Here is a 144,179-nt window from a genome sequence, read left to right as displayed (position 1 = left end):
TAATTGGATCCTTAACTACACCTTTGGATCTTAAGTCACCATGTTACTTATTTCTATGGATTTAAACCAGTTCTTTTTCCTTGGATGTACTTTCATGCAAATTTGGATAGATTATAATTAATTTATTTATATCTCAAAATATTTGATGATTCTTGTTTACCATACTCTGATAAGTTTACTATTCGGCTTATTATAACGTAGCCTTTGCCACAGTATAATTCTTTATATATTAACGGTAATATTTAATTTCCGACTTTATCACAGTAAAGCCATACTATTGTAACCACTTTTCTTTTTCTAACACTAATTATAAATTATCTCCATGCACTTGTATTCTAAATACAACTATAGAGGTCGCTATTTTCCTGTTATTTTGAATTTATTTGGAGCTTACTACTAAGTCCATTTCGCTGCTGTAAATTGCTTTATCATGTAGATATATTGCTCATTTAGTTGAAGCCTGCATACATTCATCTACTCTACTGAATTTGTGCACTTCATATCCCTGCTTTTATTTTTCCCGCCAGCTCATCTTCGCTTCGCCTTTCTTGAAATACTCCAGGTTTCGTACACTTTCACTGTCATCATATTTTTGGTTTTGTTTTAGATTTGTTTCTCGGCATGTTTCAACAAAAATTTTCCTTGCAATAAAAGCATTTGGTATTAGTTCCCTTTTATACTAATGCTTGCAAATGCCAGAGCCCTTACTATAAGGTTGGGCTTCACAATCCCAGCAAGCTTAGTGTTATTTAATAACTTTTTCTATGCTTTTTATCTTTCTGCTGTCTAATTCTAAAGTTTTTCCCATTCATTAAACTATTAGTGTAATATGAGAGTGACACGAACATCCCTACTATCCTACTTCTATTGCTATTTTTGTATTTATTTAAAATACTCCTTTTCCCCTTCCCCATCCTCAATTTAATATCTCACTCTTACAACATTTGCTTGTTCTAAATCTATTTTTAAAATACATTGATTTCCTATCTATACAAAATTAAATCTGACACTAAATTCTACATATTTATATTAAACAACTTGATATTAACCATTTTTATCCAAACTGTATACTTATTATTTATCTAAATAAAATTTCACTGTGTTGGGACTACCTTGTCCATACTGTATTAGAAAGTGCTAATTTCATTTTCGTTGCTGTTTTGGCCCTTCACTTTTCTTCTACTACTATGGATTAGTACATAAATGCAGTTCTTGATACATGGTCTGGTGTAGTCCCCCAGATGAAATACCTGATCATGTATCAATATTTATTTCAGCTGACATCAGATCAAGCATTTTTGCATTACCTATATTAGACCATTTACTAAAAATGTTTCCCCCCATATCTGATGACAGCTATACCATTTTCATTTTATTAGTATTTTGATGTACTAATTTTACTTTACAGTTTCCCCACTTTATATTGGCTGGGCAATTCAGCCTATAATTTTCTTAATTCATCATAACCTTGAGAATATTAACATTCTTTCACAAATCTACTACACTTCTTTTTCTACTTTCCTTACCCTTCTAGTTACTAGCACTTTGTGTAACTTTCACATTCATTTATGCATACTTAATTCAATATATTAATACAACTTATTATGTACTCTTGCATCCTTTAATGCCGCTTTGTGCTTTTAGGTGCATATTAATCTTGCATTCACTGAAACCGTTTCATCAACTGTATACCTCTTTTCATATGTAACTCTTTAAACATTACCTCTAAGGGGGTTACATTGAATACCCATTTTTATATATATATGTAAAGAGTTTATCTTTTACAGGTTTTTGATGAAGCTGTACGTGCTGTGTTGCGACCTGAACCACAGAAAAGGCGACAAAGAAAATGCAAACTGGTTTAGCATTTTCATATATTGCTTTCACTCTTTCTCTACTTCTGGCTTCATGATAAAGAAGAAGATATTGTGATGAACATTTTAAGTGCTCACTTTTATTGCAAGCCACGAAAAGGCTACACTTTTCTGATGAAATACTGCAAGGAGTGTTAATTATATGTAACTTGATTCAAATTTCTCGTATTTGTCATCTGATTTGCAAGTTCTGTGTGTTTTAGGAACAGATATAGGGAGTTGAATGTTAAAAATGCTCATCATAGAATGTCAATTAAATCTTGTGCTTAGTTTAGTCACATAGCACAGGCTACTCTTCAGGTTTGTAATCTATGTTGCACGTGTGTTTTTTATATACTTTTTTTTTTGTAGTATGGCTTTTAATACACTTTTCTTCCCTGTGGCTAGTTTTCAGATTATCAGTACAAAGAATACTGAAATTTTACAGTATTGCTGTGTTTGCAAGAAAATTGACGTTTCTGTAGTTTGAATTATTCTAAAAGTATTCATTGTGTAATAAATTGGAAGATTCAAGGTCTGCAAAGAGTAAATGTTTTGATAATGTGTAGCATAGGATTTGTCATATGCTTACAAACAAGAAAAAAAAAAAAAAAAGCACAAAATAAGAACATGTAGTTGTACTTGTAAGAAATTTGTGTGATAATTTATTATTCCAAGATCTTTTTTTAAATGTTTTTTACTCATTTTACAGTACATAATTTTTTAATGTTTTGTTTAATAGCATTTTGGTAAATTATTGATTTAATATACTCGAAATGCATTGTTTTTTTTTTTTTTTTTATGTACACCAAATATTGTAAATGAAATTAATGTATGAAAAGGTGTGATAGTTTAAAATGTTTGCTTTGGTATTGGTGTGGCAGCATGATGAACTTTTTATTTTGAGTTATGTGGTGGTGTTTTGCTCTAACCTGTTCAAGATGTGCTTGTTTAATTATAACATTAGACAAGGAATTAGTTACATGCAGAATATTTTTGTTACGAAGATGATTAAAAACATCTAACAGTCAATAGACCGTTACTAAATGAATATTTATTTTCTGCTTCAATTTTACACTGGCTTTTTTAAGACCACAAAGCATAATGCCTTGTTCAGTGTTCCTAATTAAATATTTACAGTAGATGTTTTAAACTCTGTGAATTGTGTATTGTCATATCATACTTTATATGATAACTTTTTTGGATTTTTTTTTTTTTCTAGTCACGTTTAGATGCCATAAACTTAATCTATATGAAAATGTTTTTTTTTTCCGCCTTTATTATTTTATTGTATTCCATAGATTTGTCCTTAACCCAACCATAAGTATTAGTCTTACATGTTATTTATACAGTATTATATAAAGGATAGTTTTTAATTATTATCCCTGCTTTATTCTATAATTTTAGATTTTGCAGTGTGTAGGTTTTGTATACTACACATTGGAGCACTGCAGTTTTAACAGAAAAAATCTTATAGAATATAAAATGTTTTTCAGAGTTTAGAATTGTATCTTAAAAAATCTCTTAATTGCAAATTGAACCTTTGTAAAAAAAATATATATATATATATATTGTATAAGTACTTGATGTTTATGAAGATCAATTTAAGTAAAATGAAAAATAAATCTAGAATTGAGATTAATGTTGCTACATACTTTTGATAAATTTTTCTTTTTAAGGTGATAATCAAATGCTAGAACCTTCTCTTACCAAGTGTGTTCACAGGAATTTTCAAATGCAAATTCTAATAAAATGAAAAGTTTGCTTTGTCAGTGCAGGATGAAATTGAATTTTTACTATCAAATAAATATACAAACTTCTCAAATAATGTAAAAACTGCCAACTTGAACATAAAGAATGAAACATACTGTGCAATTCTATATGTGTGACAGCGTATTCTTTTTGATCTTAAACTCCACCATAATGAAAACTGAAATTTCACATTAATTTATTAGGGGAGTGGCTTCCAGTAAAATTATTTTATTTTTTTTTTTAATGCATATAGATGCTTGGGTGAACTATTTCTAAACCTTTTAATAGTGCAATCATTTAGAAAGATATTTTTCTTGTCAATAATACTGAGAATTGTAAACAAAATAACAGTAGTTAAAATATTTTTATTAACATAAATAGCAAATTGGTATTTTTAATGTATCAGCCTTTAAAAAACTTAATATGATTAGGATTTTGATCTTAAAAAAAAAAAATAATAATAAAAAAAAAGCATTTATAATCATAAAAATATGCCCTAAAATTTGGGAAAATTTTGTAATTTAAAAAAAAATAATTAAATCACATTACAGCAACTGCTATAGTGCTGTTTTGTAATGGGATGGGGGACAACATATTAAAAAATCTATTTTATTTCACTTCCCAGAATACCAAATAATAAAGCTCAATTAATCAACTGAAGAAAGTGACTATTTTGACCAATTTACAATAGCACAATGCTACTGTAAACAGATCAGTATACAGATATATACAATTAATCTTATCATGGTATGGTGACCCCCAAGGTTTTGAAAATATATAATAATTACATTAAGTAAATACATAAAGTGGCATTGAGATATTATAATAGTATTACAGACACATTACTATGATCTGGCCTTGGGGCACACTGGCAGTTCTTATAGAGTAACTTTTTTTTTTTTTTTGGGTAGTTGTTGGCACATCGGCTTCTGTGGCCATAATGCACCTCCCAAGGTTTTTGCAGTACTTTGATCCAAGCCCAAAGAGGGATTCGAACCCGCGACCTTTGGGTTGCCAGGCAGGCACTTTACCCACCCGGCTATAGAGTAACTGTTATATTAAGAATAAGTTGTATACTCTGGAAGACAAAGTGTGAGTGACCGGGGTTAAAGCCCGTGACTGCTGAATACGGTGCTGTTTCTTGTATTATGTCTATCTCGTGAACTCTTCTGACCGTTTGGTCGTCCCGGAGTATAAACAGAAAATTTATTTATTAGTTGTCTGATGGCATCAGGGGTTCCCCCCATCTCATTGTATTTTTTGTGAGTGACACAGAACTCTGTGGAGGCCAGAGATTTAAAAGTGTGTGGGGAGTGGTCTGTTGTGTAGCATTGTTCTGTTGTTTCTCTGACCATTTAGCCTCTATTAGGACCCACCGTTACCCACACTTTGCCATGAGGAGGCGGGTCAGGCACCCAGTAGATTATTTAAGTACTAAATAATAATGATATTTAACTCTGGCAGGCTCTACCACCTAATTTCCAAGGATTTCAGTCCTAAAAAAAAAAAAAAAAAGTGTATATTAGAATTTGGCCAAAAGAGATTTACAAGAAAACTGAAGAATTCAGACGTTGGTTAGAATTTGGTGGCATTGTTAAGGGCTGTATTCAGTCGGTTTAGTGAGAGAAGGGAGGCTGAAGACTGGTGGGAAAACAGAAGAATAAGGTAGAGTAGGCATCCCTAAAGAGGTCAGTGGAGACGAGCCCCACCAGGCGAAGTATGGAGGTAGGCGGGCAGGGAGGAGAGGAGACGAGACAAGACAGACCTCTCTCCTCCCTCCCCTGCCTGGGGATGGGGTTTTGAAAGAGAACTGGGTTAGAGTACCCAGTTCAGATCGCCAATGGCATGTTGGGAGCAACGCCACAGAATGTCTTCGTCGGTGTCATGTCCAAGTGGTGTCAAATGTGGTAGGAAGGTCAAGCTGCCCATCCTGTTCTGGGGGGGGATATGTTTGTTGGCAGTGGTTAACCCACCAGGTGAAGGGGTGGGAGAGAGAGAGAGATTTACTTCATTCATAATCTGCATTCTCACCCTACTTGCATTCTATTTTTATACTTTTTTTTTTCTTTCAAGTTTCATACATATATTTATATATATTTTTTTTCACTCACACTCATTCATCTTTTTCTTACACACCAGGGGGGGATGCAATGATGTGTAATGTAAATTTAAATACTAATTAAATAAATGAAACTAATTAAAACTAGCATTTATGGTTTGTGTTCTTTTTCTCACACACACTTTCATTCTTCTGGCTTTCATTTAATTTATTTGACTCTTGCTTTCTGCACTGCCCTCTCTGGGTACCTCAACTTACTGTTATTCTTCAGTTGTGGTGCAGGCCTAGCTACAAGTTTTTTGCAGGCTAGGGGAGAATGCAGTGATAGTGTTTGTGTTGTCAGTAAATGTTTGTTAGTATATATAAAGTAATGTAAGTTATTTTTAACTCTATTTTTTTGGCCAATTACATTTGCTCTTCCACTCATTCCCATTCACTCTGTTTCCCTCATGCTAGGTCACTCTTTCTTTCACCAAAACTGCCATTTATTCCCTTTTACCATATAATTCCTAGTTCACTCAGTGCCCAGCCTATTCATTCTATCTTTCATTCTACATTGCATCCGTTTGCTACTAGCTTACTGATATTTTTCAGATAATCTGCTTCCCTGGCTGCCTGTACATCTCCCTCCCTATATGGTTACTTATGGCAGGGTAGTCCTGAGGAGGTTTGTCATGTCAGGGTGCAGAATACTGCTATCCTGATAGTTTTTAAGTCATCTGGGCATGGTGGGAAACTTGGGCAATTTTAATTATTGATTAATTGTGGGGGGCTGAGTTGCCATTCTTTGGATAGTTCTGCGCGTTTCGAATACTTTCTGTGTAAAAGTTACAAAGGCTTTATAATTTGACTCTTCTATGATGAACAGATGTTGATGTTCTTCTCCCCTTGGAAGGAGGCCAGTCTGTGCTATTGGCTGTGTTCTGGATATGTCATATATTATACATTCATATAGAATGTGTGCCCAGTCTTCACTCTCACCACAGGTGCAGTTTGGGTCATCAGTCAGGTCTAAGGAAGTTTTGCCTTTATGGAGCCGTGACCTGTCAATATAAATGTTGGCAAAAAGTCCAGGGGCCATACCACTTAGGTGGCTTTGGGCTAACAATTGCCACCCATGGTAGAAACCATTTGGTAACCAGACTTCTGGTTTCCTGCTCCCACTTTGTTTGCCATAGGTCATAGAGCTTTGTAGCTATTCTTTTTTTTTTTATCATTGAAGGTGTTGGTTGTATCAAGGGCTATCCCCAGAAATTCTGTGGGAATGCCCTTTTTAAATCTATAATATAAGCCTCTTTTGGCTACTTCCTGGTAAGGTGGGAGAGCTCCAGCCAGCAACTGTAGTGTAGGTGTGCTTACTGTGTGACATGCTCTGGTAATAGTGAGTAGTATCATCCTTTGTATTGATTCTAATTTATTCCTATTTCTTACTATGGCCAAATGGGTGAACCACGCACCGACTCCATAGGTGATAACAGGCAGGAACATCTGCTTGACTGATGCTGGCAATCATACCTGTATAATTTCTCACTTTCTTCACCAAGTAGATCAAATGGGGGTAAAGAGTTAATTTTGAATCAAAGACCACTCCAAGATATTTTAGTTCTGTTACCATTTTTATAGTGGTTGTGTTGATTTTGATTAATCCTGCAGCTGCAAGAGAATGGCATTTTGATCTCTGCTCTACAACCACTTGTGTTACATTTTACAAGTAAAATCATGTCATCTGCAAAGGCCAGGCTCTCTACGGAGCCCAGATCCAAGGCCAGAAATTCGTCCAGAACAATGTTCCAGAAGAAAGGGCTGAGGATTGAACCCTGCGGGCAGCCTTTATTCATAGGGCGTGTCAATTCCTGGAACCTTGTGCGTACTGAGACACTTCTGTCTAAGGTAGCTGTTTATTACCTTATAGAGGTTTTGTGGGCTATTTGCCTGGCGGAGTCTCCTAAGGACACTAGGCCACCAGAGTGAGTTGCCCCAGCAAAGTCAATGGAGATTGCCAGTATATATTTTTTCCTCTGAGATTTTAACTGTTGTCAGTAGGTGGTGCATAGCATCCTCTGTAGAGTTGCCCTGCTTAAAACCATACTGATTGTCACAATATAAACCTGCTTCCATGTAGTACTGAGCTAATCTATTATATTAGTCTTTCATATATTTTCCGTAGTACAGGGAGTAGGGCCAGCATCAGTCAAGCAGACTGGGGGCTCAAAAGAAAAACCCTGGCAGTCATATACCATGTTCCTACCTGTTATCACCTATGGAGCTGGTGTGTGGTTCACTGGCTTGGTCTATAGGATTTGGGATCAGTAGGCAGTTTCTCTGGGTTTTTGAGAATTAATCTTAACACAGCTTTTTTCCATATTTTTGGGAATATACCTTCTGTCATACAGTTATTATATAGTGCTATTAATTTTTCTGGTGCTATTTCTGCTAATTTTTTGATAATCTCAACCTCTAAGAAGTCAAAACCTGGGCATTTATTGTTTTTGATTTTAGATAGTGCTATTTCTAAGTCTTGTATAGTAAACAGAGGTTCAATATTGGCATTGTCATATTCAGTGTTATGTCTTTTATAATGTCTAGCTGGGTGGGGGAATGTTCCCCAGTTTCAGTCTGAATAATACTGTTTCAGAATCTGCCCAACACAGGGTTGGGATTCCATCTGGTTTGACAGTAGTTTCCAAGACAACTCCTCTTGGCAGCTTGTTGGTCAATATTCTGTAAACTCCCCAAGGGTTATTGTTTCCAGTAGTTCCACCAAGTGCAACATTCCTTTTTATTATCTCTAACGAGGGCTGTATACTGATTCCTGAGAGATCCTATAAGAATCTCTCAGTGCATCCACCTCATTTTGTGGCCAAGATGTTCTGGCTCTTTGAAAATTTCTCCTAGCCTGGTGCACCCTTCTCATGAGTATAGTCAGTTCAGGGCACTACCAGGGGACTGCCTGCTTCCTTGGCTTTTTCCATGGGATTTTGCTGTTTTTGTTAAAATGTTTGTCATAGTCGGTGTTTGCTCGTCCGGGTTACAGTTGTCTGATCTAGACCACTCATTTTCCTGTTTTTGCAGCTCAGCTGCTGTATGTTCTGCAAAAAATCTGCCAGTTTGCCTTTTTGAAGTTATACCTTTTGGTATCCAATAAGGAGTGTTGGGTTATTTGTAATTGCCTGTTTAGTTTGAAGGTGATGGCTCTATGATCTGATGTGGTTCAGGCTGGCTGGACACACCAGTCTGTAATTTTATAGGCTATTGAATTGGTGGCAAGAGTGACATTAGTGTCACTCTCCCACATGGTACTGCTAAAAGTTGGTAAGTTATTAGGTTGATTTATCACTTGAAAGGGTGAGGTGGCTATAAAATCTGATAATATCTGGCCATTATGTGTAACTGCTCTGTCTTCTGTATGGCTATGCCATAAGGCTGACCGGCAGTTGACATCAGCACACACTATGATATTTGCTGTAGGTAGCAGGTCTGTGACTGCTTGTAAATATTCTATTGTAGGATTTATATCTTCACCAGGTCTGGAATAAAGTGAGATAACAGAATTGTCCCACAGCACTAGTGATATGAGCACATACTGCTGTTAGGGAGCAGAGGTGACCCACCTTTGTGACTGTAAGGTCAGTGTTTTTCACTACTATTGCTGTAGAGGGACACCCGAGGTGCATTCTATGATTTTGTAATTTCTTGGGTATCCTTGAACCCTACTCATATGTGTGTATGGTTCTTGGAGTACCAATATGTCTGTCATTTTCTTCTAATTTTAAGAAATTAGAAGAAAATGACATAGAAGAAAGAAAATTTGAAGAATACGAGATTTAGAGCCCTAGTCACATTTACATTTTCAATCTGGCCCATAATTTGTCCTAGATTGTACTTTGTATAAGTTTACCATTTTTTTATAGCAGGGGCATTTGTCATCCCTGATGCTGTGTGCATAGCAGTCAGCTGTGCTGCCTTGCAGTGGTACATTTTGGCTGCTGAGACTTATTTTTGCAGCTTTTGTAATCGTTTCCAGCGACTGCAGTGACCACAGATAGGTTCTTTTTGCTCGTTATCTCACATAGTCAGTCAGCTGTGCTGCCTTGCAGTAGCACATTTTGGCCTGCTGAGACTTATTTTTGCAGCTTTTGTAATTGTTTTCAGTGACCACAGATAGGTTCTTTTTGACTGCAGTCCCTGGCAGTATGACCATACTGTACTTATGACATTTAAAACATTTTTGTATGGGGAAATGTTCCCTGAATCTATGGCTGGTCCAGCCAGCATAGATTCTCTGTTGTTCCTGCAGTGCCTTCCATATTTTAGGTGTAATTTCTGCTATTATGTTAAATAATCCATTTCTTTTGGTTCCTCTTTTTAGAAAGAATTCAGCAGCAAATTCATCTTTGTCATTATGCTACTGAAGTTTTTATAGTATATATCCATCATTAGGTCTTTTTCTAATGTTGCCGCTGGTACATCAAAAATTAAGATGTGAGGATTTTTCCTTTTGGCTTAACTTAATGTGTTGATCGCTTTATAATTATTTTTTTCTTCTGTCACAGTTTCCACTTTGGTTTTTAAAATTCTGTTTTCTGTGTTCAACTCTATGACTCTTTGCTCCAAGACTGTCCAGCAGTTGACTATCTGTAGTCTTGTTGCAGACATTATTCTATTTGTTTACTTGTGGAGCAAGTCTTCTAGGTATAGTTTTAACTCTCTAATTTATTTGATTGGGTTTTGAATCTGGTTAATGGTTTCAAACCTTATTTCCTCTTCTGTTTTGTTCTCTGTATTTTCATTGCTATATTTTTCTTTGTACTCTTTATTTTATTTTCTGTTTGATTTCTCCCTTTTTTTGCCCTTTTCATACCAAGGGGGCCTGAGGGACATGCTTCAGTGTCTTTGTTATTTATTTGCTCATTATTGTTGGGGGATTCTTTCCCCTAAACTCTGATATCTGAGTCTGGGATATCCTCTATATTTAAGTCAGGGTGTATCCTGGTTTCTGCATTTTTTTTTTTTTTCCTCCATATTTAGGTCCTTTTCAGTCATTCTGTCCATATTATATTGTTTCTTCCGTTGGGAGAAATAATTTGATGTGTCTGTTCAAAATTAGACCTGTTATAACCCAAGTAATGGGATTTCCCGGTTTTGGCCGGAAAATCGCCTTGAACAAAGGAAACTATCTTAAAAAGTCCAGAGTAGTGTGATGTAGCAGTCAGAATCTGGAACCTAGGGACAGAGCTGAGCAAGTGCTTTGAGTGCTGGTGGTATCCCAAGTGTAGTTGTTGGCCGGGATCACAGTTGCAGATGGCAATTGAGATGTCAAGGACATGGTGGTCACAAGTGTCTCTATTAGGCAGGTAAAAGCACAGTTGGCTGGGATGTGGCATTCTAAATTTTTAGTTTAACAAGGATTTCCTGTGTATTTCTTGTCTATCACCTCTTGGAATGAGGACAGAAATTGCTTATGTAGGAATCTATTGATGAGCACTAGCTGGTTAAGGTTTGATAAAAGCTGTACTGGAGATAAGGCCAAGAGCATGGATCTCAGAAATTTGGCTCTGTTATTTTACCTGTGGCCATCTTAATTGTGAATATCAACTTTCTTTTTCTGATGTAGGACTGCAACCTACATCAGAAAAGTTGTAGTTGAAGGACATCTACCCTTAAACTGTGTTTGCTTTGAGCACTGAGGTGGGGGGGGGATGGAGCCTGGTGTTGGCCCATTTTAACAGCCAGAATTCTGTAGAAAAGAGCCTTTAGAAAAGTTTGGATTCAGCAGTGAAGGACCATATTTCTGAGGTGTATGGAGTGACCAGGTATAGATTGGATACTATATCTTTTTAGCAGGTGTGGGTCATTGGTGTGTGTGTGTGTGGAGGAGTTGTTCCTTGGTGACCCACAGTAGAGAAGTTCAGCTTTGAAAGTATGACATTAACGGGCTCAGTGAATGATAGGTGGAGTGGAACAACTCCCAGATCTTTGTGCATTTCAATGCTTGGAACTGAGGGGTCTTTGAGTGCAAGCTCCAGTGTTGTTGGGATACCCTTTAGTGAGATAATGATTTGTGCCAATTCCAAAGAACTGATTTGGAGGTTGAAGGTGCTGAAGTAGTCAGCTGGGTCCTGAAAATTTCTGTTGATGTGTTGAGTGGTTTTGGCTGGTAAGTCAGGTGGTGATATCCTAATAAGGAACTTGATATTGTCAGCATATACGGTCCGGTTGTGTTTGCTGACTATAAATGGCGCCATGATTGCTGTGAAAAGAAGACATGATCTGGCCTTGAGGCACACTGGCAGTTATATCACATGGTCTCTAGGAACCAGATAGCATCACCATGGGAATTGAAGCTGCCTAGTAAGAGGTGTAATAGTTAAAGTATGCACTGTAGATGGCATCAAATTCTGAGTGGAGGGCAAGATATATGACTGACAGCTCGTGTCTCTGTTCTAAGGCTAGGATATGCATTGTCATTGTTGCAAGATTATCACTGTGAGAGGGAAAGCATTGGTGACCCATATTATTTGTAAATTTTAATTGCAGCAAGAGCATCAGTGGGGTGAGAGTGGTTGAAGGCTGGCAAGTTAGGTAGAGCAGAGGCTGCTTAGAAAATGTGGCAATGTAAACAAGCACTCATCCATGTTCTGGGAAGAACGCCTTTGTTTTGTAGAATGGGTTTCTTTTTTAGGATTCTTTTGGGGTGTGCCTTAAATCCTGCCAATTTCTGTTTAATACAGACCTAGCCCTGTAGAATGGAATGCGATCTTGCATGTCACTAGCTTTCTATTTGGTGCATATTATTTGGAGTGGAAACTTTGAGTTGGAGAGTCCATGCTATGGAGCATGGTGTGATGGTAATTGTCCTGTTAATGGTGTGATGAGCATTGACTCATTTGATCAGTCAAGGCTTAGTTTGCATCCTTCCAATTTCTTGATTCAGTGCACTGCTTCTATCCATGGGATGGAAGCAGTGCACTGGATCAAGAAATTGTGGAGCAGTGACCTATTGCATAGATTTGACTTTGGGAATATTGAAGTTTCTTATGGTTAAGAAAACTAAATATGATTGGTTGGCGCTCTGATTGAAACATGTTGCCTATGGTTTCTACAAGTTGGCATATTGCCGAAGACAAAAACTGTCTAGCAGGTTTTAGTTCCTCATTGGCTGACGGATAATTTGTAGTGATTGGAGAGATTCTATGAGCCAACTTCTGAAGTATTGGATAGGCAGCAGAAGATTACATTCAACCACATATGATGGGCTCATTATTAACTAACTAGTGAGTGGTTTTGTTGATAGCAATCATAATTGGGGTTGGAGATAGGTATGTGGATGCAACATCTATGTAGTACCTCAATGTTTCGATGTTACCATTAAGGCTTTGAAGTGTTGATAGCTGCTCAAGACAGTAAATGGTGGAAAACTTGGTCGCACTGAAGATTATGGAAATTCTATATGATGGAAACAACTAATGTTGATACCAACAACAAATTCTAAATGGGAAGCATTCAGGCAAGAATACTTCCCATTTAGAATTTGTTGATATGAAAAGTCTACTAGGAGCTACTAGGCTTTTCATACCAACTAAGAAATACATTTCAAGGCTTAGACTTAAATGGATGTCAGATGAACTATTGAGACATGGCAGAGAAGTAAAATGCATGGGCTGCATATAAATATCAGGTGACACAGAAGCCTATGGTAGATATAAACTAGTCTACAATCAAGTCACAAAGGAGGTTAGGCAAGCCAAGGCATATTATGAGAAGTCTCTGGCAAAGAATGTTAAGAAAAGCAGCAAGGACTTTTTTTACTTTTTTTCTTATAATTAACAGTACAAGGAAGGGACTAAATCACGTCCACTTGATGAGGCGATTTTTACCAGAGGTAAAAATGACTAGCCCAAAGGTTCCACTGTGGTTTTCCCCAGGCATTTATGAGACATTCTTTCTTACAGAGGATGGATCCTTCAAGGATAAACTGACCTCCCTGGGAATTACTGATGATCCTATCTGTAACTGAACTGAAAGTGAAACGTGGGAGCACACTGTGTATCACTACCCAGACTATGAGGGTCACTGGTGGCATCTAATTTCTAAAATCCACAACCTGCCAAATGGTCAAGGCAATTAGGCAGCAGGATCCACCAGAAATTTGGAATTGCCTGGCTACTTCCCAGAGGTTAGTGGTGGGCAATGTGGGGACTTGTCAGGGACCCCATCGCGAAAAGCCAGAGGTACAACACAACCCAACACTACACTTCACACAAGTCTACATGCTACCTTCTTGCTAGCAGGACACAGACCCATTATGGAGAAACTCCATCTTAGACATCTCTAACAACCCACTATGTCATTGTGGACTCCCTGAAAGCTGGGAGCACCTAATGTTCAGATGCAAACTATATGAAGGTCTCAGATGCCAACTAATAACAAAAATATATTACCTGCTGCTAGATCAGGAACATCACATCGTGAGTGATGAGTCACTATGATGCCTTCACAATATTTGCCCACGATCTCTTCGAGAGATGAAAACCTTCCCGCTCAACTAAGACATAATTCTGATGTCGAATGTCTCTTCAGTAGCAACCGCGGTATACATCCACCCACGACCAAACCAAGCCTGGCAACAAAACATAGTGTGACCTGAGTGCCAGGAATGATGTCGTCACTGGATATGGCATCTGATTTGGACTCTGCACCGACCCTGACAACATGCAGCTTTGTTACCAACATCATCTGGCAATATGTATCGTGCTCCCTTGTGTGGTACCTGTAGCTCCTCATCCCTGGTGTGGGGTTCTGTTCCCCCTCCTTGCTTTTCTTCTGGTGAGGCATGGGCCTGCCTCACTGACTGATTGGGGTCGCCTTCCCTAACATCCCCATACTTCTGCCTTTTTTCCCCCAGTCTTCAGTCTCTCCCCACCATATCTATATGCAAGCAAATGCCTCACACATCTAAATTTAAATATGTCAAAATTAACCGCAATCACCAGTTTTTGGCTTTTCCAACTTCAACATTCCCCTACTTTTTTTTTTTAGGACTTAGCCACTGAAATTTCAGGAAACTAGGTGGCAGGGCCTGTCAGAGTGAAAATTTGAAACTATTGGGTACCTGGTCTGCTTCCACGGGGCCAAGTGTAAGCCCCAGGAGGGGTCTAGCAGCTAAATGGACAATGGCACACAATGTTACACTTATTAAAAATCCATACACTTAAATCACTGATCTTCCCAGGGAACTGGTACACCAACAACAAAAACACCTCCGTCTTGCTTTCATTGTTGTGTTCCAGTGGGGGGGGGGAACCATTGGTGCCGTTAGATGCTAAATACACTTTACACTTCAATAAAACACCACACAATAAACTGTGCAGATGTGGGAAACCACCTGGGGGTTGCTCCTCACCCAAACACTATGCAAAATGGTCAAGAGCGTCTCATTGCACAGGAATGCTACTACAAAGTGCTTAGTGAGTATGAGCAGGGGGTGCTTACAACTCGCCAAGTGAATTTGAGACTCAAAGAAGCAGAGACTGCTGGGGCCCCCAACTTAAGCACTCCTGTCTAAACATACAAATTTGACCACTGGATCTGACACTACCTGATTTGACTGCAAACATCTAATGGTGTAAGATGCTGATGCTGCTACAGCATGGGATGATCCCTGAGTAGGTGTACTCTTGGATGGTGCCACAGTACACCAACAATGCTGACACCCTGTATGGTGTGGGATGAATTCAGGGCAACTCAGTTGAGAGAGCAATCCTGAATAAACAAAGGATTTCAACTCTAAAGGTATGAATTGCTGACATTGTCACAGCACGGGATAATTGCCTGGAACCTCAGCACCAATCTGACTGCTGTCGCTTCAGCAGAGCAGGACTACAGGGGAAGTCAGATTTAGAGGGACCCTATATAAATAAAAGGACTAATCAAAGCCATCTATTTCAGATTACTGCACCTCACCTAACTGCATATAGCAAGTACCACTGGTTATCTGGGAGGGGGGGTGGTATTGGAGATCAGCCTGGGGTGAATCTTATAGTAGCCTCCAGGGCTATGTTGGCATGCCCCATTCTCCTGTATACATCTATGATGACAGGGGTTCAGCAGTATATTCTACAACCCATGACCAGGAGTTTCACTCCCCTGTTGGCCATGCATCTCCATGACCAGGATGTTAGTTTTCCTTGTGTCTGAAATGCTGCAGACATCTTCCACCTTGATGTGGGATCTTGCCATCCATGTGACATCTCATGGGTTTTACCCATAACCTTTACTCCCCTCCAGTACACCCATCTCCATTTCTCTGGGTGGATGTTTCCACCTGTATCCATCTATTGTTGCCTCCTTCTGCCCTCCCCTTCAAAACTCCAGGATCCCTATAACTTTTCCTCCTCCCCTCTCCATGGTTGGAACCCCTCACCTGGTGGACAAATCCACCACTCTTTTAAAACCCCGCCCTCGAGCAGGATGGGCATCCTGTTTCAGGGGTATCAGCTAGCACTCCTTGTCCACTTCTATTTTTACCCCCCCCCTTTTTTTTCTGGGCCCTCCCTTGGAAGCTCAGCCAAACCCCGAGTTCGCCCTGCCACAGTATTTCTTTCCACTGACCCGGCCTGCCTCCCCGTGGTGAAGGACAGTTACTAGAGGTTTCTGGCTTCCAAAAATCCTTAGGCTAAGTGGCTGGGCCCTACACTAACACTTCACAAACGCTCATTAACTCATACCATCTGGCCTCTACAGAGTTCTGTACACATCACAGAGTACCAATTGAGGAGTTGGGAGAAATCCCCAGTGCCGCTAGTCAAATTACACTATATACTATGGTCCACTTGATGTCAGTTGTTTAACGGTTGATGATCTTGCTCAGCTTGCTGACAGGCTGACTAGATATTTTGCATCTACATTCATACATGAGGAATTCTTTAGGAAGGTGAATGCCAGAAGTTTATCAAACTTAACGGAGCTAACTGATTTTGTGATAACTGAGGGGTTTGTTTGTTATTTGGGTTTTAGGCGCATTAGCAACTAAGGCCATATTGCTCCGGGGATATGCTGTGGTCATTTCCTGACCTTTCTGCATCCTCCGTATTTGGTTCACAAATATACGTGGCCTCAGTTCTAATCTAAATGATGTCCACTTGCAGTCTGCCAAACCCCATGTACTTTTTCCGACAGAATCTCAGTTATCGATTGATTCAACTACTGCTCATCTCAGATGCCCAAATTATTCGCTGTATGATTCCTTTCGCCTCAAAGGTGATACTTGTGCATATGTTCGTTCTGATATTCCCTGTCAGAGACTTGGCAATTTGGAAGTTCCTCTCTTTGAACTTCTCTGGCTTAAAATCTCTCTACCTCATTGTGTCAAATTCATCTGTTGTCTCTACCGTTCTCCCAACTTCACTAATCACTTGGAGCTCTTTGACTTCCTCTCTTTGCAAACTTGGCTTTCTCCGGTCCAACTTTCCTAGCAGTGAGGTAATTTTCCTTGGTGATTTTAATGTTCACAACTCCAGCTCGCTTCCGTTTTCTAGTCACACTGACCCAGCTAGTCGAGATGCTGAGGCTTTTGCAATTACTAATGATCTTGCACAGATTGTTCATTTACCTACAAGAATACCGGACAATCCTAATCATACAGCCAATACGCTTGATCTTTTTCTCACAAACAACCCTTCTAAGTGCACGGTCGAACTGAGAGGTCCTTTAGGCACTTCAGATCACAACTTGGTGATTGTCTCTTCTTCAATGGAACCTTTATCTCATGGCTATTCCCAACCTCGTGTTGTTTGGCAATACAAGAATGCAAAATGGGATGACCTGCGAGACTTCTTTTCTTCTTTTCCTGGTCGGATTACTGTTTCAAAACTTCTGATGTCAATGTTTGCTCAGATTGTGTCAGTGAAATTATTCTTGCAGGAATGGAATCCTATATCCCACACTCCACTTTAAAATCTCGTCCTTTAAATAAACCTTGGTTTTCCAATAAATGTGCTAAGGCTGTTCAAGAGAAGAATGTTGCATATCATAATTAGCTTGTTTCTAATTCTCCAGTTTCATTTTCTGCCTACACCAAAGCTCGCAACAATTGTAAAACAGTTATTAATCAGTCCAAACTAGAGGTTTGAACAGGCTAAGAGTAGAAAACTTGCTTCTTGCCCTAATGGTAGCCGAGCATTCTGGTCTCTTGCCAAAGCTATTGGCTGCAACTTTTGTCCATCTCTGCTCCCACCTCTATCCAAACCAGATGGTTCTGTTGTCACTTCAGCCAAGGATAAAGCTGACCTGCTAGTATCCCATTTTTCTTCCAACTCATGTATTAATGATCTTGGTAAAACACCTCCTACCATTCCCAGCACGCTCCATTCAATGCCTCCTGTGGTCTTCCGTCAAAAGGATGTCAGGAGGATTTTGACATATCTTGATGCTAAGAAAGCTCCAGGTCCCAGTGGTATTTCTCCACTTAAACCTGTGCTCCTGAACTTACTCCTATTCTTTGCCGCCTTTTTTCACTTTCTTATTCCAAAGATGTTTTTCCTTCTGCTTGGAAATTTGCTCATATCCAGCCAGTTCCTAAAAAAGGTGACAAATCCCTCCCATCCAATTATCGTCCCATTGCAATTACTTCTACTCTTTATAAAGTAGTGGAGAAAATCAATTAACTGCCAACTTTTAAACTACCTAGAAACCTTCCATCTGATCAACGATCGCCAGTATGGATTCCGTCATGTCGATCCACTGGTGATATTCTGGCTTATGTCACCCATTTATGGACTAATTCAATGGAAAGGTTTGGTGAAACACAAGTATTTGCTCTTGACATCTCAAATGCTTTCGTTCGTGTTTGGCATAAAGGTCTTCTAAACAAGCTTCCATCTTATGGTTTGCCAACTGTTTTTAGTAATTGGTTATCCAGTTTTCTCTCTGATTGCTCACTGAAGGTGATGGTAGATGGCTCTCTATCTTCTAACTCCTCCACTAATGCTGGTGTCCCCCAAGGTTCAGTTCTTTCTCCCACTCTTTTCCTCTTGTATATTAATGACCTTCTTCCATTGACTGGAAATCCTATCTATAATTTTGCCGATGATAGCACATTACATTCCACTTTCCATTTTGAGAAACCTTGTCCTGCTCAATCAGCTTCAACTTCTCGAAAATCTGCTACCAATTCCTTAAATGCCAATCTTCAGGTAATTCTCCAGTGGGGCAAAGACAACTTAGTTGATTTCAACCATTCTAAAACTCAGTCTTGTCTTATATCTCTCAAAAAGGATTGTTCTGTTCCTATGCTTATCTTTAGTGACACTCCGATTTCTAGGCAAAATGATATATCTCTTTTGGGGATTACCCTGACTTCTAATCTCTCTTGGCACAAGCACATTACAAATATTGCTTCCTCTGAATCTAAAAAACTTGGTTTTCTCTTTCGCTCTCAGCATTACTTTTCTTGCAAACAGCTGCTCACTCTGTATAGATCGCAATTCCGCCCAGGCATGGAATATTGTTCCCACATCTGGGGTGGTGCCCTCAAAACCTCTCTCAGGCTTCTTGATTCCATTCAGAAGAGGGCAGTTAGGTTAATTAATGATTCATCTCTAACAGAGTCTCTCCACTCGCCGTCTCATAGAGTTTCTGCTGCATGCCTCTTCTACAGATACTTCCATGGGCACTGTTCTTCTGAATTGGCTTCTATAATTCCTGCTCTCTCTTTCAAAACAGTCCGAACATGTGCCGCCGCAAGCCAACATACATTTACTGTCCAACTTCAAACTCTCAGAACCAACTTTTCATCTTCCTTGTTTATTCATTCAACTGCCGTTTTCTGGAACAACCTTCCTTCACATGTATTTCCCAAAAATTACAGTCTACAGAAGTTCAAGTCCAATGTCAACAAATATCTTCTTTCGTCTTCTCAATCTCCAACCCAAGCATGGTACTAAGTACTATAGGTTCTAATACCTCTCGTGTTTGGGGTTTACATAAAAAAAAAAAAATTTGGCGGTGATAACTGAGAGGAAAGTGTAAGAGAAATTTCTGAAGTTAAATGCAAGAAAGTAGCTGGGATGGTTGGGATCTATCCAGTTAGTTTAAGGAAGGCAGTAAAGGAGGTAAGTAAACACCCTTAGCCATAATTATTAGAACATCCTTGGATTCAGGGGAGTCACTTTGGACTGGAGATGTGTGAATTTATCTCTAATTCACAAAGGGTAACACAACTACAGACCTGTTAGTTTACCTTCTGTTCCACGGAAAATATTGAAATCACTGGTTAATGAAGTAATGCAGGGCCATCTAGACAGGAGTGCAGTTATACTTGGAGTCGTAGCATGGGTTTATGTTAAGCGATTTAAGATGTATGGCTATGTTAAATCTGGTTTGACCAACTCAATTGGATACTATGATTGAATAACTAAGGAACCGGATGCAAAATATAATTTTGATATGGGTGCAAGAATATTTGCTGATGTTATCGATGCAGTGTTAAGTGGGTCAGAAAACTGCTAGCTTGGGGGGAGACAAAGACTAATAGATTAACAGTAGCCACTGGCAGAGGTGAAAGAGATTCTTGCACTGCTTCTATTGGAATGAGCAGAAGCCTGAAAAACAAGATGCAGAATATTTCAGAGACTGCTGGGAGTCATTGCAGTACAAGTAAACACATGGGTTGTGTTAGGGTAGCTAAGAATAGAAACAGGTGCATGTATACTTGCTAGGAGTTTAGTAAATAAATTTGAGGTATTGCTCAAAACATCAAAGGCAGATATTGTTGGGATTTCAGAGACGTGGTGTCACACGGATATAAGGAATGCAGAACTGGAATTTGAGGAGTACGTCTACAGAAAGGATAGACAGGATAGGATGGGAGGGGTTATGCTATTAGTTAAGAAACACATAAAATCCAAGGAAATGAAGCCAGTCGACATCGCTGGACAGTGCAGTGTCGAGTCAGTTTGGTGTGACATAAGCACTGGGAGATCAAAATTGAGAGTAGGAGTGTGCTATAGGCTTAATGACTCTGATGAGTATAATAAGAAACTGTACAGGGAAATAGAGTGGACCAGTAAATCAGAGTCTTATAATGGGGGATTTTAATTTCCCAGATATTGACTGGAATTTGGGGACTGGTAACTCACACTAGCAAGGCTTTTGTGGATTTATTGGATGATTGTTTTCTACATGAGCATATTCGGGAGGCAACTAGAGGGAGTAATACTATTGATTTGATTATCATTAGTGATTCTTCATGTATAAAAATCCGCAGTTAAATGAACCACTATTCACAGTGTGCTGATGTGGGATTTATCAAAGAGGTAACTACAATTAGGGGTAAAGGGAAGGGTTATTGCTTTCGTAAAGACGATTACGATGTATTTAGACAGTATTTAAATTCTATACAGTGGGACCAACTGATGATGTTACCAACCGCAAATTCAAAATGGGAAGCATTCAAAGAACTTACCTTGGAAGCTACTAGGCTTTACATACAAATAAGAAATATTGTTCAAGGTTTAGCCCTAATTGGATGTGAGATGAACTAATGAGACATATGGCAGAGAAGAAAAATGCATGGGATACATACAAATTAACACATGACACAGAAGCCTATGATAGATACAAGTTGATCTGTAACCAAGTTACAAAGGAAGTTAGTCAGGCGAAGGCAGATTACGAGAAATCTTTGGAAAGGGATGCAAAGAAAAACAGCAAAGAGTTCTTTACTTATGTAAACTCTAGAAGGAAGGGGATGAATCAGATTGGTCCACTTGATATCGATGGGTCAACTGTTGATGATCCTGCTCAGATAGCTAACAAACTAAATGAATATTTTGCATCGACATTCACACATGAGGAGTTATTCAGGAAGGGGAATGTCGTAGGTGAAGTAAACATTGGCAGTGAGCTAGATGATTTTCTAATAAATGAGAGTAAAGTGGAGGAGAAATTGTTGAAGATAAACACAAGAAAGGCACCTGGGGTGGATGGGATCTATCCAGTTATATTAAAGGAGGCAGCAAAGGAAGTAACAAACCCTTAGCCATAATTATGAGAACTTCCTTGAACTCAGGGGAGGTACCCACAGTTGGGAGATGTGCAAATGTGACCCCAATTCACAAAGGAGAATCAAAGGCTGACACAAGTAATTATAGACCTGTGAGCTTAACTTCTGTTCCTGGAAAATTAATGGAGGCACTGGTTAAAGAAGCACTGCAGGATCATCTAGACAAGACTTCAGTTATAGCTCGGACACAGCATGGTTTTGTTAAGGGGAAGTCTTGCCTGACCAATTTGACTGGATACTATGATGCAGTCACAAAAGATCTGGATGCAGGGAATAACTTTGATATTATACACTTGGATCTTAGAAAGACTTTTGATACTGTTGCACATGGAAGACTGCTGCCCAAATTGGAGCAATGTGGCATTGGAGGCAAATTGCTGTTATGGATAAAGGGGTTGTTGAGGGGGGAGAAGACAGAGAGTGGTAATCAATGGACACTGCTCATCATGGACTAATGTTATTAGTAGAGTCCCTCAGGGTTCAGTGTTGGGTCCATTATTGTTTTCTGTATTTATAAATGATATTGATGATGGTATATCAAGCTTAATGTCCAAGTTTGCAGTTGATACAAAGGTTGGCAGGGTTGTCAAGGACACTACTGACACTATGCTGCTGCAACAGGATCTGGAAAGGTTGAGCAGATGGGCTGAGAGGTGGCAAATGAAGTTTAACATTGACAAATGTAAAGTACTACATATGGGAAACAGCAACCCTAGAGCAATGTATCAACTCTGTGGTACTACACTGACAGTGGTAGAGAATGAAAGGGACCTGGGGTGGTTGTGCAGGCAGATATGAAGTTCTCTGAGCAGTGCAGACGGGCTGCAAGAGTAGCAGCTTGTGTATTGTTAATGATATATAGGAATTTTTCTAGAAGGGATAAGGAGGTGATTATTCCCTTGTATAAGGCAATGGTCAGGCCACACCTAGAGTACTGTTTACAGGTCTGGAGGCCTCATTTCAAGAAGGATGTAGAGCTGCTGAAATGAGTGCAGAGAAGGGCAACAAGATTAGTGAATGGAACAAAGGGGTGCTCTTACGAAGAAAGGCTTAATTTTTGCAATTTACAGTGTCTGGAGACTAGGCACCAGCAAGGTGATGTGATAGAGGTGTATAAAGCCTTGTATGGTTCGAGCATGCTCAATGCTGATGGGATTCTTCCTCTTGCTCAGAATAATCACCTGAGAGGGCATAAATTCAAATTGAGGATAGACGTGTGGAAATTTGCCTTTAGCCAGCGGGTGGTTGGTTGGTGGAACAGATTTCCATCCCTTGTCGTGGAAGTTGATAGCCTAAATACGTTTAAGGCTTAAGCTGGACAGGTATTTCGAATGAACAGAAGGGTGAAGTGGAAGTGGTGTTTTTTTTTTGGCTGATGCTGCATAAGCTTGCTTTCTTGCATCAAATGCCTCTACTAATGCTAATGCTAATGCTTGGATGTCAGGAAAGCTTTCAATACTCTTACACAAAAGACTGCTTTACAAATTACAGCAGTGTGGAATAAGGGAAAGTTACTGTTATGGATAAAAGGATGGTTAGAGTGGGAGAAAACAGAGTGGTTACTAGTGGACACTGCTCTTTAGGGACAAATGTTATTAGTAGAGTCCCATAGGGTTCGGTGCTGGGCCATTGTGTTTTAGTATTTATTGATGAAGGTATATCAGGATTGGTGTCTAAGATTTCACATGATACAAAGGTTGGCAGGACGGTTAACAACAGTAATCTAGAAAAATTAAGCAAATGTGCTGAGAAATGGCAATTGAAGTTTACCACTGACAAATGCAAAGTACTACATATGGGTAGAACAGTAATCTAGATTAAAGTTCCAACTGCATGAATACTATCTCGGGGCGCGCCTCCGTAGCCAGGTGGGAAGGAGCAGCAGTGCATAGCACATGCTTCTTGATTAGACCGGGGTTCGAGCCTGTCACGACCAAATACGGAGGATCCGGATAGGTCAGGGAATGACCACCGCATATTCCTGGAGCAATATGGCCTTAGTTGCTAATGCTCTTAAAAACCAAATAACAAACAACAAACAAACAATACTATCTCGGGGTAGTGAAAAATGAAAAGATCTGGCGGGGGTTAATTGTGCCATCAGATATAATGTTCTCTGAGCAGTGCACACAGGCTGCCAGCACCTCCGTAGCCAGGTGAGAAGGAGCAGCAGCAGTGCGTAATACACTCTTCTTGATTAGACCGGGGTTCGAGCCCGTCACCACCAAATACGGAGGATGCGGAAAGGTCAGGGAATGACCACCGCATATCCTCGAGCAATATGGCCTTAGTTGCTAATGCTCCTAAAAACCAAATAACAAACAATAACAAACAGGCTGCCAGGACAGTTCATGGGGTTTTGTTAATGATATACAGGAATTTTGCTAGCAGGGATAAGGTGATTATCCCATTGTATAAGGCAATGGTCAGGACATATCTTGAGTACTGCGAGGTCTGCAGGCCTCATTTTAGGAAAGATGTAGAACTACTGGAATGGGTACAGAGAAGGGCAATGATATTGGTGAGGGAAACAAAGGGGTGCGCTTACCAAGAAAGGCTTCAGTTCTCCAAACTGCAGCATCTGGAGATTTACCTGCAAGGTGACCCGACTAAGGTGTTTAAGGCTTTGAATGGATTTCAGCAAACTCAACACTAATGGGATTGAAAACTGATGTGTTGTGAAGCCTGTTACTAAACATTACCAGTTATCAAAAGTAGGCACTTGCTCCCCCCCCCACCACCCCAAATAGAAATTTTAAATTCATTTTTTTTTAAGTAATTAATTTTAAAAGTTTGGAGTGAGTTCTTGAAAAATAGTCACTGTTACAATGGAATTTGTCAATCTGTAAATAACTTATACTGGCACTTTATCGTTTTAATTTTTTTAATGAACTTTATAACTTAAGTGAGCATACATTTGGTAATAGCTATCTTTAGATAGCTGATAATGTTGTCATATTTTCTCAATGAAATTTATTTTTCTGGTTCAATACAAAAGCAAGAAAGATGCCTAATGCACTTTTTAAAAAAATGGTAACTTTCCCAGCCTATAAAATCAGTTAACACGATTACCACACAACCACAGCTGTAGTATAAAAAAATTATTCTGTTTCCTTTTCTAGTCATCCTCCAACACTTCATTCCTTCCCATACCAGGTGAATAATGTGACTACATGAAATGTGCATCCACAGGCTTATCTGCATGTTCTGTGGGTGAAAAAAACCCTGAAAACTCATACCAGAACCCTGTTTCCTCTGCCTGATATCAGCTGACTGAAGAGGTGTAATCCAGACCTCGCCAAACAAGTGGTAGATAGCAATGTAGCATGCCAGCTACACTACAATGGAGAACATAAACCAGTTACAATATGAAAACAAACTTTATCCATACTGGAGTTAAGGTAATAATCTTTTCTTTGTAAGCTTATATAACCTTCCTGTATAGGTTAAAACTTAAGAAACACAAACTACTTTCTTTGAAAGGTTTCTGATAACTATTCCATTTAGAGACAGTGTTCTCTCAATGACCAAACAGCTGTTTGGCTGCCCCATTGTCAATGCTTATTTGCATTTTGTATCCTGTATTGTATATCCTTGAAAATAGCACTATTAGCATGACTTCCCATTCTATTTTTCGACCGTAAATGTTTACAATTCAAAAATATAATGGGCCCATCGTACATTTGGTAATCATATAGAAAATGACAATATTCAACCTGTAACCTTGTGAGCTGATGGAGTTTCAGTTTTAGACCTTGCTCTGTGCAGACATCTAATTCTGAAGCTGGTATTCAAAGATATTTTAAGGGATTAGTAGTAATAATTGTTTATGATAAATTTGTATATAGAGGTCAAAAGGGCTTGGCAATAACTTGCTTAGGTTAATAGTATATGGAGAAGCATAATTTTTCCATGTACTAAAATTTTAGTACACAGTAAATTCCCATTATAACACTCCTATTTATAGTGCTTGCCTACTTTTAATGCCCTTTTCTTCTGGTTCCATGGTCAGTACTATGAAATACCATGCATTTTTAAAAATCTATAATGTTGCAGTTTAAAAACACCTCACTTTTTTTTTTTGGGTTCCAAGAATGAATAAATTCAAATATAACTCTCTTTCCCTGTTATATTTGATTTTGGAAAATAGATGATAGAGACTAAATTCTAAGAACCATTTATGATGCAATTTGTTTACTTCACAGAAATCATTCAGTGACAAATGACACTTACTCTCTATTTAACTTAAATCTTTGAAGGTAGAAAGGCTGCTGCTATTTACAATCCAGTGTCTAGCCACTTATTGTTGCATTAGCCTTCCCTCCTCAGCTCTTTTTAGCAGTGCTTGTCTGCTTTCTCATTGGTACAATAATCAATATCTTTTTCATGCAGGTTCAACATCAATAAATTCCATTAATGAGAGAATTATTATGTTAACGCTACATTTATCTGCTTTACGATAATAAAATATATTTAGTTTAATAACACCTTTTTAAAAAAATTTTCATTCTTATTTAATGTAGAAATAAGATGGGTTGGAGGTGCCAAAAACAGTGAGCACAGTACATTAATAAGTGTGCAGGATTTCAACTTACTTAAAAAATACTGCTTCATAAACACTTCCAAAAAATATAAAAAAAATTTGGTAGATAACACTGATTTTAAAGTGCTATAACAGGAGTTTATTGTGTGTTTGTTTATACATATGTGATAAATTGATATATGTTAAACCAGTTTTAACACTCTCAAGAGACATGATGGAAAGTAAAGATATGTATTGTAATAGATCAGATTAATTCCATCAAACTAATAATGATATATGAATGTTGCTATTTGGGAAATATATGAAATGAACTAAGAGAGAAGGTAGCCAGGAAAGTATGCTGAGTGCCAAAAAAATGTACAAAGACCTTATTCAGCATATCAATAATGAGTGTTAGCTCCTCCTCCTGCAGTGTATATGAATGGTGCTAGCTCCTGTAGTTACTGCTAATTAAGGGACTTGTTGTTATATACCAGTCGTAGCCAAGTATAAAGATTGGCCCCATGGCTGGTGGGTATAAAAGTAAATTTTGCAATACTATATTTAGTAACTTACTGGCAGAATACTGGCTCACAGAAGACAAAAGTATATATTTCAATCAAACCTAACCATAATCTAATATATACACTGCCTGACCATTAATATCTGGACACCTGTATACCTACAAATAACCCTTATTTACAGGAAAACTAATAATACATCCTCAAACCTTTAGCCTTTATCACAGCCTCTAGTCTCCATGGAATACTCTCTACCAGTATTTTGTAAATGTTCTCTATTTTGTTCCCCATTCAGCCTTCAAAGTGGTAACCAGTTCAGCTGTTTTTTGGGCATTCTCTCCTCTCGCACACCTGATGATTCAATTCATCTCAAAGATTCTCTCTATTCATCTGTGGGATTGAGTTCAGGACTCTGGACTGAGTCCAACTTTTCAATGTGTATGTTTTCAAACCATTCCATCACAGTGTGAGCAGCATTGTCCTGCTTATACAAGTATGGGCCTGCCACAATGTAGGTAAAATATTGTCCAGGATGTTTAGATAGATTTCAGCATTTGGGTTTTGTCCAAAACCATCATGCTGCCTCCACCAAACTTCATTTTCATGACGATACAATCTGGCAGACAGCTTTCTCCAGGCATACACCACACCCAGGAACGACTTATCAGACTGATAGAACATGTAACATGACTTCAAAGCATAGCCTTCCATTGGGGTATGGTCCAGGAACAGCAGTACTTATATCAAGTTAGATGGCATCAACTGGCATTAGTTGGGGTGATTAGGCTTATGAATGGCTGCACCACCATGATAACCCAAATTATGCAGTATCCTGTGCACTAATGCTGGTGCTGAGACATGTCCCAATTGTCTCACTGAGGGCTTGTGTGTTGTGACAACATTCTTTTGCAGGATTCTCTAAAAAACTAATTTAATAAATTGAATTCAATAAACTGAAAAGTAACTCCCAAAATTGATAACTTTGTGCATCCAACAAGACAAAATTAAAAATAACACATGATTATGGTCAGATAGGCAGAATTGGAAGAGAAAAGTCAATTCGTAAAAAAAGTGTCAAACTGGTCACTTTGTTGATAGCAGACACTTAAAATATAATATTTCAGTGAAACTAACAGCATTTTAACATGCACATTCTTCTACTCTTCTTAATTTTCCATCACTAATTCTCAATTTTAACAAGTTCATTCGTGTGGCATCTATGTGATCCCTTTTTTTGTTTTAAATTATAAAAAAATTATTTTTAGCTTTTTAACTGACTTTAAAATTGTGATTTATTAGTAATTATTTGCTAAACTCAATGAAAATAAATGAGAAAAACCAATAATATATACAGTAAACCCCCGCTATTCGCGGTATCTGTATTTGCGGTTTCGCGTATTCGTGGTCGCTGATTTAACATAAAATGAAACCTAAAAAAAAAAATATGAATTTTAAAGCGCCGTGAACATTTTCCGCCATAAAAAAACATGGGTGTGGCTAAAATTACCTTTCCCGGTCAAAACAGCGCTCAGTGGGTGGGGGAAGAGGGGTGACAAAATCGCGAGCGTGGATGTTTCTCACTAATCCTTGTTCGGTATGTGATATGTGCTTGCCATGGAAGGTTTCGTCGTTTGTTTTTAATTTATATGCTTTTAAAATTGAATAAATTTATAAATTGAATTGAAAATTGATTAAATTGATATAAGCATATCAATTTATAAATTGATATGCTTACAAAATTGATAAATCTACCATTTTGCAGTGTAAAACAGACTTTTTCGAGTGTGTTAACGGAAGAAAGTGACTTTATTTGGACAAGTTCTTTCTAACCCGTACAAAAATATGGCTACGAATAACAAGGGAAATGTGAATGTGAAATTATCAAAGGTGGTGATGACATTGGCGAATAAAATTGAGTTATTAGACCAAATTTCTAATGGTAAAAGTGTCTTCTCAGTGGCAAAACATTATAAAATCAATGAGTCAATGGTACGATCAATCAAGAAATCAGAAGAAAAAATCCACTGTAGCGTCGGTGAAAACGCGCTAATTGCTTCAAAAATTTGCTCTGTAACTCGTGATGTTAAATTAGAAAAAACGGAAAAAGCTTTAAATCTGTGGATAGAAGACCGAACTCAAAATAAAATTCCGTTAAGTTCACTCATCATTCATGAAAAGGCAAAATCCTTTATCAACACTTTAGCGAAACTGGTGATAGAACTGGAGGGATAAGTTTTTTTAGCTAGCAAAGGCTCTGGTTTGAAAGATTTGTTTGAAATTTCTAATAAATATTACATTTAATATTAAATTGTTTCTTATTTTCATTTCGATGCCATATGCTTGCATTTCACTATGTACTGTCTATGTACATAGTCATATTATGAAGGTACACATAAGACTAGTTTTTCTTATATATTTCATACTTTGGAACGGAACCCCTTTATTACTATAGGAGCCATAACTCAGTATTTGCGTTTTCAGTACTCATGGCATTTCTCAGGAACGTAACCCCCGCGAATAGCGGGGGTTTACTGTATATATATATATTTTGTATTTTCAAGGTCACTGACACCCCTAACTGAAACCCAGATGCTCACATTGCTTCTAGCAGATGTAATGTAAACATCTGTAATTTTTGTCAGCTGTTTGCATTTAACTAGCAAAATCAAAGCTCTATGGCAAGATCTGGCATCTCACAAATGCCACATGGGAATGGGAATTGTCTAGCAGATAGGTAGACACTTTTGCTCACCTGGCATCTGTTAAATGCTACACAAAAATTTAATGTCTCATAATTCATAGTATATCAAAATGAAAACAGAAAAACTGTATAACCAGTTAGAGAATATTGATGGGCAAAGGTACAGGAAATGATTTGATTTCATTTACAAATTTAAAAAGAAAAATTTTAAAAAGGGGTTCCCATCAGACACCATGTTAGCAATGGAAGGTTAACCTTACCAGTGATACAAGTAGTTTGTGAATAATCCTTTTTCCATGTTAAAATTTGTTGCCAACATTTTAAGTGTGGACTGATGTGGTAACACTTCAACAAATACATTTTAAATTTCATTCGCATGATATAACAGTGTACTTGAAGCAATGCTAATTTAGAAGCTTTATTTTTGTTGGCTACTGAAAAAGATATACTGCTACAGTGTTATTGATGAAATAGCAGAAACAGTAACCATGCAATGCAACCATGCAACTATTTTTTTCCCTCTCTCTTCCTCCCCTTTCCCCCTCTTTTTTCTCTCTCTTCTCCCCCTTTTTTCCTCTGCACAACAGGAGTAGGAGGTTTTGATTCCTGAATGCCTGTGTGGGGAGGAGAGTTTATTATTAATATATATATTTTATTTTATTTTTATTTTTTTAATTTTTTATTATTTATTTTATTTGTATATATATATATATATATATTTATTTATTTATTATTATTATTATTATTTATGCTGGTGACTATAATAAATAAATAAATAAAATAATAACTGTTTTGCAAGGTTAAAGAAATTTTTCATTCATATTAAAAAAAACAGTATTTTATGAGAACAGTTGAGGGAGATCAAAACCCAGATGAAGTGAAGACAGGAAATAAGCAGCCACTTTATTCAACTGGTAAATAAAAGAACCTAAATAAATAAACTCATCAACAAAAGAACATGTCATTCAAGCTTGGAAAATCAGGTTAGCAAATTTTTGTTTTTGCCATCCTTTATACACCATTTTTCATCAATACAGTGCAACTCAATGTAATGCAGGTGTCAGGCAACAACTTTAATACCCATGTTATAAACAAAGTGCATTATAGCCAAAAAAATTTTACCATTATTTTCCCAGTTTTTTTTTAACATAAACACTACTTAGTAAATAAATACTTTATTTACTAATGTTTTATGAGTATACAGACTAAAAGATTAAGTATTAAAGGAAATTATCATTCCCTTTACATTCTACTGATACAGGGTGCTGTTAGAGATTTATAATTTACACATCCATTCAGAAATAGTCACGTAATTTAGTTTTGCCAGAACTGGTGAGAGTGTTCTTTCACTACACAATTCTTAATAGTGGTCAGGTGCAATAAACAAAGATGGTGACTATCACTCTGCCGTTCTAACCACTCCGTCACCTCATTGATTTCAAGCATTTTGTTAAATTTCTGGTGCTTTTTCCTTACGTGAGTTATCCACATTATCTTCTGAATTCACTCCCTATCTCATTAACCTTCTGCTTGTTGATTGTCTTCTCACAGAGGCTACGATTTCTTTCTTGCTCAGGTAATGCACAACTGGAGCTTCCACGACCACCTCAATCCAAGCAGGATTGATCTTGCCACCTTTCAATTTCAGAACATCAGCCGAAGAATGAGCTGGGCAGCGATCAAACAATAACAGTGCCCTTTCTTCAAGTTTTTTGGAAAGCAAGTGGCATCTCACTGATAGTACAAACTCACACCATGAAGCAAAAATATCACTCGTCATCCAAGCAATGGTGCTATTTTTATAGATCACGGGTAGAGATTTCAGGTTGACATACTTAAAATGCTGGGGACTTCAACTTTTACTGATGCACAAAGGCTTTAGCTAGTATTTCCAGTCTTGTTTGTGCACAGTAATTCTGTTAGTTTTCATGTCCACTTTGTTGGGGGCCTTTATAATATCCAGTTACTTGTCAGGAAGAAGTTATAGTACAGTGCTGTTCTGTCATAATTTTACAACTGTTAATCTGTGATTCACCATCTTGAATCTCATTACACAGAAATTCAGGAAATGCTTCTGCTGTGGTAATATCACCCAATGCAGATTTGCCTACAAGACTAACCTAAGATATCCCACGACGAGCCTTCCATCCCCAAAGCCACCCTTCAGAAGCTTTAAACGTGTTGTTTCCACCAAGTAGCTTAAGTGCCTGTGCTTTCAAAATTACTCCATTTATCAGTATTCCAGCACTACACTTAAACCATTCACATTGCACTTAAGCTAAAACCCCAGTATGAAGAGGATTTATATTCTGGAATATTGCTTGTTTTTAATAATAATAATTTATATTAATAATACACAATTTATACCAATAGTTTTTAATAATACACAATTTATCCAACATGAGCAATCCATGGTGAATGGGTGAACCTCCATGTGCCAAAAAAAGATTGGCTTTCCTGCATAAGAGGACAAGCGGAACGCAAAGCAAAGTCTGCCTCACATAGCCTCCTTTCCTGAAGCCTTTTGTATACAGTTTGCCTTGAGTTTGGTTTGATTTCCAGCCCACTGTGGTTTTACATATTCTTTATGTGCATTTTGTGTTTGCACGGTTGATTTTAGTGTACCAGGCAGGTAGTTTAAACTTTTTAAAAATGACTTTAAAGTGATCAAGTGAGTCAGCTAGTACTAATGATGTGTAGTAGGTGGAAACCTATTGGTAAAACTTGTCATTGGAAACTAAATTGGCCATTCTAAAAAGACTTGCAAGCTGTTATTGTAAATAATGTAAATACAGTACATATAAGATTCTGTAAGCTTAAGGTAAGTTTTTTGCATTTTAAAGGTTTTAATATTTCTTCTATACATTTAATATTGTTATATAGGTAAAACTGTGCCCTAAAATCAGCCAAGAAGCACTGCTCATACCAAAAAGAAAATTATTTACTTTATATCCTATGGATAAATCTCTCCCACTTCATGAAGAGTCACTTAGCACTTTGTTTTAACAGCCCCAATTAAGCAGGGGGAGCCTGTAATCCACTTCTACCTATATAAAATGCAAAAGAGGAGTATTCAAAGGATCTACTTTGGTGCCATTATTATTTGCAATTTATTTAAACAATATAATCACCAAAATAAACATTTTTCCCTTATGCATATGATGTACAAATTTATAAATCTATCTATTCAATGACTGTTTATACTCAATAAATATTTATAGATATTGGAGAATTGGTTAGTCAGTGACCTAGGGTTTAATCCATCCCAATATACTACTGTTTCATTTCATAACATACACATACACAATTTAATTATAAATTTGGTTCTGCTTTAATTTCAGAAACAAACTAATTTGAGATTTAGGAGTTACCTTTTACTATACAGAGTTAAAGAGCATATTAGTCAAATCTGCAAACAGGCTAGAAGGCAACTTGACTTAATCAAAGAATTTGTTGAAACCCCAATAATCCTGAGTTGTTAATTAAAGTTTACAAAATGACTATATTACTCATATTAAAATACAATTCACCACCCTGAAATCCTTGTGAACTTTTATATATATATATTGGGATACACACACGCACAATAGAGGACATATGTCCCTTATCGAACAAATTCAGCACTGTTTTACCTATTACCTTTGTTATAAACTAAATTTTGCTTTTATTCAAATTACTTACCAAAGTAGGTGTAATAAATTTGGTTTAATGGTTTTGGAAGATCATAGAAAGCTTTCAGATATTTGTGTATTTTTTAAAACAGTAAATGCTCAAGTTCACAAAAGAACTTAATTGAAATCAGTTAATGTTTAACTGTCCTCAAAAAATAAATAGGAACATTGAATTATTTAGAATATTCAGGGCCGGTGCTATCATTAGGCCAAGTAGGCAGCTGCCCAGGGTGCAGACTAGGGCTTACAATACCGGTCAAAATCTTAATACCTGTATTTCAGTATTTTAAATTTATGAAACTAGATACCGGTATTCCAAAAATAAACATTTTTCTCAATAAATATTGATGACAATTAAGTGCAATAAAGTAAGAAAAAAAACAAGTACTGTAATTACTTGAATTCATGTTTTAAATAAACTTTTATTGCAATAATAAATATTCTGAAAAAAATCATTAAAATAGAGTTATTCTAAAAAAAAAAAAAAAAAAAAATACATATTGTTACTGCAAAGTTTAGTTATGTTTAAGCATCCACACTACCTGTCTGAATAAAGTGAGCTCTTAAGAAACATAAGCAATCAATAGTATGATAATTTAAAATGGATCTGATTTTGGTACATACAGTATTTGATTAGCGGCAGAAAACACCCCTTCGGATTCTATTCTGGTACTGAGATAATATTAGACAATCTCAGTCCATATTTTATAGGCTTTGAGCTTTTTTAGCAAAAATAGTTAAAAGTATTTCAATAATTTCCGACTCAAGTTCATCTTTTAAAATCTCATTGGAGTCGGGCAATTTATTTTGGAAAGAAATTGCGGAACACTGGTGTTCAGTTCTGTGTTGGTCTTCCACGGTTGAATTATATTCATCATTTTCTGAAGGAGAAAGACGTTTTATTAAGCAAAGTAAAATTTTCACTATAGTATCTTTACTGAGTCTGGGAGAGAGCAAAGAGTGGGGTTAAGGAATAAAGAAGAGAGCAAAGAGCACAGTTAAGGAATTCTTCACATATCTAAATGCAATGAACAGAAGAACAAATCGGAGTGGACCCTTATGTAATGGATGTGGGATAGTATTAGATAACATAGCTGAAGTTGCAGATGAACTCAACAGTTACTTTGCATCAATATTTACATAAAAAAACCCCTTTGTGTCAATGAGATATTATGGAAGTGAAGTTGAAAAAAAAATGTAATTAATGATAACTTTCGCGTCTACAGGCGAAAGTTATCATTACAGGCGAGTAAGGCTCCTGTGGTTGATGGTATATACCCTATAATCTTAAAGGAGATGGCAAGTGAGTGCATTGAACCATTAAGGCTAGTTATGAGAGCATCACTGGACAGGAGAGATTCCGTTGGATTGGTGTAAATTGGAACATAAAGGTGGTTCTAGGAGTGTAACGGGAAATTACTGACCAGCCAGTCTAACTTCAACAGTAGGGAAAATCATGGAGGCAATGATCAAGGGTGGAATTCAGGATCACTTAGATGGAAATGAAATTCTGTAGGATACACAGCATGGTTTTGTAAAGGGAAAATCATGTTTAACAAATCTGACCTGTCAAACCATTTTGAAGGTCACTCGTGAGCTGGATTTAGGGAATAATTTCGACATTATTTGGATTTCAGCAAAGCATTTTGGCTCAGTCCCACATGAGTGGTTACTTTATAAGTTGGAGCAGGCTGGAATCATAAGGAAAATCCTTAGATGGATAGCACAATGGCTTGAGGGCACCAGGCAGAGGGTTGTGATAAATGGTTATTCCTCAGATTCGGTTAATGTAAGAAGTGGGGTTCCTCAAGGATCAGTATTGGGACCATTGTTGTTTTTGATTATCTTAAATGACATCTATGAAGGGATGGAGGGCGTGAGATCTAAACTTTCAGATGACGTAAAGATCAGTAGAGTAGTTAATGATCACCGCCAAGCAGAGCTTCTTCAGAGTGACCTAGATAGACTTCCGGGATGGTCAGAAAAGTGGCAGCTGTGCTTTAATTCAGCAAAATGCAAGGTCTGACACCTGGGGAACAGCAACCCTAAAATAACTTATACACTTGGTGGAGTTGAACTAAAGTCAGTAGTGGACAAACAGGACTTGGGAGTTACAATACAGTCAGAGATGAAGTTCTTGTTATTTTGGTTTTTAGGAGCATTAGCAGCTAAGGCCATATTGCTCCGGCAATATATGGTGGTCACTCCCTGACCTTTCTGCATCCTCCGTATTTGGTGGTGACGGGCTTGAACCCCGGTCTAAATCAAGAAACGTGTGCTACACACTGCTGCTCCTTCCCACCTGGCTACGGAGGCGCCCAGATGAAGTTGTCCGAGAATTATGGACAGGTTGCAATGTTGCACAGTGTCCTATCAATGATTTATCAAACATTTGCTAGTAGAGATGTCATAATCATATAAAGGTGATTTTATAACCTTTATGTGATTAAATTATAAACAATTATTTTTTTTATATTAGTACTGAAAAACCAGAACTTTTTGTATTAATACCAGTATTTCAATACTGGAAAAAAATTATCAGGATCCCAGTATTGTAAGCACTAGTGCAGACCTCAGAGGGGTGCAGATTGGCCTTTGAGGAGCAGTTTTATACAGATTAGTTTTTTTAACCTGTGTAAAAAAATGCAACTTACAATTTATATTTTTTATTTTAAGAAAAATACCACAACAGTGCTATGAATTATAATTATAAAAAATTTGTATATACTTTTTTTTATTTATCCTTTTTATGTTGTTCTATTTTTATTTTTGAAATTTAGTGATATTTTTGGCTAAGAAAAAAATCTCTTATTCTTAGTTGGCAACACGTTTACAGCTGGGTATGTTACATCATGTTGTCGAGTGAGTATCAGCGTGTTTGTACAATTTTCACATAATTCTTTCGCACCTGAAATTGAAACTTTTAAGAGACTTAAATTTTAACATCACAATTCACAAGATTATTCAAAACGGCTTGCATGCTAAAACATTTTTTGTATTTGAGAAAGATAATCAAAGATTGTTATTTTACTTATTCTTGCAATTTAAAATAAATTTAGTAGTTTCAAGTTTTGTACTTTTCATTTTTTCTAGAAGACATCTGTTTTTCAAAATTGAAGTTGGCAATTTTTTTGGGGGGCACAAGTCTTGCCTAGGGTGCCAAACAGCCTGGCACTGAGAATATCTAATGTTAAATCCAATTATTTATTTCAATCAGTAGAATAATTTATTTAATCAACTGGAGTTTGTCAATCATTTTAACAAAGGTCTTGCTAAAGTTTTTTTTTAAATATTTAGTTTATCTTTAATTTTATTTTTAAATTGTATATCAAATTATCCCACTTTTTCGACTACCTACTTCATCACCTTAGAGTTTCTCTTTAAGGCGGAAGTATAAACAAATAAATTGAACAATGAAATTCTATATTTTAAAGGCCACTTCAAATATAAGCCAATTAATGTACAAATTGTCTTGAAAATTTCCAGTACATTTTGCCATCTCTTATCTGTGCTTTTAATTATAGACACAGTTTATAATATATGCAGCACAAAGTTGAAGATATTCTCTGGAATTCAGATCCAGAGGTTGATAAAACCAAATCAAGTGATCCATAAATAGTTGCATTAAAAAAAAGTTCCTTTTTTTAAAAAATAAATTTGCTTTTTTTAATTCAGTTTGAAAGAAAAAAAAAATTCCTTCACAATCAAGTCACAAAAGAAACATTTGTGTACAAATTTTCATTTTTACAATATATCAAAATTGCATTAAAAAACTCCACAGTGCCCACCACACACACCGAAAACTCACATATGAAAGAGTTAAAGACTGTTCGGAGATACATAACATTAACATATTCCTTGTCTTTTCAAGTTTCATAACTTTTGTTTTTGTACAACTAATTTCATGCCAAATTCTCTTACAACTTATATCTAATTTATTAAAAGACTTTAAAATCTTGCAAGTTACCATTTAATAGCACAATATCTTTGCATATAATGATGATCCAATTTTTATATCTTCCACATTAAACCATATCAGTAACTTACATTTTTTTTTTGTTAAATGGTCAATTTAAATTATAAAATGAAGTGGCTATATAATGCACATCCTTGTCTCACTTTAGGTTTAACCATTAGCATATCTAATATTTGACTCACTGCAGATTTTACATTTTCACAGAATTTTTTTTTTATTTCCCCCACTAAAAGATCCTTGCCATATCTTTCATATTTGAAGGAAATTTCTAGGTACTTCATGTTATGCTTTTTTAAGATAAACAAATCCTACCCACACAGGAATTTTGTTGTTCTCATGACTTTTTTACATTTTATCTTTTGACATCGTTTGGTGTAAAACCCGATTTCTTCCCAAAAATTATATTCAAAAATACTTTTAACACCCCTCTTCTCAAACATACTTGAATAGATTTTGCCTGGTACATTGAAGAGTGAAATCCTTCATAATTTCCACACTCCTCTTTATATCCCTTTTTGTATATTGGTATAATTAATGCCTCAAGCCAACCTTCTGGAACTTGTCCTTTGGGAAAATGGACTCTGGATAATGTGATCTGATGCTATTTTTTCGGTCTAATTTCATCAATGCCTGCTATTTTTCCATAATCCTTTTTACCTCAACAATAAGATATAGTATACAAAATTTAGCCCATTTCAATCTTTTCTTTGGCAATTCTTTATTCAGAAATAGATATTTATTCCATCCTTATATCACACTCTTCTGTTTTAACCTCACCCTTATTTTTGATTACCTTAGTTATGGGTTTTTCTCTTATTCTGAGGTTTAACTAACACCAAGGCACTTATATTCTAAAATTTCATAGATGATTGGCTTCTCTGTTCAACTCCCAATGCTTCTAGTCACATATGCTGATGATCTCCACCTCTAGTCTTTGGAAATTCTCGTTCTTTTCTGGAAAGTACTTCCAATAACATCATCAATGTTCTGTACACTTGGTCCGTTATTAATAAACTTACCCTTTTCCTGACAAGACTAATGTAAGAATGCTTTCATTTTTACCTCTTGGTTTGCCTTTGAGAGGCAATTTCTGCTCCGAGTCACCCTGTATTTTTGCCATGGCTATGTTTAAAGAATAATAACTACTCCTTACTGAAAGCTATTTTTATCCGAATAAACATGAGTCCCCCCTTGACGCTGTGTTAGAGCAAGCAGCAATCGAGACGCTATCCCACCGTTACGAACCCAGCTGGTTCACAGCGAGAGATTGTCACTCAATCGGCCAAACGCCATAGACATGATAAGTATGAAAACGGTGAGAAAGTGTATTCTTCTCGGCAGAGAAATGAGAATGATGTCAGTTAGGGAACAGACTTTAGGACTGAAGTCTGAACTTCAGTAATTATAATTTCAGTAACTACAGTAATTGTTGTCTGAAAATTGGTAAGAATACGACTAGACAGTCTGGGAATGCCACCCCATGCAGATGTGAAGTTCCTCTTTCTCCTCATAAATTCCATCTTTGGCTGTATCAGGTCTCCTAGATGACAGTCCCTGTGTTTTCTTCTCCATGCAAAATTGACCTGTAAACCAATACATTAGTGCGGGAAACTGAAAAGGGAGGACATATATATATATATATATATATAGACAAGGGGAAAAGAAAAGGGAAGTCGTCGTCGTTTGAGAGTAGTCGTTGTGGAGACAGTGTTGAGGGTTGTGGTATGTTAGACAGAAGAAAGGGAGGAAAATGAAGAGCATCAGGAAAGTCGGAAAGAAAAGGAGAAGCAAGAAAAGACATTCCTTAAACCGTAATTGATGGACTGCTGCTTTGAATTATAAGCCCCTGACAAAACCCAGGAGTTTACGGGCAAGTCCATCTTATTTTTGATAGTTAACCTAATGAAATAGTCCAACAATAAGACTTATCCTTTCCTTACTAGACATCTCTCCTCCTCCTAGGTATACACTATGATGAATGTCTATTTTTTATCGCACTTAGACCCTAGAATGTATTATTAATGCAACCCATTACTAAAAATAGTACTATTAGTTATTATTAAACTCATATGTCAATTTTACACTAATACCCAAATACTTGGACAGCAAGATGTTCGTCGATTCCGTAGAGTACGAGCAGTGGTTATCGGCCAAAGATTACACGAAGAACATAAACCAAATAACACACATGTAACATAGGCATTTTAATCTATAGCTCCATTGTAGAAGAGTATTGAGTTTTACTTTCTTTTATCATTAGCTAAATTACCACTTCTAATTATTCTGTAAGGTGTGCGTTTATCCTCTACGATATATGTTTATGTTAATAAATCATGTTTTGTTTACTCATCCTTGCCTCTTAGCCATTCTCTTGCCACACACACTAACCATAAAGAACCATATCTTGAGGCACTCTGCAGTCTAACTTCAGGAAGGATTTCAGAGCGAGAACACAGCACTTTCTTGATGTTGCGAATCTATTCTCCACGTCTCAGAATAATCTTGAGAACACGAGATGTAGTCCTAAAATAAACCACTAGTTGATCATATAAAACACAAGAGCTTTCTGGAACATTAATATTAGTGTTTAAACTTGCCCAGAAACCTCATAGTATAGTAACAGATGATTACTATGATGATTAACTGTTATGGAAGGTCATCTAGCAAGTACACTAAACTTCTCTATCTTAAGGGCAACCTTAATATTTCCAGGCCTCTTGACTATTAAAATTCTTGATCACAATTTTTCTCCCCCCCCCCCCATGGTTGACTTGTGTAAATTTTTGGGTATTATTCTAGACTGTAAATTAAACTTTCAGATATGTCTTGCCCCTTCATGATAAAACAGTCAAATATACTTCTATGCTTGTCTGTCTGTTGCATCAATATTCCATCTTTTTCTTTACAAAATCTGTTCTAAAATAGTTCTGTTGAAGTTGCTGTACTCTTTTTTTTCTTCTGACTAGCCATGGTTTCCTTTCCACTAAACTTGCTATTTTTAATCTGTCTGATACTCCCCTTTCTAACTGTGGAAACTCAGAAGACTAGCAGTATGTTCTTTTCACCTGTTCATATTACTTGGATCTTCATCAGTCTCTGTCTGTCAACCATTTTCTCTTGGCAATGAAACCTCTCTTGGACTCCAAAGAAAAGTTTAATATTCTGCAAGCTCTTGCTCATAAAGCCTTCATCAGATGCAGACAACTCATCAATAGTACTTCAAATCCTGGAACTACTCCCATTCTGGCTCTACCTTCAGTCCAAGACACCACCACATTTAGTTCAAGTAACAGTGTTCATCGTTATCTTCAACTTGGACAATTCCTAATCATACTCATAGAATGCTGAACAACCTGAACTGCTGGCACAAGATATCCTGCATATATATCTTTCCCATCTCTTTCCTTTTACGTCTTGACTTTTCATCTGTCTAACAGGTGTTTACTTTTTACTCTTCATTTTTCTGCTATTCTTTCTTCTATTGTGTTTGTTCTTGCTGGGACCAGCCTTCCACTAGTGCAAGACTTGGTAGTTTTCTATCAATTCTTTATTTTTTATTACTTGGTTTTTGAATGTTTTGGACATTCAGCATGACATTCAAGGTTATCTGCAGTTTGCACTAGGTTGTGGCTTGCCTCATGTGGTGTAGTTGAGTACACCACAGGAGGCAGGTGTACAAGGACATACCTTCCTGGTAGCAAAGTGGCCAGGAATAACTAGGCAAAATAGCAACACATACAGAGCACAACACACATTTCAGGCCTTTCTGTAGCATTTTTGTATCATCGCAGTGTACCATGGCACAGTTGAACTAGCATTTAGAAGCCGCCCTACATAAGATACTATACATGTCATATCAATACAAGATGGTCATTTCCAATTTCATCTCCTCTACATACCCTCCCCTTGTATCTTCAACAAGTTGTTTATAAACCTTTTCTATAACGATAGTCAATTATGTTTTTCTTTTTTCTATTACATTCCCTTCATGTAAAGTTGTATCTACCTTTATGCTGAAATAGTATATTTGTAATTAAGAGTGCATGGCTTGCACAAAATTCTCAGCTTTTTACCACTGTTGTTAGACAATTTATATTAATCACTTTTCTACCATGTGAACTTACTGCTCAAACTACTATGATGTTATATGTATAGGGAACATAATACTAAACTGCTACTGTACCCTATGTACAAACAAAAAAATAAAAACAAATTTTCAACTGAAATTAAAAAATAAGAACAGAAAATTGGAAAGTGCCTATCCCCACCACAGGAAGTAACACACACAATGACTATAATGGCACTACTGCTGCACCATTGCTGTATTCAAGCAAGAATATGGAAGGACAATTAATGGGTGAAGAGGTACCTCTTAAAAGGAAAATAAAAACAGAAAAAAGAAAAACAAGGAACCACAAGTGATTTCTTCAGGGACACCTACTCTTACAGATCCACAAAATGTCATACTTTCATAGCGCACTATTGTGCTATGTGCCATAATAGAATAAACTTAAATATAGAGAGCCCTCTATAAGTATAACATAAGAATTAAGTCTACAAAGTTGTTTTTTTTTTTTGTATGAAATTTTGACGTAGACTGGTGGCAAATCAACTAAATGCAAATATGCAAAAAAAAAAGTATACAAAATTGAAAATAGAAATTAGAAGGAAAAAAAAGATAAAAATGAAATAAAATATAAACAGAAAAAACTCAAGCAATACCAACTGACAAGTTAATTAACTGAATGACAGCGATTACTAAAAAAAAAAAAAGGGAGTCTAATTGCATTGAAAAATGCATAAAAATAAGGAATGGAGAGGATTTGAAAGACAAATGGAGTGCACTGGCCCCAGCAGTTATTTTCTCAAAAAAATATGAAAAGAAACAAACATACATGGTGTTATTACTTAACAATTAAATTAGTCACTTTTTTATCACATGAACATATTGCTGAAACCGCAGCAAGTACCATGTATGCCGGGAACTACTGCTCCTTATATGAAAACAAAAATTAATAAATTTTCAGTTAAGCTCCCTGATGAAAAAACAACTCTGGTCTCCCTATTTTCCTTTTAAGAGGCATCTGTTCGCCGGAGGATGCCCTACAGTGTCCTCACTTGAATATAGGAAACAGTGACATCATTACAGTGGAATTTTCTGTGGGACACTTCTCATGGTTGTGGCTAGGCACTTGCTAATTTTCTATTCTTTCTTCAGTTGTTAATTAACTGGAAATTATGTATTTCTGATTTACATGTTGAAAACAGTATATCCTGGCAAGCACAATACTTGCTGTAGCTGCAGCAATATGTTCACTTAGTAGAAAAATTAACAATTTTAATTTAATTGTATAATAACACTATGTATATTACTTTCCTTTCTTATTTTTTAAGTAATATAACTGTTAGGTATCCCCTTCTCTGAATTTCACTAAAATAACTACATATATAACCTGTAAACATATATAACCTAAAATAACCTGTAATTAAGAACATTTTTTCAATCATAATTTTTAGAGAAGCTAAAATGAAGTCTTTTCTAACTTAAAAAAGAAAGGAAAAATCCTGAGGAACTTTTTTTTTAAATTTCCTATCCATTGCTGTCTTTTTTTTGTACCTTCTGATATTTTGTTTTTGAAGCTTTACTGTTAACTTATTTATAATTTAGTTTATAAATAAGTTAACTTAGTTATCATTACATTCTTACTTTATTAGTCAATTTAAAACACACCAGTCACTCAGATATTCACTGACAAAACTGTGCACAATGTGTGTTTTAACAATGCATTTTGAATGACTGCAAACATCTGAATGTGATTGTTTACATAATATACCTCTTTCTCTGTTCAGAACTAGCTTAAAAAAATGGTGTAGTGTTTATCTAATTTTGAAACCGAATGTGAAATCTATTCGTCAGAAAGGGAGAGTCTTATTCCTTAAAAAAAAAAAAAAAAAAAAGTGGTTGTCTTTTTGGTTTAATGTTAGATACAGAAAGATTTGTAATTCTTTACAAATGTATTTAGAAAGTAATTCATCTGTTTAAATTAGATTACTGCTTGATAACAAGCAGCATCTTTGATTAGAAAATAAAGATGAAAATTCATTTCAATGATCCAATAAAGTTGACAATTCATGACAAAGTCAATAGTTCACTGAAAATTTTAAAGTACTGCATATGGGTAGCAGTAACCCCATACAACTGTGCAGAACTACTCACGATAGTGGAAAATGAAAAAGACCTGGGAGGATGGGGATAATTTTGCAGTCAGATATGAAGTTTTCAGAGCAGTGCAGATGGGTTGCCAGAGCAGGTCATGGTGTCTTGTCAATGATATATAAGAATTTTGCTAGTAAGGAAAACAAGGTGATTATTCCTTTTTCTAGCAACTCTACATCCTTTTTAGGAAGGATGTAGAGTTGCTAGAACAAGTACAGAGAAGGCAACAAGACTGATGATCACACCACATCACAGATACAGATGATTTCTCTAACTGTTATGAAAGGCAATTGTTACTCACATATGAAAAAGGAAAATTTTAGTATCATGTCAGCTTTTCCAGTTGAGGCTTACAGAATTTAGAGGAAAGAGAGAATTTATTTTCTTTTGAACAAAGTTGGTCCTCTTACCAAGAAAAGTTCTGCAAATTGCAGTGTCTGGAGACGAGGCACCTGTGAGGTGTATAAGGCTTTAGATTGTTTGAGCAATCTCAAAGCTGATGGGATTCTTCCTCTTGCTCAGGTTATGCACTTTTTGAGGGGGGATAAATGCAAACTGAGGAAAGCCAGTTACAGAATAGATGCACAGAAATTTGCTTTTAGCCAGCAAGTGTTTGATTGCTGGAACAAACTTTCATCTGTCATTGTGGAAGTTGAAAGCTGAAATAGATCCAAGAAAGGACTGGACAAATGTTTGGAGCATTTGCTAGGTGAAATTGAAAGTGTTTTTTTTTTTTTTTGGTTGGCTAATGCTGTATAAGCTTGTTTTCTTGCATCATATGCCACTGCTAATGCTTAGTCTGCAAAGAAAAAAAAAAGGAACCTGTGTTTAAAGGGATACAGATGATTTCTCTAACTGTTATGAAAGGCAATTGTTACTCACATATGAAAAAGGAAAATTTTAGTATCATGTCAGCTTTCCCAGTTGAGGCTTACAGAATTTAGAGGAAAGAGAGAATTTATTTTCTTTTGAAATTGAATTGTGTTTCAAACTGGCATTTGAAAGTGAATCACAACAGAAATTTAGCAGTGATCCACTATTCAAACAAACAAAAAAAAAAAAAGTTAATGCAACAAGAGACTAGTTTGCTGATCAATTATAACAGAGTTTTAAGAAGTGCTTTACTTAATGTGCTCATTTTGTTAAGACTAATGTTTTTGGCTTATTTTTAAAGTGTTTAGATGCAAACTAGCATAGAATAGTTTTTAAAGATAAGATCGACCTTATAAGGAAATGCTGACTTTGTTATTTAAGAGTAACAGCTTACCTTAATTGTTTTGATTTGAAAGTGGTAATATGAAATTGGTTAAATATAAGTTTGTCTTCGTTTTTTCAGATTGCTAATTGTTTTATTTAATTATGTACATTAATCTATATAGTCAACAATAATGATAGAAATGCAAAATTTGCACAAACCCCCAAACTAAGTGAAACTTTTTTTTTTTTTGTGAAATACACACTCTTCTGAATACTTCACTAAAGTGGAGGCAGGGATGCAGTGCAGAACCTGTGATTTTGAGGTACTGCAACTTAGTTATTTTTCCAAACCTGTAGTCAGCTAACATGTTTTTCTTTTGCTTTGGTTGGGAATTCAGCTTTCATTGTGCTTGAAGGTAATTGGTACCTCTTTGCTTCTTATACTCGACCATAAAGGAACTAGAGGGTACTCTATTGTTTCCTACAATGCTATTAAATGTCATCTTTTTCTGACCCTTCAGCTAGACTATATACACAGAAGAATGTCAACCAAACTTCAATTTTTTGTCTTTATTTCTGCACAAATAAGTGTGCTCAATGATAATGCTTTTCAGCCAATTAAACTTTCTTCCAGACTGGCTCTTAAAAGTATTGCTACACCTTCCTTACATTGTAGCTTACTTCAAAAGTTTATAATTATTGTTAGCTGAAGTCCCACTGTATTTATTCTATTGGTTTCTGTGATACCTGCTATTCTGATATCATATTAATCAATCAATCTCTTATTATATTTCTGCTAATTCTACTTTGTCATTAAGCTTCTGATATTGACAGTATTTTTCTTGATAGTTGTTCCAATAGCATATTAACCATGTCTTGGCCCTTTAATAAGCATTGCAGGAACCTTGTTGATCCCAACACCCAGGTGATGTGTCCCAATTGGGACATCACCTGGGTGTTGGGATATCAATTGGGACATGGAATAAGGTTTTAGCCTATAATTTATCTAAGTTGGTGAAACCTTATCCCATACTGATAGCCCATTCTCATTCATTTGGTAGCCATATAGCTGGCTCCATATGCCATGGGAGGGTGAGGATGGACACTGGGTCTATACCCAAGATGGTTTTCCCACAAACTTAGATTAGATTAGATGCTGCAATCTCCTCCATGTTAGACAACCTTGTAATTTCCCTTAACTCCACTTTTGAATATTTAGCAATATTTCTCTTTAAGTTTTTTTTTATTTATTTCTTCAAAATATTACAGCATTTTGATTTATGTCAAATAACCATGCAGAAAAACAGCAACAGTATTATTTTCATGAATTATTTTATTTAGGAGTGTATCTATATGATAAAAATTAAAAGCACAGGAATTTTTGAATATTTCTCCTTTTCAAACTCTTTAACTCTGATCATTAATTTTATAGAAGTAACAGGCAAATTTTTGTTGAATTCAATTCTCTAACCTTAAGTTATTCTTTCAAGATATGTGTGTGTGTGGGGGGGTGGGGGGTGTCTTTAAAGAATATTTTATTCTATATTTTCAATTTAAATTAAAAAAAATTTAAAAAGTAGAATTTTTAATTCTACTTAAGTGTAATTCGATTATTTAATGTCGGCACAACTGAAACTATGCCTGTTACGACTACAAGTAAAATTACTAAAGCTACCAATCCCACAGGAAAATGAAATGCATTCATGTTATAATGAATGCATTTCATTAGTGAAAGGCCATTAGGCCAGAAAGTTGGCTTTTTTTTTTTCTAATATCAGGAAACCCTTTGTACTTTGAAAATATGCAATTTTGTATACAGCATTTTCTGCAGCCAAAAAAAAAAAAAGATAAAAAAGAACTAACCAAAGTGTATGGCTAATCATTATTTTATTTTAATGTAAGTTATGCAGAATTTCTTCCTAAAATATTTTGTTGTAAGGTACCAAACATCTCAAAAGCATGCTTAGCCAAACTGTTTTTAGACAGGAAATGATTTTATAGTATAAGGTTTCATCAAAGTCCTGCATGCTTGCCATGGAGTAAGTGGTATCAGCTTGCAGTTTTCACAAATGAAAAAAAGTTAAATATCTTATATCCCTCAGAACCATGTTTCAAGTTATAAACTTTTGTGTCTAAGATGAAGCTGCATTTCATATTAACAATTAAGTTATTAAGCATAATTCCAAAAAATTACAAAATTTTATAGTATAAGGTTTCATCAAAGTCCTACATACATGCCACAAGTTAAGTGGTATCAGCTTGCAGTTTTGACAAGTTAAAAGGAATTCAATTTATTTATATCCCTTCATAGCCACATTTCAAGTTATAACCTTTTTTTCTGTGTGTATCAGATAAAGCTGCATTTCATATTAATAATTAGGTTAATAAAAACAATTACAAAATATAGGGCTGTGAGTTTAGAATCATGAAAGAGTCCAAAGTTGCCTGGTATGATAAATACCTCAGATTCTAGTACCTTTCTCCTTTGAGAGCAAACCTTAATCAATGCTGGGTACTGATTTATTTACCATATTTTTACTACATTATTTACAACTTTGTACTTGTATGGAGTCCTGCAGCTGGAACAATTACAATCACAAATCATTTGCCAATAAACAAGTTGGCAAATTATTTATGACTGAGTATAAATATCTGCTAATTTTTGGAACTGTTCCACCAATTACGGATGAAACTGGTCCACCATGTGAACCAGTTTCATGACAGTCAGGTCACACTCAAACAATGTAATATACTCATGGACTTCTTTTAGGGCCTACTTTACCAGGTCAGTTCCCCATATGATGAAACAAAAGGAAGGTCACTTTTGTTGCAGAAACAATCAATGTGTGTGAAAAAAATCTGTACCAACTTGGGTGAATTTAGATATCTTGGTATCCTGCAATAATGTGGAAGTTTATTAAGGTAGAAAAAGAGACTCAATGTCGATCTTAAACAAACACAGCAAGCTACATGATTTAAAGCACACTATTCATTTTTAGACACCATATTTCAAATTTTCGTAAGGCTACAAGAAAATTTTATTATCCCAGAAACTTCTGGGATGGAAGACAATGAAATTATCAAATGAAATTTCAATGTTAAGAAATGGAAAACATTATACAAGGAGTGCAAATAAGCAATTCATTCATAAGTGAAATTTCATATACTAGATAGTTACTGGCAGAGGAAGCAAAGGAGAGTGCACTGAGAATGATACTAAAGCAACCATGAGAAAGTATTATTTAGAACTAATGATGGATAATTCTTTAGAATAATCTTTAGATTAATTTCAAAATTATAAAACAGGTGGTGCTATTTTGTCTAATTTGCTAAATTCTTTTTAAAAATTATGAAAAGTAGGATTCTCTCATAACCTTGTGGTTTTGCAACTGACAATTGGTGATATTTAGTAAATATTTTTTAAAGTTAGTAAGTTAAAAGGAATTCAATTTATTTATAATAAATTGAATTCCTAAAACAGAGCATTCACCACAAAACATAAGAGAAAGTCCTACTTTTCACATCTTTGGAGAACATCCATGTTCTCTGAAGATATTCTTTACTCATATCACTAGTTAACAATTTCTGCAGTAGAAGTTAAAGATAACATTTTATAATAAGTGAAAATTACTTTATTTGTATTCGTTTTTTTCCCCCAGCTTTAATACAAACAATGGAATGCATTTTGATTATATAACAGTGGGAAAAACCATATAAGGAAAAAAAAAAAAAAAAAAAAAAAAAGATTTAAAAAAATTACTCTCTATTTCCATAAGTCTTTTCTTAGAATTTTCCATCTTCCATACATAAATTTCTTAACTCAACATAAAAAGTGAAAGTAACTTGTTCTAAGGATTTAATTTTAAATATGATGGTTATAAATCTGACCATTCATACTACACTTATTGTAAATAAACACATACACTTTCATAGTTCTGTTGAAACTCTCCACACATAAATACGACTATGAAGTAATTACTGACAAAGTTGGAGTTCATGTGCAGATGAGTGTTAGCAGTCAAAAATATACACATCTGTCAAATATTCCAGGTCTGTTGTTACAGCACTATTTTCCTACAGCAGCAACAGAAACATCAGAACTCCACAGACAGCAAGCTGTTTGATGTGGAAATCTTCATTAAGCTGTAGCAGAAGTGGTAGTGATGACCACAGACACTTGGAATACACCTGAACAAAAAAAAAAAAAAAAAAAAACACTAAGAAAAATTAACATTTACCTTTAACATAATACTCAGCAAATCAGATATTTTAGCTTGGAAGAAATTTTTATAACTTAAATTAAAATTACAATTTCTAAGAGTTAAGGAATTTCCTCAAATTAAATGGACATCTGCCTTCATCACACGCACACATTTTTGTCATATTTAGTTTAAATAGTATTTATAATATTAATATACATATAGGAATCATTTAAAAGATGGGACCTGCTTCTAGATAACACGTCCAAATAAATTTACAAGTTTAGTTTACTTTTCCTAATGTTTGCACATATCTGACATGACTATGCATGTTACCCAGTCAGGTGTCTTTTTAATAGTGGGCTGACTGAAATTTCTTCAACCAGAGTCAATTTTTAAGATAATGAATAATTCTATTTTGCTTCGTTTCAGTTAAAAAAAAATAAAAATAAAATAAATGAATTAAAAAAAAAAAAAAAAAAATACATATATATATATATATATATATATATATATATATATAATAAGATTTTTGCCACGACTCTGCTCTTCAGAAGAATAAAGTTGCCTTTTACAATGAAACTTTATTCACAAGGAAAATATAGAAACCTTGATAGATCTGCCTATACTGAACTTTTAAAATCCATGCTCAAGGATGTAGGCATAAGAGTTAATGTCCATCAGTCTATCCAAACACACTTTTGTTCTAACAAAAAAAAAAAAAAATTAATCAGAAATGTGGTATCAGCAGAATGAGCAATTTATGAAAGAAAGAAAGAAAGAAAGAAAAATAAATAAATAAATAACAAATTGCTTAAAGTTTCTTCTCCAAAATTACTTGCTACTGGAATTAATGGGCATAGTAAGTTGTTCATTGTTTTTGAGTCAATTATCAAGCAAGAAGATGGACTTTCGTCATTCTACTGAAAGGTATGGAGAGAAAAATTATTGTTGATCACATCAGATATAAAACCATATTAATTTGTTTGTTATTTGGTTTTTAGGAGCATTAGCAACCAACTAAGGCCATATTACTCCGGGGATGTGCGGTGGTCATTCCCTGACCTTTCCGCATCCTCCGTATTTGGTGGGCACGGCTTGAACCCCGGTCTAATCAAGAAGCGTGTGCTATGCACTGCTGCTCCTGCCCACCTGGCTAGGGAGGCACCCATATATTTATTTGTCTTAAACTAGATGTTTAGCTTATTTTGTTAAGAAAGCCTACAGTACTGTTTGTAAAAAACTTTGGTCTGCTCTGTTAAGTTGTTTCATGGCTTAGAGAAACAATGGACTTAATGTTGAGTACATTCATGGCACAATACATGTATGACTTGACACAGTAATGGCAGAGACCTTTTTAAGAAAGAGTGAGTTTTAATGTTTTGCTTAAAGCTTGTGTTTAAAGTGTCTAATTATATGCAACCAGTAAGAGTCAAGGAAAGTGATTCTTACTGGATTGTAACACTCAATGCTATGACACTATTATAATGCTATAAACTAAAGGAATGACAAAAGAGTTCTTACTGGATTGTAACACTTAACTAACATTAGTTAATGCTATGACACTATTATAATGTTATAAACTAAAGGATTGACAGAAGAGTTACCAGACAATTAACATTAAGTGTTACAATATTTATTTTAAGCAAAAATCAAGTTTTCTAACTCTTTAAAAGATGAATCATTACGATTTCTCAATTAAGCTAAAGAAAGTTTGCTACAACAATCTTTAAGGTTACAATGTCAGACACAGAGTTAAATAAGTCACACTTCCCTGTGAGAGTGGCTTAATGTTCCATTCAATTGACCATTGTTAAACAAGTGAAAAGTAGCAGAACTTTATGCTCTTCAATGAAATTTTTATTATTTGGTGTTTTTGTCCATTATTCAAATTCCAGAAAGGTTTTCATTTGTTTTAAGTAAAGAAATCATAGAATTGAACATGTCATTAAAAGGTGTAACTGAACCTTTTAATTCAGTCACACGAGTCACTATTTGACAATATGCACTTTTTTTTTTTTGAAAGTTTTACATAATATGATATAAGAAAAACTGTTCATTCTGCCAACCCCACTTCTGATTAATTTTTATTACATGGTACTCAGTGAGGGAAATCATTTAACGAATTCTACCCTGCTTTTATTTTTGTTTCCTGAGTTGACAGGGTCTTCATTTTTAAGTGGTTTGCTTAGCATAGGACCACAGTATTTCCACCCAGCCCTTAAGCGAGTTTATAGGTTACTGAAATACTATGACTCTTTGTTCTTAGATGTCAGTATCTTTGTGATTCTTGACAAGATGACTCAGTTGAAGTTCTTTATTCTATCATAAATTTTAACTACATCTATCATTTATCTTCTGGCCTTTTTATTTCACAAATCCAACAATACAAACATGCATCAAAGGGCATAAGATTATTTCAATCAAATATTCTTCTGCCCCTTCTATTTAAGTGCATCCTATCCCTGTAAAAAGTCTCCTGTTAACAAGCACAGATCACTCCAAGAAAAAATTCTACCCCATGAGCCTTGCACATTCTCTCCAGGGCTGAATTGATTGATGCTTTCAAATTTAATCTCAACTTGCAACTTTTTCCCAATATTGCCCTCTATTTGTTAAGGAAGTCCTGAGATCTCCTACTCTAAATATCATTAGTGCCAAAGTGTACAATATTATCTTTTGTGCCCTTAAAAGATATCTGCTCTAACATCATCTACTTTTACCTCTGGTACATATACCCTGGTCTTATTCCACCAATCCTTCTTGCACAACATATTTTCCTGACAATAACCACCTGTGGGATTACTGTATTCTGCCTTAGAGATTGCCACTGCATTGCCAGATGCACAAGTGCGAGCTCTGACAATGAGTCGAGCAGCTGAGTGCTTGATGGACCCCAACTTTAATTCCTGCAAGGGCATCTACCCTTCTCTTCAAACTTTCATAAAGCCCCATTGCAAAAGTGGAATGCTGAGTTGGTGCCTAATTTCTTCACAAACTCTCTGTACCAAACACATTCCCCTTAGCGTTTACATAGGCAAACCAAGCACTACAAACCCTACAGAATTGGGTGAAACACACACGTTACAGATTTTACTAAAAGGCTCTTTAAAAATCAGACTATTACCACAAATAAAAATAGTGGGAAGAACCATTAAACTAGCAAATGCAAATAAAGTATCTAGGTATTACCCTGGATGGAAACCTGTCTTTTACACCTCACCTACTTGAGAGAAAAACTAAGGAACTATGCAGCACGTAGCAAGAATAACTCGCAGGGACTGGGGACTCAACAGGATGACCCTGTCCCTGTATTACAAAACAATATTCATCCCAGCGATTACCTATGGATCACCAATCTGGTTCAGGAAGGCCGGAACCACAGTCAACAGGAGACTGCTGGAAATCCAAAGAAACACGCTGCTAACTATAACCAGGGCCTGCAAAACGGAAAGCACCCATGCTCTGCAGGTCCTGGTGGCAGCTCATCCACTGAACCTCAAGGTGACTAGATGCGGACTCATGTATTTACTATCCAAGGATATGCCTGCCTCCAACTATGACTTCACCCTGGACCTAATTAACAGCTGGACGACAGAGAAACAAACAAAAGTGCCTCATGTTGCAGATTTGGCAGCACAGATGGGAGATGTTGCCAAAGGGTCAGGTTGCAAGAAGCTTCATACTGAGTTGCAAAAATGTACCCAAAAGCCCCCTCGTGGTTCTATCCGGGGCTAAATACAACCTTCCTCCTGACTGGCCACAGTCCATTTAAAGCAAAACTGAATGCACTCAAAATAATAAAAGAGTCCACATGTCCCCGTGAAGAACCTGAAACCTGCCAGCATATTATGCATGACTGTGAATACTATGAAGAACACAGAAGTAGACATAACTGATATCCAATACTTGCCAAAAATCAAGAACACCATCTACTGGATTCAGAACATGAATACAAAGCCCTCAGCTGATTTGCACTTGACGTCTTCAATGAAAACAAACAGATAAGCACAATAAATAAGTTAAACTGATGATGAATATCAACACAGAGGAAATGACGGCAAAATACTAAGGACAAACTGTAAGAGTAGATCTTACATTATCTGGTGTATTTGAGTCTTGGCAAGTGAAAGTGTAACTAAAAAAAGGTTTAATTTAGCATCAACGAAATGTTAGTATAAATTTAAGTGTTCTAAGTGACAATGTCACTTAGAACAACTCGAAGTTCTGACAAAAGGGGCGATTAAGAGCTCAGGCACAGATAATGATGACTAAAAGGTTCACTTAAAATTGACAAAGGGACACAACACCAGAAATAAGGGCAAGTAAGGATCCTGACAAAAACCAAGCAACAGGAAAGGCTAAGTGGTCACGCCGAATCAGTGAAGGCTCGTGACAAATTATGGAAGAGGCTGCTGTAAGCGATTTCTCTGGAAGGGCTGTAGGGAAGGAATTTTAAAAACAATAAGAAATAGCAATAAAGAATATGCTATTCTTAGTAAGAAAATGGGTGGGAAATAAAAGTTAAGAAAAAGGAATTCGACGTGATTGGTGGAAGAGATCAGGCGAGGAATGATGAACGAATAGATGAGAGAAATTAACATGTGATTTGGGGGGGAAAAAGAGAGAGGGTGAGACAGAGAAGTGGGAGCACAATCAAAGTCGTAGTCAGAGTATGGGTCGGAACAAGGTTGTGATGTGAGAGAAGTAAAAGAAAATAATGATAGTGAGTGTAAAGTTAAGATAATTATGTGCCTTACAGTGAGAAAGAATCTCCCAATAAAGTGATGTCCCTACGGAGAGATGGAATCTATAGGAAAGGTGAGGAGCTGGTCCTTATTTGTCCTCCACAATCCACAAGCAGTACAGCCTACTAAACTGGAATGAAGGCCATCTCTTAGATGTAATAATAATTGCCAATCACCAGAGGTCCTTCAGAAAGGTGGAAGCAGCAGAAGGTGAATACCAACGGAACACTAACTTAGGACAAGGAAAGAGCAAGATAGAAATAAAGTAAGTGGACTGTTACTTTCATGCTATATAAGCCACAAAGTAAATTCCAGGACACACACACGCACGCACGCATATACTAGGGCTCTTGTATCCCTGAGTAATAGATTGAGTGCTTTAGGTGAATGAGATGTTAACAGAAACGATTAAAGCCAGATTTACACAAAAGGAGATGGTTATGTCAGGCATCTGATCATAATCCAATGAATTTGTGTTAATTAAAACGACAAGGTAAAGTTGCGACAAACATTAGGGAGAGCAGAGACAGTTAATGCTTTATAGAAGGGAAATTTTACATAAATTAAGAAAGCTGACACTTATAGAATGTATTTCGTACCAAAGGTAGAAATTAAAATAGATCACAAATTGTTACACACATCTAGCCAACATCTTAAGGGTATTTAGAAATAGGATAAGTAGATTTTGTATTAAACTGAATTGGAATGGCTTCAAGAATAGAAGATTCCCATAATGTTAGAATGAATTATGTGTATATTAGGTAAGGTAGCCTAACCTGTTACAGGGCAAGAATAAATAGTGGAATTGTTAAAGTATGCCTATGTTGTTCACCAAGAGAAGGTAAATCCAATGTTATAACCAGATTAGAATCTGCTGGTATAGTGTTTGAACTGTCTTCACTTTGGGAAGAAATTGCAGATACTATACTTATGAAATTTATAATATGTATTATAGTGTACTTGTATATATTATGACATATATTAAAGTTGTTTCAAAGGTATTATAACTGTTTGTAATTATTCATAGACTCAGACACTAGCTTACCGACATAATCAGGTTCTATTAGGACCGAGGGAAATCAAGGCCCTCTGGACCACGAAAATTCTGATTAAATACTGCAGTCAGGTAGCGTAAGTAGGTATCAGAGGTTTGAGGGCACTTCTCTTTATTACTAATTATCTCATATAATTAAGTAATACAATAAATCAAAAGAAATATAGTAAACCTTCCCCCCACGAAACGTACAAAGAGCAGACCCTTATGGATAACATGCACCAAAATAAATGGAGCACCAATACATGGTATTACTGAAACAGCATTGATCTAGGAACCAATGGGAGTGGCACCACCAAGATGTGGCCTCTCCCAGGATGAACCCACACCAGATAGGACCCACACACCTAGAAGAGGACTAGCCTCCACTAACATCGGACTGCACTTGCTGGCGGACACTGCAAGCCACTAGGGAGAACTGGGTGGGGCTCTCTTGCCCGACCCACTTTCTTTACCCATCCCTGGCAGGAGGAATGGTTTGCCGGTCCTTCCCCTCCCTGCCACTCCTCCCTCTGGTGGGCATGGGATGCCCCACTGATATACCTGGGGTCACCTTCCCTGTTGACCCCATATTTCTGTCTTTCCCCCCAGCCATCCACCCCCCTCCCATACTCTACCTATGTGAAAAGTGAATGCCCCACTCAACAAAAATTTAAAATTCCAAACTCAATACTCTTGGAACCTCTTTCGGCCTAACTGAATCCTTTTTTTTAAATATATATAGGTCTTAGCCACTGAAATCTCAGGAAATTAGGTGGCAGGATCTGCCAGAGTATTTAACTAAAAATACTGGTGTACCTGGTCTGCCTCCATAGGACTCAGTGTGGGCAACGTTGGGCCCTCAACAGGTGTCCAGCAGCTAAATGGCCAAACGAACAGGACAAATGTTAAGGACACTAATGACAGTACGCTGCTGCAACAGGATCTAGAAAAGTTGAGCAGATGTGCTGAGAGGTGGCAAATGAAGTTTAACATTGACAAATGTTAAGTACTACAAATGGGAAGCAGTAACACCAGAGTAACGTATCAACTCTGTGGTACTACACTGACAGTGGTAGAGAATGAAAAGACCTTGGGGGTAATTGTGCAGGCAGATATGAAGTTTTCTGAGCAGTGCAGACTGACTGCAAGGGTAGCACATGGTGTCTTGTCAATGATATACAGGAATTTTTCTAGCAGGGATAAGGAGATGATTATCCCCTTGTATAAGGCAATGGTCAGGCCACATCTTGAGTACTGTATACAGGTCTGGAAGCCTAATTTTAAGAAGGATGTAGAGCTGTTGGAACGAGTATAGAGAAGGGCAACAAGATTAGTGAATGAAACAAAGGGTTGCTCTTATGAAGAAAGGCTTAAATTTTGCAAATTACAGTATCTGGAAACTAGGCACCTGCGAGGTGATCTGATTGAGGTGTATAAAGTCTTGGAATGGTTTGAGCATGCTCAATGCTGATGGGATTCTTCCTCTTGCTCAGAATAATCACCTGAGAGGGCATAAATTAAAACTGAGGAAAGATGTGTTGAAGTTTGCCTTTAGCCAGCAGGTAGTTGGTTGGTGGAAGTTGATAGCCTAAATAAATTTAAGGCCGAGCTGGACAGGTATTTGGAACAAACGGAGGGGTGAAATGGGAGCTTTTTTTTTTTTTTTTTTTTTTTTTTTGGTTGATGCTGCATAAGCTTGCTTTCTTGCATCATATGCCTCTACTAATGTCACTTTCTATAGCAGTTGATTATTACAGTAATACTTTCCCAAGCAATAACAAGATTACGGATAGCATCCAAGACATTCCAATTTGGCTCCAAATTGTTCCCTCCTGTTGCAGATCAAGTATTTTTGCTGTAATGGGCACTGCATCAGGTATACATGTAAAATTTACTTATTTTCGCTGATTGCAATAAAGATATTATATATGTGTAAAGTACCTTATCAGGTGGGCACTTGCTCTCTTGAGGTTATAAATAATGCCTTGATCCAAGGCATTATTTATAACCTCAAGAGATAATGGTTGCATTAAAGTGGTGTTATTGGAGGGTAAAAACAATAGCGGTAAATTTGTCAACTTAAGTGTCTCGGCAGAATGTGCTGTACAATACAACGGTCTAGAATCATTAAAATATTCCTTTTTTTTTCTGAAGCCATTCTTCTGTCCAATTTTGATAACCAAGACTGAAAAATTTTGACCGTAAGCTAAGCACTTCTATTGGACTCATAATCACAGGGAAGTTGGTTAACTGCTTTCAAACACCTTGGCTTGGAAAACTTACCAATCACAAGGGTCATAGTTTTGTACTGCCATCTGAATTGCAGCTAACAGAACAGCGAGTCTTTGTTTACTTAATTTTCCACCATGACAAGGCTCTCCTGGAACAGTAAATGTTTTGTTTGGCAGCAAATTATAAAATAAACCTGTATCGTCAAGATAAAAAAATATCCTTTGCCTCATATTTTTCAAGGATGGAACGCAAACACAAACAGAACACAAACAGCCTGCAGCCCTTTCTTTGTCAACTAATCCAGACTCACTGCAAACATTTTGCGAAACCAAGATATCCCTGTCTTTAAATCTTTGGAGCCAGCCACTGCTGTATTTGAAGTTGCTAATCCCACGTTGCTGAGCTAGATAATTTGCCTTTTCTTGCAAAATCAGACCTAATATTGGCAAATTATATGCACGCATTTGCTGGTACCACTCAAAAAGTTTTGTTTCAAGCTCCTCGTGTTTTGCACCACAGATTCATTTCCTGTTTTTCACTGCTGCTCCAGTGTCACGAACTTCTTCAAGTCTGTTTCAGTTTTTCAGTATTGTGGATAAAGTAAGTAAAGGGATGTTGTATTCCTTTGCAATGTCCGCTTTGCTTCTTTCCATCCTAAATTCTGTCCGCCTACGTTTTGTCGCTATAACGCTGCTGGATAAGGTTTAATATAAACAAATTAAATTAATTTAAAGACAAGTTCCGAAAAAGACATCAGCTCAGATAAAATGGCACAAAAAAATAGACTGCTGTATATGATAGCAAAAGACTCTTTGAACTGAGTTAACAATTTTTTTTTTTTTTTTGGTAGTTGTTGGGGCATAGGCTTCTGTGGCCATAATGCACCTTCCAAAGTTTTTGCAGTACTTTGATCCAAGCCTGAGGCAGGAATCGAACCCGCAACCTTTGGGTTGCCAGGCAGGCACTTTACCCACCAGGCTACCCCGGTCGGCAGGGTTAACAATTGCAACTGACCCTATTCCAATGGAGATCAAGAGAGTACATGCAAACAACTTAGAAAAACTTTTTATTCTTTTGTTAATTTAACAACTCATCCTTCAGAAAGATGTTTGTCAGAGTGCACTTGACGTTGTAGCTACCATAAACTGCTTTTGTTTACACAAAACTAATTTCTAACAAGTCAGTGCCATCCTTCAGGAAGTAGGGAGCCAGGTGGCTGGGGGCAATAATGGAATCGCTCTGCCAAGATTTGTATTAAACATACAAAATTAAAATATTTATTTCTCACGTGGTGAAAAAGAACATATTTACATAGAAAAGCCTATCCTTTCGAAGGGGAATGGTATGTGCTTCATATAAACGAGTACTTTGTATTAATGAGATTTTACTGTATAACACCACTTTTAAATCTCTGGCCTTTACAGGGTACTGTCCTACACCTACAATGAAAGCAATGCAGAAATCGGGGGACCTCTTGGTGCTGTTAGACACTAAATACACTTTTTTCCCCTTAGCTGTTTTCATCTTTAGTCATTCCTTTCTATTTCAACATGCATTTGTAAAAATTTTATCCTGACTTACTGACAAATCTAATTTAAACTTATGTGGAAAAAGTGTATTTTCTTTAAAACTAACTTCATCTGATCTATATTTAGCACAGTATATCACCATTAGCTTTTTTGAAACAGATTACTAATATTTTTGCTTAAAAGGTACCTCATGAGTGGCATAATACCACCAGACCTTGGTTATAAGGCCAATGATGCATCTGTACTTCTCAATAAAATATGGTTATCTATAATCTGGAATAATTCTGGGGGTGATGGTATTCTACCAGTTTCTATTTTGGACCAGACTGGAACATCTACAACATGAGGAGACAAAAAAAAAAAAAAAAAAAGTAAATAAAAGCTTATTTTACTTCCACAATTTAATATTTCCTACTTCCACCTAGACGGTGTATTTTAGATAAATACAGCTTCAATATAAGTATTCCAGCCATTACCCCAATAAAAGAAACAAAAATTTCAATTATTAACATTAAATATTTTACTGAAACATGATATATTAAACTTTATTTAGAAAAACATTTAAAAACACATTAAGAAAAAATATTTAGAAAAATGTTTGGAAGAAATTACTCTGAAGGATGCACATTTTGGCTACAAAAGATGGTTTTTCTAGGTACCTTTCGAAATCATATGTCTTTCACAAAAAAAAGATGAAATTAAAAGCTATACTCTTATGACATTAAATTTTTTCAAAATAGTTTTATAAATTTAGAAGTTAGCTAAAACTACTTCCCAAGAAAAAGGGTAAAGCTTTTAACCACGGTTATTTTAGGTTTGGTCACGATGCACTAGTATATTATTCAAGTTGCTTTGATTATATTTTTAATATTGTTTTATTACGAAGATTAATTACTATAATTAATGTCCTAATTATGTTTTATGTTTATGAATTGCATATGTAAAAAACAAAAAAAAAAAAAAAAAACAGTCTGGTTTGAAGGATGAAAAACAATTCCCAGTGGCCTCCACTTGAGACTAAGGAGGTCATTCACTTTCTAGAAGTTTTATATGGTTTCAGAACCCGATGTTTCTTTTCCTAGAAAAAAGAAACTTTTAATAAGAAATTACTATAAAAAGTTTCTTCCCAGTCATCAATAACAAAATATGCACCCTTGAACTTTCTTTTTAACAGCAATAAGTCATAAACAGCTACATCATCTAACAAATGCTTCATGAATAGTCAAATTAAATGAACAAATTTATCTGCTAAAAGAACTGAACCTCCCTAAATTTCATTTTAAAGATGGTAGCTATACATTATGAGGGGGATTTGAAAAGTTCATAGCCTGAGTATGAAGGGTTTATTTGAGGAATCTAGTAACATGTTACTTTCCAATACAGTCCCCTTTGGAGTCAATAAGCTTTTGCAATGTGTTCATTCCAGCTGCAAAGGTTTTCTCTTGGACCTCTCTGAATACATCCACTGCAGCAATGACATCACTGTCAGTGGGAAATGGATGCCAGCAAGATATTTTTAAAATTGAGAAATAGGTGGAAGTCTGATGGTGCTTGATCTCATGAACATCGATGATAGTACACGATATCAAAGCTACGCCATGGTAATGACAGACTTGTGAGCAGATGTACTGTCCTGCTGGAATAATACTCCTTTGTACAGTTTTCCCTCAACGTTTCTGTTTGATGGTTCAATTTTTTTTTTTTTTTTTATGAAACCCCCAAACACGAGAGGTATTAGAACCTATAGTACTTAGTACCATGCTTGGGTTGAAGGTTGAGAATTAGACGGTATCCATACTGCCGATTGTTGATCAGACAGAAGGTTTCTAGGTAGTTTAAGAGTTGCCAGTTAATTGATTTCTCCATTACTTTAGAAAAAGAAGATATTTGTTGACATTAGACTTGAACTTCTGTAGACCGTAATTTTCAGGAAATACAAATGAAGGAAGGTTGTTCCAGAAATTGGCAGTTGAATGAATAAACAAGAAAGATGAAAAGCTGGTTCTGTGAGTTTGAAGTTGGACAGTAAATGGATATTGGTGGCACATGTTTGGACTGTTTTGAAATATAGAAGCCAATTAAAAAGAACAGTGCCCATGGAAGTATCTGTAGAAAAGGCATGCAGCAGAAACAGTACATCTTTGAGACAACGAGTGGAGAGACTGTTAGAGATGAGTCATTAATTAACCTACCTAACTGCAATCTTCTGAATGGAATCTAGAAGCCTGAGATGTTTTGGAGGCACCGCCCCAGATGTGGGAATGATATTCCATGGTAGAGTGGATTTGTGATTTGTACAGAGTGAACAACTGTTTGGAAGAAAAGTAACGCTGAGAGCGAAAGAGAAAACCAAGTTTTTTAGATGCAGAGGAAAGCAATATTTGTAATGTGCTTGTGCCAAGAGAGATTAGAAGTCAGGGTAATCCCCAAAAGAGATATATCATTTTGCCTAGAAATCGGAGTGTCACTAAAGATAAGCATAGGAACAGAAGAATCCTTTTTGTGAGATATAAGACAAGACTGAGTTTTAGAAGGGTTGAAATCAACTAAGTTGTCTTTGCCCCACTGGAGAATTACCTGAAGATTGGCATTTAAGGAATTGGTAGCAGATTTTCGAGAAGTTGAGGCTGATTGAGCAGGACAAGGTTTCTCAAAATGGAAAGTGGAATGCAATGTGCTATCATCGGCAAAACTATGGATAGGATTTCCTAACAGTGAGGGAAAATTACCTCACTGTTAGGAAAGCTGGACTGGACAAAGTCAAGTTGCAAAGAGAGGAAGTCGAAGAACTCAAAGTGATTAGTGGAGTTGGGAGAATGCTAGAGACAACAAATGAATTTGAGACAATGAGGTTTTTTTTAAGCCAGAGAAAATCGAAAAGAGGAGATTCCAAATTACCAAGTCTCTGACAGGGAATATCGGAACGGACATATGCACAAGTACCACCTTTAAGGTGAAAGGACTCATACAGCAAATAATTTGGGCAACTGAGGTGAGCAATAGTTGAATCAACCGATAAAGGAGATTCTGTCGGAAAAAAGTACATGGGGTTTGGCAAACATTATTGAAATTAGAACTGAGACAACGTATATTTGTGAAATGAACTAGGAAGTGTTTGGGAGGTTTAGATCTTTTTGCAGATAAAGTTTGACATTAGTTTGACAATTCGTGGTGTATTCAATAGTAAGAAAAAGTCAGAGGGACATGCTGTATGAAGTAATGAAATTTTTGTATATGGTGTACACATCGTAAGAATATACCCAGATCCTTGACATAACGTGGCCTCGACAATGCCCTCTGCATACACACTACCTGGCAGAATAGAGTTAGCAAGATTATGCACTAGCTGATCTGGAAGCCACCTAGAGAGTTACCAATAGGTGCGGTCCGGTGTACTAACTAGCGGCCAGCCTGCGAACACCGTTTTAGAGCTGTACCCTCGAAATGTAAGGAAGATTGGATCTCGCTACGATGTTCATCATAACCTCAAAAGTCATCAATCATACTGCATGATGGAAGAGATGGGGAAGTGTTGACCAGAACTTAGCTCTGGAGACTAAACATGGGTTTCACCACTTCAAGCCTCCAATAAGCAAAGTGGTGGTATTGCACCGGCTGATGAGAGTCATCTACCACCCAGTACTGCGGCATTCCTCCATGTGGTGTAGGCACCACACTTCAACCCCTGCTTACGTTGGTTCACACCTGGGTGGTCACCCACCGTGTGCTTGTGCATGGTTGTTATACCCAGGATTACTAACAGTCCCACCATCGTGAAGGTGCAAGCAGAGGATCTGGCTGTCATAGACTGTCCGGACTTCACCAAAATTGGGTCCACTTGACTTGAATGTCACCCAAATATCAGTTCCATCAGCATTTTAGACTCCCAGGTGGCAAGTACAGCTTGTCTGGAATATATGTCTAACAAAGGGCCTTAGTCCCTTTTTTCCGGAATACTGGATGACTGTATGGTGACTGATTTTGTCCATCTTTCCTCATTCACATAACTTTGACTTCATGACCTTGTAATAAAAAAAATAAAAAAATGTTACTGCAACTGCATGAAAATTGGTAGAATGTCTGTGACAACCTCAGGGACCTTTCATGCAAATACCTCAACACAGTTTGCGTAATATGCCGTTGTGACGGCGCCTCCGTAGCCAGGTGGGCAGGAGCAGCAGTGCATAGCACACGCTTCTTGATTAGACCAGTGTTCGAGCCCCTGACCACCAAATACGGAGGATGCGGAAAAGTCAGGAAATGATGACCACATATCCCCAGAGAAATATGGCCTTACTCGCTAATGCTCCTAAAAAACCAAATAACAACAACAGCCATTGTGACTGTCTGGAATTTCTGAAGGTAATCCACTAGTAACACTCTTAACTTCCCAAAACACCAATGCCATCTCCTTGCCAGCAGAAAGAACAGACTTCACTTTCTTTGGACAAGGAAAAGAGCCGTGCTTCCACCAATGCCATCTCCTTGCCAGCAGAAAGAACAGACTTCACTTTCTTTGGACAAGGAAAAGAGCCGTGCTTCCACTGACTGGACTGCTCTCTGGATGAAAGCAATGGGTCTATATCTTATCTACAGTTGCAAATCTTGCAAGAAAATTTCCTGGATCTGCTTGAAAATTATGCAAATGTTCACTTGACCAAACAATTCTTGTGCATTTTTTATCTGCTGTCAACAACTTTGGGACCCATTAGTAGGCTGATACTTTTTTCATTGCTATTGCTCATCAATCATTCATCATCAGATCATGCACACCTTCAACAACTTCTGGAGTGATGGATATTGCAGGTCTTCCACAGTGCATGTCATCTTTCAGGCAGTCCCTTCCTCATTTAAATTCTGCTGCCCACTTTTTAACCATGGAATAGAAAAGGGCATCCTCTTCCAGTGTTGTAACCATATCCTCATGAAATGCCTTTGGCCTTAGTCCCTTTTTTCCTGAATACTGGATGACTGTATGGTGACTGATTTTGTCCATCTTTCCTCATTCACATAACTTGACTTCGTGACCTTGTAATTAAAAAAAAAATGTTATTGCATATGCACAAAAATTGTAGGTTACTATGTGAAGTGTTATACATTAAATACCAGAATTTTTAACATTGTACCACCAACCTTTCATATTTGGGCCACAAACTTTTCAGATGGCCCTGTATACATCAGGTCCTTGAGGTTGTCACAGACATTCTCTCAGATATACCAAACAAGCTGTACTTGCTACCTGGGAGTCTAAAACGATGATAGAACGATGATTGGATCTCAACATTGTGTTGAGATCCAATCTTCCTTACATTTCGAGGGTACAGCTCTAAAACGGTGTTCGCAGGCTGGCTGCTAGTTAGTACACTGGACCGAACCTATTGGTAATTCTCTAGTAGACTTCCGGATCAGCTAGTGTATAATCTTGCTATCTCTATTCTGCCAGATAGTGACCGGAGGGAGTCCTAGTAGTGTGTATGCAGGAGGCATTGTCAAGGCCACGTTATGTCAAGGATCTGGGTATATTCCTACCATGTGTACGCCATATCCAAAAATTTCATTCCTTCATACAGCATGTCCCTCTGATTTTTTCTTACTATTGAATACACCATGAATTGTCAAACTAATAGAGTAAGCTTATCTGCGAAAAGATCTAAACCTCCCAAACACTTCCTAATTCATTTCCCAAATATACGTGGTCTCAATTCTAATCTCAACGATGTCCATTTCCACTTGCAGTCTGCCAAACCCCATGTACTTTTTCTGACAGAATCTCAGTTATCAGTTGATTCAACTACTGCCCAAATTATTCACTGTATGATTCCTTTCGCCTCAAAGGTGGTACTTGTGCATATGTCCACTCCAATATTCCCTGTCAGAGACTTGTTAATTTGGAATCTTCTCTTTTCGATCTTCTCTGGCTCAAAATCTCTCTACCTCATTATGTCATATTCATCTGTTATCCCTACCGTTCTCTCAACTCCACTAATCACTTGGAGCTCTTTGACTTCCTCTCTTTGCAACTTGGCTTTCTCCAGTCCAACTTTTCTAACAGTGAGGTAATTTTCCTTGGTGATTTTAATGTTCACAACTCCAGCTCGCTTCTGTTTTCTAGTCACACCAACCCAGCTGGTCGAGATGCTGAGGCTTTTACAATTACTAATGACCTTGCACAGATTGTTCATTTACCTACAAGAAACCGGACAATCCTAATCATAAAGCCAGCACGCTTAATCTTTTTCCCACAAACAACCCTGCTAAGTACATGGTCGAAGTGAGAGGTGCGAAGTACGGAGCAGAACAAAGTTTGTCATCTACTGCAAGGGAATTAGGTCTCGCTGCTTCAACAGTGAATACTACTTTAAAGGACAGTGCATATATAAAAGAACATGTTAAAGGATCAATGCATTTAAGATCAACAGTGATCACAAAGCAGTGTTCAGGTGCTATATCAAAGATAGAACAGCTATTAATAATATGGATGGAAAATCAGATTCAGAAGAAAGTGCCCCGGAGTCTAATGGCCATTCAAGCAAAAGCAAGGAGTATGAAGTATTTATGAAGGTACAATGGGGCCCCAACATCCGATGGTAATTCGTTCCACAGAACCCATTGTATGTTGAAAATATTGTAAGTTGAAACCAATAATACATTGATTCCCTGTGATTCGTTCTCCAACAACATATAAAACAGGTATTTCTTATATGTTATACTTCATTTTTACATTAAAAATGAGTGTTTTATAAAGATTATTTAATAAATAGTTGTAAAACATCTTAAAATAAAAAACAAACAATAAATTAGCATTTACCTTAGACTTGAAGTGCAAAGCTGATGAAATCAATGGTGGCATAGTGGTGGTGGGACAATCAAGTGTCAGGTGTCTTTTCAGTTTTTTGTCGCTACTGGCAAAGAAACTTTCCAAAGTGGACTATTTTTTAATATTTTTTTTTTTTTTTTTTTTCAAATAGATATTTACAGTATACCCAGTATAAAATAAAAATATAAGTACAAATTCAGTAGCTTTCGGAACTCGTGTCCCTTTATCAACTGACAAATTTGAATACATTACAAGCAAAGTGTGGCACGTTACTCATTCGTCATTGTTGTAGCACGGACGTGTGCTGCCTTGCGCCAGTGATCATCCATCAATAAAATGGTTGTCTCCATGATGGGATGTATACGCATGCCTTTCTGGCGATTTAATGCCTTAGGGTTGTTTATTATGTTTAGTGACTCTAGCCATAGGCGGTGGCGAAAGTGTCGCGCGTTGTCCACTATCTCAAAGTCGCGCTTGGGGTCAAGATCGTGGTTGGTAGCCCAAAAATGTTCTGCAAGCGCGGACTGGTCAGTTTCGGCAAGCCGGATTGCTCTGTCGTGTTCCGTGAGGCGATCCTGGAGACGTCTCGATGTCTCACCTACGTAGCAACTGTTACAGGCCCTACAGGTGATACGGTACACTACATTGCTGCGTAAGACAGGTGTGACAGGGGTCTTCACACTGGAGACAAGTGAACGTAGGTTCCTACCTGGTAATTGCACACATTTGATGTTGTAACTTCTCAGGATCTTCGAGATACGTCCTGACACTCCTGGATAGTACGGAATGTAGGCGGATGACATGCCGACTTGCTTCGGAGGTCTTGGGTTGGAAGTAAGTTCTTGTGCCTGTAACAAGCATCTGTTTAGTACATGGGATGGATAACCGCATCTGGTTAGGTCCGCCTTCACACGGGAGATCTCGTTACGTCTAATTGTGTCGGTGCTGGAATGGCTCCAGGCCCTGGAGAACAGGGTGCGGGCAGTGCTATTGAGATGGCTTGGAGCGTGGCCAGACCCGTAGTTGGTGAATTGACCGCACCACATGGGTTTGCGGTATACTGAGGTCTCTAGATGTGGGCCTACGCGATGCACTAGTACGTCCAGAAACGGGAGCGAACCGTCCACCTCTGATTCTACGGTAAACTTGATGAAATTGGATAGAGAGTTGAGGTATTCTAGTAGTACCGTTTCAGAACCACGTGGTATTATGGTAAAAATATCGTCGACGTATCTACACCACGTTGTGATAGGTGTAGGTGGGTTCTGGTGTATCTGCTTCTCCAGATCTTCCATGCCGATGTTAGCTACTACGGAACTGACAGGGGCACCCATAGCAGTGCCATGTACTTGTTTGTAGAGTGAGTCTTCAAAGGTGAAGATGCTGCTAGAGAGGCATAGGTTGAGGGCGGTACAGATGTCATCAGTGGATAGTGACGTCCTGGATTGGAGGCTTAAGTCGCTCTCAAGGAGCCTTCTGGCGCAGTGCACGGCCTGTTGGACGGGAATCGAGGTGAATAAAGAAACCACGTCAAATGATGTCATGACAGAGTTATCAGGGATTGAAATGTCCTTAATGATGTTAATGAATTCACTGCTGTTTTTAACGGTGTGAGATGTATTACCTATAAGAGGCGAGAGGAGGCTCGCGATGTGTTTGGACAGTTCATACGTTGGGGCACTGCAGCAAGACACTATAGGTCTGAGAGGAATAGCCGGTTTATGGATCTTTGGTAATCCGTAGAATTGCGGTAGTTGGCAGCCAGTAGCACGTAGAAGATGGTGAGTCGCGGTCGGGATCTTCTTATCTTTAAGCCATGCGTGGACAAGTTTATTAACATTTGCTTCCAGACGTTTCAAGACTTTACGGGAGGATCAGGTAGAGGTTCATATACGTTAGGATCGAGTAATAGGGCCAAGGCTTTCTCTCGGTAGGTTGATCGGTCCAGCACAACAGTCCGGCGCCCTTTATCCGCAGGAAGTACAACGATGGAGTTGTCTTTTCTTATAGATGACAGGGCGGCACGTTGGCGGTGGTTGAGGTTTGAGCACGTTTTTCGAGTGTTGCGGAGGACTGCGGCAGTCTTGAATCGGATCTCGTTGGCAGTTTCTTCGGGAAGGTTGGTAATACTGGCTTCTATACCCATAGCGAGCTGTGTGATGGGAGGTTTCGGTGGTATAACGGCGAATTTCATGCCGTTTGATAAAACACTCAGCTGCTCGTTGGACAGTTGTTTGTTACTTAGATTCAAGACGAAAGAAGTCGTGTCGTCTGAACGAGTGTTCGTCTTTAAGGAGTTAGTTTCTATGCTCAAGTTTATGAACTTGCGCTGTTGGCGTAAACGGCAGGTATCCGAGGTCTGACTAGCCCGATGGCAGATGGTATGTATAAGGTTTGTAAATACAATAGGCGAGACCTTACCTTGTAGATGTTGTAACAGTCTGGACTTGTTGTAGTCAGCTTTCCTGATTTCACGGTGGAGATGGGATATCCACAAATTTAATGTGCGTAGGCTGAAGTTAAAGCAGGCACGATCCATATGAGAGTTGTGGAACGGGGCTTTGTATCGGAACCCTTTAGGTATAATTCGATTGCTTTTGCATCTGTGTGCGAAGCGTAAATGTTGCTTGTAGCGAGCTATTGAGAGGAAGCACTTTTGCAACTGTGCACAATCGTTGTAGGTATTATGGCCATAAAGTGATCGAATAGTGACAAATATTGTGCTGGACCGATCAACCTACCGAGAGAAAGCCTTGGCCCTATTACTCGATCCTAACGTATATGAACCTCTACCTGATCCTCCCGTTAAAGTCTTGAAACGTCTGGAAGCAAATGTTAATAAACTTGTCCACGCATGGCTTAAAGATAAGAAGATCCCGACCGCGACTCACCATCTTCTACGTGCTACTGGCTGCCAACTACCGCAATTCTACGGATTACCAAAGATCCATAAACCGGCTATTCCTCTCAGACCTATAGTGTCTTGCTGCAGTGCCCCAACGTATGAACTGTCCAAACACATCGCGAGCCTCCTCTCGCCTCTTATAGGTAATACATCTCACACCGTTAAAAACAGCAGTGAATTCATTAACATCATTAAGGACATTTCAATCCCTGATAACTCTGTCATGACATCATTTGACGTGGTTTCTTTATTCACCTCGATTCCCGTCCAACAGGCCGTGCACTGCGCCAGAAGGCTCCTTGAGAGCGACTTAAGCCTCCAATCCAGGACGTCACTATCCACTGATGACATCTGTACCGCCCTCAACCTATGCCTCTCTAGCAGCATCTTCACCTTTGAAGACTCACTCTACAAACAAGTACATGGCACTGCTATGGGTGCCCCTGTCAGTTCCGTAGTAGCTAACATCGGCATGGAAGATCTGGAGAAGCAGATACACCAGAACCCACCTACACCTATCACAACGTGGTGTAGATACGTCGACGATATTTTTACCATAATACCACGTGGTTCTGAAACGGTACTACTAGAATACCTCAACTCTCTATCCAATTTCATCAAGTTTACCGTAGAATCAGAGGTGGACGGTTCGCTCCCGTTTCTGGACGTACTAGTGCATCGCGTAGGCCCACATCTAGAGACCTCAGTATACCGCAAACCCATGTGGTGCGGTCAATTCACCAACTACGGGTCCGGCCACGCTCCAAGCCATCTCAATAGCACTGCCCGCACCCTGTTCTCCAGGGCCTGGAGCCATTCCAGCACCGACACAATTAGACGTAACGAGATCTCCCGTGTGAAGGCGGACCTAACCAGATGCGGTTATCCATCCCATGTACTAAACAGATGCTTGTTACAGGCACAAGAACTTACTTCCAACCCAAGACCTCCGAAGCAAGTCGGCATGTCATCCGCCTACATTCCGTACTATCCAGGAGTGTCAGGACGTATCTCGAAGATCCTGAGAAGTTACAACATCAAATGTGTGCAATTACCAGGTAGGAACCTACGTTCACTTGTCTCCAGTGTGAAGACCCCTGTCACACCTGTCTTACGCAGCAATGTAGTGTACCGTATCACCTGTAGGGCCTGTAACAGTTGCTACGTAGGTGAGACATCGAGACGTCTCCAGGATCGCCTCACGGAACACGACAGAGCAATCCGGCTTGCCGAAACTGACCAGTCCGCGCTTGCAGAACATTTTTGGGCTACCAACCACGATCTTGACCCCAAGCGCGACTTTGAGATAGTGGACAACGCGCGACACTTTCGCCACCGCCTATGGCTAGAGTCACTAAACATAATAAACAACCCTAAGGCATTAAATCGCCAGAAAGGCATGCGTATACATCCCATCATGGAGACAACCATTTTATTGATGGATGATCACTGGCGCAAGGCAGCACACGTCCGTGCTACAACAATGACGAATGAGTAACGTGCCACACTTTGCTTGTAATGTATTCAAATTTGTCAGTTGATAAAGGGACACGAGTTCCGAAAGCTACTGAATTTGTACTTATATTTTTATTTTATACTGGGTATACTGTAAATATCTATTTGAAAAAAAAAAAAAAAAATTATTAAACAATGGACCCCAGTACTCCAGGCCCATTTGTCACTATTGGACTATTTTTGAGAACTTTTTTGTAGCTTCCTGAAGTAAGAAATTACTTCATCTTCCATTTTGCTCATCATGAGTTCAGTGTTTTCAATGTCTGGGTTTTTTTTTACCACTTCTCTTATACGCTCCCAAAAGAAATGACAGTCTTCAACTCTTCAGGTGACACTTTTTTGGGTGTCTTTTTCTTCCTCTTCCTCTCCAGTGTCACTCTCCATAATTTTTTCCAACTCTTGTAGCTCCTCTATTGTTAGCTCACGCCCATGATGTCAATAAGGTTCTCTCCACATCCTCCAGACCGATTGATTTACCAAATGTGATAATATCATTTGTCAAGGTACCATTATCTTCAAATCCGTCAGCATTATGAATAATTAAAGGCCAGATTTTTTTCCAGGCTGAATTTAAGCACCTTGAGGAAACATCATTCCAAGAACTTACAATCAGCCTCTCACAGTTCAGCATGTTGAACTTCGATCTCCAAAAATCTTTGAGGGTGACAGCATTTTCACCAAAGGTTGCTGCAAAGCAACTTGCGAACATTTTTGTGGTGTAGATTTTCTTGAAGTTTGCAATCACTTGCTGGTCCATTGGTTGAAGGAGAGGAGTGGTGTTGGGTGACAAAAATTTGACTTGAACAAATTCAAATTTGGCCTCAAGAGATTGAACAAGTTTGGGATCATGGCCTGGCACATTATCCAGCAGGAGCAGTGCCTTCACAGGAAGCTTATTTTTCTCAAGATAACTGTTCACTGAAGGACAGAAAATTTCAAGATCCCATTCATTGAAAACATATCCTGTAACCCAGGCCTTGTTACTGCACCAAAATATTCCCAGCATGCCTTTGTCGAACTTTTGTTTAAATACTTTGAGGGTGTTAGTGATACACAAGAAAAGGCTTCAGCTTAAAATCTCAGGAGGCATTGGTGCCCAACAACTATGTTTCATAGGCTTATGCCCAGGTAAACTAGCCCCATCCTTAGCGATGTATGTTCTCTTGGGCATTCGCTTCCAGAAGAGGCCAGTTTCTTCAGTGTTAAAAACTTGCCGGTGAACCCTCCTGATCAACAAACTCAATTTCAATTTTACAAAAATTTCAACAAATTCATCAATTTTAAAGGTCTCGACTGCTTTTTTTTTTTTTTTTTTTATACAGCACTGGATACCTCCCTATACCTTTCAACACTTTTGATATTCACCCTTTTTTTGACGTGCTCAAACCAGGCTGTGCTGGCTTTAAAGTGTTCAAGCACACAGCACTCCACTGGTTGATGGAGCTTTTAAGTTGCAGATCGTCACAGATCTGAAACAATCGTACGAGTGATGTTCGCACGCCACACGTTGAATAATAACTTTGTTGAACGATAACAAAGACTAATTGGTTGAGAATAATTGTACGAATGATGTTCCATACACCATGCGTCTAAAAATTTCTGCCCACGTCATTCCAACTATATTGGAAAGCCATTAGAACCTGCATATATCATCAGTCCTTAAAATAAGAGATCATATGGAAGGTATATCGGATGTCAATATTATCGTAAGTCGAGGCCCCACTGTATTAAGGATAAGTACGGCAAACCCCCAGCCAAGTTCGTGGCAAGCAATGGGTGGTTTAATAGGTTCACACATCGCACTGGTTTCCAAAACATTAAAGTATCAAGTGAAGTCACCAGTGCCAATTTTGCAACTGCAGAGAAATCTTGTGATGTGTTTGAAAAAATCATTGATGAAGGCCGCTATTCAATGCAGGAAATTTTTAATGTTGACAAGACTGCACTGTACTGGAAAAAAATACTGCATCAAACATACATTGCTAAAGAGGAAAAGAATGGCAGGTTTCAAGGCTTCAAAAGATAGGGCCATGCTTTTGCTTGGGGCTAATGCAGCGTAAGATTACAGATTAATATCACTGCTTTGTACCATTCTGGAAATCCTCTTGCATTTAAGGGCATCAATAAAGCCACCCTATCGGTGCATTTCCAATCGAACCAGACAGCACGGATAACAGTATATCTCTGAGGATTGGTTTAAATGCTGTTTCAGTCCCAAGATTGAAAAATATTGTGAAGACAATGACGTTCCATTCAAGATTTTGCTTCTAGATAATGCTCCTGGACATCCTACGCATTTAGATGATTTCAATTCGAACGTGAGAGTCATATTTCTACTGCCAAACATAACTTCATTCATTCAACCTATGGATCAGGGTGTTATTTCGAATTTAAAAGCATACTATTTATGCACAACATTTGCTCAGGCATTGTCTGCAGTAGGCAGCGAGAAAAATAATTTTACGTTAACAGACTTTTGGAAATCTTACGATATTTACCACAACATCTTAAACATTAATAAGGTCTAGGCAGAAATTACTAAAAGTTGTTTAAATGGCACATGGAAGAAAATATGCCCACAGCACGTAAAAGGCTTCGAAGGATTTGAAAAAGACGAATCATATGAAGATATTACAGATAAGATGGTAAAGGCTGCAGAGCTACTTCAGTTGGAGGTTGTTGCCAAAGATGTGGAGGAGTTAATAGAGGAAGAAGAGAAGGAATTATTTAACAAAGAACTTATTGACTTGCAGGCAGCGATAGTGAAAGAAGAAAATGCTGACAAAGCTCAAGATGAACTAAACAAGGGGCTGAGACGCTTCATCACCAGAGAGATGACAATGGCATTTCGTGAAATTTCATTGGCAATGGAGAGGTTTGAGAAGATGGATCCTGATAGCAAACGATTCTTAAAAGTTAATAGAGGGATGAATGATATGCTTGCTTGCTACAAAGAAATCTAAGATGAAAAGAAAAAAGCCATGGTCCAGTCATCCATTAATATGTTCTTTTGTAAGATTGAGCGGCCAACCCCTTCTATATCTCCACAGCGGCGTATTATCAGCTGAAGATGTCGATTCTGGCAACGATGCTCGAGAGGTAAAATTTACTGACATTATGCCTGTCTCCCCCTTTTTTTTTTGTAATTTTATAATTTTTAAATTGCACACTTTAGTAATTTTTCCTACGCATGAGATAAAAAATTGAATAAATACAATATATTTACATGTTCATCGAACATTTCTTTTTAGATTCAATCAATTCAGCGAGCACAGCTGCGAGTGCTGCACAAGCATGGGGGAAATTCCAACTTACGTAGAGTTCCATGGAATGCAACCCTTACGTTAATCGGGGAGTGGCTGTATTAGTATTAGACACATAGTAAACAGTGAACTTCTGACGTGCAAAATGGAAGACAAAAGTTATTTCTTACTTCAGGAAGCTGCAAAACAGTCCACTTTTTACAATTTCATTGCCAGTGGCAGCAGCAAAAGATAAAATGCTTAAAAGACACCCAATGCCTGATCCACTTACCCCACCACTAATTTCATCAGGCCTGCATTTCAAGTCTAAGGTAAATGCTAATTTATTGGGTTTTTTTTTTCTAAGATGTTTTAACTATTTATTAAACAATATTTATAAAACACGCATTATTAATATAAAAATCAAGTATAACATGAAATAGGAAACTCAATGGTTGGGAACAAATTACAGGAAATCAATGTACGAGGAGGGTATCATAAAGTTCATATCGTTACCTAGAAAAATAGCCCTAGAAAGGTGCAACTTCACAGGAACTTTAATCCTTTTCTATGTACTCTCCATATATAGTAACACATTTCTCCCATATATGGATCAGCTGTTTAATGCCTTGATCATATAAGTCTGCACTTTTTGCCTGAAACCACAATTCCACTTTGAAGACTTCCTGAGGCTAATCAAAGTGACATCCATGCAATGGTTTTTTTCATTTCTTGAAACAAGAACTGAAGGTGCTAGGTCAGGAGAATAGGGTGGGTTCTGCAGTAGTGCAAAGTCACACTGGGCAACAAAGATGGTGGTGGCAACGGAGTTGTGAGCCGATGCATTGTCTGAGAGAAGACAGACACCTTTGATTAACATTACATGCCTTTTCACCTTCAAAGCATCGTGTAACTTTATCAAAAGATTTCTGTAGTATTCTCCGGTAAGTGTGGAACTGCGAGGTTCCTCGTAGTTCCACACTTACCGGAGAATACATTTCTCCATTCATTTGTGGTAAGTGTAGAACTACGAGGTTCCTCGTAGTTCCACACTTACCACAAATGAATGAGGAACCTTGTGGTTCCACATTCATTTGTCACCAACCAATGAAAAAAGTTCTCAACATCCACATTACACACATCCAACAGTTGGCGGGAACGTTGCATGCAACATTGCTTCTGCAAAGGCGTCAATAATCTTGGAACTCATCGTGCGGAGACCTCAGACATGTGCAGATGGCCAAATATTCTGCGAACAGACCTATAACTAATTCCCACTGCATTTTCGATGAAATGAATTGTCACACATCTGTCACTCAGCACCAGCTGCGTAACCTTTGCAACTGTCTCACTATCTGTGGATGTCAATGGCCTTCCTTCTCTTGGCTCATCAAAAACACTGGAACTCCTGTTTCCACTTTTTTTCAGTGTCATAGGATGGGCAAATCTGCCCATACAGCTTTCATTTCTTCACCAACTTCCTGAGCTTTCTTGCTTTGCAAATGCAGGAACTTGATCATTGCTCGACATTTCACTTTGTCAACCATAATGTCCTTCCTCAGATTCCAGGCTCCACCTCTAGTGTATGATCACCTACAGGAATTAAATTTCACGTTAGTTATTGAATATGTAGACAAATATTAAAAATATTTATATTAAAAACAGCATATTCCTATTGATGTTTTATCGAGGTCAGGGTATGAACTTTTCGATACCCCTCGTATTATTAGTTTCAGCTTAAATATTTTCAACGTACAATGAGTTTTGTGGGACAAATTACCATCAGATGTTGGAAGCCACACTGTGTATATATAAAACATACCAATAATAAGTTTTTTTTTGAAAAAGAATACGAGTCATAAATACAGATTCTCTAATTAAGTAGTATCTTTAATTTTGACATTCTGCAAACGTTAGCCCAATTTATGCAACCATGATTTTGATTCTCTTGTTAATGCTAAGATGAGTCCTATGGACCAATTCAACTTTGTGCATATTTACAAACTGCATGTGCTCTAAGGTCAGTTTGTCTGTTTTGCAGGGTAAATACTAGAGTTTACTGTTAAGTATCTCTACTATCATTGAGAGAACCAACTAACTTTGAAGCATTTTCGAGTAGAACAATGGACAAAAATGCTTGGAGATCTCAGTCTTCAGTGGGCTTCAAAAGCTAGACATTTTTTTGTATGTACATGAAACCAATTAAAATATGAGAAGTACAACCTTGGATTTAAGTACAATATCATGGACAACAGTTGGATGGTTTGCATTATAATGTTCTTTATAATATCAGTGTAACTACACCATAGTTTACCCATAAGTTTAACTACATACGTAGTGTAACGGCATCGTTTAGATTTTATCTCATATTGTGGCTACCTTCATGAGATACCAATTATTGCACTACTTCAAATAAATAATGTTTCTCTAACAGAGGAGACTACTGTTATTTATTCTCAGTGGGCACCACCACCCGGATGCATGTTTGCTGTAATGTCAGAGTGCTATCATCCTACAAACGATGCCGTTACACTACATACGTAGTGTAACGGCATCGTTTAGATTTTATCTCATATTGTGGCTACCTTCATGAGATACCAATTATTGCACTACTTCAAATAAATAATGTTTCTCTAACAGAGGAGACTACTGTTATTTATTCTCAGTGGGCACCACCACCCGGATGCATGTTTGCTGTAATGTCAGAGTGCTATCATCCTACAACTAAAAAAAATTTCTAATTCTTGTAATTTTTAAAAATTCTATTATATATATAGAATAAAAATTAAACTTGCCATTGAAGGAAATCTCAAATGCACCAGTAGATACTAATTGTCCTTCAATAGTGTTGCTAAGAAAGAAGATCATCAAGCAAGCATACATCTAAAAGAGCAAGGGGATTGTAAAAATTAGATATATCTCAGAATGGTAAGAATATATTCAAATTTATTGCACTAAGAATATATTCAGCATGTATACATTTTCTGAAAGATTACTTTTTTTGTTAAATGTACAGCATGTATACATTTTCTGAAAGATTACTTTTTTTGTTACCCAGACACAAAAGGGTGGCCAGTTTATTAGATGCACCGACCTAATAGTGAGTAGTACCTCCTCCAGTTCTCATTTTTGTTGTTATTTGGTTTTTAGGAGCATTAGCAACTAAGGCCATATTGCTCCGGGGATATGCGGTGGTCATTCCCTGACCTTTCCGCTTCCTCCGTATTTGGTGGTCACGGGCTCGAACCCTGCTTTAATCAAGAAGCGTGTGCTACACACTGCTACTCCTGCCCACCTGGCTACGGAGGCACCCTAGTTCTCATAACATCTTAAAGTTGTGAGAGCAAAGATTCCACGAAGCACTGAAAATGTTAAGGGAAAAAGCCTATGCAGACTTTACTCAGATTGGATAGTGACAGATCCCTGTCAGAAAGAGTTTGCTACACCTCATCCTACATATGCTCAATCGCATTGATACGTGATGAATGAAAACAGTCACTCTCATGCACTTGGTTGCCAACAACGTTCAAGCAGGCTGTGAAATTAATTCAGATGATCCAATGTGTCACAAAACACTTCCCATACCATCACACCCACCATCAGCCTGCAAGTATTAATACCTAGCACAACAGATCCATCAATTCATGTTGTTACTGCCATCAGCACAGAGCAACTGGAATTTGGATTTATCAGCCCAAGAGACCTTTTTTTCCACTGCTTCAATACCCGATGTCAATGCTTTCCTTTGCCCACTTTAGTCATTGCTGCTGTTTTCAGTTGAATGGAATTTCGAGAGGTAACTTGCTGTTATATCCCATCTGACATAACCCTTTACGCACCACTGTTATACTGCACTGTCATTTGATTGTTGCTGTCTGTTAGAGCACAACATCCTGCTCATTCTGTGTTGGCCTCTCACATCGATAAGCTATTTACATCCACAAGCCTGTCATCGGTTGCTGGTACACTACACACTATATTTCAACGTGTCTGCCACTAACTATCATACCATCCTCAAAGTCACTCTGATTGTGCTTTTGACCCTTTCACTAAAATGCATGCACACTATCCCTTGGTATATGACTACCTGCTTTATATAGCGTGGTACAAAGACATGATGCTGTTTCTAACAGAAATTAGATAAATTTATACTTATAAGAAATCGTAAATGTGTCTCAATTCCCGAACAGTTACAGAATAATGGCTATCTAAATTTTATAAGTGGATGGTAAAAAAGTAATAAAATAAAAAAAGAGCAAATAGATACATACCTAGTAAGATGATTGTTCATATTAAGAATACAAGTACAAGCAACCATCAATCTTTAGTGGGAGATCTCTACTACCACTAAAAACTGAACACAGTTTCACCACCAAGGCTTGGGCATATGCTCAACAAGGGTTCGCACAATCAAATTGTGTCTATCCAATGATTAAGAAGAAAGAGAGCTTTATAAATAGCATTCATACATGGTATATGCCAATGATACGCATAAATAAGAGTTCTTCCATATTAGCATTCTCTCCCCAAGACAGTAAGATAATATCAGTGACAGGTGTATATTTATAATTGAAAAGTACTTGAACAAACAGCAGTCTACTGGTTACAGCAGTCTATTAAAAAATTAAGAAATGGTATTGATAATGGTATTTATTTCTCTCTAACTTGATTATAAGGCTAATCCTTGGTGGTCTCAAAATTCAGCCCTTGGTTTTCAGTGGTAGAAATATCAAATGCCATATAGTGTATGATTTTTATTTGATTTCAACTACTGTGTTGACATATAACACCACAATCCTACATTACTGTATTAAAGATGGATTTTTTTAATTGAAGTCTTTTGTAGCATTTTGTACTTTAATATAACTTAATGTACTAACTTTAAATTTGTATAACATAATATGAATAACTTTTATTATGAACAAGAAATAACTGTAACAAAAATTACAAATTAATGCCACCTGGAGAAAAATTTTAAATTTGAACACAATATAGTAAAAATATTCAGTTTTTTTAACTCCCCCCACCCCTACTTGATAAAACTAAATAGAAATAGCCAAATTTTTATTAAAATTTGTACAGTTGTCAAAATGTATTTCAATATTTTGACCATTCACCAGGTAGTTCTCAAAGTTTCTCTGAAACTTTCTCAGTTGTAGATTTAAGACAAAAACCTTGTGTTTAAAACCATCTTTCTAAATGAATATTCTTATGGGTATACAGCAGTATGACTGCTGTCCATCCATACTATGTGTTGAAAGGGGTGAGTTCAAATTACATCAGTAGAAGAATTCCTATAGCCTTTTTTTAAGCTATAACTGAGTCAGCTGACTTTGGGTGAAAGCCGCACAGTTCCCCCAGAAAAAAAAACAAATCTAAAATAGTTTGCAATTAATTCAGATGATAAAAAAAAAAAAAGATAAAGTGCAGCCATTATCAACCCACTGCAGGATGGAAGCCTCCTCAATAATTCATGCTGAGGGAAATGGACCATAATCTGCCACGCTGGTCCAGTGCGGGTTGGCAGTTCGACCGTATTCAGCAATCAGGGGCTTGAACCCCGGTCTACTCAAAGAGCGTGTGCTACTGCACTCCCGCTCCTGACCACTCGGCTACGGAGCCCTGTTTTTAATGCTGTTTTGTCAACCCACTTCTTTCCACAGCAGTGGAATATCTACCTTGTGAAGCCTGTCCCCAAAACTCAATCTCCTTCACTTCTTAAGCATTACCGGCCAATCTCCAACGCCTCAAGTCTTCTAAAGCTCCTTGAGAAGGTACTTCTCCCCGTTCTAACTAAACAACTTCTTCCACTCAGATGATAATCTTCCATTCAGATGATAATCCTTGCCAAATTAAAAAATGGTATTGCTTCTAGAAAGCATGTAAAATGCTTTCTAGAAGATAAAAATTGATTAAGTCACTATAACCTTGCCTATTTCATGCATGGTGGAGTACTGATATGAGTGTTTAATTTAACATTCTGGATCATACCCTGATCCATGAACTGAACTTTCAATAGCTTATTTGAAAGGGGAAAAAAGCACTAAGATTTTAAACTTCTTTTAACCATGTGTTTCAACTCTAGCAGTAAGCTACAGAATCTTGAAATAACTGGGAGTAAAGTGGAGGAGAAATTGTTGAAGATAAACACAAGAAAGGCACCCGGGGTGGATGGGATCTATCCAGTTATATTAAAGGAGGCAGCAAAGGAAGTAAGCAAACCCTTAGCCATAATTATGAGAGCTTCCTTGGACTCAGGGGAGGTACCCATAGACTGGTATTGTGCAAATGTGACCCCAATTCACAAAGGAGGATCAAAGGCTGACACAAGTAATTATAGACCTGTGAGTTTAACTTCTGTTCCAGGAAAATTAATGGAGGCACTGGTTAAAGAAGCACTGCAGGATCATCTAGACAAGACTTCAGTTATAGCTCGGACACAGCATGGTTTTGTTAAGGGGAAGTCTTGCCTGACCAATTTGATTGGATACTATGATGCAGTCACAAAAGAACTGGATGCAGGGAATAGCTTTGATATTATATACTTAGATCTTAGAAAGGCTTTTGATACTGTTGCACATGGAAGACTGCTACACAAATTGGAGCAGTGTGACATTGGAGGCAAATTGCTGCCATGGATAAAGGGGTGGTTGAGGGGGAGAAGACCGAGAGTGGTAATCAATGGACACTGCTCATCGTGGACTAATGTTATTAGTGGAGTCCCTCAGGGCTCAGTGTTGGGTCCATTATTGTTTTCTGTATTTATAAATGATATTGATGATGGTATATCAAGCTTAATGTCCAAGTTTGCAGACGATACAAAGGTTGGCAGGGTTGTCAAGGACACTACTGACACTATGCTGCTGCAACAGGATCTGGAAAGGTTGAGCAGATGGGCTGAGAGGTGGCAAATGAAGTTTAACATTGACAAATGTAAAGTACTACACATGGGAAACAGCAACCCCAGAGCAACGTATCAACTCTGTGGTACTACACTGACAGTGGTAGAGAATGAAAGGGACTTGGGGGTGGTTGTGCAGGCAGATATGAAGTTCTCTGGGCAGTGCAGACAGGCTGCAAGAGTAGCTCATGGAGTATTGTCAATGATATACAGGAATTTTTCCAGCAGGGATAAGGAGGTGATTATTCCCTTGTATAAGGCAATGGTCAGGCCACACCTAGAGTACTGTATACAGGTCTGGAGGCCTCATTTCAAGAAGGATGTAGAGCTGCTGGAACGAGTACAGAGAAGGGCAACAAGATTAGTGAATGGAACAAAGGGGTGCTCTTACGAAGAAAGGCTTAAGTTTTGCAAATTACAGTGTCTGGAGACTAGGCACCAGCGAGGTGATCTGAATGAGGTGTATAAAGCCGCCTTGAATGGTTTGAGCATGCTCAATGCTGATGGGATTCTTCCTCTACCTCAGAATAATCACCTGAGAGGGCATAAATTCAAATTGAGGAAAAACAGATGTAGGATAGACGTGCGGAAATTTGCCTTTAGCCAGCGGGTGGTTGGTTGGTGGAACAGACTTCCATCCCTTGTCGTGGAGGTTGATAGCCTAAATAAGTTTAAGACTCAGCTGGACAGGTATTTTAAACGAACAGAGGGGTGAAGTGGAAGTGGGTTTTTTTTTTTTTTTTGGCTGATGCTGCATAAGCTTGCTTTCTTGCATCGAATGCCTCTACTAATGCTAATGTGCACTAGAGAAGTACCTATGAAGAAAACAACAGGACATTGCTGAACTCATCTGTTTTTAACTTTATCAGCCATTTTTCAAAAAAAGTTCAGGTCACCCACAATTTTCTCATTCTATTCATGAGTTACCAATGATGAATACTGCAACTTTTTCTTAATTATTCATGTTAGTTCCCAACAGAACTTTATTTATTCTAATTCCTTCTATAATATATATGTATATATATATATATATATATATATATATATATATACATATATATATACATATAATTCGAATTAAATCCAAATGAATCAAATATTAGACAGCAAAAGTAAATGCAAAATTAAATGAAAATAAAAATTAAAGATAGCAAAGCAGACATCAGTGGCAGCAATCATGCAAAAACCACAACACGTTGCATGTATTTAACTTTAATAAAATGTAAGGTAAAAATAAAATAAATGCCAGTAAGCATGGCAAACCAGTAGAGTGAAGATAAATTTAACATATAAAAAGAGGAATAATGTACTACTGGAGAAACATTCCTAAATAATTTAGAAAATAGAGTCCAGATTAAAAAAAAATAATAATAAAAGATTAAAAAAATAAATTTCTTTTAATCTGGACTATTTTCTAAATTATTTTGGAATGTTTCTCCAATAGTACGCTATTCCTCTTTTTATATGTTAAATTTATCTTCCCTCTACTGGTTTGCCACACTACTGGCATACATTTTATTTTTTACCTTACATTTTATTAAACATTAAATACACACAACATGTTGTGGTTTTTGCATAATTGCTGCCACTGATGTCTGCTCTGCTGTCTTTATTTTCATTTAATTTTGCTGTGTAATATTTGATTCATTTGGATTTAATTTGAATTATATTCACATGGTAGTAGTGCGATGAATTGCTCATGCTGCCCTCTATGCCTAATCTATTTCCAGATATATATATGTTTAGCGGCTGCTTTGTCATTTAGTAGTGTGGTTCTTGTCACATGAGTATTACCTTTTCTGCCCCATAATTTCAACACAGCATATGGACCACCATGACAGAATGATCATAGTATCATTCTGTCATGGTGGATCTGTTTAGCGTTCGAAATGCAGTGGCTCCCTGAATATTATAGTCTCGTGGTCCACTGATGAGATGGGGCATAATGGCTAGTCTTTTCTATGCAATTCGATATTATGGTATGTTCCACTATTTTTACTTATCTGTCTGTATTGTTGGTAGAATACATTTACATATAGTGACATTTCATGTAATTCAGAAACAGGTGCCTATCACAGGAGGCATCATTAAATTTATTTTAATCTGGACTCTTATTTTCTAAATTATTTAGGAATGTTTCTCCAATAGTACACTATTCCTCTTTTTATATGTTAAATTTATCTTCACTCTACTGGTTTGCCCCGCTACTGGCATACATTTTATTTTTATCTTACTTTTTATTAAAGTTATATATATATAAATTGACATAAAAAAAGTAAAAAAAAAAAAAGGAAATGAGACAAAAAAAAAAAAAAAATTAGAGAAAGAAAGTGAAGGAGACAGAGCAAAGATAATTAATAAAATATGCATAAGAAATATATAATTACAAAATTAATAAAATAAGGATGTTGCCACACAACTTACAAAACTGGCCTCTCATCAGGTGCCAACAGCCAGGATTGCAAGCAAAATAGTGACGTGTCTTCATTTCTGATGTAAACCACAAGCCAAAGGGTAAAAAGCATAAGCATAAATAAAAATGGGAATAAAATTTAGTTAACAAAATAAAAACAAGAATTAAAAAGAGGGGGGGAGGGGATTATAGAAAATGGCTTGTGAACTTTACATTTGACACATGTCAACTGCAAATTCACAAGCCATTTTCTATAAAACCCTTTGGCTTTTGGTTTACATAAGAAATGATGACACATTATTTTGCTTTGCAATCTTAGCCAGTGGCACCTGATGAGAAGCATTTTGTAAGTTGTAATATTTACCTTATTTTATCAATTTTCATAAATATATATTTCTTATTATGCATATTTTATTAGTTATCAATTAATTATTTTCAGTCCATCTCCCTCACTTTCTTTTATTAATTTTTTTTTTGTCTCCCTCTAACTTTTTTTTTTAAAATCTCTTTATTGTCCATACTCTTAAATTTATAGCACTTGCTGCCTATGACTGCACTAGATTACTTCCCCATTTTTCTACCTTCTTATTTCCACTTTCTTGTTATTTATTCAATATACAGTGAAACTTCTCCTAACGGACACCTCTCGTTAACGGACATCTCTCTACAATGGCCATTTTCAAATTCCCCAACTCACCTCCATTGGTTTTAACTTGTTTGCAGCTTCTGTCTAGCGGACATTCTCTGTAACGGACGCGGACAGGCAATCTGCACTGTTTCGTTTAGATTAGCACTTAATTTGATCTTCCCATAACGGACAGTGGGCGAGCTCACGGCCCTTTTTCTAGGAACGTTTCTTCCACGTATTGCCTCAATCGTGTGTTTATTTTCTATTTCCGATTCTCTGAACCCATTTTCAATGGTTCTAAACCCATTTTCAAGAATTTTAAGGCACGTGTAAAACTTCTGATGAATTCGGTGTGTGCAAGGGGGGAGGAGGGGGGGGGGAATTTGGTCGGCCTTTCGTCTTTTCAGTTTTGTTCAGTGTCGTGTGAAGTGCACAATGTCTTCTCGTAAACGTTTAACTTTAAAAGATAAAGTCGAACTCATTAATGCGTATGATCGGCAATAAAATAGTGTTCGCAATCTCGCTACAAAATTCAAACTCGGGAAGACGCAGGTAAGCGACATCCTAAAGAAAAAAAATTAACTGCTCAAACAATTTTGGCAACACGGAAATGATCAGGTTCAAAAATCATTCCCGAAAACTGTTGGACTTCAAATTTGTCGCGCACGTGCTAAAAAAATTCCCATTAATGGGCCTATTATTAGGGAAAAGGCTTTGGAGGTTGCGAAATCTATGGGAGTAAATGAGTTCAAAGCTTCTGTGGGATGGCTAGACAAGTTCAAAACTCGGCATAAAATTTCTTGGAAAACCGTAAGTGGTGAAAGTGGATCTGTTGATTCTGGGGTTGTAACAGAGTGGACCGTCAAACTGGAAGATTTATGTCGTGAATTTGAAGCTAAGGATATTTACAACTGTGACGAAACAGGGTTGTTTTTTAAAGCTCTTCCTGAAAAAACAATGAGTCTAAAAAACAAAAAGTGCCAGGGCAGAAAAATTTCTAAGGAACGCTTGACTTTACTATTGTGTACAAATATGCTGGGAGACTTTGAACAACCTCTTGTTATAGGAAAACCACAAAATCCTCGTTGTTTCAAGGGCATAAAATTGAATCTTTTGGATGTTGACTGGAAGTCTAATAAAAAAGCGTGATGACACGAGATATGAGCGAATGGATAAGTCACTTTAACCAAAACATGATTCGTCGAAACAGAAAAATTATTCTTTTCATGGATAATGCTGGATCTCACCTGCACATTGAATTGCCTAACATTCAAATCATTTTTCTGCCACCAAACACATCTGCAGAGTGTCAGCCCTTGGATCAAGGGATAAAAAATTTTTAACTTCACTACAGAAAACGTGTTTTAAGACATCTCATTGCAAACATGAACGATGTAACATGTGTGAGTGACCTTGCAAAGAAAATCAGCATCCTAGATGCGATTCAATGGATTTCCTCTTCAGTAAATGCAATTAGAAAACAAACTGTTGTGAACTGTTTTGTAAAGTCTGGCTTCTCAAACGCAAAAATTGAAGTTGTGAACAGCAATGTGGAGCACCAAGAAGAACAAGTACTTCAACATCTATTGATAATGTACGATACTTCCGCTACAAGTGACCTTGGCTACAAAGGTATAGACTCAAACCTCACTACAGAAGATGGTGCTATAGATATCAATGACATTATCATCGATATTTTTCGAGAAGTTCCTCATGAGGATGAAGAAATGGAAGGAGGTCATTCTGTCGAAGAACATATTAACGACGAACCACCGATGAAAATAGAAGCGCTCATACAAATCAATTGTTTAAAAATGTTTTTCGCCGCTGAAGAAGATACTGAATGACTTTCGATGGTTTCTTCACTCCAAACAAATGTTGAAAACAAAATTATCAGCCGGAAGAAGGCGCAGAAGAAAATAAGTGATTACTGTATGCATTTTTCTTAAGATAAAGTCATAATATGCATAGCACAATTGTACGTATATTATTTACAAAAATATTGCGCAAAATCTGTATATAATTTAATTTAATTTTACATTAAACGTTTAACGATTTTTCTTTCTTTCTTTTTTTTTTTTTCTCCCTCAGACTTCTTGTTAGCGGACACCTCTCTCTAACGGACACATTTTCGTTCCCCATGGCTGTCCGTTAAAGGGAAGTTTCACTGTACATATATGTATGTAATGCTGGTTGCAACCCACTGATGGATAGTGACCTGCAGTTTAAAACACACTGCTCTAGTACACTGCTAACTTTTAAATGTTTTTGTTTGATAAACATAAAAAAAAAAAAAAAATCACACGGGTGACAGTTCTGAATCAAGCCACGCACGCTTTTTATATTCTTTTGTTGTTTATCAAACCAAAACAAGCAAAAGACAATAACATGAAACAAGTTAAACATTTGACATTTTTATTCTTAGTGGCCTGAAGTAGTTTCCAATTTATACCACCACTTCAGTTTTTCGATATCGTATTTTTATTATCAATGACAATGTTCAAGGTGAATCCCATCGTACAATTCTCTACTTTTATCATAAGTTATGCCTTTTTCACAAAACCTAATTTTTTTTTTTTTATGAAAACCCCAAACACGAAAGGTATCAAAACCTATAGTACCTATAGTACCATGCATGGGTTGAAGGAGAAGTGGGGGGAAATGCTGGAAACTTTGCTCTAGAGACTAAACATGGGTTTCACCACTTCAAGCCTCCAATAAGCAAAGTGGTGGTATTTCACCGGTTGATGAAAGTCATCTACCACCTATGCGAATATAAGAACAATAAATGAGATTATACCTGTCCTATTTAGAACCCATATGGATATTATGCCCTATGTCTGCCCTGTTTCACAAATAGAACAAAAAAATTAAGGATGACCACTAAACCTTTTTTGAAATATGGCTGTAAAGTTCAATAAACAAATGCGTGCAGCAATGTCATGTTGTTCTCTTCACTGGCACCTGTATGGTGCATATGGTTATAATCCATGTTTACAGTTCAATTCAATCCAGCCCAACTTTATGACACTGGGAGAAAGGATTACACTCACACTGGGATACCTTCTATTTCAAACCTCCATCTTGAAACTATTCTCATTCAGAGCTAGTGACAAATTCAGCATATTACCTATTGGTAATAGGCTGAACTTCAATACACCACCAATACTGTCTTCAGGAACAGAACATAAAAACATCTACTGATCCAGAACTTCGTATGAAGAAAAGGTCAAATGTCATTTTTTAGCTTTACAATTCACAATAATAATGAAATGTATAAAAAACTTACCAACCGGACTCAAAGAAATCTTATCCTATACATATAGTCACACAAAAAACCAAACTATACGCTGTTACTGAAGTAGTTAAAATAGCCATATATGAACAGTAGCCAAATTGTGATTATAGGAAAAAAAAATATAATTTTATAGATAAATCACATAATGATCAAAACCAAAACACTGAAATGTGCACTGCAAGTACCAGACACAGGCAAGATAATTTTGATACTTGTCTGATACCTGAATTTTTATGGCCATGTCAGGCAAGTGGTTTAAGGTTATGAAAGCATTCAAAACTGTGCAATCCAAAGACAAAATATGAAAGAGAACAATAACAAGACAAAGTATTTTACCTCTAATTAAAAAATACTAGGATAGAGACATCTTTCAAATTAAAGTGCTATTTGTTTAAACTGCTTCCTTGATGAATTTTGAAACTGAATTATGATGAAAGCACTCATTTCCCTTCAAATAACCTGAAGTATTTTATTATTAGTAAAATAATAAGAGGAGTTTACCTCAATATAGTACGTAGAACACTTCTGTATGATACCCTCCAGAAATTAAAACGGAAAAAACGAAAAAAAATCAACAACTTACCGGTACATTAGAATAAAATATAAATAATTAAATAATCAATTTAACACAATTCAAATCAATTTAAAACAATTAAAAATCAAATTAACACAATTAAAAGAATCTAACGAAAATATTCAAAACAATTTTTCTATATTTTCTATATTAAAGTGCTATTTGTTTAAGCTGCTTCCTTGATGAATTTTGAAACTGAATTATGATGAAAGCACTCATTTCCCTTCGAATTCGATCTATATTTTCGTTAGATTCTTTTAATTGCGTTGATTTGATTTTCAATTGTTTTAAATTGATTTGAATTGTGTTAAATTGATTATTTATATTTTATTCTAATGTACCAGTAAGTTGTCGATTTTTTCGTTTTTTCCGTTTTAATTTCTGGAGGGTATCATATGGAAGTGTTCTACTTACTATATTGAGGTAAACTCCTCTTATTATTTTACTAATATTATTATCAACGTAGAACATATTGAGTATTACAGCTCTGATTCATACTATCTAAGTATTTTATTATATAAATAACACAAAACCATCCAAAAAAAAAAATAACCCAAGTTTGAAAGAAATGTTTCAATGTGTCTAAGGAATATGTCACAGGGGGTATCCTTATAAATACAGCATGAACAGCAACTGCGACTACAAGATTTACCAAAGTGAACGAAATTTGCTAGATGTCCTCTGTAAACACTGAAAAGGAAAAAAAAAAAAAAAAAAATGTGAACGTAGTGCAATGTGTATTTGAATGAACAAAGCTAGTTTTCACTAAATGAGGGAGAAAACATACAGAATTCCCACAGGCAAGAGACAACACTTTGGTTGAAGTGGTAGTGTTTTGTTGAATGAACTTAACACATTTAGGCAAGAAACAGCACTCAACAAAATACTACTGCCACCACACCAAGACAACAGACCACCATGACCACAACGTTTATCTATGCAATAGGCAATCCACAACAGACAAAAAATGGTGAGTTGTTGTACTGCACTGTTAATGATTTGATTTTTTTTTTTTTTTTTTGTAAAGAATGTTGACCCACTGGTTTGAAAATCTGCAGTCACATCAATGTGACCGCACAAATTCAGCATATTACCAATTGCCAATATGCTGAACTTCAATACACCACCATACTGTCTTCAGGAACAGAACATAAACGATGTCATAGCATTTGTGCACAAAGCTGCACCATCTAATATTGTGCATCCGATAAAAAAGTGTAGCCTGTTTACACCAGTTGATTTTTACTTATAGGGCTAGCAAGTCTCATTTATACAGTGATATCCAACACCTTCACCATTGTTGAAAGATGGCATATACTGAGAAGTTGTAGCAATTCGAATGGACATGTTATTTTCCCCTAAGTGATTTCAGTAACACCATGCCTCACTTAGTACTGGAACATGGTAGCAAACACACTGAATAGTTGTTTTTGTAGTGCTATAAATCATATGTTTCATTGATGTCACTTCATGCTTCAGTCACTTTTTCTGGTGAAATGTCAGATGCATTTCAATCATGGAGACTGTTGATGCACAAGCAACAGCACTCTTTGAAACAAAACTTTTCATCAGCATCACTTTTCTTTTGGACTTGATATCATCTTATACCCTTATCAGTATATAATAAGTATTCTTATTATACTAATATTTATTAGTATGATAAGTATTTATTATACTTATTATACTAAAATTTATTAGTATGATAAGTATTTATTATACTTATTATACTAAAATTTATTAGTATAATAAGTATACTTTTATTAGTTTGAGCTATTGGAATATAGGTCCACCACTGTTATTCCTTTGGAATTCCAAAAGATTGCTGCTATCACCTTTCTAGCTGATGGAACTATTTTTGACTTCTTCAGGTGGTTAATTTGCATGTTTACACTGATTTGGACTGCTGCTTTCACTAATATTATAATTGTCTGATAGCAGTGGATGATTGCCTCATCCATGTTTACAAATATTGCTAAACATTTTTTCTAGATCTACTTTGTTACACAGCAATAATTCTGAGAAAGAATTGTACCAACATTTTTGGGAAAATGTCAGAACCAAAGGGACTCATCTTGCAGAAACCCTTGATAAACCCAATTCCTTTGTCAGAATGTTTTTTAAACCTGCTCATGCAAGATGCTTACAGAATGCAATATTTTATGGATTAAAGGTGCCAGTCTGCCATCACCATGTGTACTGCATCAGTGTTTTATTGGCAAGTCACCAATTGGAAGGATGCTCTCTTTGATGCCGTGCTTTGTATTCTGGAGCTCATTTTTAAACCATGGCATAATGGGGAAGCAGATCCCAAAATATGTAGCATGTACCATTATGGATTTATTAAAGCATCAAAAGCTTTTTCTGCAGACATCTTATGATAGCACAATGTTTACATTTGTCCATTTATGGGAAAAAAAAAAAAAAAAAGTCAGTTACAATCCCATAATTTTGCATTTGTTTATACAAAGAACCCAAATAACCAAACAAAATTAGTCATGTGGAAATAATGACAAAGTGTCATTATTTTCACATGAGGCTATGGACTTCAATGCCCTCTCATACACATGTATACTTATTATAGTAATAGTATTCACCATATAGTGAAAGGAAGCCAGAGGCTTTTGCCACACCGGCAAAAAGAAAAAAAAAAAAAAAAAAAGATAAGAAAATACAAATTATGCACTTCCTTCCTCACACAGACAACTATCCAGGTTGACCTTTGAATTTATTTAAACTGTCGGCCTCAAATACATTAACATTTTGAACAATTCCATGCATCTTACACTGCAGTTCTTTGGTACAGGTCCATGTTTGTTTCAACAGAATACTGTCCCCATGCCACCAGTGCTGTTAAAAAATAATTCATGGATATGAATGTATAAATTTGTAATAGCTGATGCAGAGTCCCAGTCTGAACCCTGTGGAACACCAGTGGGATGAAGTGGAACATCAGGCAAGAACCACACCAGTAATGTCCCACATATATAATAAGCCTAACTGGTCACTTTTGCAGTAGGAACAGAAGATTATTACTCACTGGTGGAAAGCCTACCCAGGAGGGTGAAGTATGTCATATGACCAAGGAGAGGACAACACTCTTCTGAAATGAGTAGCAGTGATATTAACAAGAAACTGACATGTGTATAGATACTTTATGGAGGGTAGTATACTTTCCTTCACTCGTGATAAGTACTTTTTTTTTTTTTTTTGTTAGTTGTTTGCGCATCGGCTTCTTTGGCCATAATGCACCTCCCAAAGTTTTTGCATTTTACTCTGATCCAAGGCGGGATTTGAACCAGCAACCTTTGGGTTGCCAGGCAGGCACTTTACCCACCTGGCTAGTCCAGTCACCATGATAAGTACTGGAGGATGACTAGTCAGTATCATATTCACTACTATATAGCAAGCCAGCATGCTTGTTTTCTTGAGGATTTCAGCTGGATTTTGCTTCTTAATTTAGTATTTCATATTCCAGAATTTTAGAAATGTATTATTTCATATTCTATATGAAAGTGTCACTATTTTGTGTATATGTATAGTGTTGGTTTTTGATTTCTCCATTATTAAAAATTAAACTGGTACAGCATACAATTTTGAATCATAATGAGTAAAGTTAAAACAAATGTGCATATGTACTTTCTTTTATCTAAAATAAAAGCTGATCAAATTAAATTTATTAATTTCATCTGTTGTTTGTTGTTTGTTTGTTATTTGGGTTTTAGGAGCATTAGCAACCAAGGCCATATTGCTCCATGGATATGCGGTGGTCATTCCCTGACCTTTCCACATCCTCCATATTTGGTGGTCACGGGCTCGAACCCCGGTCTAATCAAGAAGCGTGTGCTACGTACTGCTGCTCCTGCCCACCTGGCTACAGAGGCACCTGAATTTCATCTGTGTTACTCTGTCTTTGAACTGGGACAGAGATTCCTCATTAATATTCTCCTTGAAACAATACAAATACAAACAATACAAAAGCACACAAAAACAAATTTTCTAAAAGTTTAGTAAAAGGGTCAAGTTGTTCCTTCCTGTACAGCTAATTTCTCTTTAACTCTATATTTGGCTCTTGGTGATGTAAATCAAAAGTACAGTGGATTCCGGTTATTTTGACCACCAGTTAACCGGGACAGCCTTTTATTTGGGACAAATCTTAAAGAACAGAACCTAATCAAGAAAATAGCAAAGGTTTTCTTTGCTTAATTAGGACAACATGCCGTTTAATCAGGGCAGGAGACTGTAGCACTCAAAATTACCGCCTGATTGTCTCCAACCACGTGGTCCGGTCAGAGACAATCGTAAGCCCATCATAAAGTGAAATAAGTAGGCAGTAGTTAACATGATCACCGATTAGTAGAATCAGCGACTTCATAGAATAGCCTGTGGATAATATTCCTGCTATTTTCGCTTATTAAAATTAAAATAGAATTAAAATTCAATCCACAAACGTGTTCACAATGGCTAGAATATTATATAGTGAACTACATATTATATAGTGAATGGTATTTTATTATGGAGAGTCCATTGTAAAGTGATCTGATCGTACAGTGAACCAATTGGAAAGCGGGAGTCCATTGTATTTTTAACTATTTACATGAAACTTTGCATAATTGGGGCAGTCGCTTAATCGGGCCAAAGTGCACTAGTCACAATGCATCCCAAATAACTGGAATCCACTGTATCACCTTCCCCATACAATGGTTTCTTAAGGCCTGAAAGCTGTGGGAATGGCAATTCTTGATATAGAGAATTACTATTTGCATTTTCAGATTCATAAAATGAAGAACACAAAATTTCATATTTCTCACTTTATCAGGTAGAAGTATGACCAGGCATTCCATTTTTGTTCCCTTGGGATTCAGGGTATACTAGAGTTCCCTTATAGCCTCAATTTTTAAAAATCAAACATAATAGCAATCAATAACAATGGGATGACTCAGTATTTTGTTATATACAGTGGAAATAAAACTGTAGGAAAATAAAGATAAATTACTTTATTGTGTATCATCCATGTAAACAGGGGTGGTGATGTCATGCCAAAAGAAGTAAAAGGATTAATGCCCCCAAGCACCATAGCAATAAGTAACAATTTAGCTACACCCAAAACCTGTGCTAAACGCATGTAGAGGGGAGGTGGTGGATAAGTATCTCCAAGCACTGTGATGTCTGGATACTTTTCTTGAAGTATAGAGGCATACTGCTCGAAGACACGACGATAACCTCATGAATAGCTAGAAAAAGAAATAATGATTTTCATTTAATATGGTATTAAATATTTAATAAATTAACCATAAACTTTTTAAAAAATCAATATACATACAAGTGTGCATCACAATATGCTTTAACAAAGTGTTCTCAAAATTTATGTTGCAGAGCTTGCTTTTCTTTATCATATCTTCATCATAATCCATCCTATGAAGAGTATGAGATCTGAGATTTAATAAACAAAGAGAGCAATTTATGCAAAAAATGTTGGGAAAAAATTACGAGTTAGGATTAAATTTGAAAGTGTCTGCAATCCTGCCAGGACACAATAGGAGAGAATACATGGTGAGAGCTTTGTCCATCAATTTGGCCCTAGAGACACTATGCAAGGCTCATAAAGTAAAATTTTTCTCAGAGTAACCTGTGCTTGTTAACAGGAGAGATAGTTTTTACAGGGATGGAGTACACTTAAATAGAAGGGGTGCAGGAATATTTGCTCATGTTATTGAGGCAGTGCTATGTGGATCAGAAAACTAATAGCTTGTGGGGGACACATAGATAAATCCATTAACTAGAGCCATAGGCAGAGATGAAAATGATTCTTGCATTGCTTCTTTTCAACATAGAAGCAGCCTGGAAAGCAATTTCCGGGGTTATTTTCATGGAAAACGAGGTGTTGGAAATTTCAAGCCCTACTGTGGACCATCATGAAACAAGAAAACACATGAGCTGTTAGGGTAACTAAGAATAAGAACAGGTACATATATACTTGCATATTGCACCATGTTTTGTTCGTAGTGAACTGCCAAAGTAGATTCAACAGTGTATCTCACGCATAGTCTCATGCTTTATGCAAAATAATCACCTTAATTTATACTTGCATTATATTAATGATAAGAGCATAGTAAATAAATTTGAAGTATTGATTAAGTCATCAAATGCAGAAAATGCGAGAATATCGGAGGTGTGGAGTCACTCATACATCAGGGATGCAGAATTTAAATATATGGAGCACAACATGTACAGAAAATAAAAACAAGACAGGAGGAGGATGGGATCATGCTCTTAGTTAAGAAGCATATTAAATTACAGACAGTATCCAGCTGACATGGGTGGCCAGTACAAAGTTGAGTCAGTTTGGTGTGGCATAAGCACTGGGAAAACACAGTAGGATTATGTTATAGGCCTAATGACGGGCCTATAACAGATTGTCTTATAATGAGGGATTTTAACTTTCTGGATATTAAATGGAACTTGTAGTTGGTCACTAAAACACTAGCAAGACTTTTGTGGATTTATCAGATGACTGTTTTCTACAGCAGCATGTTAGAGAAGCAATACTCTTGATCTGAATATCAACGGCAACTCTTCATGCATTAAGAACCTGCAGGTAAAAGATCCCTCTGGGTGGCAGTGATCACAGTGTGCTTATGTGGGATTTACTGAAAGGTATACCTATTCTCATGGATAAAGGTAAGGGTGACTACAGTTGTCCCATACAGTTTTTAAATTCCGTACACTGGGAGTTTGATGATTTTGCAAATTAGCAAATGCCAGATGAAAAGCATTCAGGGAAGTAATTGTAGAGGCTACTATGCTTTTCATATCAACTAAGAAATACCATTGCAAGGTTATACCTAATTTTTTTCTTCTCTGCCACAAGTCTCATCACATGAAATGCTGAGACTTGTGGCTAAAAAGAAAAATATGAGAGATGCATATAAATCATCTAGTGATACAGAAGCTTATGGGATATAAAGTAATCTGCAAGCAAGTCACAAAGGTGGTTAGGCAAGCTAAGGCACGTTATGAGAAGTCACTGGCAAAGAATGTTGAGAAATGCAGCAAATGCCTTCTTTACTTACATCAGCAGTAGAAGGAAGGGGCTGAATTGCATTGGTCCACTTGACGACAATGGTTTAACTGCTGATGATCCTGTCCAGGTTGCTGATAAACGGAATAGGTATTTTTCATTTATATTCAAACATGAGGACTTTTTTATTGAGGGGAATTCTAGAAGTTTATCAGAATCTAACAGGGAGCTATATAATTTTCTGATAACTGAAAGGAAAGTGGAAGGGTACTTTTGAAGCTCAACATTAAAAAAAAAATACCTGGGGTGGATGGGATCTATCCAATCATATTAAAGGAGGCAAACAAAGGAGATAAGAAACCCTCAGCCATAATTATGAGAGCATCTCTGGATTCAAGACAAGTCTCTATAATTTTGGGGATACATCCACACATCTCTATAGATGTGTGAATGTATCCCTAATTCGTAAAGGCAGATCAAAAAGTGACATGAGCAATTACAGACTTGTTACTTTAATGTTTCTGTGAAAATAATGAGGACTGTGGTGAAAGAAGCAATGCAAGATCACCTAGACAGGAATGCACTTATGCTCAGTGGTGAGCTATAGTGGGCTCTCATGAGAGCCCACTGTTATTTTTTTTTGAAAATTTGTGAGCCCATTGTTGCAATGATTATTTATTTAACAATGAAATCCTGAATTTAATTATTGAGTATCCAGGCCGGAACTACGGTGAGGACAATGGGAACCCATCCCTAGCAATTTAATCACCCAATCGACCAGTTATATATTTTAAAATTGCTTCATTTTTGAGTTAATTACAGTCTGACCTCTATTTAATGAACTTCTTCATAGCGAATTTTCCTTGATTTTTACAGAAACATTTAAAATAATTTCTGACGATGTATTACGAGAGACTACTTTGCACGCATTGTTCTCACCTCTGGCTTTTAGGTAATTAGAAAGCACGAACTAAGGGTGAAAGGGATTACCGTTCCACAATGTTAGTGGTGGCCGCAAAACCATGGAGCCACATTCTGAGAAGTTGTGCTAGTCAATATGCTTTCCATAGTCACTGGTCAACCTGTTTTGTGGTTTCCCCTTTACTCTGAGAAGTCAGAAGTTTTTCGGAGAAGTGAGTGATCCAGGCATTTCAGTAAATTTCTCCGTCTATGTTTACATGGTCACAATAGCTAAATATCCGAGTGATTCCGATATTTTGCACAGTATTCAAAGAACTAGTGACAGTAATGACGTTGAGGGAGGGAGGAATGAAGCAACTTTGAGGTAAACTTCCCGAAGATGAAATGTTGGTAGATTTGGAAACCGCGTCGAGGCTTTCACTGTGAAGAAAATGTTCCAAAATATAATGGCATACAGGCATAATTAAAAAAAAAAAAAACCGCATTATATCACCAATCTCCAAAAAGTCAGCACAAATTAAGGATTGGTCGTGTGTTTGGGCCCTGATAGGCAGCTTGTAGCTTGTGGAAGGCAATAAAAAAAAAAAAAAAGGTAAACTGCAGCCATTATCAACCCACTGCAGGATGGAAGCCTCCTCAGCAATTCATTCTAAGGGAAATGGGCCATAATCTGCCATGCTGGGGCATTGCAGGTTGGCAGATGTTGTTGTTGTTTGGTTTTTTAGGAGCATTAGCAACTAAGGCCATATTGCTCCAGGATATGCGATGGTCATTCCCTGACCTTTCTGCATCCTCCGTATTTGGTGGTGACGGGATCGAACCCCGGTCTAATCAAGAAGCGTGTGCTACGCACTACTGCTCCTTCCCACCTGGCTACGGAGACACCCTGCGGGTTGGCAGATCGGCCGTATTTAGCAGTCAGGGACTTGAACCCCGGTCTACTCAAAGAGCGTGTGCTATTGCACTCCCACTCTGACCACTCGGCTACAGACGCCAGTGGAAGGCAATATGAGAAAACAAAAGGAAATATTTTTTAATGAACAAAATATTAAAAAAAAAAAAAAAAGGCAAAGAACCACCAGCCTGGAAAAGAAGGCTACGGCAGAAGGTAGAAGAGAGAGTAAGAGTGAAGAATAGGCCAACTGACCTGGAATCAAAAGATGATTGAAAAAAAGTGATGATATCCTCACGAAAGACAACATCCAGAGCGCACACAAGATCTATAATACTACTCTGCATTTTGAAAAAAAATGCACTGATTTTCTCAGAAAAGTGTTTCTAAATCAATTTCTAATGCTGATTTCAAAAATTACTTCCATTTCTTTCCAACACATCAGGTTTCTGCAAAAATCATTAAAGAAAATTTGATTTTTCACAAATTTTTATTAATTTTGGCAGAATTTGTGCACTGAAAATATAACAAAATGCTGCTTTTACCATACTTTAATATTAAAATATATATTGAAAACACTACTAAAAAGGGCAGTGTGGTAAAAACTCCACTAAACACACATTAAAACACATTTTAAAAAGAGATCTATGATGGGTCAAATTTTCTTCCAGATCTTCTCCTTTACAGTTCCCCTTCAGCATCCAGCAGTAATCAGCCATTACATTGACATTACACCTCCTCACCATGTCTTTAATGTCCTGGTGAAACTTCTCACCCTGTTCTTCAATAACACTTACTAGATTTTCTGAGTGGAATTGTAAAAAATGTATCTTGACACTCCTGTTGCCACATACGGCTTCTTGAAGTTTGCAAACATATTTTCAACTATATACTTGTAGTATAGATCCTTATAGTTCCTTAAGTTCTCAACAATAGACAAAGTTAATACATCCCTGTTTTTCTCTTTTATCATAGTTCCCTCCACTGGTTTGTGAATTTGGGATCAAACAAAAATACCTTATTTCAGCTTCTCTTGGTGAGCGATGGGAATTTAGTACAAAGGTAGTTGAAGCAGGGACGTCCCCGAGAAAAAGTTTTTACAGTGTCTCATCAAACACATTTTCACGTGCACAGGTGGAAGGAGAACAGTTTTGGAAATGGTCTACAGTGGTTTATGAACTATATTCTTTTGATTCAGGCAACAAATTGCCCATCTTTGGCCAGACTTTGATATCCCAGTGCTTACTCCTTGAACAATCATCCAACTCACACAAAATGCAAGGCATTTTTGTGTAGCCAGATTGCTGTCCAAGTAGCATGCCTATAACCTTAAAGTCAACATAGACCAACAAACCATGTTCTTCATACTTAATATTTATTTGTGCATATGTTTCATTCAAATGCACAGAGTAAGCCACTGGAATTTACCCATATTTATTTCCATTGTGGATCAACACCTTTGAGACTCCTCTCTGATGAGCCAATAAAAAGTCTCCATTACGTAGGATTGTAACTAATTCCTAAATAGCTCATTAAGTAATTTATGAGGGGTGATCATGTAATTCGCAGATTGGTGCCAGACCTTATCTTAATTATCATCTGAATCTTCTGTGGATTTCTCCTTTTTGAAATACTCTCCCTTGAACTTTACACTTTCACCACTGTCGAACCCACACATCAAATATTTCTTGCAAGCCATTTTTCAAAAGACTGCAAAGTGCTTCCATTGTGGCTCTTCAAGCATCATGGGTCGGATCCAAAATGCTTGCCTTTCAGACCTTTCTGCAGATGTGGAAACAGGAAGAAATCGCATGGGTTAAGTACAATGAATAAGGGGGATGTGGCAGATCCTCAGCACTATGGCAGTGCTCACTGCCTGCACAATATTAGCAGCCATATGGGGTCTGGCATTTTCTTGATGGAGAAGCCACTTCCCCAAAAGTTAGCATTAGTAGAGGCATTTGATGCAAGAAAGCAAGCTTATGCAGCAGCAACAAAAAAAAAAAAAAAAAAAAAAACACACTTCCACTTCACCCCTCTGTTCGTTCGAAATACCTGTCCAGCTGAGCCTTAAACTTATTTAGGCTATCAACTTCCACGACAAGGGATGGAAGTCTGTTCCAGCAACCAACCACCCGTTGGCTAAAGGCACATTTCCAAGTGCTTATCCTACATCTGTCTTTCCTCAATTTCAATTTATGCCCTCTCAGGTGATTATTCTGAGATAGAGGAAGAATCCCATCAGAATTAAGCATGCTCAAACCATTCAAGGCTTTATACACCTCTATCAGATCACCTCGCTGGTACCTAGTCTGCAGACACTGTAATTTTCAAAACTTAAGCCTTTCTTCGTAAGAGCACCCCTTTGTTCCATTCACTAATCTTGTTGCCCTTCTCTGTACTCGTTCCAGCAGCTCTACATCCTTCTTGAAATGAGGCCTCCAGACCTGTATACAGTACTCTAGGTGTGGCCTGACCATTGCCTTATACAATGGAATAATCACCTCCTTATCCCTTCTAGAAAAATTCCTATATATCATTGACAACACACCATGAGCTACTCTTGTAGCCCGTCTGCACTGCTCAGAGAACTTCATATCTGCCTGCACAACCACCCTCAGGTCCTTTTCATTCTCTACCCCTGTCAGTGTAGTACCACAGAGTTGATACATTGCTCTGGGGTTGCTGTTTCCGATATGTAGTACTTTACATTTGCCAATGTCAAACTTCATTTGCCACCTCTCAACCCATCTGCTCAACCTTTCCAGATCCTGTTGCAGCAGCATAGTGTCAGTAGTGTCTTGACAACCCTGCCAATCTTTGTATCGACTGCAAACTTGGACATTAAGCTTATATACCATCATCGATATCATTTATAAATACAGAAAACAATAATGGACCCAACACCGAACCCTGAGGGACTTCACTAATAACATTAGTCCACGATGAGCAGTGTCCACTGATTACCACTCTGTCTTCTCTCCCTCAACCACCCCTTTATCCATAGCAGCAATTTGCCTCCAATGTCACACTACTCCAATTTGTGCAGCAGTCTTCCATGTGCAACAATATCAAAAGCCTTTCTAAGATCCAAGTATATAATATCAAAGTTATTCCCTGCATCCAGTTCTTTTATGACTGCATCATAGTATCCAATCAAATTGGTCAGGCAAGACTTCGCCTTAACAAAACCATGTTGTGTCCGAGCTATAACTGAAGTCTTGTCTAGATGATCCTGCAGTGCTTCTTTAACCAGTGCCTCCATTAATTTTCCTGGAACAGAAGTTAAACTCACAGGTCTATAATTACTTGTGTCAGTCTTTGACTCTCCTTTGTGAATTGGGGTCACATTTGCACATCTCCAGTCTGTGGGTACCTCCCCTGAGTTCAAGGAAGTTCTCATAATTATGGCTAAGGGTTTGTTACTTCCTTTGCTGCCTCCTTTAATATAACTGGATAGATCCCATCCACCCCAGGTGCCTTTCTTGTGTTCATCTTCAACAATATCTCCTCTACTTTATTCTCAGTGATTACAAGATTCTCTAGCTTAATGCCAGAGTTGAATACACCTCTGGCATTCCCCTCGCTGAATAACTCCTCATGTGTGAATGTTGATGCAAAATATTCATTTAGTTTGTTAGCTACCTGAGCAGGATCATCAACAGTTGATCCATTGATATCAAGTGGACCAATCTGATTCATCCCCTTCCTTCTAGAGTTTACATAAGTAAAGAACTCTTTGCTGTTTTTCTTTGCATCCCTTTCCAAAGATTTCTCGTAATCTGCCTTCGCCTGACTAACTTCCTTTGTAACTTGGTTACAGATCAACTTGTATCTATCACAGGCTTCTGTGTCACGTGTTAATTTGTATGTATCCCATGCATTTTTCTTCTCTGCCATATGTCTCATTAGTTCATCTCACATCCATTTAGGCCTAAACCTTGAACAATATTTCTTAGTTGGTATGTAAAGCCTAGTAGCTTCCAAGATAAGTTCTTTGAATGCTTCCCATTTTGAATTTGCTGTTGGTAACATCATCAGTTGGTCCCACTGTATAGAATTTAAATACTGTCTCAGACCATCGTAGTTGCCTTTTCGAAAGCAATAACCCTTCCCTTTACCCCTAATAGTAGTTACCTCTTTGAGTAAATCCCACTTCAGCACACTGTGATCACTTCCACCTAGTGGTTCATTTATCTGCAGATTTTTAATGCATGAAGAATCACTACTGATAATCAAATCAACAGTATTACTCCCTCTAGTTGCCTGCTGAACATGCTATTGTAAAAAACAATCATCCAATAAATCCACAAAAGCCTTGCTAGTGTGTGAGTGAACAGCCCCCAAATTCCAGTCAATATCTGGGACATTAAAATCCCCCATTATAAGACTCTCTGATTTACTGGCCCCCTCTATTTCCCTGTACAGTTTTTTTTATTATACTCATCAGAGTCATTAGGCCTATAGCACCCTCCAACTCTCAATTTTGATCTCCCAATGCTTATGTCACACCAAACTGACTCGACACTGCACTGTCCAGCGATGTCGACTGGCTTCACTTCCTTGGATTTTATGTGTTTCTTAACTAACAGCACAACCCCTCCTCCCTTCCTATCCTGTTTATCCTTTCTGTAGACGTTGTACTCCCCAAATTCCAGTTCTGCATTCCTTATATCTGTGTGACACCACGTCTCTGATATCCCAACAATATCTGCCTGTCATGTTTTGAGCAATACCTCAAATTCAACAATTTTATTTACTAAACTCCTAGCATTGGTGTACACGCAAGTATACATGCACCTGTTCTTTTTCTTAGCTACCCTAACACAACCCATGTATTTACTTGTACCCCAATGATTCCCAGCAGTCTCTGAAATATCCTGCATCTTATTTTCCAGGCTGCGGCTCATTCCAATAGAAGCAGTGCAAGAATCACTTTCACCTCTGCCAGTGGCTACTGTTAATCTATTAGTCTTTGTCTCCCCCACCAAGCTAGCAGTTTTCCGACCCACCTAACACTGCCTTGATACCATCAGCAAATATTCTTGCACCCTTTCTATTTAAGTGTATCCCATCCCTGTAAAAGCAGATTCTCCTGTTAACAAGTACAGTCCAGGCTGAAAAAAATTCTACCCATTGAGGCTTGCACAATCTTTCTAGGGCCGAATTGATCGACAAGGCTCTCATCATATACTCCCTTCTATCGTGTCTGGGCAGAATTGCAGACACTTTCAAATTCAACCCTAATTCATGGCTTTTTTCCAACAGTGACATGTACTTGTTAAGTAATTCTGCCGGTCTCCTACTCTTGATATCATTAGTGCCAACGTGTACAACTATATCACCTTTTGTGCCCTTAAAGATGATATCTGCTCTACAACGTCATCAACCTTTGCCCCTTGCAGACATACCCCGGTCCTGTTCCACCTATCCTTTTTACAAAGCATGTTCCCCGTTTCCCTGACAATAGAGTCACCAAGTTTGGTCACATAGGAATATGGCCGTCCTACCACAACACTCAACCATACACTTCAGTTTCATCATCACAGCTTCACTTTAAGCACTCTGTGATACTACATTGTCCAATATAAATGGAAGGCATGGAATTGGCAAGTTATCTCCATGTGAGACTGGTCTAACAGCAAATGGAATATTAGGATAAACAATGCTCCTCCTTACTCTTTGTATTGTATAACTCTACAGTAACTAAGCAAAAGTCATAACAATAGTTTGAAATGATATAACCTTCTTTAAAGTTCCACTTAAAAGGGTTTAAAGGGGAACAGGTATCCTGTGTGTTATCAGACACTCAGCCTAAAACACTGATGGATCCAATATCTCTCTATTACAGAAGATTTAGGAGAAGTCCGGTTGGCCTGCCTCCCTAAAATCCACTCATGCACACCTTCTCAATGGTAAGCCCTGTTACGTCACTTAGGTGGCAACGAACGTGTAGAGTGGTTCTCTTCAAGACGCCTGGTCAGCGTGAAGAGGAAAAGACCAAACCCTCCAGCACATGAAAGCACAACGAAACAAATGGCCCTCAATCCCCAGCAGCTTTCACTCTCCCTCTTACGGCAGCGAGAGGATCAGAGTGGAAGCAGAGGGTGCTAAGAATCTCTGGGTACGACCAGGCTGCCATGCACGGAAACTGAACCTGGCCTGTTATAACATAAGAACACTCATTGGTGAAGACAGGATATTAGAGCTGGAAAAGGAATTGGAAAATGTGAATTGGAATATCATTGGTTTGGCTGAAACAAGAAGAAGAAATGAATCACTTATAAGTTTATCAAGTGGAAATCTGCTGTACACCAATGGAAACAGTGAAAGGAGTGAAGGTGGAGTTGGCTTTCTGGTCCATAAATATTTTAAAAACAACATTTTGGAATTCAAAAGTACATCACCAAGGGTGTCAAGACTAATACTCAAGATTTCTAAGAGGTACAAGCTAAAGATTATAATGATTTATGCACCAACATCGAGTCATGATGATGAAGAGGTTGAAGAAATGTATACTGAAATTGAGTCTTCTAGATGAGCAGAAAACCCACTACACTATTATTATGGGGGACTTCAATGCTAAGGTTGGAAAAAGACAAACAGCGCAGAAAGGGGAACTATAGGAAATTTTGGAATTGGTGAAAGAAATGAAAGAGGTGAAAGACTTGTGGAATTTGCAGAATCTCAAGGATTGTCAGTAATGAACACTTTTTTCAAGAAAAGGGGTGAACAGAAAGTGCACATGGAAGAGTCCAATTAGATTAACTACTAATGAAATCGACTTCATCCTGACTAACAGAAGATATATTGTGAATGATGTTACCGTCCTGAATAAGGTAAATGTTGGAAGTGATCACAGAATGGTAAGATGTACACTTGATATAGATGTAGGAAAGGAAAGGAAAAAACTGACTCGAGTAAATAATACAAAGGTCTTTGAGATAACAGAAGAGGAGAAAAAGCAGTATGTACTGGAACTTAAGAACAAGTATGAGCTTCTGCAGACTGCTGAGGACCAAGATATCGACAAGGAATATTACAACTTTTTGGAAGTGATAAAGCCCAAGAAACCTATAGGGAAAAAGAAATCCAAAGAAGAAAAAATTAGTCAAGAAACACTTGTCATGATGAACCGAAGACGACAAATGAAAAGCAAGAAAAACACTGACAGGGAGAAAATTGAGTATACTGAGTTATGCAAAGCCATTAGAAAGAGACTCAGAGAGGACATAAGAAGATTTAACACAAGAAAAGTAGAACAAGCATTAAGAGAAAACAAAGGAATTAAATCAGCAGCCATGAGCAGTAATACAGAAAGACAAATGATACTGAAACTGAAGAATAGTGATGGTGTACTTATAAACAGCAGAGAAGGCATAATTCAAATAGCAGAAGACTACTATAGAGAATTATACAAGGGAGCAGGGGAATGATGCCAGCAGTGGGGAAGATGGATTGCAAAGTAGCAACACATACGACATACCCAATATTCTTCCTGATGAGGTAGAACATGCACAAGAAAGTGAAGAATCAGAAAGCCCCGGGGGAAGATGAAGTTACTGTAGAGTTGTTAAAATTGGGAGGAAGAGACATAACACAAAAACTGGCAAGGCTCTTCACAAAGTGCATTAGAAAAGGTGTGACACCTAAGCAGTGGAATAATGCAATCATAGTTTTGCTGCATAAGAAAGGAGATAAATCAGAAATTGGAAATTATAGACCAATTAGCTTGCTATCCCACATCTACAAGTTGTTCACAAGGGTCATTACTAACAGATTAGAAAGAATACTTGATGAGAATCAACCAAAAGAGCAAGCTGGCTTTAGGACAGGATTCTCAACTATGGATCACCTTCATGTAATATCACAGCTAATGGAGAAAGCGAATGAATATAAAACACCATTATGCCTGGCATTTGTGGATTATGAAAAGGCATTTGACTCCATACAGCATAAGGCAATGTTTCGGGCACTGGAAAGACAAGGCATTGATACCCCATATATTATGATTTTGAAGAAAATATATGAGAGTGCTACCTCCTTTATTAGACTACACAAGACAGTAGGAAATTTAAAAATGAGAAAGGAGTTCGACAAGGAGACACAATATCTCCGAAGCTGTTTACTGCTGCCCTTGAGGAAGCTTTCAGAAGATTAGACTGGTCGCAGAAAGGAGTCAATGTGAAGGGAGAGTACCTAAACCATTTACAATTTGCAGATGACATTGTGGTCATTAGCCACGATCCCAACGAATTAGAGGAAAATCTTAATCAGTTATGCACAGCTAGTAAGGATTTTGGACTAAAGATGAATATGGCTAAAACAAAAATAATGATGAACAAGTATGCCACAGAAAGGGAAATAATGATTGAAGGAGCAGTAATTGAAAAGGTGGAGTCATATACTTATCTGGGACAAGTCATTAGCAGTAATAATGATAAATGGCTGGAAGTCAAGAGAAGAATAAATTTTGGATGGATAGCATTCAGGAAATATAGTCACATACTGAAGAGCAATATCCCAGTTTGTCTGAAACGTAAAATAATGAATCAATGTATACTCCCCACCATGACTTATGGAAGTGAAACTTGGGCACTCACCAAAAGAATGGAAGAGAAGCTGAGAACTACACAGCGAAGAATGGAATGAATCATATTGGGAATCAGACTGTTAGATAAGAAGAGAAACACATGGATTAGGCAACAAACTCAAGTAAAGGACATTCTGATCAAAACTAAAGACCTAAAATGGTCTTGGGCAGGACACATAGCTCGAAGACATGATGACAGATGGACTAAGAAAATAACAAAATGGTATCCAAGAGGAGCTAGAAGAAAACCTGGAAGACAAAGGCGGAGATGGATAGATGAAATTCATGAGTTTGTGGGTAGTAAATGATTGGCCAGTGCTCAAAACAGAAGGAACTGGAAAGTTGCTGGAGAGGCCTTCATCCTGCAGTGGATTGAAAATGGCTGATGATGATGAACCTTCTCTTTACTGTTTTTCCACAAGATCAAAGCTCCAACAAAGGTGTGGCAAACTTTATGTGGAGCCTACCATTTATCCTGGTCACTGAGTTTCATTAAAAATAAGCACAGTACACATTTTATACAAATTCTGTAACATCTTGTCTTTATTTGAGGACTACTCTTGTCTTTGAGGATAATAAAATAAGTTTGGATTGTTCAAACATTTGTTTGAAGACATTTCACTCACTTTTCAGCACAAGTTTGACATAACCTCAAATAAACTGACAATTTTTCAGTACTGATAAACACTTGCATAGAACTCATAAGGTTAATAAATAAATGACCGAAGGCAGTGTTGCCAATATGTGAATTTAGTTTATAAATTCCCAGCATTTACTCCTAACTTAATACGTTCGGTAACACAACTCGTGACATCAAGTGATTTTTGAAAAAGATCAGCCCACAGGTGCCTATTCTCCAGAAGCTGCAATTTTCAGAACACACCTTTCTTGGTAAGAGCACCCGTTTGTTTGCCTCTCCAATCTCATTGCCTTTTTCTACACTCCTTCCAATAGCTCCACATCCTTCCTAAAATTAGGTCTCCAGACCTGTATGCAGTACTCAATATGTGGCTGGACCATTGCCTTATACAATGGGATAATCACCTCCCTATCTGTTAGCTAAATTTCTGTACATCACTGACAAGACCCCCCCCATGGCCTGCTCTAGCAGCCTGTCTGCACTGCTTAGAAAACTTCATATCTGCCTACACGATTACCCCCAGGTCTTTGATTCCATGATTGTACTACCAACAGTTGGTATGTTACTCTGGGGTTCATCATCAGCTGTTTTCAATCCATTGCACGATGAAGGCCTATCCACCAACTTTCCAGTTCCTTCTGTTTTCTGCAATGGTCATTCATTTACTACCCACAAACTCTTGAATTTTATCTATCCATCTCCATTGTTGTCGTCCTGGTTTTATTTTAGTTCCGCTTGGGTACATTCTGTTATTTTCTTAGTCCATCTACCATCATGTCGAGCTATATGTCCTGCCCATGGGCATATAATATTCATTAATGGAACTAATTATATTCATAATATAATTAGTTCCATTCTTCTTTGTGTAAATTTCAACTTCTTTTCCATTCTTTTAGTGAGTGCCCAAGTTTCACTTTCATGTAATGGTGGGGAGTATACATCGGTTCATTATTTTATGTTTTAGAAAAATTGGGATATTGCTCCTCAATGCATGACTATACAGGCATACCTCGGTTAACGTTACCTCTGATAACAAAGCTTCGCTATAACGAAGTCGGCAATTTCAAGCCCCATTTAACACAAAAAAAATATTCCACTTTAATCACCTGAAATCTAAACAAACTGAAGAAATTACGGAAACCTTTGGGGCTTCTCGTGGTTGGTTCGAGAAATTTAAAAAACGGGCCAGGATTCATAGTGTAAAATTAACAGGAGAAGCTGCAAATAAGTTTCCAGAAAAACTAAAGGAAATAATTGAACGTGAAAATTTTTCAAATTTGGTGTTCAATGTTGACGAAAGCGGTTTGTTCTGGAAATGGCTACCAACAAAAAGCTTCATTTCTATTGAAGAAAAATCAGCTGCTGGGTTCAAAGCAGCCAAAGACCGTTTAACGTTACTCTTTGGATCAAATGCCTCTGGCGATTATAAATTAAAATTGTTATTAGTTTACCATTCAGAAAATCCGAGGGCGTTAAAAGGTAACATAAAAATGAATTTACCTGTAATATGGAAAGCAAATAGAAAAGCGTGGGTTACCAAGCAGTTATTTACTGATTGGTTTGTTAACCACTTTTGTCCTGAAGTAAAACGGTATTGTCAAAAAAAAAAAACAACTTTGAAGAAAAAGCTCTTTTGTTGTTAGACAATGCTCCGGGACATCCTACTGATCTTAACACGTTGGACACATGCATTCCTGTCAAAGTTGTGTTTCTTCCAGCAAACACAACTTCCCTGATTCCACCATTTGATCAGGGAGTAATAGCATCATTTAAAGCTTATTATCTGCGTCGAGCATTAAGCAGTTTAACTGAACTAGAGGATAAAGAGTTTGTTGTTTGGTTTTTTTTTAAGGAGCATTAGCAACTAAGGCCATATTGCTCCGGGATATGCGGTGGTCATTCCCTGACCTTTCCGCATCCTCTGTATTTGGTGGTGACGGGCTCGAACCCCGGTTTAATCAAGAAGCGTGTGCTACGCACTGCTGCTCCTTCCCACCTGGCTACGGAGGCGCCAGGATAAAGAGGAAATGACAGTTAAAACTTTTTGGAAAAACTACACCATTAAAAACGCAATTGAAAACATTGATAGTTCTTGGAAAGAAGGCACTAAGAAATGCTTAAATGGAGTTTGGCACAAAATATGGCCAGAAGTTGTACTAGAAGAAGAAAATAACATCCAAGAAATTAGAAATGAAGTTATCCAGATGGCTCAATCAATAGGTTTCGAAAATGTCGATGAAGAGGATGTTAGAAATTTATTGAATGCAGAAGATGATGGTTTTTCAGTGGAAGATTTAGAAAACCTTGTTAGCAACGAAGACAAAGATAATGAAGACGAAGTTAAAGAAGTTCCTGCCGAAAAAGTGTTAACAACCAAAGATTTAAAAAGGTGCTCAAATGACATTGAAAACGTTTTAAATTTTTTTAGTGAAAATGATCCTGATTTAGGAAGAAGTTTTATTGTTAAGCGATCAGTGTTAAATGCAATAACTCCGTATAGGCAATTGTTAAATGAAAGAGAAAAAGAGCATAAACAATCAACTTGAAACTCATATTTTAAAATGTGATTTCACTTTGTATGTAAGTTGACTGTTTATTTAATAAAACTTTTCTTTGTTCGAAAAAAAAAAGCTTTTCATTTTCTTTACGTAGGAACGTATCCCTATTCTGGCCATAGTATTTTTACCTCTGAAAACGAAGTTTCGCTTAACGAAGTAATTTCGTGGAACGCATCCTATTCGTTATTCGAGGTATGCCTGTATTTCCTGAATGTTATCCATCCGAAATTTATTATTTTCTTGACTTTCGTTTTAGTTTTTTTTTTTTTATGGCACAAAAATGACTTTTCTAGACTAACAGCCATTTATCATTATTACAGCTGACTTGTCCAAAACAAGTGGACATGTGTGGACATGTGTATATGTAAAAGGCGGCTCCTAGAACGTTCGTTCAACTCCGCCTCGTATCTCTGTGAAGAACAGTAGCACTACAAATGGGCCAGATATGTGTGTGACGTCGGTTTGTGTGTATTATGTGTGTGTTTTGTTGTTCTGTTCTGGCCGCTTGGCTACCCAGAATCATCTGTCCAGGTGACTGATGCTTCTGGGTAGCCAAGCGGCCAGAACAGAACAACAAAACACACACATAATACACACAAACCGACGTCACACACATATCTGGCCCATTTGTAGTGCTACTGTTCCAGAAGCATCAGTCACCTGGACAGATGATTCTGGGTACTCGTCCACACCACGGGAAGGTGGGCCAGTCCATATAAAGCACGTACTGTCTCAAGAGAGACTCTGACCCACCTAATGTTGTCAGAAGGTAGGCCAGGATCCTCTGGGGGCCCATTCCAGAGGGGGAAAAAAAAAAAAAAAAAAAAGATCACCTGTGGTGCTGGATTTGGAGCCAAAATTATTAAAATAAAACATTTATGTAACTAAATAATAAAATAAATAAAATTAAAAAAAAAAAAAAAAAAGGAAGAAAGCACTTAATTGTCTGCAGGCCGAGGAAAATTTCATTTCTTGAGGATTTGAGTTTATGTATTATTAAAGGAGATCTAACCAGCTATGCATCAGCAGGACCATTGTGCTGCATCCTGTTGAGATCTGTCGACACTGAACGCCTTCGAAGAAATACGCCTTGAGCGAAAGCCTGAAGAATCTGAAATGACTCCGAGCTTTGAAGCAGAGACGACTCCTGTCCTGATTGAAAATTAGTAAGTGCTTGAAGAGGAAGTCTGAGATCGTCATACAGGGAGCAATGAAACAAGATGTGATCCCAACTCTCTGGTGATCCACATGAACAGAGGTCTGTTTGTGATAAATTGAACCTAAGAAGACTCTGGTTCATCGATCCATGTCCTGTCAACAGGTACGACGTGAATATGTCCATACAGAACCACAATCGAACACGTTTATCAAGGAGAAATGAAACTTGTGGTATAAATTTTCTTGTTGTTGCACCAACGGGAGCTGTATCCCATCGAGACTGCCAAATGTTTACTAACTCGTTCCACAGTCTCCTCCTTTCTCTTTTAGCATCTTCTTGAAGGTTGATGGTTATTCCAAGAAATTCGGCCTCAATCTGCCTTTTCAGTCTGTATAAAAAGCCTCTATAAGTAACTTGCAAGTCTAAAGGTAATGTTCCGGCTAGTACTTGCAGAGCTTGCGTCGAGACTGTCCTGCATGCCTTAACTAAACACCGCAAAATGGTTCTCTGCAATGAGGCGAGTTTTGTAATGAAGTGTTTGAGCCGTACCCTGTGAAACCATGCACCGGCAGCATACGTGATTAGAGGGAGGAAAACTGCATTGTAATAAATCCTTAAAGTTTTTCTGGAGAGCCCCCATTCAACACGGGACACCCTAACAATTGCACCAGTAAATCTACGTATTTTAGATGATAAGTTTGTCAAATGAGGAATAAAATTGAGACTGGAATCAATTACCACTCCTAGAACCTTGTACTCTTTAACTATGGGGAGACGAATGTTGTTGATCTTGACCAACGGAGGACGAGTGATATCCAACTTTGATCCAAGAATCATCATCTTTGTTTTTGACAAGCTGATTTTAAGCTTATTGGCCACAGTCCAATCGTAGAGATCCCGGAGAACAAAATTTGCGGTATTTTCCAGATCGGCCCTAGAGTTACCATTTACCAAGATGGTGAGATCGTCTGCATACGCTATTATTTTGACGTTACCGAAAGATCGGGAGAGCCACTGCTGCAGCACCATGTTCCAGGTAAAAGGACCCAATATAGAGCCTTGTGGGCACCCTCTAGATACTGATCTTGATACTTGGATATGTTTAGCCTTGACTATTATGGTTCTATTAGCAAAGTAATTGCGGATTAAAAGGTAAAGGTGGTTGGAGCACCTAGCCGATCGCAGACGCTCCAGGACGCTCTCCCACCAAAGGGAGTCGAAGGCACCCTCGAAGTCGATGAAAACAGCCAGGGTATATTTATGTACCGAGTTTTGAACTGAAGAGACAAAGTCCACAAGAGCATCCTCGCAGGAACGTCCGGGACAGAACCCATATTGACTTCTTGAAAGCAGATCCTGTTCTACCAGTAGGGTATTCAATCTAATGGCCATTAGTCGCTCTAGCAATTTACCCAAGTTAGCCAGCAGAGCGATCGGCCTGTACGATCTAGCCGTTCCAGGAGGCTTATACAGCTTTCTGATCAACTTAACTAGAGCGACCTTCCAAATTTCCGGAAAAGTTTCTTCCTGAAGGCATCTGTTGAATAAGTTTAGAAGAACGTAAGGTTTTAATTTCAAGACTCTGATGATAAAAATGTTTTCTATAAGATCTAGTCCTGGGCACTTCTGAACATTAACTTTATGGGAGACAGCCTGCAGTTCATCCAACGTAAAAGGTTCGGTGGTTGTTGAGGACACATAAAATTCATTGTCTGATCGGATTTTAGAGTGAATAGGTAAGTCTGAGGTAGGATCATCCAACGGAAAAAGAGCATCTAAGATTGCATTTGTAGAATCATGCCAGTTCAGTGTTTCCACGGAGTCTACCACAATTGAGCCAAATATGTTAGAACTAGAGGTTTTTCCTCTTACAATCTTGTATAGAAGACCCCAAGGGTTAGCATTTCCAGAGGTGTGAACGAAATTCATCCACGTTTCACACTTTCGAGAGGCAATGAAGAATTCCTCAAAGAAGAATACTGCTGGTAAAAACGATTAACGTCGGCTTGGGGCCAGTCTCTATGCCTTTGGTAGTACCTACGGGCTCGATGAACTTCCCTTCTTAACTGCGATAACTCCTGCGTCCACCATGAGCACGTCTTCTGGTTAACCCTCTTTTTCCTAGAAGACTTATATGACGCTTTTATTATAGCGTTTTGAATATAGTTCACTTGATGAGAAATAGGTGAGGTTTCAAAAGAAGCAAGTTTCTGTTCGTCAAGGTCCAGAAGAATGGAAGAGTCAAAAGTATTCCAGTCAATGTTTCTGATGGAAAATCTTATTAATTCTGACTGTGAGAAAGTGTGTGAAGATGGAACGGTAGAATCAGGGGTAAGCATATAGTAGATGACTCTATGGTCACTGGTGCACCAGTCCGTATACACGGTCCAGTCAGTAAGCCGCAAATCGAAGTGAGAGTTTGTCATCGTTATATCTATATTAGATTCTCCTGCATAACTTGAGAAAGTATGAGGGTGATTTGGCTTGTTGTGAATTGAAACACAATGATTAATTATGAACTCCTCCAAGAGAAGGCCACGTGCATCTGTAGAAGAGCTGTGCCAAAAGTTTGATTTTGCGTTGACGTCCGATGAGATCAATATATTGCTGTTCGGTCCCAAAGTATTTATGACAGTCTCTAGGTAAGCAAGAGAGTGATTAAAGTCCTCCGATGGAGGGCAGTAGAGAGAAATTAAGTAAAAATTCATTACGGAGTGTGTGACAAGAACGCAGGTAGAGAACTGAGTGCAAAAACCATGAAGAACCGTGATGTCTAAAGAGTCATTAAGAATTAATATACAAGATTTGGGATTCTGGTCAACGGGTTGTATTATTCTCATTTTTAACGAGTAACCCAGGATTTTAGACTGTGGTCCAGACTGGACGCGTGCAAAATAAGGCTCTTGTATAGCGACAATGTCAATACAATTTGTCTCGGCAGAAAGCCTAATCTCGTCAGCTACTGCCCGAGATCGCTGCCCATTTATCTGCATAATCCTCAGACGGTCTTTCTCCCTCACAGATGAAACTGGCGTAGAACCGTTTAGAGAGGTAGTGTTGTTTACATTATGTACAGAGTAATGAGTCAAATTACTCATAAGCGGTCCTTATTCTTGCGGTTTCTAATGCTCTTTTATATTCAGGACATTCACTGTCCTTTACAGAATGGCTGTACTCCCGTTTACGTCGCTTGCAGTTTACGCAGCAAGCCGCCTCTTCCTTATGAGGGCACTCAGAGAAAACATGACCACTGCGGGCACAGTGACCGCACGAAGGGGATTCGTGGGAACAAAACTGTGTAGTGTGCCCATATCCTAAGCAGAGGTAACACTTGGTTACAATTGTAAACCGACGGAATTTGTGAGAACTCCAAGATAAGAAAATCCTTTCTTGGGACAGAAGGTGTTTGTACATTCTTGGCGGGAAGCTTATTACCCAATTCACAAGTGACGACAATCTTGCACGTGTAGTAAATCTGAGAGCAATTTCCTGTTTACATTCCTCTAAGGAAAATCCAAAGTCAGCCAAGTTTTTCACATGAAGATTTTCGATTATATCTTCTTTCGTTAAATCTTTTGGAATGTCGTAAAGAAGCAAAGACGGGTTTCCCATGCGAGGGCGACCGAGAGAGACGCCAGCCGAAGTAAAAGACTCAGAAGCAGATAAATTTTCTAAGTCTGTCTTGGTAGCAGTTTCTACAATAACTCCTTTATTTCGTATCATGCGTAGGGACTTAATTTTAACAGTTTTAAGATCAGACTTGAGGGTCTTAGTAACGAGATTTTTAACATCGCCACTTGTTTTGCACCCACTGGTGTCTGAAGCTCGAAGAATAATAACATTATCAGTTTTAACTTTCGGTTGTCCAGTCTTTTGTACCGATATTCGAACAGTGTCTGCATATGATCTAGGAACAGGAGAAGCAGGTAGTAACTCAGAATGATTAGGTTCTGGACATGACAAGTGTGGCTCCCTTATCAGCTGAGAATCAATAACCTCGGATCCCATCAGATCCTTTGATTTCTCTTGTCTGGCCGTATCTGAATTCATCACGAATGCCGGGCAGGTATTTATAATTCTATCAAGGAGATCTGTTCTGTTTTGTACCTCCTGATTAAGCGCCTTTAGTTTTTCGTTTTCAATGAGAAGTGACATTGTCACGGTTTCCAAATTATGCCACTTTTCTCTTAGGATGTTACCAGCTGTTTTAGTAATCTTGTTTCCCTCTTGGGAGAGAAACCCAGAAAAATCATTATGCAGTTTCGATATGGTACCCAGAATGCCAGGTGCGTCCATTTCATTTCGCTTTGTTTGTAAGTTCAATTCATCTTCGGAGCCTGTATCCAACTTGTAATTCGTTGGCTCCCCCTTTGCGATATCACTATCCAACTCTGACTGTATATTTTTAGCCAGTGTTTTTTGCGTTGCAGAGTCCTGCAATGAGCCATCCAATTCCATCTGCTCAGTGGAAAGAGATTTCCGACGAAAAGTTTCATCTTGCGAAGACTCAGAATCATCCGATCCCTCGAGGGCAACTTGTGGATTTAATAACCCAGAACTTTCAGCCGTAGATACTGGCGGAAGAAACTCCTCAGTATTAGGAAGTTGTTTGTCATCCATGTATAGGTTTAAGTGGGTTAAAGAAAACACACGAACTAAATGCAGTTTAATTATATCCGCTTCAGATGTCTTCCAGCTAAAGTCTGTCCCTTAAGGCACACAAAAGGCCACAGATTCCTAAAATATCTCACAGCAAAGCAACTTATTGCCTGTGAGAATAATAGAAGCAAAGTTCAGTGGGGGTGGGGAGGGTTTAATCCCTAACTTTGTCGCCACGTGACGTAGTCCTTGACCTTGTAAGCACCGTACTGTCTTACAAGCGACTATTGCTGCATTCCGCTGCTGAGTCAACAATAGACTGACTGTTCATTTCAACAAAACACCGAAGCACACATGCCTAAAAATTAAATATTAACATATTACCTGTCCAGGATTCCTTTAGCCGACTCTATATCCAGATTCCGGTCATCATAAGCTCTCTGTCAATATGTAATTCGTGTATAATCCTTTTAGGTTTACTTTGATATTTGAATATTTTAACGGAGCACTGAATTCAATAACTCACTGTTCACCGCCACCTAGCGGCCAGTCCCTGTCCAAAACAAGTATATGAAACCACCTTTTCAATTTCTATTCCTTCAATGATTATATCCCTTTCTGTGGCATACCTGTTCATCATTACTTTTGTTTTAGCCATATTCATCTTTAGTCTGAAATCCTTACTAACTCTGTATAATTGATTAAGATTTTCCTCTAATTCTTCAGAATCATGGCTTATGATCACAATATCATCTGCAAATCGTAAAAGGCTTAGGTACTCTCCATTCACACTGACTCCTTCCTACAACCAGTCCAATCTTTTGAAAGCTTCTTCAAGAGCAGTGGTAAACAACTCCTTTCTCAATTTAAATTTTCTACTGTCTTTGTCTAGTCTAGTCTAATATAGGAGCTACCATTCTCATATATTTTCTTCAAAATCCTAAGGGATGTCTATGCCTTGTCTTTCCAGTGCCCAAAACATTGCCTTTTCAAAATCCTCAAATGCCAGGCATAATGGAGTTTTATATTCATTTTCTTTCTCCATTAGCTGTGATATTACGTGAAGGTGATCCATAGTTGAGAATTCTGTCCTAAAGCCAACTTGCTCTTTTGGTTGATTCTGATCAAGTATTCTTTCTAATCTGTTAGTAGTGACCCTTGTGAACAACTTTTAGATGTGGAACAACAAGCTAATTGGTCTATAATATCCAATTTCTGATTTATCTCCTTTCTTATGCAGCAAAATTATGATTGCATTATTCCACTCCTTAGGTGTCATGCCTTTCCTAATGTATTTTGTGAAGCCTTGCCAGTTTGTGTTGTCTCTCTCTCCCTCCTAATTTTAACAATGCTACAGTAACTTCATCTTCACCCAGGGCTTTTTGATTCTTCATTTTCTTCAATGCATATTCTACCTCATCAGGAAAGATATTGGGTATGTCGTATGCACTGCACATTTGTGATCCATCTTCCCCCGTGGTGGCATCATTCCCTTGCTCCTTATACAGGGTGTCTCAAAAATACATGGCATAACTTCTGGAATGAGTTCCTCATACGTAGACAATAAAAATATTTCATATCAACATAGTTCTGGAAATGCTTGGTTCCCGAGTTATTAACCGGAATGTCTTATCTCCCACAGGTGATTTCCTTCATCGCAAGGTACTGACAGAATCTGGTGGTTTTCCATTCCGACCATGTACTCAAATCAGGAACAAGCGGATATGCACTTTATGTACAGTTTGGCGGACGGCAATGCTCTGGAGGCTCGTCATTTGTACCACAAAAGGTTCCCAGAATGAAGACGTGCAGACAGGAAAATGTTTGAAGGTATCCATCGCCGCCTTTGTGAACGTGGGAACTTTACACCTCTTGCTGCTGACAGAGGATGACCAAGATCTACGACTCCTGAAGTAGAGGAGGAGATTTTGGATGCCACTCCTGGAATCAGCACACAGAATAGCAATGCAACTGGCTATTCAACGTTCCACTATTTGGAGAGTGTTGCGAGAACAACTGTATCCTTATCATCTGCAACGGGTACAGTCCTTGTCACCAGCAGATTACCCTGCGCGAGTAACGTTCTGCCATGGTTCTTGCAGCAGTGTGGTACAACATCCCACTTTCCTGCCTTAGTGATATTCACAGATGAAGCACAGTTCACACGAGATGGAATCCAAAACTTTCACAATCAGCATGTATGGGCTGAGGGAAATCCACATGCAATTCTTCCACCACATCACCAACAACGGTTCAGCCTCAACATCTGGGCAGGTGTTTTTGATGATAAGTTATTTGGGGCCCATGTACTTCCAAACAAACTCACAGGGCAGGCATACAGAAACTTTCTGGAAAACAACATGCCTGATTTCTTGGATGACAGGCCACTGATCATTTGTCAACAAGTACACTTCATGCACGATGGCGCTCCCACACATTTCAGCCACCTAGCCCGCAATTACCTGAATTGAAGGTTTCCTGGTCGGCGGATAGATAGAGGTGGACCAACTGCCTGGCCTTCACGCTCACTGATTTAAACCCACTAGATTTCTTCTTGTGGAGCCATTTAAAGTCATTGGTGTATTTGACTCCAGTAGCTGATGTAGAAACTCTCTACAATAAAATTTTGGCAGGTTGTGAGACAATACAAAACATGCCAGGAATTTGGCATCATCTTTGCATGTCCATGAGACGTCGATGCGAGGCCTGTATTCAGGCAAAAGGTGGACATTTTGAACAATTACTATAAGGTGATGAACAGTTAAGTGTCACAGACAGACCTTCAAAACTCGGAAACCAAGCATTTCCGGAACTATGTTGATATAAAATATTTTTATTGTCTACATATGCAGAATTCATTCTTGAAGTTATGCCGTGCATTTTTGAGACACCCTGTATAATGCTTCATATTATCTTCTGCTATTTGAATTATGTCTTTTCTGCTATTTATAAGTACACAATCACTATTCTTCAGATTTATCATCATTTGGCTTGCTGTATTACTGCCCATGACTACAGATTTTAAGTCCTTTGTTTTCCCTTAAAGCTTGTTCTACTTTTCTTGTGTTAAATCTTCTTATGTTCTCTTTGAGTCTCTTCCTAATGGCTTTGCATAACTTGGTATACTCAATTTTGTCCTTGTCAGGGTTTATCTTGCTCTTCATTTGTCATCTTCGATTCATTCTGGGTGTCGATTTTAGTTACTCTGGGGTTACTGCTACCAATAAACAGAACTTTGCATTTGTCAGTGTTAAACTTCAATTGCCATTTGTCAGCCTATCTGCCTAACATTTGTAGATCATGTTGCAGCAGTAAAAAGTCATTCCTGTCGTTAACCAAAATGCCAACCTTTGTATCATTTGCAAACTTCGACATTAAGCCTGATATACCTTCTTCAATATCATTGATAAATACAGAAAACAACAATGGGCCCAGCACCGAACCCTTGGGGGACTCCACTAATAACATGTCTGTGAAGAGCAGTGTCGATTGATTACCACTCTCTTCTCCCACTCAACCATCCCTTTATTCAGAGCAACAACTTACTCTCAATGCTACACTGCTACAATTCTGTAGGTGGTAGATGACTTTCATCAACCGGTGAAATACCACCACTTTGCTTATTGGAGGCTTGAAATGGTGAAAGCCATGTTTAGTCTCTAGAGCAAAGTTTCCGGCATCCCCCCCCATACTTCTCCTCCAATCCATGCACGGTACTAAGTATTAAGGTTTTGATACCTTTCGTGTTTGGTGTTTTCATAAAAAAAAAAAATTTTGCACAGAGTCTTTTATGTGCAACAGTATCAAAAGCTTTCCCAAAATCCAAGTATATAACATCAAAATTACTTTTTGCATCCCATTCCTTTGTGATCATAGTATCCAATCAAACTGGTCAGACAAGATTTCCCCTTAACAAACCCAAGCTTTCTAAAGTATAATTGCAGCCTTGTCTAGATGATCCTGCATTACTTCTTTCACTAGTGACTCCATTATTTTCCCTAGAACAGAAGTTAAACTAACAAAGTTAGAAAACAGTCATCCAATAAATCCAGAAAAGTCTTGTCTGTGTGTGAGTGACCAACCCCCAAGTTACAGTCAATGTCTGTAAAGTTAAAAGACCCCATTATGAGACATTCTGATTGCTGGCCCACTATTTCCCTGTATAACTGTTTAATATACCAATATTGCACCCATCACCAAAGTTAACTGGATTACAACTCTGTCTTCTCCCCCTCAACCATCCCTTTATGAACAGCAACAACTTACTCTTAATGCCACACTGCTCCAATTTGCACAGCAGTCTTTTATGCACAACAATATCAAAAGCTTTCCCGAAATCCAAGTTTGACATCAAAATTATTTTTTAGATCAGGTTCCTTTGTGACTACATCAAACTGGTCAGACAATTAGCATTAAGCAAGCTTATGCAGCATCAGCCAAAAGAAAAAAAAAAACATCCCCCGTTTCACCACTCCATTCATTCCATATGCCTGTCCAGCTCAGCCTTAAATTTATTTAGGCTATCAACTTCCAAAAGATGATATCTGCTATACATCAACTTTTTTTCCTGGCAGGCATGCCCTAATCCTATTCCACCTATATTTTTTTCCTAATATATTTCCTGCTTACCTGACAAAATTCACTGACAACTAGTTCCTGTGGAACCAGTGCATTGTACCTTGGGGGTTTCTACTGCATTGCCTGATGATCAAGTGTAAGCTCTGGCATTGATGTGAATAACTGAGAGATTGATGGGCCCTCCAAATGAAATCCTTCAAGGGCATCAACCCTGTTCTTCAAACTCTCATAAAGGCCCAGAACAATCTGAGTTGGCATCTAATATCCTAGGAAAAGAGGATATTTGATAAAACAGAAGCTGAACTGTGTGAAAGTTTTGTAAAATCAACATGAAACAGACTTATACGTTATGCAACCAAATACTAGTTTCAAATTTATTTTCTATATTGTTTTTGTGATGTACAAATAACCATGAGGGCACATATAATATATTTCCATTACTTTGTTTTCATTAGTTAAGTGGTTAAACATAAAAAAAAAAAAATCCCACATTTCTTGTTTGGGACTTAAATGTTGTGAGTTGTATGAATATCTATGTTACTCACTACAGAATAAGTAAATAGTTTCACTCATGGTTTCATTGGTATATATATCTTCAAATGATTGAAAAAATGATTGAAACTTTTATTCATAGTGTGTTCTTAATCCAGTGGTGGTGTTACTTTGTTTTATAACACAAATGATATCAGCAGCCTGATGAGCCCCAAATTTTTAATAATATTTACAAAAATTCAGTTTTTTGAATTGTGCTTGGAGTGTACTAATGCTTGACCAGTTACAAGTAGTGTGCAACATTTATTAATTTTATTTTAATAATAATTGAAAAATCTGACAAATGTGTTTCTTGGCCACTAAAATTAAAACAGAAACAGGAAGCAATTAAGCTGTGGCATATTTAAGTTTGTAAAGGCATTAATTGTAAGAAACATCTGCTTTACTGAGCATAAGGGGATCACATCTGGTGAGTATGGGCTTGGCACACCCAGGGTCCTGAGCAGGATATCATATTCTCTTTCTTGGTGATTCCCTTCTACTTTTGACTCTCTCAGGTTGTAGCTCAAATTTTTTTTTTTTTTTTTTTTTTTGGCTGGTGCAGTATAAGCCTCAGGCTTCCTTGCACCATATGACTAATACTACTACTAATAATAATAAATAAAGCCTTTTATAAAAAGAAAAGAAACAATGAAATAAGTTAATTTTGAGATTAACTTATTTCAATGAAAACTAATAATAAATTTCTATCAATTCTGCCTGTGTGTAGCAAATGGTATAAGCATGAAATAGTAATATGAAATCATTCATATCCTCTTCACCCCGACTCCAAACTTCTTGATAGTCACATGACAATTCACTGGATTGGCTAATTTACTGTTCTTGGCCATAAAGTTCATTTAGGGCCACGAACCCCTTCGGAATTTCAGCCTTATCTTATTTTCCGTGATAATACCCAATTAGGGGAAAATCGTTAACTTAGAAAGCTATTGGATAGTAAAAAGCATGCCATTGTGATGAAACGCTGTTGCACAAGACTAACTAGTGCTGGGCACGACATAATGGAGTAACGTAAACTATATCGCAATCCCTCACAGACCCAGTCAATTTTCACAAAATGGATATAAACGCACCATAAAAAAAAGCAGCTAATGCAACGCCAAAGCCTATTCTGAAGATTAAAAAAAAGAAAAAAATTAACTGCTAATCCCCAACCAATGTGCCAGAATTAAATATTTTTCTGATAAGGCCGGAAAGTGACGCAATACTATGTTTTAAGTCAATTCTATCTTTTAACCGGCGATTAAGACATTGAATTGACTGTTATTTTTATATATCAGTGTGTTACGACAAGAAAGGAACAAATAGCTTTTCCTTATTGGTAATCGATTAAAAAATATTCGATTGGTTTAATAAATAAAAGTTAACTAAGGTAAAAGGGTATAGGATTATTGGAAAACAATTACTACAAATCGAAAATATATGAAGAAAATCGAGATGTTTTAATTTTTAACTGTTTTCTAATTCTTTTTAAGGGAATTAGGGGCAGGGAAATTTCTTACAATCATACCATGATAACTATTGATGAAAAGTTATTAAAAGCTTCAAATTTTTATCTTACCAGTACAAAAATTTAAGTGTAGGACCAGCAAATGTATGCTTAAATTTCGTTTTCGGAATCTCTTTTGTATGTACCTCCTCACTGTTCTGATTCTGAAAGAATTCTTTCGCTGTTAGGGCTAAAAATAATAAAAATAACCCACAATACACAAATTTCGCAGTGTCAGCCATGACACTCACAATTTGAGACACCTTCAGAAATAACACGTTGCCGTATACGCACCAAATACTATATAAAAAATAATTAAAAAAAATAATAATCACCTACTGACGAAATAAAAAAAATTAATCAGATTTATTTTTACAATCCAAACACAGCTCCACATTGATATAGAAGTTTTTAGATTCACTGTAAATGCCCAATAAGAATTTTTAATTTAATTTTTATTAATAGTAAATTAAACTTTAACTTTAAAAAATATTCTTTCACACAATTTACTTGCAAACTCAAATTACGCAATTAGTAATGCTAGTAAATTGCCAGAAAATGAAATTACAAAAATTCTTTTTACTTTCTCTGTGAAGAATATAGATATAAATTTAGCATTACCATTATTTGAGCATTATATATAGCATCAGCCATGAGCCAATCAGCTAATCTAAGCAAGCGAAAGTATCCCATCAGCATTGAGCCTACTCAAATCATTCAAGGCCTTATACACCTCAATCACATCAGAGGGGCCTAGTCTCCAGATGCTGCAACTTGCAGAACGTAAACTTCTCTTGGTAAGAGCGCCCGTTTTTTTTTCCTCTCACCAATCTTGTTGCCCTTCTTTGTACTCGTTCTAGCAATTATACATCCTCCCTAAAATGAAGCCTCCAGAGCTGCATGCAGTGTTCAAGGTGGGGAATGACCATTGCTTTATACAAGGGGATAATCATCTCCTTGTCTCTGCTAGCAAAATTCCTATCTATCATTGACAAAACTCCATGACCTGCTCTGGAAGCCCGTCTGCACTGCTCAGCGAACTTCGTATCTGACTGTAAAATTACTCCAGGTCTTTTTTATTCACCTTCCTGAGTGTAGTAGCATACAGTTGGTAGGTTTCTCTTGGGTTACTGCTACCCGTATGCAGTAATTTGCATTTGTCAAAGTTAAACTTTATTTTTCCACTTCTCGGTCCATCAGCCTAACTTTTCTAGATCCTGTTGCAGTAGCTTACCGTCATTAACAACACTGCTGACCTTTGTATCATCTGCAAATTCAGACATTAAGCCTGATATACCTTCATCGATATCATTGATAAATATACAAAATAACAATGGGCCCAGCACCAAACCCTGGAAGACTCCACTAATAACATTAGTCCGTGTAGAGCAGTGTCCATTTATTATACAGTCTCGGCCGTCTCCCACTCAACCATCCCTTTATCCATTGCAGCAACTTGAGCTATCAAAAATATTTTTTGCATCTAGTTCCTTTGTGATCACATCAGAGTATCCAATTAAATTGGTCAGACAAGATTTCCCCTTAACAAACCCATACTGTGTCTGATTATTGCAGGCTTGTCTAGGTGATACTGCATCACTTCTTTACCCAGTGGGTCCATTATTTTTCCCGAAACAGAAGTTAAACTAACAGGTCTATAATTATATGCATCACACGTTGAACCCCCCCTTTGGGAATTGGGAATACATTTGCACATCTCCAGTCCATGGGGACCTCCCCTGAGTCCAAGGAAGCTTTCAATTTCATAAGGAAGCTAAGGGTTTGCTTACTTCCTTTGCTGCCTCCTTAAATATAACTCAGGGGTCGGCAACCTGCGGCTCTTTCAACATGTAACTGTAGCTCTTTAACATTTAGCCCACGTGTACGACAAGCGACGTAATTCTGCGAGCAAATATATTCGAACATAAACTATATTAAAAATAATTCAAGAAACCGTTTAAAGATGAAAATTACGGCATACTCACCTAATATTGAAGACTCGCTCGAGAAGTTCAGCAGAAAAAGTCAAATTAATTCGTACCTAATTGGATGTTTGTTACGTTTTTTTTAGTATTAATAAATAATATTTCAAAAATTATATTTTTGAAATACAAAAACATCTTCCCACTGTATTCAATTTTTTAAAAATCTCCCACAGCTTGAGCTGATGTGCGGCTCTTCGGATTCTTTTTTTTTTTTTTTTAATTAGATCAAAAATGGCTCTTCAATCAAAAAGATTGCCGACCTCTGATACAGCTGAATAGTTCCCATCCACTCCAGGTGCCTTTCTTACGAGGGGTTTCCGAAAAGTAAGGTAACACATTTTTTTTCTTAATAATGGTGAAAGGGAATGAGATGAAACGCGGTGGACAGATAGACCCGTTAATAATGTTCAAATAAGACCGCAAGTGTAGTGATGCGGTACTTTCGTCTCACAGCAGATTCAAGTTGCAAAATGGCGGCTACCGTGCGAGTGTGGTCCAAAACAGGTGTTCGTGTAGTTATTCGCTTTTTTTCAAGCAAAAAGGTCTTCACTAAGTGACATTCACCGTGAACTGGTTGCTGTGTATGGCGAAACAGTTGCTAGTTGCGGTGTATTGCAACTAGCAATTTGTATATTTGAACGTCTAACTGTATCATTGTATTCTTGTGCACATAATTCTGCAATCTAGTTTGCAGTATTCAATGATTGTGCAGTGGCATTGCCATTCCACAAATTAAAAGACAGACTATGTAAAACAAATATAACTTTAAATATCATATTTTTAAAGTTACGAACCATCTTGTTTTTCCAGAATGGTCCTGTATAAGTTGGCGTTGGTTACTCCTTTCTGCCTCTCTTTAAGAGCTCTGTTTTTCCAGTAAATGTAAAAATTCCTTTTTAACGATGCGCAGTAGCATCAATTATTAATTACAGCCCGCATTTTTACCATTACGGCACAAAAAGAAAAAGAAAAAAGTAGTATTAAGGCCACCCAAGAAATAACTTATATTCTCATGTGCATTATGATCATAAATTGCGAGCATTCTTTAGTCTATTTGCATGTATTGCAAGACACAAACTCCAATTTCCAGTGGTAACAACCTTCTATCTACTCTACTGTGAAAACGACTAAGCAAGGGAGAGACAAAGCACCTATAAAGTTTGAACGTCATTGACAGACTCGAACTGGCCTTTTCTATCTATTGAGGGAACCATTAGAGCACAGTAAATGCTGAATATCTCGTGCTAAATCACTTGCTTAAAAATAATCAATAGGAGTAAATTTTATATTTTTATTCTGGGACAGCCACATAGGATCAAAGGAGTTTGCAAAAGAGAGACAACGATATGTGGAATAACATGTGCAGTGTAAAAATATTTGCATAAAATTAAACATCATATTTAACAAAATTCACTGTATGGTCAGTTTACTTTATTAGATACACCCAGTGGTGAGCTGTGAATATTTTAACAATGGGCTCGGAGTTTTGCCTACTTTTGATGACGTCATCCGTTGTAGGCTTCCGCCAGAGGCGCTTTCGATGTTCACACTACTAGTCTGCGCAGAGCACTCACTAGTAGTATAATTAGAGCGCGTGATGCATTTTTCGTGACCGGCATGATATCTCCAGTCAGCCTGGTCATCAAACCCCCACCTTTTCCGGTAATAATGCCAAATCGCCTGCATCTTCCTCAGGTAATGTTTTATTTATTTCTTGGCTGATTTTATCAATACAGTACTTCCAATTCCCGACTATAGAACAAAAGCAGTTGGCTACGCCGTCGGTTCCTCTCTCTAGGGCCACGCTCACCGCTGGCTACTTCTTCCCCCCACTTGTGTTCTGGGGATAACTCGGGGATTTTCGAGGCGTTGATGTGCGGCTTCAGATCATCACACGGGCCTGACGCTTTCGTTCGGCGGCTTTTTCAGTCCTCTTGAGGCGTAAAAAATTTCAACCCCGTTAAACCTCCGGTAGACCTTTCAGAAGAAATCAAATTACTCAGGAGCAACCCCTTACAATTGCTTTATTATAGCTTTATTGGTCTTTGACCCAAACCATACAACCCTTAGACATGAGCTCAAGAGAAACATCCTCATCGTCGGCTGACGAGAATGCTGTAGCAGACGATTCAGACCAAGTTGGCCTCCAGCCTCCCAAAGTGAACAAGTCCAAGAAAAAGAAACAGAAAAGTAAGAGGAGAGCAAAAACCAGAACACCCCGGTCTCCTCAAACCATACTAGAATTTCTCAACAAAGTGCCTCTTGATGAATCTGACCCTGTGATCTCATCTAAGTTTCAATTTAACACTTCAACGCCAGTAGTAGTTCGCCTAGCCCCTGTCCCTCCTACTCTGCAACCTTCACAGGCAAGCTCTCCTTACACTGGGAAATTACAGACCACTCTCTCTCCAACAGCTATAAGTGCTCCTGCATCCCAGGCAGCTCTAGGGCCCTCCCCTAATCTAGCAGAGAGTCCTGGAACATTATCTGCAGCCAAACTATCAACCAATATTCCTACCCCATCAGGGACTCCTAAGACCTCCTCTGCCAAACAACCAGAGAGACCACGCAGAGCATTGGATCAGACTGAGGCAGAAGGCCTCCCCCAATCTAGAAAACTAACCGTCACAGTAACTACACCTTCTTCATACCCTACAACTCACAAACCTATAGATGAAGACTCTCCAACCCATCAAATAATATCTGCTTTACATAGGAATCTTGTGACCTTTCTTAATCAAGATAATAGTCGATTCAACAGACAAGCGGCAAGTTATGTTCAAGAACTCTGGGCCACCCTTGAATCTATTACCACTGCCCTCCTTATCGACAGCGAGAAACTAAAAACCACTAACGAGGAACTTAAGACAAGAACCTCCATCCTTGAGAAGGTGCTGGACACTCTACCGAATCTTCCTACACCACGGCTACAAGCATATAAAGAATGCGGGGCAAAACAAACGCCACGCCACAGCGCGTCCCGACATACTCGGAAGCGCTGAGGATCCCAATAGCAACGGAAACCCAACCAACCGCAGAGACGCACCAGAAGAGGAAAACACTGTTGCCAACACCAAACCTGGTGATACTCCGACCAAAGGAGACTGGCAAGATCCCCTCTAGTGAGGAATTAAAAACAAAAGTAATTAGTAATATGAGGGAGGACCTTAAAAATACAAGAATAAAAGGAATACGGAAAATGAGAGACGTAGGACTAGTAATTGAAACCGAAACTAGACAAGAAATACAAAGTATCATAGAAAACCCCAAAATAGACGCTCTCGGATTAACGGCCCAGCCGCCCAAAAGGAAGGGACCGTCAATATTAATCTATGACGTCAATCCAGAAGTCACAGCAGCCCAGCTGGCCGAAGAGCTCTACCTCAGGAATCTGCAAAAGGAAATACCAGACAAAGAAACACACGAAGTAATAACCACAAAGTTTCATATAAAGGCGAGAGGAGGAATAAACAACAACTGGAGTGTGGAGCTTATACCGGAAGCATGGCAAGTCTTAAAGGACAGAACAAGGGTATATATTGAGTGGGGCAGCTACCGATTCCGGGAGCGAGTGGTGGTTCCGAAATGCTTTAGATGCTGCAAGTTCGGACACACTACGCATGTCTGCACCCAGACAGTTCCAACTTGTGGACACTGCACAGAGAAGGGACACGCCTTTAAAGACTGTCCACACAAAGACAAGGAAGCCACCTGCGCAAACTGTAAGGCAATGAAAATAGAACACGCGCATTCAATCAAGGACCCGAAGTGCCCAGTCTACCTTAAAGCCAAAAGCATATACCAAAATAGAATCGATTATGGGGACAAGAAATAAAAAGTATAATATAGCAATGATTAAGATAATCCAGACTAACGCGCAACGAGCCAAAACAGTGGCAGACCAAATCCGGGTCAGGGCCGATGAGGAAGACACCGACATAATCATATTGCAGGAGCCATACGTTCACGCAAAGCGGGTGGTGGGGTATCCACTGCAATATAAGGCCGTCCACACGGAGGAGGACACCCCATGGGCAGCGGTCCTAGTCAGGAACACCAAAATCACTGCAACAAAAGTAACTCAACTGTGCACGACCTGGGCTGCCTGTGCCCAGCTCATTACAGCACTAGGCTCCCTATATGTAGTGGCCCTTTACAGCAGGCCAGGACAGGAAATTGAGACCACAATCAACTACCTGCGCCGTCTCCAAAACACTCTGCCGAATGAAAAAATAATTATAGGAGCGGATGTAAACTGTCGCTCTCCACTATGGCACAGCGTTACTGCCGACAGAAGAGGAACAACAAATGGGCAGCAACTCGAAAACTATCTGATAGGATCACAATTTGTTGTACTGAACAAACCGCACCATCTGCCAACATTCTGCAACACCCTCTGGGAGGCCACCATCGATATCACTCTAGCAACTAGGAACCTGGCGAACCACGTGACCGACTGGAGGGTGGAAGACGCTTGGACCACCTCGGACCATCGAGTCATCACCTGCAAAGTAACAAGAACGCTGCCAAGAACAACAACAAATATACAAACACCCCACAGATACGCAGTTGCCAAGGCAGATTGGCCCCAATACAAAGAGCTACTAACTACAGCGGTTAACAACAAACCTCCGTCCCTAGATCCACAGAATAATCCGAACGAACTGCAGAAGGCAATTACTAAATTGATGATAGATATCAGCAACCAAACTATCAGGAAGAAACAACCCCGACTGGGCGCAGTCCCCTGGTGGACCCGGGACATTGCCATGCTCCGGCGACAAATGAACAAGAGTAGGAAGGACTTCCAGAGGGCCCGAAGAACATGGCCAGCAAATGAGGTTGAAGCCCTGAGGCAAATATATAGACAAATAAGAAACCGGTACACTGACGCCATAAAGACAAGTAAAAGACGCTCTTGGGAGTCCTTGGTCTCCACAGCAGGGAACAATGACCCCTGGGGCATTGTCTACAAAGTAACAACCAATAGACTGCCTAGGGGGGAGGTGATTTCTACCACTAGGACTCGGCAGGGAGATCTCACCACAACCTGGGAGCAGTCGATGAATAACATACTCGACAGAATATATCAAAAACCAAATATGTTAACTATGCCAGGTCAGAAACAGACATGCTACAGAAACGATAACTACAGAAACCAGGCGATTGAGCCTCCCTTCACCCTGGATGAACTCAGCGTGGCCGCTAGTAGGGTCAGAAATAGAAAATGCCCGGGCCTCGATCTTATTGAGCCTGAAATACTGAAGAAAACCGTGGAATACAATCCGCACCTACTCCTAACACTATACAATAGATGCTTGGAAACAGGACATTTCCCAACTGCATGGAAAACAGCAAATTTAAAACTAATACTGAAAAATCCTACCAAAAATCCAGAATTTCCGGATTCATATCGACCCATCGCACTGCTCCCAGTGGCAAGCAAATTGTTTGAAAGATTACTCCATGTGAGAGTTATAAAACACTATGAAGCGGCAGGCCTACATGCCAGAAATCAGTATGGCTTCAGACCAGGATCCTCAACCGTGGACGCACTGGGAAACTTGCTAAGGATTTTCCAGGATTGTAGACGAAAGTATCTGCTGCTCATCTCTGTTGACTTTGCTGGTTCGTTTGATTCACTTTGGTGGCCAAGCGTCCTGGCAAGGTTGAGGGAGGCTGAGGTGCCTCTTAACCTCTACAAAGTAATCGAAAGCTATTTAACACAAAGAAGAGTGGAAATCAATGTACACTATCAAAAAATAACAAGAGAGGTGCACAGAGGATGTCCGCAGGGATCGGTGCTTGGGCCGCTTCTGTGGACAATGGTCCTCGATGAATTCCTGACTACGGACCTGGGTTCTGTGGCAGTACACGCCTTCGCGGACGACTTGACATTGACGGTAGAGGCGGACTCCAGGGCCCAATTGGAGACGCTGGCAAATCAGGCACTGCAGCGGCTGCAGCAATGGGCATCAAAGAACCAGCTGAAAATATCGTCAGACAAGACCTCATCGATCCTGCTAAAGGGGACTCTGCAACTACGACGACCCCCGCAAATTAAAATCAACAATGTAACAATCAAATTTGTGAGCCAACTGAAGTATCTGGGCGTTATCCTAGATAAAAACATGACGTTCCAGCCGCATCTGAAATACATCAGAAGAAAAATCAGAGGATACTCTGGACTGGTAACCAGAATCACAAGGAAAGATTGGGGACTCAAGAAAAAAGCACTGATGCTTTACTATAAAACAACCTTCCTGCCTGCAATCACCTATGCAGCAGCGGTTTGGTATCCAAAAACGACACTGGTAGTCAACAAAAGAACACTAGAAATGACCCAAAGGACCATACTGCTATCAACAACGCGCGCCTGCAGCACGGTAAGTACCCCAGCATTGCAGGTACTTGCTGGAGCGCTCCCTCTGGACCTGGAGGCAGTTCAGGCCGGGCTACTGTTTTTGCTGGCCAGGGGAGTGGCCGCTACCCACCAAGGATACACGACTGACCCGGCGGGCAACCTAAAACACGAAAAAAATAGGCTACAGACCCACCTCCTAGATCTTTGGCAGAGAAGATGGACAGAGACTACAAAAGGCGAAGTAACAAAAAGATTTCTACCAGACCTCCAGAAAATATACCCAAAGCAGCCACCGTGGTACTTCCCAGGGTACCATATGACAACACTATTAACCGGACACGGACCCTACAAGGAGAAGCTGTTTGGCTTCCGACTCGTTGAGGACCCCAACTGCATATGTGGAGAAAGTGAAAGCTGGAGCCACATAGTCTATGATTGTCAACACTATGAAGACCTCAGAGGGCTACTAATAACAAGGTTAAGATACTTCCCAAAAGGACTGGAGCACCACTTCCTGGACACTGAGGATGAATATAGGGCACTCTCCCAGTATGCGCAAGACTTATTCACCAGGAGAAAAACACTAATAGCTATCTACAGCAACGTACACAGAGATTGACAAAAATCGGCGCCAAATGTGACAAAAAAACTGAAACCTTGCAGAGGACCAGTACTTGGAAAAGAAGAGTGCTGATCACACGGAAGAGAAAAGCAAGGACGGGGGAATGCAGCACAGACAGTAGAGAACAGACTAAACGCAGCACAGTTGCAAACAGCTTGATGGCGATCTGAAGAGGACACCCTCGCCCTCTTCACCTATTATTCCCACTTCCTTGGGGGGAGGGGACATTTTTTGTTCCTTCTCCTCCACCCCCAAACTTCTACTCTGGTGGGGCATGGGCATGCCCCACTGAAAACTGGGGCTATCTACTCTATTGGCCCCATATTTCTGTCTTTTCCCCCCAATCTTCGGTCTCCCTCCCCTCTCTACCTTCATCATAGCGAAAGCCCCACACGTCAAAAACTAAATATGATAAAATTACCTTACGCCCAAAACTCGGCCTAGCAAACCAAAGCGACATTACCCCAGCGCAGATTTTTTATTTACTTATATATTTATTTTTTTTTTTTTTTATTTATTTTTATTTTTTTTTTTTTTATTTTATTTATTTATTTTATTTTTTTTTTTTTTTAAGGTCCTAGCCGCCGAAATCCCAGGAAATTAAGCGGCAGGACCTGCCAGAGTGAATCTACAGCTACTGGGTTCCTGGTCTGCCTCCACGGGGCGTAAGTGGGACAACGTTGGGCCTCAATAGGGGTCCAACGGCTAAATGACCAGATGAACAACGGTACAGAACACAACACATGAACAATTCCCACACACTTTTAAATCTCTGGCATTTCCCAGTGAACTGGTTCACCACAATGAAAGCAACGCGGAGATGGGGGAAACCCCTGGTGCCGTAAGACAACAACACACACTTACACTTACTTACACTTACACTTACCCCCACCTTTATGATAATACCTGGGTGTGATTGCAACACTACAAGTATTTGTCATATGATTGCAACAATCAATACAAATATTTGTCAACAATTTATTTTTTCTTCTCGCATTTTCGTAACATTCCATTGTTAGTTTCCCCGAACAGCTGCGTATGTCGCTTCAACTACAAGATCGGTATTTCAGTCGACGCTGTTTTCTAGACATTTAGATACTTTGCAATCGCAAGTATACATCTCTTACTTTGGTTATCATAAATCCATTGTCTTCCAGAAATTATGAAAATTTGCGAATGATCAATAAAATACAGTATTTACAATACAAAAGCTCTTTTATTTCGTAATCAATATACAAATCAAAATACCTAAAAGAACCGCGAAGGATTCACATAAAACCATCTACCACTTTTTTATTGGTCTCTCTTTTTTTTTTAACAACTGGGGAAATAGCTAGATCGTATAAAAAAAAGCAAGAAATTGCTATATCCGACCGACAGGGGCAGACACATTATCATGAAAATTGTGTTGACTTTTTACATTTGATAAGTAAAACTTTAAATCTAAAATTTTCCTTTTGATTCCATTACGCAGTCAACGTAATCAATTTTAGCTTACGCTGTTCCTTCACTGAAATTGTATGTCGTATTTCTTACACCGAAATTTAATTTCACAAGGAGAGGGATTTCTTTTTTTTTTTTATAGAAGTATAAAGAGATAGTCTTAATAAATAAGCTTCTTTTCGGACAACACTAATCAAGAAAAGAAATATATTTTTCTTTTTTTTTTTTAATACAGCTGGTAAGTGGAAAACAATCACGTATCAAAATTTTTTTTAAGTGGAATATCGGGAAAAATCATGGTTATTATATTACAGCACATAAGGACTCCTCAAAAAAATCAAGAGTCAACTAGGGAAATATAATGGATACATTTTTTTTTCATGATAAAATTTTAATACTGCGAATAAAAAATAACACCAAATATTTCCCATATCACAAATAACAAAAATTATCTCAGAATATTCTACAATATAAAAACAAATATTAACATAAAAAACACTCTTCTAGAAAAGGTACACAAAAACCACAGATTACATGAAAAAAATTATTATACAAATATTCAAGAAAAATTTATTCTGAAAATTGCCATATGCAATTTACTTCTTTATATTTGTTGTCCATCTTCTGCTTTTCTCAACAGCTGAGCGAATATTTGACGTAACGATCCATATCAAATTGAAGCATTGGTTTTCCATTTAGATGTATGGTCATCATAATCGGCAACGTATTCAATTATCACAATATTATTCATTTATGCTGGAATCTCGCTCAGCTTCAGCACTACTAATCGCAATGGTTCAAAGATATTTCTGACTTTCTTAATTGAAGAGGGAATTTCACTCGATTTTTAAGATAAACTGTCTTCGACAAAATCTCTAAAATCATTAAATTTTTATTTATATTTTATCAGAAAACTTAAATTCCTTATTCGTTTTTCACCGTCTTGCCACGGAGATGAAAGTTCTTTCATATTTCACGATTCCAGGTAACATATGTTTAAAATTTCTTCCATTTCCTCTTCGTCAATAGTATCATTATTTTCTTTATTTAATTTAAAATTACACCGTTGCATTAATAACTTATCCTTAATAACCTGTCACGAGATAATTTTTTAAATGTGTTATTACTTTCGATTCCTTCAAATTCTTTCAACTTCAACATGCTCTCAATTTTAGCTCCATAATTTCCTTCAGAATATTTTAAATTAGCCATACCATTGAGAGTTCAATTAATTAATTTATCTGCTTTTATTATAGTGATTCTGCGACTTTGTAAAGGTTCTGAAAGGTAAGAGAGCTCCTGCAGGATGTCGATCATTAGTGCTAAATCGTTAAGAAATTCCAGATGGAAAAGTCGGTTTAATAATCCAGAATATTTAACTTTCTGATTCAAAGTGTTTGCTCAAACAGGGACAATCCCTCCAATCTTCTGAGGAAGCTTTCAGAAGATTAGACTGGTCACAGAAAGGAGTCAATGTGAACGGAGAGTACCTAAACCATTTACGATTTGCAGATGACATTGTGGTCATAAGCCACGATCCCAAAGAATTAGAGGAAAATCTTAATCAGTTATGCACAGCTAGTAAGGATTTTGGACTAAAGATGAATATGGCTAAAACAAAAGTAATGATGAACAAGTATGCCACAGAAAGGGAAATAATGATTGAAGGAGCAGTAATTGAAAAAGGTGGAGTCATATACTTATCTGGGACAAGTTATTAGCTGTAATAATGATAAATAGCTGGAAGTCAAGAGAAGAATAAATTTTGGATGGATAGCATTCAGGAAATATAGTCACATACTAAAGAGCAATATCCCAGTTTGTCTGAAACGTACAATAATGAACCAATGTATACTCCCAACCATGACTTATGGAAGTGAAACTTGGGCACTCACCAAAAGAATGGAAGAGAAGCTGAGAACTACACAGCGAAGAATGGAACGAATTATATTGGGAATCAGACTGTTAGATAAGAAGAAGAAACACATGGATTAGGCAGCAAACTCAAGTAAAGGACATTCTTATCAAAACTAAAGAACTAAAATGGTCTTGGGCAGGACACATAGCTCGAAGACATGATGACAGATGGACTAAGAAAATAACAGAATGGTATCCAAGAAGAGCTAGAAGAAAACTTGGAAGACAAAGGCGCAGATGGATAGATGAAATTCATGAGTTTGTGGGTAGTATTTGGATGGCCAGTGCTCAAAACAAAAGGAACTGGAAAGTGGCTGGAGAGGTCTTCACCAGCAGTGGATTGAAAATGACTGATGATGATGATGATGCCTCTACTAATGCTAATGCTAAAACATCGTCAATTGGGGGGAAAACACCCTAGGCATATCAACGTTGTAGGACAGTGAGGGGGGAAGCTGTGAATGGCACTTGTCAATCACTGATCTGGAGTTTTTCTTAATTAATCAAATTATAATAATAACAAGAAAATGGAACATTTTTTTCCATTATCGGAGATATTGTGTCTCCTTGTCGAACTCCTTTCTCAATTTTAAATTTCCTACTGTCTTTGTTTAGTCTAATAAAGGAGGTAGGATTCTCATATATTTTCTTCAAAATCATAATGTGTGAGGTATCTATGCCTTGTCTTTGCAGTGTCCGAAACATTGCCTTATGCTGTATGGAGTCAAATGCCTTTTCATAATCCACAAATGCCAAGCATAATGGTGTTTTTCATTCATTTGCTTTCTCCATTAGCTGTGATATTAAGTGAAGGTGATCCACAGTTGAGAATCCTGTCCTAAAGCCAGCTTGCTCTTTTGGCTGATTCTCATCACGTATTCTTTCTAATCTATTAGTAATGACCCTGGTGAACAACTTGTAGATGTGGGATAACAAGCTAATTGGTCTATAATTTCTAATTTCTGATTTATCTCCTTTCTTATGCAGCAAAACTATGATTGCATTATTCCACTGCTTAGGCGTCACACCTTTTCTAATGCACTTTGTGAAGAGCCTTGCCAGTTTTTGTGTTATGTCTTTTCCTCCAAATTTTAACAACTATACAGTAACTTCATCTTCCCCCGGGGCTTTCTGATTCTTCATATTCTTCAATGCATGTTGTTCATCAGGAAGAATATCGGGTATGTCGTATGTGTTGCTACTTTGCAATCCATCTTCTCCACTGCTGGCATCATTCACCTGCTCCTTGTATAATTCTCTTTACTAGTCTTCTGCTATTTGAATTATGCCTACTCTGCTGTTTATAAGTACACCATCGCTATTCTTCAGTTTCAGTATCATTTGTCTTTCTATATTACTGCTCATGGCTGCTTATTTAAATCCTTTGTTTTCCCTTAATGCTTGTTCTACTTTTCTTGTGTTAAATCTTCTTATGTCCTCTATGAGTCTCTTTCTAATGCCTTTGCATAACTCAGTATACTCAATTTTCTCAATTTCAGTGTTTTTCTTGCTCTTCGTTTGTTGTCTTCGGTTCATCATGACAAGTGTTTCTTGACTAATTTTTTCTTCTTTGAATTTCTTTTTCCCTATAGGTTTCTTGGGCTTTATCACTTTCAGAAAGTTGTAATATTCCTCGTCGATATCTTGGTCCTGAGCAGTCTACAGTAGCTCAAACTTGTTCTTAAGTTCCAGTACATACTGCTTTTTCTCCTCTTCTGTTATCACAAAGACCTTTGTATTATTTACTCGAGTCAGTTTTTTCCTTTCCTTTCCTACATCTATATCAAGTGTACATCTTACCATTCTGTGATCACTTCCAACATTTACCTTATTCAGGACGGTAACATCATTCACAATATATCTTCTGTTAGTGAGGATGAAGTCGATTTCATTAGTAGTTAATCCAATTGATCTCTTCCATGTGCGCTTTCTGTTCACCCTTTTTCTTGAAAAAAGTGTTCATTACTGACAGTCCTTGAGATTTTGCAAATTCCACAAGTCTTTCACCTCTTTCATTTCTTTCACCAATTCCAAAATTTCCTATAGTTCCCCTTTCTGCGCTGTTTGTCTTTTTCCAACCTTAGCATTGAAGTCTCCCATAATAATAGTGTAGTGGGTTTTCTGCTCATCTAGAAGACTCTCAATTTCGGTATACATTTCTTCAACCTCTTCATCATCATGGCTCGATGTTGGTGCATGAATCATTATAATCTTTAGCTTGTACCTCTTAGAAATCTTGAGTATTAGACACCCTTGGTGATGTACTTTTGAACCAAAATGTTGTTTTTAAAATGTTTATGGACCAAAATCCCAAATCCATCTTCACTCCTTTCACTGTTTCCATTGGTGTACAGCAGATTTCCACTTGATAAACTTATAAGTGATTCATTTCTTAATCACGTTTCAACCAAAGCGATGATATTCCAAATCACATTTTCTAATTCCTTTTCCATCTCTAATATCCTGTCATCACCGATGAGTGATCTTACGTTATAACAGGCCAAGTTCAGTTTCCGTGCATGGCAGCCAAGACGTACCCAGAGATTCTTAGCACCCTCTGCTACCACTCTGATCCTTTCGATGCCGTAAGAGGGAGAGTGAAAGCTGCAGGGGACTGAAGGCCATTTTTTTTCCGTGTTGTCATATGCTGGAGGGTTTGGTCTTTTCCTCTACACGCCGACTAGGCGTCTTGAAGCGAACCACTCTACACGTTCGTTGCCACCTAAGTGACGTAACAGGGCTTACCATCGAGAAGGTGTGCATGAGTGGATTTTATTGAGGCAGGCCAACCGGACTTCTCGAAATCTTCTGTAATAGAGAGATATTGGATCCATCAGTGTTTTAGGCTGAGTGTCTGATAACACACAGGATACCTGTTCCCCTCTACGTAGAGGCATATTATGCAAGAAAGCAAGCGTATGCAGCATCAGACAAAAAAAAAAAAAAAACCCTTCCACTTCACCCCTCTGTTCGTTCGAAATATATGTCCAGCTGAGACTTAAATTTATTTAAGCTATCAACTTCCACGACAAGGGATGGAAATCTATTCCAGCAACCAACCACCCGCTGGCTAAAGACAAATTTTCTCACGTCTATCCTACATCTGTCTTTCCTCAATTTCAATTTATGCCCTCTCAGGTGATTATTCTGATCAAGAGGCAGTATCACATCAACATTGAGCATGCTCAAACCATTCGAGACTTTGTACACCTCTATCAGATCACCTCGTCGGTGCCTAGTCTCCAGACACTGTAATTTGCAAAACTTAAGCCTTTCTTCGTAAGAGCACCCCTTTGTTCCATTCACTAATCTTGTTGCCCTTCTCTGTACTCGTTCCAGCAACTCTACATCCTTCTTGAAATGAGGCCTCCAGACCTGTATACAGTACTCAAGGTGTGGCCTGATCATTGCCTTATACAAGGGAATAATCACCTCCCTATTTCTGCTAGAAAACTTCCTGTATATCATTGATAAGACACCATTTTCTACTCTTGCAGCCCGTCTGCACTGCTCAGAGAACTTCATATCTGCCTGCACAATTACCTCCAGGTCCTTTTCATTCTCTACCACTGTCAGTTTAGTACCATAGAGTTGCTAGGTTGCTCTGAGGTTGCTGTTTCCCATATGTAGTACTTTACATTTGTGAATGTTAAACTTCATTTGCCACCTCCCAACCTTTCCATCTGCTCAATCTTTCCAGATCCTGTTGCAGCAGCATAACTTCAGTATCGTCCTTAACAACCCTGCCAACCTTTGTATCTTCTGCAAACTTGGACATTAAGCTTGATATACCATCATGAATATTTTAAATAGGGGAACTCGTTTACCATAACTGGATAGGGGGAAAAACCTCCTACCTACCTCTGCTAAGACCCTACCACCACCTCGACGACACAAATAAACCAGAAAGTAAACACTTTGACCGAATCACAAAATTCGACCGTACAATCAATCCGTTCCACAACGCCCACTGCAAGGAAACAAGTGTTACCCAAATAATAGAGTTTAGTCTTTAAATATTATTATTAAGATTACTGAAAGTATATTAAGATTATTATAATACTTAAATGTTTGATTATAATTTGTATGATTTTTGCAAATTTTAATTTGTGTTTTTGATATAATTAAATTGTGATTGCTGTCATTAGCATTAGCATTAGCATTAGCATTAGTAGAGGCATTTGATGCAAGAAAGCAAGCTTATGCAGCATCAGCCAAAAAAAAAAAAAAAAACCACTTCCACTTCACCCCTCTGTTCGTTCAAAATACCTGTCCAGCTGAGCCTTAAACTTATTTAGGCTATCAACCTCCACCACAAGGGATGGAAGTCTGTTCCACCAACCAACCACCCGCTGGCTAAAGGCAAATTTCCGCACGTCTATCCTACATCTGTCTTTCCTCAATTTGAATTTATGCCCTCTCAGGTGATTATTCTGAGCTAGAGGAAGAATCCCATCAGCATTGAGCATGCTTAAACCATTCAAGGCTTTATACACCTCTATCAGATCACCTCGCTGGTGCCTAGTCTCCAGACACTGTAATTTGCAAAACTTAAGCCTTTCTTCGTAAGAGCACCCCTTTGTTCCATTCACTAATCTTGTTGCCCTTCTCTGTACTCGTTCCAGCAGCTCTACATCCTTCTTGAAATGAGGCCTCCAGACCTGTATACAGTACTCTAGGTGTGGCCTGACCATCGCCTTATACAATGGAATAATCACCTCCTTATCCCTGCTGGAAAAATTCCTGTATATCATTGACAATACACCATGAGCTACTCTTGCAGCCCGTCTGCACTGCTCAGAGAACTTCATATCTGATTGCACAACCACCCCCAGGTCCCTTTCATTCTCTACCACTGTCAGTGTTGTACCACAGAGTTGATACGTTGCTCTGGGGTTGCTGTTTCCCATGTGTAGTACTTTACATTTGTCAATGTTAAACTTCATTTGCCACCTCTCAGCCCATCTGCTCAACCTTTCCAGATCCTGTTGCAGCAGCATAGTGTCAGTAGTGTCCTTGACAACCCTGCCAACCTTTGTATCGTCTGCAAACTTGGACATTAATCCCGATATACCATCATCAATATCATTTATAAATACAGAAAACAATAATGGACCCAACACTGAGCCCTGAAGGACTCCACTAATAACATCAGTCCACGATGAGCAGTGTCCATTGATTACCACTCTCTGTCTTCTCCCCCTCAACCACCCCTTTATCCATAGCAGCAATTTGCCTCCAATGTCACACTGCTCCAATTTGTGTAGCAGTCTTCCATGTGGAACAGTATCAAAAGCCTTTCTAAGATCCAAGTATATAATATCAAAGTTATTCCCTGCATCCAGTTCTTTTGTGACTGCATCATAGTATCCAATCAAGTTAGTCAGGCAAGACTTCCCCTTTACAAAACCATGCTGTGTCTGAGCTATAACTGAAGTCTTGTCTAAATGATCCTGCAGTGCTTCTTTAACCAGTGCCTCCATTAATTTTCCTGGAACAGAAGTTAAGCTCACAGGTCTATAATTACTTGTGTCAGCCTTTGATCCTCCTTTGTGAATTGGGGTCACATTTGCACATTTCCAGTCTATGGGTACCTCCCCTGAGTCCAAGGAAGCTCTCATAATTATGGCTAAGGGTTTGCTTACTTCCTTTGCTGCCTCCTTTAATATAACTGGATAGATCCCATCCACCCCGGGTGCCTTTCTTGTGTTTATCTTCAACAGTTTCTCCTCCACTTTACTCCCAGTTATTTCAAGATTCTGTAACTTACTGCTAGAGTTGAATACACCTCTGGCATTCCCCTCGCTGAATAACTCCTCATGTGTGAATGTCGATGCAAAATATTCATTTAGTTTGTTAGCCACCTGAGCAGGATCATCAACACTTGACCCATCAATATCAAGTGGACCAATCTGATTCATCCCTTTCCTTCTAGAGTTTACATAAGTAAATAACTCTTTGCTGTTTTTCTTTGCATCCCTTGCCAAGGATTTCTCGTAATCTGCCTTCGCCTGCCTAACCTCCTTTGTAACTTGGTTGCATATCAACTTGTATCTATCATAGGCTTCTGTGTCATGTGTTAATTTGTAAGTATCCCATGCATTTTTCTTCTCTACCATATGCCTCATTAGTTCATCTGACATCCATTTTGGCCTAAACCTTGAACAATATTTCTTAGTTGGTATGTAAAGCCTAGTAGCTTCCAAGATAAGTTCTTTGAATGCTTCCCATTTTGAATTTGCTGTTGGTAACATAATCAGTTGGTCCCACTGTATAGAATTTAAATACTGTCTCAGTCCATCGTAATCGCCTTTACGGAAGCAATAACCCTTCCCTTTACCCCTTATGGTAGTTACCTCTTTGAGTAAATCCCACTTCAGCACACTGTGATCACTGCCACCTAGTGGTTCATTTATCTGCAGATTCTTAATGCATGAAGAATCACTGCTGATAATCAAATCAAGAGTATTACTCCCTCTAGTTGCCTCCCGAACATGCTGATGTAGAAAACAATCATCCAATAAATCCACAAAAGCCCTGCTAGTGTGTGAGTATCCAGCCCCCAAATTCCAGTCAATATCTGGGAAATTAAAATCTCCCATTATAAGACACTCTGATTTACTGGCCCACTCTATTTCCCTGTACAGTTCCTTATTATACTCATCAGAGTCATTAGGCCTATAGCACACTTCTACTCCCTTTCTGTAGACGTTGTACTCCCCAAATTGCAGTTCCGCATCCCTTATATCTGTGTGACACCACGTCTCTGATATACCAACAATATCTGCCTTCGATGTTTTGAGCAATACCTCAAATTCATCAAATTTATTTACTAAACTCCTAGCATTGGTGTACACGCAAGTATACCTGCACCTGTTTCTATTCTTAGCTACCCTAACACAACCCATGTGTTTACTTGTACCACAATGGCTCCCAGCAGTCTCAGCAGTCTTAATGAAGTGTTTGTGAAATAATTGTATTCTGTCATGATTTTAGCATTAAAAAATAATTATTTCCTTTTGTTTTCTCATATTGCCTTCTACAAGCTGCCTATCGTGGCCCGAACACTGGACCCTTATACGATCCTTAATTCGCGCTGGTCTTTTGAAGATATAATGCATACAGGTTTTTTTTTTTTTTTTTTTAATTATGCCTGTATGCCATTATATTTTGGAACATTTTCTTCACAGTGAAAGCCTCGAAGCTGTTTCCAAATGTGTCAAAATTTCATCTTTGGAAGGTTTACCTGAAAGTTGCCTCATTCCTTCTCCACCTCTCGACGTCATTACTGTCATTAGTTATGAAACTGCAAAATATCGGAATCACTCGGATATTCAGCTACTGTGACCATGTAAACAAAGACAGGAGAAGGTTACTGAAACGACTAGATCACTCATTTCTACGAAAAACATATGATTTCTTGTCAGAATAAAGGGGAAACCACAACACAGGTTGACCAGTGGCTATTAACCATGTCGGGAATCTTCTTAATCCTCTGATTGGCTGTGGAAAGCATATTGACTAGCACGACTTCTCGGAATGAGGTTACATGGTTTTACGGCCACCAGTAACGTTGTGGACGGTAATCCCTTTCACTCTTAATTCGCGCTTTCTAATTACCTAAAGGATAGCGATGAGGACAATGCGTACAAAGTTGTCTCTCGTAATACGTCGTCGAAAATTATTTTGAATGTTTCCGTAAAAACCAAGGAAAATTTTAAAAAATTCGCTATGAAGAAGTTCGTTAAACAGGGGTTCAATGTAATTAACTCAAAAATGAAGCAATTTAAAAATATATATAACTGGGCGATTAAAATGATGGGGATGGGTTCCCGCTGTCCTCACCGTAGTTCCGGCTCTGGATACTCAATAGTTAAATTCAGGATTTCATTTGTAAAATAAATAATCGTTTCAACAATGAGCTCTCGCGAGCCCACTACAGCTCACCACAAAATCATTGGTCCAATGCACCAAGGTATGGGAGGCCTGTGGACTCCAAAATACATAGAATCGCCAACCATAATCTTTGAGTGAGAGAATACAATACGTCCGTATATTAAAAACAATTTAAATGCTTTGAAACCAAATAAATAATGATTCCATACTTTTAACACTTTGAAAAGAAATCATAAAACATAAAGAATCCTCAGAAACGGTATGAAACTAAAGAAAAATTCTTTAGTTTCTTAATTTCTTAGAAATTCTAGTCAACATATGTTTAGTTAAAATCCCCCATTATAAAACATTCTGATTTACTGCCCCACTCTGTTTAGTTGTTTGGTACACTCTTCATAGTCAGCCTGTAACACACGCTAACTCTTAATGTTGTTTTCCCTGTGCGTATATGACATCAAACTGACTGAATATTGTACCGTCACTATATCAACTGGAAGCATTGCCTTAGATTTGATATTCTTCTTGACTAATAGCATAACCCCTACACTTTTCCTGTCCTGAGTGTTGTTCCTGTATTCATTGTACTCCCCGTATTCAAATTCAATATAACTTAATTATGATTTATTCAAAATGACTTAACCAGCACAACTTCAAATTTATTTACAGTGCTTCTAGCTTTAGTGTACATGTAAGTATTCATACCCATGTTCTTACTACTAATTACTTTTTCACAGCCGATGTATTCATTTATTCCATGATGATCCATAGCAGAGCCTGAATTGCCCAGCACATTGCTCTCCCATATCGTGGCTGCTGCATTTTCCAATAGAAGTAGTACGAGGATCACCTTCACCGCTGCCTGTTGCTGTTCTTAATCTATTAGTTCTGAATCTCCACACAAGCAAGACTTTTTCGACAATACCTCGGTAATATAAGCAAATACTCTTGTGCCCTTTCTATTTAAGTATATCCCATCTTTGTGGACACAGTTTCTCTTTTTAACAAGCACAGACCACGCTGAGCTCAATTCTACTCCAGCTGCCACCACATTCTCTCCTCGGCCGAACTCATTGGCAATGCCTTCAACATGTACTCTCTCCTATTGTTTTTGGGCAAAATTGCAGATACTTTCAAATTCAATCATAACTCGCGCCTTATTCCAAACATTGCCCTGCACTTAGTATTAACATTAGCAGAGGCATCATATGCCTCTGCTAAGAAAGCAAGTTTTACGGCATCAGTCAAAAAAAAAAAAAAAAAAAAAATCTTCGGCTTGGCAAACCCAGGGTCCTTAGCTCCATATCATCATTCTTGTTTTTCTTGGTGATCCTTTCTACTTCTCTCTCTCAGGGTAACGCGGGAATTTTTTTTTTTTTTTTTTTTTTTGGCTGGTGCATCATAAACATCAGGCTTCCTTGCAGCACCATACGGCTAATAATACACTCTCACTCTCAATTTTGATCTCTCAATGCTTATGTCACACTAAACTGACTCAACACTGCACTGTCCAGCGATTTCGACTGGCTTCACTTCCTTGGATTTTATGCGTTTCTTAACTAATAGCATACCCCTCTTCCCTTCCTGTCCTTACTGTACACATTGTACACCCCAAATTCCAGTTCTGCATTCCTTATATCTGTGTGACACCACGTCTCTGATATCTGCCTTTGATGTTTTGAGCAATACCTCAAATTCATCAAAATTATTTACTAAACTGCTAAGATTGGTGTATACATGCGCCTGTTCGTATTCTTTGCTACCCTAACACAACCCATGTGTTTACTTGTACTGCAATGACTCCCAGCAGTCTCTAAAATCCCCTGCATCTTGTTCCAGGCTGCTGATATACTGGCATGCTTATGTCACACTAAACTGACTCAACACTGCAATGTCCAGCGATGTCGACTGGCTTCACTTCCTTGGATTTTATGTGTTTCTTAACTAATAGCTTAACCCCTCCTCCCTTCCTATCCTGTCTGTCCTTACTGTACTCCCCAAATTCCAGTTCTGCAATCCTTATATTCCAATAGAAGCATTGCAAGAACCATTTTCACCTCTGCCAGTAGCTACTGTTAATCTATTAGTCCTTGTGTTATCCATGAATTTTATCAATATCTGAAAATTAAAACGTTTTTATCTGCTGCCGATGATACGTAAATGTAAAACGAGTTAAACAATGGCAGCGGCAGGACCCATTATGTACCTGAAGTGGGGGATTAAGGATAGTTAGGGCCCCCAGACAAATTATATTTGGTGGCCCTCCAAAAAATAATAATAAAAAAAAAATAAAAATAAAATAAATGAAATTTTGTACTTTTGAATTTTTTGCTTAAATTTTCGCTTAAATTAATCAAGATTTTTATGATGTTTACTGAAAATATTAATCTATTTTAGAACACTATAGGAAAATATCTTGGCTTGGGGGCCCTAAAGCCTGGGGCCTCTAGGCACGTGTCTCATTGCCTTAATGGATATTGAAAAATGCAAGGTACTGCATATGGGTTGCAGTAATCCCGCGCTAACTTATCAACTCTGTGGTACTACATTCAGGTAGTCGAAAATGAACAGGAGTTGGGAGTAACTTTGCCGTCTGACACGAAGTTTTCTAACAGCGCAGACAGCCTGCCAGAAGAGCAATTATCGGATCTTTTCAATTATATGTAGAAACTTCGGATAATCACTTCCTTGTCTCTGCTAGCCAAGGCGCCTCCATAGGCAGGTGGGTAGGAGCAGCAGTGGGTCGCACACGCTTCTTGATTAGACCGGGGTTCAAGCCCGTGACCACCGAATATGGAAGATGCGGATAGGCCAGGGAATGACTACCGCATATCCCCGGAGCAATATGGCCTTAGTTGCTAATGCTCCTAAAAGCCAAATAACAACAACAACTGCTAGCAAGATTCCTATATATCATCGACTAAACTCCATGACCTGCTCTGGCAGCTCGTTTGCACTGCTCAGAGAACTTCATATCTGACTGCACAATTACTCCCTGGTCTTTTTCTTTCTCCCCATCCCTGAGTGTAGTATGACAGTTGGTACATTTCTCTTGGGTTACTCCTATCCATGTGGAGTTCTTCGCATATGTCAATGTTAAAATTCAGTTGCCACTTCTCAACCCATCTGCCCTAATTTTTTAGATCGCGTTGCAATAGCACACTGCTATTACTGTCATTAACAACCCTTCCAACCTTTGGATTATCTGCTAATTTGGACATTAAGCCTGATATACCTTCATCGATATTATTGATAAATACACAAAACAACAATGGGCCCAGCACTGATCCCTGCGGTCTCTGCTATTAACATTAGTCCACTTAGAGCAGTGTCCATTGATTACCACTCTCTGTCGTCTTCCACTCAACCAACCTTTATCCATTGCAGTAACATGCCCTTAATGCCATACCGCTCAAATTTGTGCAGCAGTCTTTCATATGCAGCAGTACCAGAAGCTTTCCTGAAATCCAAGTATATGATATCAAAATCATTTCACTGAACTGACTCAACACTGCAATGTCCAGCGATGTCGACTGGCTTCACTTCCTTGGATTTTATGTGTTTCTTAACTAATAGCTTAACCCCTCCTCCCTTCCTATCCTGTCTGTCCTTACTGTACTCCCCAAATTCCAGTTCTGCAATCCTTAGTTTCCGAAGTTTCTACATATAATTGAAAAGATTCGATAATCTCTGCTCTTCTTGCAGGCTGTCTGCGCTGTTAGAAAACTTCGTGTCAGACGGCAAAGTTACTCCCAACTCCTGTTCATTTTCGACTACCTGAGTGTAGTACCACAGAGTTGATAAGTTAGCGCGGGATATCAGCGAATATCATCTTTTAAGGGCACAAAAGGTGATATAGTTGTACACGTTGGCACTAATAATATTAAGAGTAGGAGACCGGCAGAATTACTTAACACGTACAGGTCACTGTTGAACAAAAGCCATGAATTAGGGTTGAATTTGAAAGTGTCTGCAATTCTGCCCAGACACGATAGGAGGGAGTATATGATGAGAGCCTTGTCAATCAATTCGGCCCTGGAAAGATTGTGCAAGGCTCAAGGGGTAGAATTTTTTTCAGCCTGGACTGTACTTGTTAACAGGAGAGTCTGCTTTTACAGGGATGGGATACACTTAAATAGAAAGGGTGCAAGAATATTTGCTGATGCTATCGAGGCAGTGTTAGGTGGGTCGGAAAACTGCTAGCTTGGGGGGGAGACAAAGACCAATAGATTGACAGTAGCCACTGGCAGAGGTGAAAGAGATTCTTGCACTGCTTCTATTAGAATGAGCAGAAGCCTGAAAAACAAGATGCATGGTATTTCAGAGACTGCTGGGAGCCATTGCGGTACAAGTAAACACATGGGTTGTGTTAGGGTAGCTAAGAATA

At 37.9% G+C, this 144,179-nt stretch overlaps 2 protein-coding genes across 4 annotated transcripts in view; one reads left to right on the top strand and one right to left on the bottom strand.

The window, feature by feature from the left end:
- LOC150091715 (ras-related C3 botulinum toxin substrate 1-like) overlaps window positions 1-2,437 on the top strand; it is an 89,019-nt gene extending 86,582 nt beyond the window's left edge. Inside the window, exon 6 of the mRNA XM_090369423.1 lies at window positions 1,788-2,437. Within this exon, the coding sequence (XP_090225549.1) occupies window positions 1,788-1,865 (78 nt within the window). The 3' untranslated portion in view covers window positions 1,866-2,437. The remainder of the gene's footprint in view (window positions 1-1,787) is intronic.
- A 27,601-nt stretch (window positions 2,438-30,038) lies between these two features.
- SelT (selenoprotein T) lies at window positions 30,039-119,830 on the bottom strand. 3 transcript variants are annotated; one of them, XR_016547117.1, is made up of 7 exons: window positions 119,641-119,830; window positions 91,563-91,800; window positions 75,551-75,638; window positions 58,464-58,611; window positions 48,456-48,720; window positions 32,417-32,518; window positions 30,039-30,085 (listed from the first exon to the last, which is right to left on the bottom strand). XR_016547117.1 is itself a non-coding variant. In XM_090376681.1 (5 exons), exons 2-4 carry the CDS (start codon window positions 91,689-91,691, stop codon window positions 58,496-58,498), a joined length of 333 nt encoding a protein of 110 aa, XP_090232807.1. In that variant the 5' UTR covers window positions 91,692-91,800; window positions 119,641-119,830; the 3' UTR covers window positions 48,350-48,720; window positions 58,464-58,495. The 3 variants fall into 3 exon arrangements, 1 of the variants encoding a protein (XP_090232807.1); XR_016547119.1 differs by lacking the exon at window positions 48,456-48,720; XM_090376681.1 differs by lacking the exons at window positions 30,039-30,085; window positions 32,417-32,518 and having other exon boundaries at window positions 48,350-48,720.
- Window positions 119,831-144,179: the final 24,349 nt, after the last annotated feature.

This window comes from Mastigoproctus giganteus, chromosome 1 (assembly GCF_048544385.1).
Source record: "Mastigoproctus giganteus isolate SK-2022 chromosome 1, ASM4854438v1, whole genome shotgun sequence".
NCBI lineage: Eukaryota > Metazoa > Arthropoda > Arachnida > Uropygi > Thelyphonidae > Mastigoproctus > Mastigoproctus giganteus.
The sequence above is the reverse complement of the archived record's forward strand: the minus strand, read 5'-3'. Positions and strand labels throughout refer to the sequence as shown.

Bases quoted from the DNA above. Each gene is read 5' to 3' on its own strand.
- SelT (XM_090376681.1), bottom strand. From the start codon at position 91,691: ATGCGTTTAGCACAGGTTTTGGGTGTAGCTAAATTGTTACTTATTGCT. The intron at 75,639-91,562 runs GTAATTTATCTT...TTGCTCTTTTAG, and splicing joins CATGGATGATACACAATAAA to ATGTATGCTTGCTTGATGAT. The intron at 58,612-75,550 runs GCAAGTTTAATT...CTCATGTTGTAG, and splicing joins ATTTGAGATTTCCTTCAATG to ATGTTCCAGTCTGGTCCAAA.